The sequence below is a fragment of the Lytechinus pictus genome, chromosome 3, assembly GCF_037042905.1.
Source record: "Lytechinus pictus isolate F3 Inbred chromosome 3, Lp3.0, whole genome shotgun sequence".
NCBI lineage: Eukaryota > Metazoa > Echinodermata > Echinoidea > Temnopleuroida > Toxopneustidae > Lytechinus > Lytechinus pictus.
Window position 1 is genome coordinate 7,035,027 of NC_087247.1, and position 139,893 is coordinate 7,174,919.

General features: G+C 35.9%; 3 protein-coding genes across 15 annotated transcripts; 2 read left to right on the forward strand and 1 right to left on the reverse strand.

Moving 5' to 3' along the window:
* Positions 1-12,628: 12,628 nt before the first annotated feature.
* On the forward strand, positions 12,629-18,848 carry LOC129255969 (homeobox protein unplugged-like). Its single transcript, XM_064097925.1, has 2 exons — positions 12,629-12,785; positions 16,087-18,848. Exons 1-2 carry the CDS (start codon positions 12,629-12,631, stop codon positions 16,734-16,736), a joined length of 807 nt encoding a protein of 268 aa, XP_063953995.1. The 3' UTR covers positions 16,737-18,848.
* An 8,745-nt stretch (positions 18,849-27,593) lies between these two features.
* LOC129255967 (stAR-related lipid transfer protein 3-like) lies at positions 27,594-73,746 on the reverse strand. Of its 12 annotated transcripts, none has more exons than XM_064096239.1 (13): positions 73,470-73,746; positions 69,863-70,178; positions 66,832-66,876; positions 52,596-52,844; positions 51,875-52,039; positions 50,152-50,211; positions 49,157-49,313; positions 48,512-48,631; positions 47,812-47,939; positions 41,204-41,359; positions 39,308-39,483; positions 38,424-38,628; positions 27,594-31,891 (listed from the first exon to the last, which is right to left on the reverse strand). In XM_064096239.1, the coding sequence occupies exons 2-13, from the start codon at positions 69,875-69,877 to the stop codon at positions 31,781-31,783; spliced, it is 1,587 nt and encodes a 528-aa protein (XP_063952309.1). In that variant the 5' UTR covers positions 69,878-70,178; positions 73,470-73,746; the 3' UTR covers positions 27,594-31,780. The 12 variants fall into 12 exon arrangements, with proteins under 12 accessions (XP_063952309.1, XP_063952310.1, XP_063952316.1 ...); XM_064096240.1 differs by having other exon boundaries at positions 73,474-73,737; XM_064096246.1 differs by having other exon boundaries at positions 52,713-52,844; positions 73,474-73,720.
* A 7,435-nt stretch (positions 73,747-81,181) lies between these two features.
* Positions 81,182-95,390, forward strand: LOC129257912 (UBX domain-containing protein 4-like). 2 transcript variants are annotated; one of them, XR_010292885.1, is made up of 13 exons: positions 81,185-81,400; positions 84,184-84,289; positions 85,187-85,215; positions 85,675-85,796; positions 86,121-86,252; positions 86,737-86,853; positions 87,604-87,747; positions 88,678-88,826; positions 89,343-89,445; positions 90,057-90,188; positions 90,939-91,180; positions 91,838-92,885; positions 93,266-93,433. XR_010292885.1 is itself a non-coding variant. In XM_054896349.2 (12 exons), the coding sequence occupies exons 1-12, from the start codon at positions 81,319-81,321 to the stop codon at positions 91,983-91,985; spliced, it is 1,506 nt and encodes a 501-aa protein (XP_054752324.2). In that variant the 5' UTR covers positions 81,182-81,318; the 3' UTR covers positions 91,986-95,390. The 2 variants fall into 2 exon arrangements, 1 of the variants encoding a protein (XP_054752324.2); XM_054896349.2 differs by having other exon boundaries at positions 81,182-81,400; positions 91,838-95,390.
* Positions 95,391-139,893: the final 44,503 nt, after the last annotated feature.

The window sequence follows — 139,893 nt, forward strand, 5'->3', positions numbered from 1 at the left end:
ATAGAGCCATCACTCTGCTTCAACTGCTAGTCTTATGCTGCAGACCCTGTTTGCAGCTGCTAAATAATAATTTCGCTCCCAAAAATTAATCAGCAAAAAAAAACCAAACAATATTATCTTTCAATTTTTTTTCTTCTAATTTTGCTTCTCAAAGGTGGGGGGGGGGGGGGCCACGGGCCGGCTGTGCCCCCCCCCCCCTGGATCCGCCAGTACTTTCTACCTAAACTTATGACTTGAATTGAAAACAAAAAACTGGAGAGAAAGGGGATTTCCCCCTAATCAGCCTCGTACATGACTATTCAAATAATTCGCTGGAAAGTCAAGCTGACTTTCCAGCGAATGTGCGTTTATGAAATGCAAAGTTGCTAGCATAGCAAGTTGCTAGCATAGCAAGCAAAAGCTGCTATTCTACCAGAGTTGCTATGATAGCAACTTGCTATGATAGCAACTCTTTATGAAATGGGCCCCAGGAGTTGCAATTTACTCGCAATGAAGAGAAACTTCGACAACATGGCCAAGTTTGGCCTCACAAGACAAGACTCACAAGAAGGACAACCCGCCCCTCCCCTCTGGTAAAGTTTACTCGAAGGAGATGTTATGTATGATTAAGTTTCCTGTGAGTGACTTGCCCTTCGTGTACCGCTTCCCCGGGCGAGCTTTAAGCTTCTGGGGATTTTTTTTCACGTGGGGAATCGTATCCGGGTGATTTGTCCAGTGTCGGCCCTTGTCCTTACTGTGTGTCCTCGGAACTGTTGAAGAACTGCTTAAGAGCTGAATGAAAATAGATGTAATTACATCCCGGTCGGCAACATTGTCCTTCCTTTACATCGTCAACGTTTACCAACTGACCTGAAACTGATTTACTAGAATTCACTCATTACCAATAAGTGTGTTTTTGCATTCAATTAGGACCAACTTCTTTAACCCTCTAGCACATTTTGATCCATGTTGAATGTTTTCTCTAAATTGTGATCTTGTAAAGACAAGAAATAAATACAGATCTTGTCTTTAAACAAGCCGCCCATCACCCCTTGTTGTGAGGGTCGATCTTTCGGAAGCATTTAGCCGAATGGAGAGAAGAAGTCCCCAGACGAGCCAAATCTGTTGAAAATTAGAGACAGGTTTTGAGGACGCTTGTTTCTGAGTGTTCTTGCCGCTTGTACAGCTGAAAGGCCTGTTGGGTTGGCAGGCGGGTGAACGGATAACGATGGCTAAAACAGGAACGTGAACTTTGTCGCCTTGTTGACGAACGTTTGTGCAAGCAGTCACAAAAGATAAAGAAAAATATTCGTCGTCATAATGTTACAGTAAATTGTTGACCATCATTTTGTGTGCTTGTTCTTGGATATATTTATATTGGATGTATTGTTTTATTTCCTTCGCAAATTTGTTAAATGGCAGAAATTACGTGTTTAGTGTGAGTGAGTTAGCAACCTGTCATTGGTTGCCTTAAGCATTTGTTGATTCAACCATTCTTTTTCACCTTTCATTTGCTTAGTCATCATTCGATAATACCCAAATTCATTTTACTACGATTTTTACGATTATTTGGACCTTCATGATAGCAATTTACTTTGGAATATCATAGCAGAAAGAAAAAAACGGCAATAAAGGGGATATCTTTGCGGTCGTTGTCATTAACTCCTGTATATTAATTAGTTCATGAGTCTTCTATTACGAGGAAAATGAAGGCTGACAGGATCTGAATACTAATGACGTCCAATTAGCGATGTTATTGCAGTCTCAGTCCGGCCGCCTTTGATGTATCCCGATCCAATAAAATGATCGCAGAATTGGTCAAAGCAAGGAGCTTCAAACTCATTGGTCAAAGTCCTTCCAAACTTATTCAGTTGACTTTCGCTGCGCCCATTTCTTTCAGGATATGCCACCCGTTTTAATCATCTCCGTGAACTTTCTTCTTCACCCCATCCTTACACCTCCTCACAGTGGCGTACCTAGGATTTTTCAAAGGGGGGGGGGGCAAATTTGTCCGCCCCAAAAAAAAAGTCTTCAACCGCAAGTAAAGGACATTTCGCACTAGAAAAAAAATTACAAGAAAAAAAAAAAGGTCTTCAACCACAAAAAAAAGGACATTTCGCACCAGAATAAAATTGACAAGCAAAAAAAAAAAAAGTTCAAAGGAGGGGCCCACTTAGCTCGTCATGGATCAGTTTTGACTCGTCAAGGGGGCAGAGATACGTCCCTTGCATGTGTTGTGAATCGTCAGGGGGGCAGTCTGCCCCCGCTTAGGTACGCTAATGCCTCCTCACCTCCCCTTATCCGTTTTTTTCTCCACTTTTCTCTTCGGGGGGGGGGGGGGGTACTCAGTGGTAATAGCTATACGATAGTTACATATCTGATTGGAGCTTGTATGGTAATCTATATTTCTCTTTTTATTCCTCAATATCTTCAAGCTTAGTAATCGCCAATTTACGATACAGTGTTCCATATTGCCTCGTCTTATGAAATATATCTACTTACATTGTTTCACACAATTTACTACAAGTTCATCATTACCTTGATATTACTTTTAATAATATCATTATTATCAAATGAATTTGGTGCATCTATTTGTTTTCTTCTCATGGGTGACGTCGGGTGTAATTTACAAATAATCTTACATGCCGATCCTTATAACTTTATGCAGATTACTTTTTAAAAAGTTTTTTTTTGCACGGGCATATCCTTACAGAAATATTTTAAAAGTGCCTTGTTTTGTTCTCATAACCTGTAATTTAATCGCTTGGGGATGCGAATTTAACGATCTATATCGTCTTACCTAATGTGGATCGTGAACAGGAAAAAGAGACAATTATGTGTTCGGGACGAGGCGGGGAAGAACTTTGAACACGGGTGTAAAATTTGAACACAGAGCTTTTGTGTCGTCTGTTCACGTTTTGGCGCTTTTCAAATTTCGTTTACTCCTCTTGTTTCACAGTGGTTAAGGGGTGGAATGTTGTGATTTTTTAAACGATATATATTTACGTTTTAAATAAATCTTATGGAAATGGTATACGTAAATTGTCAATATAAAAACATGATAAAAATACGAACTATATGCTAAATAAATCTTTATTTACTATTCCCAATAATTATACCAACCGAAATTTTTAACATAAATGGTAATAAACTTGTCTGTGCTTGGTAGAAAATGCTTCTATTTTTTTTGACCTTCGCTGGCATGTTGGTGTTATTTTTATTGAATTGATTTGATCTTTATAATTCAATTCAATTCAATTCAAAATTGTTTGTTAAAAATACTTTCTTTGCGGCAAAAGCCGAATTGCAAAAGTTTACATTTCAAACAAAATCATCAATAACACGGTAAAAATAACTTATAGTACTACCAACAAATTTCAATATAGACATATATGTATCAAAGTATATTATAAATAAATTCAAATCGATACTCACTGATCAAATAGGAAAATATGCAAAATACATGATAAGCAACAAAACTGTTTAAATGTAAGACATAGCTTACAAAGCAGTCTTGGATAAGCTACATAGTATCATCAGAGACGATACCCATCCCCTCCATGACTTTGTAGTTTTTAATAGGTCTGGGCGGATCCGGTTACCAAGAATAAGGACTAGTAGGTTTAGATGTTCTTTCCTCACAAATGCAATGGTTCTGTACAATGCAGAGTTTAAACGATGAGCCCCCCCCCCCCCCCCTTAAATTTATATCATGTGCAATATTGTTTTGTTAGTGGGCAATACCCTTCAAACTGAAACCGAAATACCGCCAAGTACTTACTCCAACATGTATTTTAATCCAATTGATTTCTTGTATTGTACTTAATTGTCATGCTATATTACTTTTATACGTTGCGGGGGCGGCTGTGCTGAGGCAATGCTGCTTGGTCCTGAGGGGGGACCGCCGGGCGTGGTGGTGGTTTCCAGCACTGGATGGGTGCCGTTTCGACATCATTGTTATCGATGACTTGTAGTGTGTAGTGTGGGTTGGTATGGTGTGTTGTGTTGTGGTGTGAGATGTTTCTGTGGTGTGGTGTGTTTTTGGTGTGGAGTTTTGGGGGTGTGTTTATCGGCATGGTGTGGTGTGGATGGGTTTTTTGTGTTTTTGTAGTGTGATGTGTTGTGATTGTTTCAATGTCGAAACGGGGCCCATGGATGTGTTGGACTGGCACCGTGCTCAAGGCATTTCCCCCCTCGGCACCAGGTAAAGTTTTCAGTGCAGCTGCCCTTGCAGGGTATCATATTGTTCTGGGTTAGTATTAGGTCTTTGTGTAATTTTTGCTTTGTATATTATTTAATGCCATTATTTTTGTAATTATTTATTATATGTTATATATTGTTCTTTGTATACCAACAGCCGGAATATGATTTTTGTGCCAATGTAATTTTTATTTTGAGCATGACAATAAATTTTGAATATCTGAATATCTGAATATCTAAATTCAATAAAAAAATATTTTTATAGTTAGTATTTTGACGACGTGTGTGGGGGAAATAAGGAGAGCATGTCCTCTGCGATGTTGAACATGCTTACTGCTCTAATGATCTTCTCACCTGGTTCGGAGATGGTTCTTTCACAAAAAAAATGGGTCAAGGTAAAACCTAATCTTTTGAATAACATAACATAACTAGCTCTTAATTGCAGCGCAAAGGAATATATGCACATAGTTTCTGCGCTATATAAATCAGTAGATATTATTATTATAACATGATATCAGTTGTCAATTATATTGTGCTATTGATTAAACATTTCTGAAGAATCATATTCAATTAATAATTTTGCTGCAAACAGTAAAGTTCAAAATGTGTTTGTGATTCAGAAAACAACATGTGTTTAAAATGCATCGCAAACACAGGAGGTGTTGTTTCGAGTGCTCATTTGGGAGGCGACATAATTACATCAGAACGTAATTATATTCTCATCTCGCGCACGACAAAGTTTTTTTTCCATGCTCTGCAAATCGTTCCAAGTCAAGTGAGGCCGTAATCACCCTCCAATAAGAGAGTCGTTTAAAACTCATCAGGCGATCTGTCTTCATTAAAAATGCCAACCACGTGGGATATTTATTAAAATTTGCGCGCCACCGGGGTGCATCGAAAACAAATTCCTTGTTGAGATTCTGATCGTCGGGCTCTCCGGTTCTCGTCTGATAACATCCCATCTCAGGCAACATTTCCTTGTTAACCCTTCGCACCCACCAGCTACTGTGTCTCGTGAAATCGCGTGATTAACCTCACGTTTCTGGTGCACTTAATTGAAGATTGCTCTAATCGATATATCGAGGCGACAGATCGAATAGATTTCCGATCAAGCGGGAAGGAGACGAGATCCAAACGTCACATATCGTCTGCAGCCCGTCGTCCAAAATGGCGCCGACGAAAATGCTACGTGGCCCCATGACTGGCATAAAATCAAAGTTAGCACCAAGATCTGGTGATTGTATAAGATAATTATTTGTATGTTACGACGTTAGTTCGATGAAAGGTTGGGTTCGGTGGATGATGTATTCAATGAGAGATTTAAACGAAACAAAATAATAGTATTCACCAAACTAGACGAGAATGGAACAGAATACCACAACAAAGATAAAAATGTTCGCCACAGTAAAATGAGTTTGTTCGAGGGATAACTGTTATTTTTAAATCCTTATTATTATGAGATACCAATATATAAGTATTAAAATGATTCGCTAGTCTATAAAGCTGTGAAGTGTATGAAGTACTAAGTGAAATTATGGAATAAAATACTTGTTTACCACATTACACGTATTCTTATATCATTCTACATGTATTTCGTTGCACACGTACAAAGAAAATAACATCTCTGGAACGAATACTTCCCATGGTTGGTATTCGAGCACTTGTTTGGTTCTAAAATTGAGAACATATTTGTATGGGTCCTGATTGTCCAAATCCTTGTACAAATATTGGATTTTGTATTTGCCTTCGGAAAATTATATTGAAATCTTATTATAGCACATGGTTTTATTTTCCCTCTTTTTAGTTAGCAGATCAGATTTCAGCCTTCCCATTCACGCCCACAAAGTCGGCTCACTCCGTCTTCGGCACGTTTAAATCCAAGGGGACGATGTTTTTGGAACGTTTTGAGGAAGGAAAGTCTTAGGGATCTAGCGTCTAAATCTGGTCTAGTGTCTCCTCGTCACATTTAAGTGCCATTTTCATTTCAATGAATATAAATGCGAGTGCCTATATCACGTTGCAAAATACATGAGAGACCTGCCGCAGGAGAGACTGGTATGAAACAAAAATTATTGGAGATATTTAACAGCAAAATCTTGGCACACCCCCTGCAAATTTAGCATCTGAACTTGGACGGTCGCTTCTGAAATCAAGGCGTGTCTGACAACCTATTATGTGTCTGGTCAAATACTTACTTTTGCTCGTTCGAGTCTTCTTTGAGAATTAACTATTCTAAGTATGAAGTTTATTTGCCTAGTCTTGGAGTTCAACTTGTTATTATTGTTGTATCAAGTCGTAGATTTTGTTGTTTATACTAGAAAAGGTAGAACATCACAAAAATATAATGCATTTGAATATTGACTCGCTTATCTGCCTGCATGCATGCAAGTCATATTGTTTGCAAGAAAAATGTGTTATTTTGAAAAGTGTTAGCAACGTAAGAAATTTGCAGAGCCATTAATTGTCGTAATTAGCTAAGAAAAAAACAGATGTAATAGTACTTAATACAAGTTATAACATCGGTCTAATCGATTTCCATGTAATTTTGATCCTGCATTTTATTTTCACTGACTGTAGAAAAGACAAACTTTGGAATTAAGCAAATTATACAAACTTGATTTCAATTTCTCTGCCTATGGCATTTAGGAGTTGTTGTTCATTCGACTCGAACCTAGTCACCCTGACTTTATCCTACTTTGATCTGATACTAATCGACTTGGAAATATAATTATGTATAATCTGTAAACCTGAACTTTGATGAACTACGCATTTCTCAAAAGTAGTCCCTGAATGTCTCTTTTAATCAGATGGTTTGAAAATCGTTTATGTCAGACGCCTCCACAAATACGAGCGTCTTTTTCGCCCCCCCCCCCTCTTCGCTCGTATAGCTTACTGCCTGCCTGGCAAGTGTTAATGACAATGATATTATTATATTTACCTCTGGGCATTTAGTCAATCGCATAGCTCACAGAGACACGAAAATAACGAGTGCGAGAAATAGGCGCAAATCTATAAACTGCCCTTCCTCGGAAATCAATTATTGTGCCATAATATCGCGCGGCTAAGTGTCGTGACATGTCTGCCATCCCGTCTGCGTCTTAAAGTCTACCAAGATCAGACAGCTTTCGTGTAATATATTCCATGAATGAAATATATACAGTAAATCACTCAAGATTCAGTAAGGAGACAGGAAAAAAAAAGTTAGTTGGTGATGATTTAAGGTTGAATTATATTGACTGTTTTGCTATAGTTCTTTTGATGACGCGCAATTATTTAACTTTGTCAAGTGTCTGATTATTTGAACTAATTTATGGGATTTTCTACTGATTTCATTCCAGTACATTTTCTATATCAGTAGATTGTATGAAGAATTTATTTCAGTAGATTTTTATAGTGACCCCTTTCCTTTCACCCCTTTCTTCCCCCTACCTTTCATTCTTTACCATTAGTTTCTTTTCAAATTCATCAATTTCTTCCTCTATGAACATATTGATTTTTTGTTCTTTCTATATAATTTTTGCGTCGCCATATTTGTCATCTGAACTCATTATTTCTATTCTAAAATTACTATCTCGTGCATAGCAGATAAATGTACATCGATAATGAAGACCTCTTTTTTGTTTATAGTACTATGATATTCCGACTTATATTTTTTCTCACTTTAGTTTTTTAATCTTTATCATATTTCATTTTCACTAAACTATATATATTGCACTCTTTGTATAACAAGACTTTACAAAAAATGTTTCTCACGATCTTCTTTTTCTGATAATCACCTTTTCCCCATTTTGTCCGGCGTGTGCATGCGCATACATATGACTATGTTATTTGACATTCAGTGTATGTACTAATCGCTTTAATTTGTTTATTGATGTAAGATATTTGAATCTTACACAATTCCGATACTTTTAAATTCATTTTTCCAATTTGATTTACCAATGAATTGCTCTTGCAAGTACTGAGTTGACGATGGCCTGATTAAAGGGTATACATTTGTTAATACGAGTGTCGTTCAAGAGTATGGAACGCTAATTCGACACATTTCGTCACCACTCTTAATCAGTATGAGCGGAATGGACAGCACATAAAATATCACATTGGTTCGGTACATTGCCTACAAATCTAGGATAAGAGTAGAAAGAATTAATATAAAAGCATGAATAAAGCTCTAAATTATCTGATTAGTGTTGACAGTCACTGGTTGAAACTGACGCGTGCTTAAGATAACTGTGTGTACCTAACCCGCGTGCGAGTCCATCATGAATTTACATTAGTTTAATATATTAAAGGAGAATGAAACTCTTGAAGCAAGTTAGCTTTTGTGAAAACAGAAAAATCAAAGAATAAGATCAACAAAGTTTGAGTAAAATAGGACTAGCAATAGAAGAGTTATGAGCATTTATATGTCGAGATCACTAATGCTATGGATATCCTCCCATTGGCAATGCGACCAAGATCTATGATGTCACAGATGAACAACTCTCCCCTTTTGGACACTGAAAATGTACCCCAAACATCTCTTTTTGCTCATTCTAATCATATGACAAACGATTCATCAATGATATAATGTTGTGAGACCTCTGTACTTGTCCTCTCATAAAGAGAAAAGAGAGGGAGTTGTACGTGTGTGACATCACAGATCTTGGTCGCATTGCCAATGGGAGGATCTACATGGCATTAGTAATCTCAATATTCAAATGCTCAGAACTTTCTTATTATTCGTTCAATCTTCCTCAAACTTTCAACAATATGTTTCTTTGATTTTTCTCTTTGATATGGATTCAGCTGGTTTCAAGGGTTTCATTCTCCTTTAAATACAATATTTTATTGATATTAATAATGTCTTTTAGTGAAAGCATCGAACATTCTTCCTCTTTCTACCCCCCCCCCTCTCTCTCTCTCTCTCTATTCCAACATTTCTCTCCGAGTTTGTCAATTATCTATATAAAAAAAAAAAGCTCCATGCATGTTCCCAAATTTTCCTGTTTCACTTAAAATCATTTAAGGAAATTAACTTACTAGCATAAGCCATAACTGTCATATCTGAATTCGCATTAACCTATCTGCACTTCCTATTTTTCAAGTAGTACATCTTGACATTCTAATTAGTTGAACACCCAAGGACGCTGGATTGCCCCGCACTCAGTAATTTACGCGCGCGCGAAAACATTCAGCTTCTTGCAATTAGCGGACCCGCTAGAAACAAACCGCCCAATTAATCAATTACAAACATCATATGCAATTACATCGAAGTTGCAAACGATGATAAAGAAACATCACTATGTTCACAGCAACGAGTGCTAACGAAACTGTTTTACACCGAAAACGGCATGATTGCATTATCTTTCCGTTTTTTGCCATGAACGAATGCGTAACACAATTTTACCTTGCGCGAGATCGCTTTAACACATTACACAGATTGGATTAATTTGTTTAGCAGCGCGCCCGTGTTTTCGTGCTAATTGTTAGTCTGTTTGATATTTAGGTCATCTTATCTCGACTTAATCTCGTTTATAGGGCAGTTTGTCAATGATTTTTGCAATATAATATCCAGGTGACATGACGTTCATGTGTGGTGAATTATACATACGGATTCTTTTCTTGCATTTCTCGTGGCAATCAAAGAGGTTCTTCGAACATTGAAAAAAGATCTAATTAGGAGTATATTATGTTGAAAAAAAAAGAAAAATTAATACAAAGTCTACTCTTGATGAATGGAGATGAAACAATACTGTTTTATTTCCAAAACGTTTCGCAAATATTTCAGGTTTGCATTGTTGATTTATCTGAAAACAACCCCCGTTTTATATACTTATAAATCGAGGTCAAAGAGAAACGATTCCTACTTTAAATTCAAGGCTACAAATTCAAGTGCATAGTCAGCCCGCCACCGTGCTTTCGACCGACGATCATGTTCATAATATTATGCGGTATTAGACACATTATATCACATATTCGGCCGAGCCTATAATATAAGCAGGAAGACGAAAAAAAAATCTGCAAAAGCTATCTGTCACGTGATTAGAGGGGAACTTCATCTTGGCGCGTGCATGTATGCGTCATTAGGAAGGTCACACCGCGTGAGCTGCTAATTACTTGCACTAATGGTGATGGTCTATTACCCATCTCTCTGTTACAGCTATTTTGGTAACTCCCCGTAAATTAGAGCCCTGTTTACGATTTGCCCATCAGCGTGTATACATGTACATTGAAGTACCTATGTTCTGATGACAAACATCAGACTCGCAGTAATTAAAGGGGAATCCAACCCAAATAAAATTTTGTTTTTATAAGAAAAGGAAAAATCAGACAAGTTGATGGGTGAAAGTTTGAACAATATTGGACAAAAAACAAGAAAGTTATGAATTTTTAAAAGTTGTAAATATTCGTAATCACTATACTCATGGAGACTTCAAATTGGCCGCATATGGGATGTCATAGTTATGTAAGGCAAGGACTACTCTTCCATGTACTCCAATACATATTATGGCTAAAATGTCATTTTTCCCAAAAGTTTTACTTCAAATTATATTTTTCTTTCATGAGGACATTAAACAATATACTACCTGGGTTATATTGAGATTACTGCCCCAGGGGAATGGATACTTAGGAGAAAACCACAAATCCCTGATAATAAAGTACATGGCCTTTGGGAAAGTTGTCCTTGCCCCTTGTCATAATTTACTTACCCAGTTGCCAATTTGAAATGTACATACTATTAGTGATCTCAATTTTAAAGCAGCTATAACTTTCTTATTGCTTGTCCGATTTTTTTCAAACTTTCACCATTCTGTTTGATTTATTTTTATCCTTCCTAACACAACATTTTATGGCCAAGGCTGGATTCCCCTTTAAGGGGCTTGATTTTTTTTTAAATCTTCGAAGAATGTTTTTGGTTAGAAAACAATGAAAAGAGCTTCAATGAAAACAAGACATTACGAAATGAAAGTAGTTATAAAATATACGTTTGTTATTTTGAAACTTCATCAATGTGTTGGTAATATTATTGGTTGCAATAAGATTGGCGGTACTATAAGCATATTAGGGCGACGCCAGGGAATTTTTATTCCAAACCAAGACGACCTCAGTGTGACGTATTTTTGTCTTAATTTTATATAACAGGCGTAACACAGCGTTACACGTCCCAGACCTCACTTTATATACACATCCTTTATTCTCCTTTTTACACTTCTTCCTGCCTCCACATTTGTTAATAAGCAGATCAATAAACAAATATCGATGATTTATTTTATCAAAAGAATTAATAAGCCTTCTATTTTTCTAAAATTGTACATCCCTGAAGTGTTCAGTGAATGGTAAATAAATTGGGAGTCCTATAAAATAAATTGATGTTTGAAAAACTATCCACAGTTCATACTCCATTGCTGCGTTTCATACTCTATTTTGGAATTCTTAAAAACGCAAAAAAAATGGCTACATGCTCAACCGCATGAAGCCAGATATATTCTAACTAAGACCAGGAAGCGGCGGAGCAGTTACATTTGCTCTATCAACGATATAAACTTTCGATGAAATTATTAGAAAGATAAGATCATATTTACAGAAAGAAAGAGACATCTCTCTATAATAATTTATAATGGAATGTCGTTGAGGAGGTTTACTGAGTTCAAAGACGAAGGCGGACATGAATAGTTGCTGTGAAGATTGTTATCATTTAATTATACCAATAGCTTCGTGATTATTCAATATTATACAAGGTTTGCATTTATCATCTTCAAACAACAGATAATGCAGGAACAGTATATTGGTTAGGCAAACGACGTGCGTTGATGAATTGCCAGTAAAATGTCATGCAAACTTATTTCGAACAGGGTTAAATTATTATTCTTCCATTATCTGGGATTTACCAAATTTAGACGTTGGTGGGGGTGAAAGATACATTCCTTTTCAAGTTTGTAAGTAAAGAGGAGTGAGGGGACGAGTGAAAATAACGACATCGATTTATTAAAGGAATGAAAGGGATCTATTTTATTCATCTCTACCATCAATCATCGTGATTGTAATGAATCGGCTGGCAGATCGAGAAAAAGAAAGAGGAGTGACACCTCTATTTTACTTCAGGACAAAGTTTTGCTGATTCTAGAAGTTTAGGTTCTTTTTTTGTTGGTCTTTCTCAAGAAACAAATACAATGGAAAGGGTCGTGATGGTTGTGGAAGCAAACGGTTGATAAAATGGTGATAACATTTGTCTAGCATTAGCACGGTTAATAACACGGGTTTTGTCGATGATCTACCCCCGACCGTACACCTATCATGAAGCTGCACATGCTTCGGCATATCAAATGTTCCCCCTCCCCCGGGTCTCGGCATTAGGCCAAGTCCGCTTTGTCGTTTCTGTTTGGACGGGGTTTTGTTATCGCCAGTGATACCCCCGCCAACAAAAGGGCTTGTTTTCTTGCCCAATTCGACTGATACAGTCGCTCTACCGATGGTTGCCGGCCCCCTCCAGCAACGGCTTGTGAAAATACCATCGAGCCGTGTGGAAGGGAAAGAACAAGCCGACACGACCATAGAGGGGATGCTAAAGCAGTCTCCGAGCCATCTAGATATCCCAGGCCTACAGCCCCCAAACAAGACTAAACAGGGTATCCCTAACCCAGGGATTTCGTAATGAAATACTCCCCCTTTTTCCTTCGTTAAGAAAAACCCTTTTCATTTATTGAAGGTAGAGCGACTATTAATTGCCAAGGCTATATCTATTTCAGCATCTGTTAAGGATGAAAGAGAGATGAAGAGGATTAGGGTTTAAGGAGGTCCCCGCTGGTCTTCACCAAATCGGGGGATGCAATTGAAGAGAACTGGGCTCAAACCCATTTTGATGTTTGTTTTGGAGACTTAACCCGCCGCACACAGTATGTAAGACGATTATAACGCTCCCCGTACACTCATCGAAGAATTATCCTCACCATGATTCGAATTATAAAATGATGGACTGTAATGTTGCGTTGATGTGGGGATTATCATGACAAACACAAGAAAAAAAAAATTCAATAGTTTTATGCCATTTTGTGTCATTCTCTATCAATATTTTTAACATTTTATTATCTAGGTAACTGTGAACTATGATTGTTCGCTTGTAACATGATGTCGAGTTAATTTTAGAAATACACATAAACGAGTCATTGCAGAAACTGAAACATAATTCAGTATGCTACAAAAACTCGATTTTTTTTTTCTTCTGTAATTTAGATTTATTAATCTGCGAAACCATCAATTTTATTTGTTTAATGCACACTATCATGTCAAATGAAATGCAAACACAACTTGCGAAAATTTTTCAAATAAATGATAAGTAAGTTGTGAAAAATTATGAAAAGATATGAATATTTCTTTATTACTCTTTTGCAAATGACTGATGTAGAAACAACCCACATCTTTTTTCTGTTTCTTTAATCAGTGGTGAAGACTTTATCGAAACGAAAGGAAACAAATAACCAGCAAAATATATTCCCAGGGGAAGAAGCTGCCTTAAAGATTTCTAAGAACTGAAAAAATGATGCAAAAGGATTTAATCTCCATTGTTGCTGCGACTATGGATATGTTATTGTTTCTTCAGCATTATTCACATCAAGGTCTGGAATTGTACCACCAAAATTTGTGAGATTTTTATTTTATTTTAAAGAAACATCATCAAAAGGAATACAGTCAGAAAATGTACTATAAAAAAGGTTGCGCTTCTCTAAACTTCTTAGAAATTCTGTACAAACATTTGTCGTAATAAAGAGATTTAACAGGCTATTGAATGTTTGATAGCTTTATCAAAGAGAATAATTTCTTGTTTATCGTTCGTTCAACAAATAACGCAATCAACCTGCAAATTACATTATAAATACATTTTGTGGCTTTCAATCCAGTAAATACTGGGTTGAAATCCGCCACAACTTGTATTTACAATATAGTGAAACTCCCCAGCAAGCCTTGAACATTCAACCTGCAAATTATTTCAGATTCAAATAAAATGGAGAGACTGGTATACATGTATTTAGTTTACGCACATGTTGAAGTTATCAGTTTGACCTTTTGAAAAATTAAATCTAATCTATGAGTGTAACATAATATCCTGAATTCACATCCCCCTTTTTAATTTCACTTTTTTCAATTTGCTTTTTATTCTGTCTTGGAACTTTTTTTTCTCATGGGGGGATAGACGTGTTAGATGTGTTATAATATTTTAAAAGATACCTTTATAAATTGAACTGAAACTACACAATTTGTTCACTATTTATGAATATTCCATGTTTATATGAGCTCCTTCGTTTATTCAATTGTGAAGTAAAGAGATGAAATCCTTTAGATTTAAAAATATTAACCAATTTCTATGTGAATAATATTGAGTACTTACAAGTTTAGGGACGTTTTTTTTTATAGGATACGTTATTACTTATTAGTACGTTTGCAAATTGGACAAAGTGGCAAATTTGTAAGAAAAAAATTAAGAGTACATAAAAAAATATGGTCAGTTTATTTTAATTTATTTTGCTTAAACATTTTATGTGGTACCGCCGTAATACTGCAGAAGCTCGGCCAAATGAGGTTGTCACGGCATATCTTAGTAAGATGTTAACATGTTAAGAATTATAGGATATGTCATTTCGTGAGGGTTGGGTGTTCCGAAGTTGCATAAATATGTTAATAAAGTCAAAACTCAAATCTAGAGTATTTGGTGCTTGTAATTTGAATGTGAACGTTCCAGTACTAATGGTACGCACAAATTATTCTATACATGACAGGCATCTAAACCGCATCCAAAATTACCATCTTAATGAGTTCTGAATTACAATAGTTAGTTCGGCTCACATTAATCAGTTTCGGAGCAAATTGCTGCAATTCAAACCAAATCCCTTCTCTGAATCGATATCTAAATCCATGGAAAATGGAACGAGATTACTTTACGACAGCCAAAGAAACGAGATGAAGGCAGCCAGGTGGAATGTCGACTGCCTGCTGCAAACTTCGTTTGAGTATAGCTTACCCAAATTGGCGCCATATTCCAGCGTTTACCTTTACCCCTTCTTTACATTCAATACAATATGTATTGAGATGCAAGTCATCTCACAAGATTGCCATGAAAGGCCGTCTAGGTTTGTATGATACAGTAGCTCTTGCCGAAGGGATTCCCGCCAAGCCGCTTGCTCTGATCACTAATCCCAATAATCAAAATTTAGGTCGTATGATATTGCGGCTCAGGGAATTTCATCTTGTACCAGGCATATCGCTAATACTGGTATTATCCAAGCGCTACCCTGAGAAAATACGATCTACGAGAACACAAAGCTGAAAAATAGCAGCCCGACCAGAGCTGATTCGAACTGGACGAAAGGGAATACCGAGTAGATGATTTTGTATTTGGAGTAATAGGACTGTAGTTATTGCCGATCGAGTCATCCGGTTGTCGTGTCATTAGGGTATGGCTTAAATGAACCTACAGGTGGACGGCGGGGCGGCTTGCTTTCATCTCTTGATGAGTATAATGTACAAGCCTAGGGAGGATTAGCTTATACGCACTAATTCCCTCTCTCATTTCTATACTTCATATTTCTTACTGGTCTTTCGGCCTCGTCATTTTCCACATTGCTTCTTGTATAAATAACATCTCCCCTTTCTGTTTTCTTATTTTATTTTCATATGTCCAGCTCGCATTGACCTAATTTCCGCTGATTAAAGAGTGACCAATGGGTATTCTGTCTTGTATATCCTCACTCTTTCTCATTGGCATCGAATACTTTTCGAGTTTCGTCCAATCGGACCATGCTGAAAAACTTTCATTATGTGAAGCTTAACAAACAAAAGGACGTATTTTCATTTCCATTTTCCACCATATCCAACATCCAAAAAAGTTGTAGGCCCTGTTTACGATAACTTTGTTTTCTTTTATCTTCTCTACAGATAAGAGCCTCGGAGACCATCACGAAGGCCACGACGGTATAGACGATAACGACGACGATATCCTCCACGACAGCGAAGCATCGTCACCCGAGGACTGCGGCAGAAAGTCGGCAGGCGACCTCGGTGGGAAGGAAAATGGCGACACCAACAACCTGAGCAATGGGACAAACGGAAGCAGCAAGAGCAGGCGACGGCGAACGGCGTTCACGAGCGATCAGCTGTTGGCCCTGGAGAAGGAATTCATAGGCAAGAAATATCTCACATTGAGCGAGCGCGCACACATCGCACGCTTCCTTCAACTGAGCGAGGTGCAGGTCAAAATCTGGTTCCAGAACCGCCGTGCCAAGTGGAAACGACTGAAAACGCACTCGTCCATCCTAGGGGGTGGGAACCGAAGCGCCAATGGTGGCGGCGGTGGGGGCGGAGGAGGTGGTAGCGGGGGTGGGAACTCCAAGTTGGTTGTTCCTATTCCTGTCCATGTGAACAGGTTTGCTGTGAGATCGCAAGAGCAGTGTAGACCAAGGATGGTGGAGCCAATGGGACAAGCTTCGCAACATCCTCACGCTCTACAACAAAACCACCACTCATCGGGCCCTCTGGGACCGACACACGGTGAAGGAATAGCAGCATTACGGAATAGCATCACGTAAACTTTCAACTACAACAGAGTGTAAATTGTCTCCATTATTGTATTAGATGTGTGACTCGATTGAATATTTGAATTGAGACATTCTACAGTTCCCACCCGCCCCGAAAGATGTTGTGTAGTTTTGTAGCTGTGGGTAATTCTTGTTCCCTGTAGTTTACAACACGATCTGATCCCATCTGCAAATGCCAAAACATTTACATGGCTTAATTGGACTGAATTCGCCATATCACAAATCACCAAACCAGTTCATCAAAGACTTTGGTTTGCAGAGATGTGAATAAGGGTTTGAATAAGTGCTGCAATACATATTTAATTTAAGATAGTTTACATCAGTATAGGCCTACATTTCATTTTTGAACTCTATTGAAAAGCTAGAAGAAAATCAAATTTTATAGACCTACGCACTAGCACGTTCTTGAAAGCAATTTATTTCTAATTTCAATTTTGGCGTTATCACAGTTTTCTTATAATTGCGCTGATTTGGTTTGAAAAATTGAAGCAAATCACGGTTATTGTCCTTTTTTCTCAAAATCCCCCAAAGAATCAAGTAGATATAAGAGAATTCGATATGAATAATATAAAATATAAATTTTCCCTTTCAGCAGCAGCAGCATCTGAGAAGGAGTAGATTTAAAAAATATATATATATGATTCAGATGTCAGTAACATAAGCGCAAACGAGACAACAAATTGTGTTAACTACTTTTAAATATTAAAAGAAGAAAACTTATGACATTTTTTCATTCTTTAATTCTTTCCAATATCTTAATATGAAAAGAAAATGAGCTGCAACGCTCTATGAATATGCAAACATTACACAGTAAATAGTTGCCTTTTTGCAGTCGTTGGGTTGAAATTGTGCTGCGTTATATCTACGATGACCTCCAACAAGACTGAAATGACATATTCAGAAAATTTTAAAGTCGATCATCAGGGAGATTAGTTCACCATTACTTATCGCTTACCACCACAAGAAGAAGTGCAATATTTCCTTATGACATTATATATATAAATGAATAGTTTATTTTATGGTACCCGATTTTCATCTGACCATCAAGCTGTATTCTGAATTATTTTTCGAATTCTTACATTCTTAGCTTGAAAGTAGGTCGAAAGCTGCACAAATTGACGCCGTTATTTGTCGTATGCTTCGAAATATGACTAATTCAACAGACATACGTCACAGTGGCTATAGTATTATTTTTAAATTCAAACTAGCTATATACATGAGTCTAAGTTTTTGTTCGACACACAATTGAAACCGTTTTGTTTATTATTCTAACAAAATGGCGCGACGTATCGGAACAGAAGTAGTTAACAAAGAAAGGGGTAGATTTGAGTATTGATAACGATAAGTTTGCTAGGTAGCTTCGAATTTACAGATCTTTATCGTATTCCCAAGCAGGTGTTGTGCATTGGGTGCTTGGGTTTTGGAAAGCTTGAGGGTGATAGTAAAGGTTTAAGGTCTGATTCTGTAATACTATAACACGATAACATGCCCTAGATCCATACAGAACACCTGATCTAGAATTCGAGAGTATTTCATGAGACAAACAACGGGCGCACAAAGGGACGTTCCAGACGATCTAAACTTCAGTTCGAAAGGTTAAATGTTGATATACGATTTCACATCGAAATCTAAATTCTGGATCTGTCACCCCTGTTTTAAATGTGCCAATTAGATTTGTAGATCGAGCTATCCTTGTTAATCCATCAAACCGCTTACGTTTAAAGTGGACAGTGTTTTGTTGAGATGGCTAATAGAAGAAAGATGTAACACGAAAGGTAAATTGTCACTATAAAGAGGGACAGGACGTACCCAGACTGAGGAAAAAAAGGTGTAATTGAAGAAGCGCGCCACCTATCTAAGAAGTAGCAAAATGAAAAATAATAATACTCGATCCACTATATTGTACAGATGTACCGGCCAGTTTGAACATGTCAGTATATATATTTGTGTTGAATGAACAGAATTATCACGTGGAACGTTGTTTTTATCCTTTCAGAGTATTGTAAATATGAGTGTGTAAGTTAAACAAGGAGTGTTAAACAGTTTCATATGTGACATAATGAGAACAAAGAAATAAAAACCACAATAATGGTGCTACTTGAACATGTTATGAATGTATATGAGATTATCTTTCTTTAATCACGTGCAGAGTTTATTATTTGTGATTGTGAATTCATTTGGAAGGGGTGCATTGCCACTAGTTAGTACCCCACCCGTACAAACACTATTCATGCCCTGCTTGAATCATACAATTCATCTCTAAGGCAAGGGGGTTTTAGATTTCGAGAGCCTTGTAGATACAGTGTAATCCATGTCATACACATTAAAATGTTCGGACATTTCGTCTTCTTAAAAAATATGCTAAGGGAGAAGGGTGTTATCTACTTAGAAGAGCGAGAAAACCTTTTTAGGAGGGCGGGGTGCAAAACATGATGAAATGTATATATTTTGTTGTACGGTTATCCATTCCATTCCTACATGTCCTAGGGAAAATATGTAATTTAATCAGTATTTTTTTTAAATTTGATTTGTTGGATAGCCAACTTTGAAAATTAATTTCGTTATTTTTACCTTTACTATACAATCGCGTTGTCTTGATAGCTCTCATTTTTTTTATGTTGGACATGCATGTTTAAGGTTTGGGGAGGGTGCAAAAATGAGTCACTCTGTGACGTGGATTCCGTAACAGGTGATTCCCAGCACCTCTAGGGTGACTCATGACCCCTGTTTCACCAAAACCAATCATCAGAACTCAGAAGGCTCGTCTAGTCTTGAGACAAGAATGATGCTTTGGTCGTATTTTGGACGGTGTCTTCAACGAGACAGATCAGATGGAGCTTCATTGGCAACATCTGAACACGCCGGCTCTTGAATTAATATTTTTTTTACCAACGCTAAATTATTATAATGCATAATTGAAAGTAACGAACCCAAATTCTACGCCCCAGAGAAGAAATTCACATAATTTTTTTTCAACCTTACTGACCTACATCAAATTTTCCTTATTTATAAAATGCAAGGAAATGGCGTGATTGGAGGGGAAATAGACCTGACCATTCACAGAGCTATTGCTTATATAAAATATTTTTGCCAATCCTCTTCCGTCGGGGAAACAATGTGGTGGATACTGCCATGTCAGGCAAGCGCATAATACAGATATAGCCTATAATATAACATGCTCTGACCAACAGAAACAATCTGCGTGAAATGGTGATTGCATTTCATTCTTTAATTCATCACGCATGCCAAACCGAAATGAAGATAAATGAGAGAGGCGAGCGTTTAAGAAAATATGAAATATGAAAATTCCTGCATTCAAAAGCCAACCAATCATGCAAATAATAATAAATTTAAAGGTTTCTTTTGGCTTAAAAAAAAACATATATCACCCAAGGACCAAATAACTCTTGAAATCTGAAAATAGTGAAAGAGGGGACAATGCAATTCAGCAGGCAATGTGGCTCCTAAATCATTACGAGACAAGTCTTTATACCCATCCAGATACTTAGGCACGGATACCCAAGCCATTATCACATCCACAAGTTCACGTTTATAATCGAGTCTTCGCCGATATTTGAAGTGACATACGCAAGCACGGAAGCACTGAAATTAGTTTACCAGTTTTTGCCTCTTAATTCCTCGCCCTCCTAGGTAAGAGAAAGATACATGCGGTAGATCGATTTATCTCTGCGATGTCGCCTGGAATATTGTACCTCGATCTTTGATGGAGAAGGAAGACTGAATGTTTCACAGCAATATCACATCATTGAATGCCACAACCATTGCAAAGAGGCACTGTTTAGCGATAAAAACTGTTAATTGCATCGGCAAGATCAATTAATAGACCGAATTTGATCATTTTTTTCACCAATCATTTCTGTCAGACAAATTAAACATTGCATGAAAACCATCCTCAGCAAGATTTTAATGTTTTCCCTCATCATCGTCACCCCGAGTCGTTCCTTAACCCTTCCTTTGGGTCTATTTCATGAGATAATGAGAGAAATTCAAAAGATAATGTCTTTATCCTAGATATTCAAATAATTGAATACAAGCATCTGCAAATATGTTTGGATTTGAGAAATGTAATTGTTAATGTTATTGTTTCCTTTTAAACCTAAACTCAGCAATGAAAATATACACATTTAGATACCGCTTCGATTTAAATTCAGGTATTTTGATAATCGGAAGAACAGTGCATTTTCTAAATAGTATCCTATTTCATCACACATAAATTGCAATATATTATTTATAAATCAGAATATATCAAGTTGATTAACTATCAATCAACGATAACAATAATAAAGACACAAAAAGATTGTTAAAGAAAAAAGGAAGAATCATTTGGGAAAAGAGTGAACGTTCGACCTGTTCGGGCAAATGACTTTTTAATGATATTTTCCAAATTTTCGTCACCCCTGTAACTTTCAGTCGTCATTTAGGTTATATTGTTTCCGAAGTCAAATGCACTTTTCTTTACTATAATGCAAAGCTAAAATATGGAGAGAGAGAGAGTGAGAGAGAGTTAGCGAGAGTGTGAAAGGGGAAGGAAATAGATATCGAAGCAAATGAGCGAACATTTTGACCTTCTTAAGATGAAATTTAGTTTATATGAAAGAGATCGCTAGAGAGATGGGGGGGGGGTGAAAGGGAATACATTATCTCTTTAGATTCCCCGCATTATGATGCCAGTGTCTCTACATCATTTCTATTTTCAAAACAAATTAACCAAATTAGATAGAAAACCAGACAACTCGTGACATTCTGAACATTGAATTTTCGCTTTTCACTCCAAATCTCAACACGGATCTCTGATCACAAACATTTTCATGTGATCATTATGCAGCGGCGAGCTTGGAGCAAACAGCGAAGTTCACATATCACGTCTTCTTTTTTCCCGAGGGGGACGGTATCTTCGACATCCCGATTGTGATATCCTACTAATAGTCGTCCTTGAAACATGCCATGGTCAAGGTCTCCGCCGATTCCATGGATGACACTTCTGATTCGAGTGAGAAGTACTCATCTCCTCATTTATTCATAGTCTCAATACTCGAACACTAAAACCCTCAGTTTACAGTCTCAGCGCTCGAATACAAATTAGCGTGGATCTTTGCGATCACATAGTACCCGTTAGTACACAGACTTATAATTATTCTCAAAATTCACAATTCTCTCTGCTCGATTGAGGTGTTCATCCATACCTTGGTATATACATTATTTCAGTACACCTCTTAATGAGAACACACATAAACAAATTTGGCCTAACACGCTATACATATGGTAGACATGATAGTAGCTGATTTCTACATATATTTATATCAAGTATAGATGGCATAATTTGATGTAAAGAATTCTTAAATACTAAACTCATACCTCAGACATCAAATGCAATAATGAACATCGACAATTAATCGACACCATCGACACAAAATAAGGAACAGACAGATGTTTGTCCTCGTTCACTGGAGCAATGATACTTTCCTCCAGATATAAGACGGGATATTCTCGACAAAAACCCCAACAGAGATGAAAATAAGACATCTCTCTCCCCACGTGTAGCGGTGAAACCCAATTAGGAATTACAGGCAAATAAGCTTGTCTTGCTAATCATGGTAATGAAGAATCTGAAGGTGATATGCAGTGGCGGTGTTCCACAAAGCTTTCAAATTCTGTAGTAAGATAAAGAGAGAGAGAGAGAATATTACAGAGTCATTTTAAGAGTAGAGATTATACCGCCGATAATACACGATATTTGGGCAAGATACCCGATGATCCCTCTACGTGTAGACCGCGGCAAGAGATTCCCCCAACCGATTATAAATTATGCATTCAAGTTCGCGTATAATATGAGGATGATAACATTACAACCCTGAAAGTGAAAAGCAGTGTCGTATTCCGAAGCTGACAAACATGACGAAAGACGCATGATGGGAGAAAAAAAATCGTTGTGTTAGGGTGACGAAGGGAGAATATGCTGTCGTCTCCAACATTTGCGAATCGTCACCAAATGTGGCAAGTTTTCGTTATTTGACACGATAACATTAATGTTCGTCGAGCTATCTATGTAAGTCGGGGGACTGTCAGATCAGGAAAATGTTAATGTTCTCAGTAATGTCAAAACCATGACTATTTATCCTTGCGTCATTCGATGCTCGGGTCTGCGCTGTAGTTTGGCGTCTGCGTTGACAACCTTAAAAAGCGTCCTCATCGGCAGTGTGGACGGCACTGGTAGACGAAAAGGAAACAAAACTTCGGCTACCCTCGATCACCGGAGCTGATTAATGAGTTCTTCTCCGGGGAGTAAAGGGATATGGTGTCAAGACGTTGTTATGATATGGCCCAGGCCTTTTCTTCGGTCATCCTTCAGATAGAGAAGGGACACACTGACAATATGGCGTACTCGATGATTGAATGAATATGATAATTGGAAAATGATAGCATAGCCGCAAATGACAGAGGTGTTATAACTTTATTATCTTTATTTCGCAAAGATTGAAAGTCAACAGGACAACTTTCAGCACACCATCGTCCAGTTAAACTATGTGTATTCAGGCCAACCCTTTTATAATCACTGCTAATAATCTATGCAACATGCGTCCAGTAGTCCAATTAGGGCAAGGGACTACTGCCCCAAAGAAGAAATGAATTACCAGTAGTTGAAACAAAATATATTTCATATCTTACTGCGAGGTGGTTCGTTCAGATCATCGAGGCAACTAATGTTCAATAAATATTTGCAACATCTAGGCCTGTAAACAAAAGATCAGTCAACTTTACCAAAAATATCTAACAAACAAATTAAAAAATAACAGTCGCAACAATCATCATCATCAGCAGCAGCATAAATGCCAGATTCTGTATTACTTTACTGCAATCCCAATATATTACGACTAATAGTTATAGCAGACAATGTTGTCGTTACACAATGCGTCAACATATAAAGAGATGTACTCTTGGAATGGAAAAAAAAAAGAATATATAGCTGAACAAATAAATGAATAAGTAAATACACGAATAAATGAATTGATAAATGGATAGGTAAATGAATACTTAAAGGGATGAATTGAAAATCAACAAACTAATCAATAATACATAAATAGAAGAATGAATAAGTAAATGAAAAAAAGGTTAATGAACGAATAACAAAATCGCAAATACACGAGACTCTAAGCACAGACGGGTCTGTCGCAAGATTTGTTTAATTACAATATGCAAGGTTGAGTCATCGCTACATCATATTCTCCTTGGGAAATCACGTCGTCGATATATGACGAAGAAAAGGGGTCCTATCGCACTTCCATGTGGCACACCAGCTTATAATGTCTTGGATGTGAAGTCATCTATAAAAACTGCCTGCTGCCTATTGGCTAAGAATTGTGAAATACATTCTTATACTTTCCAGATGGTGAAAGAAGGGATGTGGGCCTGGAGTTGGATGCATCTTGTTTGTTCCCTTTCTTAGGCACAACAAGAGCAGTTTTACAAACGGCTGAGCGCATAGTTTGCCTGTTCAAGGATATCTACTACAGCATTGAAAGGACAGTAGCAAGCTCTGGTGGACAGTTCCTTGGTACCGAGGCCGACTATTCCATCTGGGCCAGTTGCCTTGGATGTGTCAAGAAGTGAACTTCTAATTTCAACAAATTGTTAAAATGCATCATTCCTTAGACGCTTCTCACAAAAATGTTTACAAGTTGCAAAATATTTTTTCCAATAACGTAAAAGATACAAAAGTGGTGTTAGTCTCATAAACTTTTCAAGGCTAAAGAACAGCTTCCAACACGTTACTTCAAAGCAGGATTTAACAACGCATCCCATCTTTATGCTTTAATTAGAAATCGAACCGTATTCTGTTTGCATAAATTCTCAAACTTCCCACTCCTAAAACAGTTCTGATAAAATGAACCACATTCCATCGAATCTCCTCATTATTAACCATTCTATAAAGTTAAAACCCTTCATAAACCACTCTTGCCCGAATCCTTAATATTCTGAGCAAATTCGCAAAAGCAAAAGTCGTATCATTTGTTCAGTTATAAAATTCGCCGACACCTGCCAGAAATAATTTGTTTGAAACACTTCTTTTTTAGCAATTACAAAGAGACCACAGGGTTGTTAAAATGTAAATGAGAGGATGAATAGACCGGTAATATCTTATTAATATGTGTATATTTTCATTTAAAAATGTGACATTTAAAGGCATATTTCCTGATATTAAAGACCCCGGCAGACGGAGGCCAAAAAATGAGGATGGCGGTGGCGATGAGTTTGTTTTTGTTTTGTAGAAGTCTTTATTGGTAATTCAGTAAAAATCATATACAATACCTGGATTTTACGGAGAAGAATTAAAAAAAAAGGTATGTATGCATAAAGATTCATATAGATACACACACACACCCTCCCTCACACACACACACACACACATATATATATATATATATATATATATATATATATATATATATATATACAAACATACATACATACATATTCATCATTTTATAAATACACGAACACATTTGTTGTTGGAGCTATAAGCCCCATTCTCACCAGCATCAACACCAACATCATTTCGGCACTTTCGGAAAGTTTTTGATGAATAATTGGCAGGTGAAAAGTCAAATACACCAAATGTAATACTCAGAACGGTAAACATTTTGTGCCATAACTACCAAAAAAGAAATACAGACTTAGACTAAAACTGAGATTTCAGGTTGAACTCTTGGATTACTACAAATTGGTTCATTTTGATGGTTTCTAGAAACAAGCCTTCTTATTCCCCCCAATACATCTAGGATAAATTTGCCATCGCCAAATAACGAGGGGCATGCAGTCACAATAGAGGTGTCTAGAAAGACGTTGTGGTGAACCCCTGGGGCTCCGTTTCATAAAATAAGCACATGTTTATAACAGTTAAAATCATTCAATTTGATTGGTAGTAAACTAATTACAGAGATCGTGCATTTTATTTATTATAGCAAGTCTTTATGAAACGGGACCCAGATCGGAGAGATTGAGAGAAATTGTTTGTCTTAAAAAAAAACACCCTCCAAAATGAGGACCTTCCTCTATTCTTTATGAACAATTGGTTTAATTAGCCAAAAATATGCGGGGGGTTATGGTGTTTGTGGAAATTTTAACCTTTTCATTAAAAAAACCCAGCTAATTTTGTGATAGATTTTGAAATAAAGTTCAGAAAGGACAATTCACCCTTTTTCTTTTTTTGTTTCTTGCTCATCAAACATTTTATGGTCCATGACCCAAGCCCCCCCCCCCTCCTCAATGGAGCTCTTAATTTGAGACCCTACTCATTCTCATTGGGTCAGTAAGTTTCACCACCCATCCCCCCTCGTCATTCTCATTGGCTGTCTCGAATAATAAAGCTGCTATTTTTGTTTTCAGGATATTTCATTTTTTTAGGTTTTAAAGGATAACTCAGATAGGCCCTAATTGAAATTTCAAGGATTTTTAAGACTTCCAAGCTGAACATAAATAAAACTTGTTTTATCATGTTAAATGTATGATTTTACCTTGGATGCAAATAAAAGGCCATATGGGCCAATCAATCAATCAAAAATATGTACAAACTTTGCATGATAATGACTGAAGTAGATCTAGATGCCTATGCTTTTATTCATTTATTTTATATTTTGTGGTCAACTCATTCCACATGCTTGCTCACAATATAATAGGAAACAGAAGGTACAGTTAATGTAACTATTAAAGGCATAATTCACCTCATAACAACACGAAGAGCAATATTGGCATATTTCAATAATATCAGAATATTGCGGGGAAATTCAAATGTTTTCATTGTTCATTTCGGGATTCGTAATTTTGAAAAGTGGAAGCACTGACCCAGAAAACCCTTAACACATGTATGCATACGTAAACACATCCTAAATAAGTGACAACGCTGAAAGGCTAAATCATTTATATTTCTGGTCTTTTTAAGTCCTTTAATTAAAAAAAGTGTGGTTGCATTTATTAATATAAAAAGCTCATAATTAATTACTGCTCTTCATACAGACCACATAACTGGGGTTAAACTACATCACCACTGTTTATATAATACCACAACACATAATGGTGTTAATAATAACACATTCTGTTTGTTTTAAAATAATTTTATTCTGGTGATAAGTTGGATTTAGTAAAATCAGGAAAAATTGAGAAATTTTTTATGAAGGTTTGATGAAAATCCGTCAAAGAATAAGTTATGAACTTTCAAACTTTTTACTTTGTGACGTCACAAATGAGCAGCTCCTCCAAACATTGTTAGATACAAATTTAAAATATATATATATTTTTTTCAAAAAATTTGAAATAGATTTTATTTGTGCGGTGGATATATCACCAAATCAGACATATCATTTCACACCCCTTCCATAAAAAGATATTTCAATTCGTTATTTTTGATTTACAATACATGAAATAGGGGGTGGGGGGGGGGGCTGCTTGCATATGACATCACAAATTAAAAACTCTCTCACTGTTTGATGGATTTTTATCAAACCTGCACCATTGTATTGTTCTTAAAATTTCCTGCTTATGTTAGAACCAACTTAACATCACGAGAGTGTTTCTTGAAAGGACTTGCCAGATGTTTATTCGACAAGTCCTGTTTTATCCAACAGTTACCATAGTAACAGTGCTTCTCAGCCAATCAAAATCAAGGAAAGTTGTCGGATCTGACAACATGTCAGACGAAAATGTTCATGAAAGGCTCCCCAGGGTGAACTTCCCACTCTTTTGTGTTATGTTCAAATTCCACGGTGAAATGTGAACACATAAATAGTAGTGTGGCCCTCTCAAAACACCAAATGACATTTGTTCTCAACACTGTACGTTTTTAAAGTGCGTGCTATTTATTAACAAACGACAAATGATTCTCATAATTGTAGCAAATATATTTTATTTACACATATTAAGCACTCGCTTGCCCTAAACATATATACTAAAAAGCAATTAGGTATTTCAAAATTCATACTTAAACTCAATAAGGCTTCTAAGGACAAAGCATTACATTTTTAGAATGTGAAAGTCACGAAAAGTCCAAAATCAGATTTTTTTTAAAGATGCTAATAGGAACACATATTTAGTGAGTTTCACTGGTAAAATGAGAGACTTGGCAGGGCTTTATTTACACACAGAAAGAAAAACTTTACATTTGGAGCATTAGTAATAAAACAAATCTCATATAAAAGAAAAGTACAATATATATAAAACATTATTATTGCAATAATTCAGCGAGCACTGCCTTATAATTTGTATAGGAATTTTTTTTTAAATACAACAAAATGGTTAACATGATAAAGAGTACCTTCAATTAGTACAATAAATTTTCAATATGAAAATGCACATCTAGTATAAAAAGTTACTTTACATTTAGAAATGTATGTGTTATGACTCGTAACAAAATGAAATGTTAAGTTGCATAAATAAATAAGGTAATTAGAGAATGGGAAGTTCCATGCTTTACCGAAGACACTTCATTTTTTCACTTTAATAGGTCACTAAGAGGTCTCTGGACTTTGAACCACAAGGTCTTTGGTTCAATTCCTGCCGTGACACTCACGTCCTTTGGCAAGGACGTGTATCTACATTTGTCACTCTCTACCAAGTTATAGTAAATGCGTACCTGATAGCAAGGAATTCCTTGAATGCTGGAGCAGGGTAGCCATGCTTAAGCAGGGGTAACCGTATGCAGTGATTAGAATCATATTAAGCACTCTATGAGTGTTGCATAATTTTATCAAAATGAACCCACTTTTTAATTTGGTACTCACATGACACAACTATGCAAATAAAAAAAAATAAAAAAATCCTTAGTTATAAAGTGTGAAGGTAGACATTACATTTCTAATGTAATGTACATAATGAAATATAACATGCCCTAAGACCACATTCTCTTCTGCAATGGACTGAAACTTTACGATTTATATTAATGGGTGTACTGGGCATTATTGTATCATATACCCATTGAAAATAAAATAAGTGGGTTATCTAAATGGCCTATTGAAGTACAATAGTGTAATGTATGAACAGCCCGAACTTTTCTTAAGTATAGTCAGCTGTACTTTTCATTCAAATTCACATCGTTCACATGTATGACTAAAGGCCTGGTCCCACTGGCCGACGGACACAAAACGTACTCATAATGGATACAGCGGACAAGCAAAGTTTCAGGGTGGCTCCATCCGTTTTCATTCGCTCCAGACAATGGACAAAATGGGCGAACAATGAAATCAGAGGGGACGGATGCTTGACGGATATGGAGCGTATGAAATGCAGAGTGTACACAATGGATACATAACGTTTTCCAATAGATGGCAAGATTCTTTTCCATTTTACATCCTCTCTGCATCCGTTAGTGCAGTGGGACCAAGCCTTAACATAATGATGACATCCATTGCAAAGACAATGCTGTTCATCCATTACTGTTACTTTAAGAGAAAACATATTTACCTCATCTTGTAGAGGCATTTATAGAAGAGTGATACTGGAAAGGAAAATTTTCTCACTGTTATGCTCAGAAATGATTTCAAGGACTTTTGTTACACTTTCTGCTATCGTACGGGTTTACATGAAGAATAATGACACCAATGACTTTCCATAGATGAGATTAACCTGAAGAAATGCAACTATTGACGGATGGGCCATCTGGGCTCTGTCTTCCAGAGAGCTGCACTTCAAATCAAATTCAATTCGATATTGATCCATATTTATTACACAAGTTGAGACCAATCTAACTTTGAATTTCATTTGAAATCTATCGCAGCTCTTTGTGAGACAAGTCCCTGTTATAAGAGCTTTTTTGTACAGAAAACCAAATAATCCTACATTAGACCATGAATATATCATGCTCTTTGATGATAAATTATGATCACGCCCTCAATAGGCAAAATAATTACACTTCTGGAAGGGTTCACACCCAAAACTGCATTAGCATCAACTGTTTGTTTTTTGGCAGAGGCATAGATAAAAAAATAGATGTTGGAAAGGAAATATTCTCATGGTTATACTCTCAGAATTGATTTTAACATTTTCTTAATTCTTTTTTTTGTTGTAATTGTACCTCCATAAATAATGGTGTGATATTTACGGGATTGAACCAAGATCTTGGTGTCTTGTACAGAAAAGCGCACTGGACGCAATGCCTTCATATCACTCTCATTTCTCAAAATTCTGTTTTAATTCAGGAATGTACATGAACTACATGGCTCATAAGTTTACCCTCTATGCTGAGACACTTTGGAGCTGCAATTTAGTATTCACATTTCTGGAGAATCTAACATCAAATTCTCATACAAACTTGACAGCTCCTACATTGTTAAGTACAGAGTTAACAGGAATTTCAATTTCACTTGGATTAGCTTGCATTCGTAAGTCATTTATTATACATGGTCAAATATCACTTGGTTGATTCTCGACTGGGCACCATCAAAATATATGCCATAATCATAGCTGAATCTGAATTTTAAAAATCTTTCTTCATATTATCAGATCATCACTCTCATACATGCAAGAAGAAAGACTTATTTTCATTCATCTATAAGTATAATGAGCTATGACCTCCATGACCTATGACCTTGTGACCCTAAATTAAAAAGAAAATGCATTGACAAAAACACTTTAAAAACAACACTTTTTGCTACTAATGAAGGTTTGCATTGTATACATATTGCAATCCATTTCATAACGTGCCATGATTTCAATTACTGGCACAAAGCCTTCACACCTCAGCTGCACCAGCATGGAAAATGACTGGAATTAAAAATAGCCTTAACCAGTATTTGAGAGCAAAGGCAAAATGGAGGTAAAGATTGTCAACAGTAAATTTCACACAATTAAATGATAATTATAAATAATAATATTCCGCATTTATATTGCGCTTAACACATCAGAACGACGTCTCTAAGTGCTTTACAGGTATATTATTACCCTGGTCATCGGATCCTTGCATGCCCGCATACAATGTATGCACCTTCACCACTTCCTAGGGAGCATTCCAACAAGAGTTCCAAGACTCAATCGCTAGGCATAAATCTGCTAATGAAGGGCCATGGTTTATATTGAAGCATTCCAACCAGTTGAAATTGCACCATGTGTTTTTGCTGAATATTGTAGCATGCTTCCCAATTTCATTATGCCTTTAGCCTTCTATGAATTAGCACCTCGTGCTCTTTATACCAAAGTCTGGACAATCGGTCAAGTTGGATACAACACTGCAGATACTGCTATGTTGGGCAAGCATTTCAATCAAAGAATGAGCCATGTGACCAACAGAAACCAAGTTGGTCATTTAGGGCTCTGGTTAAATGGATACAAGGACTTCCTCTTGCGTTTAAATCCATACATCAGGCCCCAACATTTCATGAATTGCAATATAGGGAGTGATTTCAAGTTCAGTGCTGCTGTTGCCGTACCTAGCACCACGACTGAATGTGGGTTTACAAAAATCATTCCAAGTGCATTATTGATAGCCCAACACATAGTGACGTCAGTCACAGCATCAGCTGAAAGTAAATTTGATGCTGTAGCCAAAGGAAAAGTTGGCCTAATTCCAACAACAGCAGTCAGTAATGAACTTGAAATCGTCCATTAGGAATGTACATATATAAGGAATCATATTGGTGATTGATTTGTGACCACTTATGGGCGGGACTGATTTCACATAACTGGTGATCCTTTCTTCTGCTAAATGATATATCCCTATGTATCTGACTTAGCATATAAGAACATGTTTCAGTTGTGTGTAAAGTTGTGCATAACTTTACAGACAGCTTTGTGAAGGATGCCTTGATGACAGAATCAGTATTCAAAGTATCATACACAAAAAAATCAACAACGAAACACACACTCTTCATCTTCAATGAGTATTCCTTCATCTTGTGATTCATAAACAAAACGTTCTGGTAACAATTCAGTGATGAAAGCAACTAAGGAACTTCATTGATCAAGAGTACTGACTTATGATTTGGTCATTGGTTGGTGTTATGGGTGGTAATGATGTTATGTTTTCACAGTCGTCACGACGATGCCGTAGTTCGTTCCTGGGTCAGGTGTTTGAGAAGATCGCGGTATGAACTCATGATGACCCCGCCCATTACAGGGTCCATGATATTCTGTGGTGTCCAAACCTGAAGGTTGAATAAAATGAGAAAAAAGGGGAAAAAGGGCATTTTCAATTAGGATTGTGATAGTGGTGATTTTATACCCGATTGCTAAGAAAGCATGAATGCGTGTAAGCAAGCAACCAGAGGACCGTTGGCTTCAGGTCCTCTCTGAGGGACCTGGTAATAAATGAGGATTCATGCCTTACCAAAGGGCACTAGCGCACTGGTGGGAATCGAACCCGGGTCACCGGCATCCAAAACCCCCGCACTACTGACAGGGGGGAGGGGGTAGGAGTAACATGCAAGTTAATTGGTTAGGCAAGCAATAGAATTCTGTGATATATATTCTGCAAAAAAACTGCATTGAGAGCGATTATCTTATTTATAATCAGGGGACCTATTTTATTCTAAATAGAAAGATTGAGAAAGCTACAAAAATATTTTCTCTAACCTTTCCTAAAGTTCAAGCTTCTCTGTAAAGTTTACTGTATCAAAACTCATACACCAGCAGCTCAAGAGAATATTTGGCAAGGAGCGCTCGCCCATAAACCACGACAGGAAGCACAATTGCTTTTACAATTACTTCCAAAAACCAGATTAATAAATTTCTAAGAAATAAAAAAAGCATGCCTGTTCACTTTAAAGGTAAAGTCCACCCCAGAAAATTGTTGATTTGAATCGATAGAGAAAATAAAACAAGCATAATGTTGAAAATTTCACCCAAATCGGATGTAAAATAAGAAAGTTATGACATTTTTAAGTTTCGTTATTTTTCACAAAACACTTATATGCACAACTCAGTGATATGCAAATGAGAGAGTCGATGATGTCCTTCACTAACTATTTCTTTTGTTTTTTTATTTTTTTAATTATACAACATTTCAATTCTTACAGATTTGACAATAAGAACCAACTTGACTTAACAATAAACTGTTGAAATAATGATAATTACACATGTTCAGGGAGGAATAAGATTTTGTTTCACATGACAATGAGGAAAAAATTCAAATTTTTCATATTTCATTAAAAAAAATTACAAAAGAAATAGTGATTGGATGATGTCATCAGTCTGCTCATTTGCATACTGACCAAGATGTGCATATAACTGTTTTGTGAAATTAAGCGAAACTTTAAAATGTCATAACTGTCTTATTTTACATCCGACTTGGATGAAATTCTCAGTTATGCTTGTTTCATTTTTGTCCTTTTATTCAAATTAACTCTCTGTTGGGGTGGACTTGTCCTTTAATAACAAGTCTTGAAAACTTTAATGTGCTAGTTTACAGTCTAAATCATAGCCATATGAACTATTCAATGTATTTAGATAGGAATCATATTTAAGGTACATGCAGCCTTTAAGCCCAGGGGGGGGGGGCCACTTCTATTGACGAGTGGATACCATGTGCGACCATGGGGTCTCAAAAAGCACCCTAAACAAGCATTTTCCATATTCTGAAAGTGCATCCCTCAACAAGTATTGGCATGCAAAACCCTACCCTTAACAAGTATTGGACACAAAACGTTACTCTTGGCAACTATTCCCTGAATTGAACCCCTAAACAAGTACGGCGATATATTAATTGTTATGTCACGAACGTCGGTCGTCGGTGTTACCTTTACCTACATCATTGGGTTTAGTACGGCCCCATCTCCCACACCTCGCGCAAATGTACTCTAAACACGTAGTGTTGACTGTTGGGGCAAAAAGTACATCCTTTATAAAACATGAAAAGTTAGTCTTTTTTTACCCTCGCAATTTTGACCCTAAACACGTAGCTTTCCTAATGAAAAAGATACCCTTTTGAAAATTATTTTAGTGTTTTTGACACCCTTATTACATTACATACATAACGTTCCCTATCTTCAAAAAGACATCCTTTTTATTTTATGTATTTTTGGGGTAGCGTATGGCATCCACTCGCCAATTATTATTATCATTATTTTGTTCGGCATCACCTGTGCCTGGGAGGCGAAAAGCGAACTGAATCACTATGACCCGCAGGTCTCTCCTCCCGATATAACTGATTGGGGGGAATGCAGGTGGACCACTACACCGGGGTTTCCCCCTACTCTTATACGAATGGAAGTGCCCCCCCCCCCCCCGGTCCTTTAAGGGGCTGGGGTTAAGGTTATGAATTGAAATACATGCATCAGTTGTTAATGTGTAAACATATCTGTATTGAGGTAGCAGACTTCGGACATCCGTCATTTACAAGCTTTTTAAGCTTTTCCATTTATTTGATTCTTACAATTTATTTTAATCTTATTTCTTATGCCCGTTTATTTGATTCTTTCTTTGTAGGTTTACTTGAACTAGTTGTATCCATGGAGAATTTTTTAATAAAAAAGAATGATTGACTTCAATTGGATTTAAAAAAAAAAGAATTAATACAAGCAACCTTCAGATAGGGTTGACAACAGGGTCCCGTCTTATGAAGATTTATGATTGATAAGATCAACCTTGAATGTATGGAAATCCATCAGCGTCATATTTTTTTCCTGCATGATATTTGCGCAATGTCCCTTATAAACGAAATAGAGCATCTTGAATTTTCAAGAAAACAATGAATATATGAATTAACAGCATATCTAGAAAATATTCTCAAAAAATATGCATGATAGATAATGATGTTGCTGGCTTTCCATAGTTGTGGTTGATCTGATCAATCGCAACTCTTTGTAAGATGGGGCCCAGGTCTTATAAAAATCCAAATCAGCCTATTTTATGAATGGCTGACACAAATTACATGTTTTTAATCTCAAAACATGGTCCCACGGCATTCAGACACCCTCATGATGTCATAATGATTTTCATGTTTAATGTCACGCGTCATGTTGAATGATGTTGTGAGTTTTGTGCCAACTTGTTTTAAATTGCGTTATAAACAATTTTTTTTATCTGCAGCATTTTATGGTCACCTTGTGATAAACATGTGACAAAAAGTCTCTTCTTAACAACATTTGTAACACATCATGATGAAATTTCTCGCTTAACTCTGTTGCACCATGTCTGACCATTAAACTTTACTACATTCCTCAGAAAGTAGCTAAAGCAGTCAGTCCTCTGGTCACTCAGAAAAATTCATGCTTTCTTAGCAGTTAGTGAAATATTAACTCATTTATTTCTTAGAAAAAAGGCAATACCATATACAATGGTCTCTATGCATATGGAAAGAAAACTAACCCAAATATCTACCACTAAAACCTCTGTGAAATAATAACGTGTTTATGCTCCATAAACTTTTTTAAAATAGGCTGGTAATTAAAATGCTCTCACGCTATACTTCAAGAATCTTGATTACACATCACGTATACGGAAACTGGCCTGTCATAAGCAATTAATGACATGTCATAATTCATGTGTGTTAAAAGAGATGTGTATGATCATTGATCAAGGTAAGATAAAAAAGGACAGGATTTTCTTCCCTTCAAATTTCCACTCTGCAAAACTAAATTTTGTGACTAAAAAGAGAAGTGTTTGTTTACATAACCTTGGAAACATTTGCATTCATTATGTGAATGGGATAAAGCTGGAGAAAACACATGTTCAATCATAAATTTCTAATACTTCCGGGCTACAAGCATATGATAGAATTTGATCATTAATGTCAGAGGATACTGTATTTCTGAAGAAGATAAAAGGTAATGTTGGTAGACTTTAAATCAGTATTTACATGTAAACAGCACAGGCAGTCTTTAATACATTAATTTTCAGACAACTATGCAATATGAAATGCATAGCGGTCTTTTATAAATAGCTAATTTTCCCTTCTAGATTATAAGTAAAACTCAAAACAACGACAAAATTACAAAAATTATGGAGGTTTGAAAATTATGAGATTTAAATCCCCTCCTCAGTCATTTATGAATATGAACATACATGTACAGAAGAGGGCCAAATTATTATTATCAATGACTTGCGCTTAACCACATTTACGCCTCTTTCACACTTGGAAGGTTTTGAATCGGTGTACAAGGATGAAACACATTAAAAATTCTATTGTGAAATGTCTCTGGTAAAACAGCTGTGAAAATATAAGACCTTTTTAAAATTTTACCTGCCAATTGTTGACGTTAAACAAATAAAATTAACTACATGTAGCAGTGGTTCATATGTGAACAAAAAGCATGAAAGGTTGTGGCACAGTGAAATACTTGATTAATTAGAAATCTTGCACTTTCGCAAGTAGGTGCAAATGTACTCCTGCTTTCACAGGAGTTCTCACGGGAGGGCATGTCAGAAATCATCACCAATAAATTCAAAATTGGTCCACTGTTGTACAAGGGATGAAATAATAATAATTATAATACAACAGTTCTTGTATGGCGCATATCACATGTCATAACGTCCCTATGCGCTTCCAAAGGACTTGGATATTATTACCCTGGCTTTAGCCCCGCAGCCTTTTACAGCGCGGTGGCATCTCAAGGAAAAAATTCCTGCCAGGTCATCTCACCTGGGTGGAGAACAGCACAATGTGGACGAATTTATTGCTGAAGGAAATTACGCCATGGCTAGGATTCGAACCCACAAGCCTCCGTTTCGAAGTCAGAAGACTAATCCACTGGGCCACAACGCTCCACATGAGAATAGTGTTGGGTTATTATACATCTTTGTGTTTAACGCACACACAAATTGAACTTAGGCCTGACTAGAGAGATGACCTTGTGAACCCATCCATTTCCGTGATTTCACCTGTCCCATCATCCCACATTGTTATTACACGTATGAAGAAACACTTTGGAAGTCAGCCAGATTCTCCAAACACCTGCTCTTCCTTCACAAAATCACTCTTCTAAAACTGGTTTCAAGGCCAAAACAGCATACACCTTATCACTGTTAATGTCTATATAATCATTTAGACACGCATCTTGTGGACTTAAGTTTTATTTCTTGTAAAAGTGTAAATATATTTTGGGCTTGCAGGATCATCACTGAATCTCACCAGGGACACTGATCTAGATAAACATCTTGAAGTCAGAAAGATTTTAACATATTATCAATGTGGACTGCTGCCTGGACAATGCCCATTGTAGCTTTAGTCATCATTATCATTTTGCAGAAGCAAACCCCCATCTCATCAACTGGTCTGAATTCGTACTGAAGCTTTTGCAAACCACAGCAAGTTGGAACATGGGCTAGACTTATCTCAAGACCCAACTGTTGATAAACAATTCAATTAGGGTGTGTGCCCGCAGACTGAGTAATTATTGGTCTGAATAATAATAATAATAATAATAAAAGCTGGCTTGCCCGAGGATAAAAAGCGCTGCTATTATTACCCCAGCTTTAGCTCGAGCTCGAGAAGAAGGCTTTTGTTGGTTTACAAGTGGGGAATGGACGCACTAAATGTCACTGTGTTGAGTAGACATGAATGCCTCCCATGGATTTGCATTGATGAAACAATTAGATACCTGAATGATTCATTAATGCTTTATTTAATTAATTGAACATATCAGACCTTCATTTTTGAGGAGCGCGATCACGCCGGCGCTTCTACCACACTCCTAAAAAAAAATAAGGAGAACAAAATATCGTGCTCCTTCAAAATGACAACAAAAAAAACCCTTCACCAGAAGTTGCTGAAATTTCACATTTTACATCTTTATATTCATGAAATAGGCATATATTTTCCATAATTCCTTGAAATTATTTTGATTTAGTTGGAAACTACCGAAAAATGACGTAAATGACCCAGGCCTAGTTTCACCACAGATTAATTAATACTAGCTACATGTAGGGCCTACATAGCATACATGTATTGTATTGAATTGAGCTCCTCTAGGAGAGCGATTCTGAGGAGCTCAATTGAGCTCCTCGAAAAACTAAGGAGAGCGATTTATTGAGCTCCACAAAATTATAAACGTGAAGGACTGACATGTACTGTATACATATATAATTTTCATCGTTTTTACACATGGAGGTGGAATAAATAAAATAAGATCAAATCAACTTGTGACTTTCAGTATTCTTGAATTGACTTTTGTGACTAAAGTACATTTGAATTGTCTCATATACTCACAGTACATTAAATTCAGTTGTTATACAAGAACTTCTACTGGACTCAACCATGGACGGAAATCCCAGGGGGGACAGGGGGACGCGTCCCCCCTACCCAAAATAGTAGGGGGGGGGGGCAAAATATCAAATGTCCCCCATACTATTTTTGGTCTTTTATGACGGAAAGAAATACATCATTCAAAATCAAAATTAAACATGTATTGATTGTTGGTAAACTTTTTTTTTTCCCTGGACTTAACCTTAGAAAGACTTTTGAGCTGATTCAGCATCATCCCTTGACAAGTCACGACGAGACTCATGACTATTTCTTCCACATCTTACAATTTATATCAAAGTTGTATGATAATCCAATTCTTTGATTCGTGACTCAAGCTATTTTCATTTGACTCAGATTTATGGTACTTGAGAGTCAAATTGACTTTTGACTCCAACCACTGTAAATTGCAACAACATTTATTTTCATTTTTTTAAGCATCGGGGAAGGGGTGTTATACATATGTTCATTGGTTACAATTGATTGTAATAAAGGATTACCTTTAGTTTTATATCTGAGTTAACAATCCAGATATATCTGCAGTGTCCCGGCCTGTCGTGCGCTGGTTCTATCACCCACCCGCTCACCCCAATCTCACCCCTGACATGGTCTGGTACCGGTGGCTTGTCTGGGTGCTTGACACCGATGGCGCTAGACACGTATCGATCACCTCGCTGCTCACACAACCGACAAGTTACAAAATCCCTATTTGAAAAAAAAAAACATATACACTTTATTAATTTAATTGGTCATTTAAGTCCTACATGGTAGCCCTTTCCGAAATGAAAACTACTCGACCCAGAGGCCCGGATAAAAAAGAATAAAAAAACATCAATTTACGTAAAATTATAATGAGTATAAACAATGAACACAGTAGATACCACTGAAATGAGAGGAAAAGAGAGGGGAAACAAAGATTGGTTTATAAGAAAAAAACACATATGCATATTCATTTAAGTATTGAAATCATATTCTATGTTATAATTTTAATAATGATAGAACCTTTCAATTTTCCAAACTATAAACTTCTCGCACAGACATAGATAATACACATTGCTTTACAATTGCTACCTACAAAAATAACCTCCATTTAAAGGGTAAATTACTTCTTTAAATAGTTTGAAACATGAAGAAATCAACTTCAAAAAGGAGCTTCCTTTAAAAACATCATCATCACAAAAATGGTGTTAAAGTTAAATAAACCATTATAATTTCACTACTTAAGTTGAAAATGCTTTATTGGACCTCATTTTAAACTTATCAATAGAAATGCAATTAATCTGTGGCATACTATCTCTTGTCCAATCAAATTGCAGTATTTCAGTAATGCCGAACATACAATCGATAAACATGTACTGTGAAACATGGCCTTGGATCATCCTACCTGCTACTGAATACCCCTTTGCCACCAGGAGCTGATACACTGTATAGAATATCAACATATGGGTTGATATCTTGAACCCTCTCAGCTTCTAGTAACGCTGAATTCCACGATGCCGACTCATCACATTTTTCCCATATTACTTCTCGTAATACATCTGGTAATACTGGAAGAATTGCCTGAAATGAACAAAATAGGAAAAAATAAAACAGTAAAATGAAAAGAAAAAAAAAAAAAAAAAAAAGAGAAAATCTGGAAAAAAGGAAATAAACAGAAAGAAAAAAAAAAAAAAAAAATTAAAGAAATAATTAAAGGCCAATGAACATCATGGCATATCCCTATCTATCTACTTGGGAACCCACAAAGTAGCTAAGGGCCCTGTTGCAAAAATAGTTGTATTCAAATGCTAATCAAGAAATCATGCACAAGCCCTAAATGCACTCCTCTGATTGGTTGAAAATTAAGATGTATTTAATTATTGGTGCTGTGTTTGATTGCAACTTTAATTGCAACTCTGTCTGCAAAAGGGCCCAGATCGCCTTTCGAGTATGTGGTGATGATCTAATAATGAGTCGGAAACAGAATCCAATAAAATGACTATCTAGGTATTAGTCGAAAGTATAAGCTAAAAAGCTCTGGTAGAAAATGTGTTATTGCCATCAAATAAGCGAAATAAGCATGGTATTGATTCTTGTCGGGTGCTGTGACTTCTTCCAAGCAATAATAATATATGGTCCCATATGTGCTTTTCCGTGTTGGCAATCTTTAGTGTGCTCTCACTTTCCAATATGATCATTTCATTATTAAAGTAAGGTATGTATAAACTTACTAGATCTTGATCTATAACAATATGACATCAATTACCGTAAGTAACGGTGTATTAACCGCACCCGTGTATTAACCGCACCCCCAACTTTGGACTAAAAAAAAAAAAAAAAAAAAAGAAACAAAAACTAAGTTAAAGATTTCAAAGTATTCAAAGAGATTACCGGTATGCGGAAATCTGCTGTTCTTGATCAATTCATCTACAAATGTTAGCAAGAAAAAAGGTCCCGACAATATTGGCCACTTACACACTCACTCACCTCACAGTCACAGTGTACACACACACAGCACTGCCGTTCTTGTACATGTACATTGCAAACTTTGATACGGTACCACTACCAGTACATCTTATCAAATTGTGAACTGTGTCTTTAAAATGAATAGCGCCAGCTTAAGTCGCACTAAAACCACAATACAACGCAAGTTAGCTATGGGCTCTTGCTCAGCTGTGACAAATTATTACCGAGAATGCTTGGCGTCTCTTTGAACTTAGCCAGGGAACTTCGCTGCTTTGAATCGAGAATAAAGTCAAAATTAGTGTCATGAAGGTGGGTGCATTTGTTATGGACACTATTTGATTAAAATCGTAATAATCGCTTCCCATTACCCGCGGCTCATACCCCTCTAAACGACATTGCCCTGGGCGGCTACGCCCGGCCACTCGATGTGTTGTGTACTGGCAGACTTCTTACATGTTCGGGAGGGGTTACGCGGGCGGGCTCAGACCCGTCACCGTGTATTAACCGCACCCCCGACTTTTGCTTATATCCCGCCGAGAAAAAGGTGCGGTTAATACACCGTTACTTACGGTAACCTCATTTTATTTACACGTTATTATGAGAAACAAGTATGGGACTACACAAAAATGTTTGGCCCAAACATTTCAGCTCTTTCTTGAAATGTTTCAGCTCTTTCTTGTCCTATTTTTCATAAGAGAGCATTTGAAGAAAAATTATTTTCTGTGGACCTTTATACAATAAATTCTTCCTATAACAGGGAAAAAAAGTTGAAAAAACCCCAGAATTCTTACTTATTTTCCCCTTTCCAGCAACACAAGTTTTCCTTTCAACTTACATCTAGCTTGTATAATCTCTGTGTTATCCCTGGATATGTCCCACAGTATACTGCTGCGTCGTCTTCGCTGGTCTCCTTCTTCCATATATTAGTATTGTCCAAGATACCTTGAAGTTGGACCAGCGCATCCTTGGCCTTCTGGATGTACTCCTGCTCCTGTTAATAATAATAATTATAATAATATAAGACACTTAGTTATGCAGGTGTTTCAAAGTACACAAATGGACTGACTACCTAATAATGTATCTTGTCAAAAGTAAGAGGCGAGTCTTTCACACAGGAATACCCCAAGCGGCCTTTCATTACCAATTCTCACACTTTGTCATTAACAAAACAACAGGGAATGCTGGAAAGCCGCTATGAAATGATTTACAGTGCCTTTACAGCCCTGATGATTGCTGCTAAGAGATGATCCACAGACTTTAGGACAAGGTACCTAATTTAATGGTGACACAACATTGCTCCTGCGACATTTGCTCTGGTCTTAATATCTCAGAGGGCATAGAGTTATGACTGTAGTAGAATTTTTCTATTCAGAACAATGTAAAGATAAGGATTAGGGTTTATTTAAATTCTGAGGTTAGATTTTATGTTTGGCTTAACGTGCAGTTTTTCCATCGGAGCAACCGTCGCTGGAGCAAATGTCATGGAAGCAATTTAACAGCGTATTAAGGAAAAGGAGAGAGACAGGAATCTATCAAATAGTAAAGTTAACCAAACATTAAACTTGATATTTTTTTTTAAAGTGCAACACCACTGAAAGTTGATTTAGACTATCTGAGAAGTCCGGCCAACCTGAGAAGACCAAGTGAATATAAGAGGCTGTTCTCACTACGTTCCTTAAACTAGTTTAGTGGAAACTAGTTTAACACGTAGTGAGAACGGTCAAAGCGGTCTTGGAAGCGATCTTCCAAACAAGTTTGGAAAACCACCTCGCGATGTAGTTTTCAAGATCGCTTTGCCTCGTTAAACTGGTTTTAGCGTAAGTGAGGACACAACCGTTCTTCGGGAAGCGATCTTTGCACATTTTGAGCGCGCTACTCCACACGACAGGTGTAGAATGCCTATGCTGCGGTTTCGAATTTCGCGCGAAACGTGTCACCCCACTGAGAGCGTTTCCATAGCAACAAGAGCGCTTTACGTGAAGTGATTTTGAAAACCACTTTCGTGTGATCAAGTGGGAACGCTAGCAAAGCGATTTTCCAAAGTGGTTTCCTGAATCGGTTTCCAGTAAACTAGTTTTAGGAAGCGTAATGAGAACGGCCTCTAAGCTGATCAAATTAGGCTTCAAAGAATTCATTGTCATGGATGGGCTGATTCAGTAACCATTCAAACACATGTGAGTGTATACAAAGTCATTCCAATAGTTAATTGATTGTATTGCATACATGTAAATGATATATCGTACTTTAATATAATGCACAGATGACAGAAAGGTTAGTTTATATTCATTAGCCCGTATTCTGAACTCGAGTTTAAACTAAACCCTGGGGGCCGTTTCATAAAGCTGTAAGTAAGTTAAGAGCGACTTTAAGAACGACTGGTGATCCTTTCTTTTGGTAAATGGTATACACCATTGGCGATGGTTTAGCGCATAAGAAAGGTTCACCAGTCGTTCTTAAAGTCGCTCTTAACTTACGAACAGCTTTATGAAACACCCACCCGGTTTAAAGTTGTGGTTTAACTTGTGGTCATGGATGGCCAATTGGGGCACAAATCCCTATAACAGTACACATCCTATTTATTAACTCACATGACACTCAAATTGTCTAGGAATGATAACTGTAAGTATTTTGAAGTATTCTTCTTCATTATGAAAGCAAAAGGAAATAAAATAGTAAACATTTTAAGAGATATACAATATAAACAGAATGTTAGAATTTTTGGCTGGAGCCCCATAATTTTGGCATGGAGTTAGACCCTGGTCTAAGTTAAACCTGACTTCAGAATACGGGCTATTTGATTAACAAGCAGTTGTTCTACTTCTCAGAATCTGACTCAGATAGTCTAATACCACTTGGGCTATATACTCATTTGGTCTACTATCAAGTTGGTCTAATTGCAGTTTGGTCTACCCACTCAGTCTACTTCTCATTAACTCTTATTTATGGCAGTTTGTCTTATTTCCTTGTTGTCTGGCTATTATTTTATCAAATGAAAATTTGATTCATAAACATTTCCTCTAACTGTGTAGACTAAGTTCAGTTTTTAGTAGCTTTTATTAAAGATAAATACCAGTTGTGGTAACGATCTCAAAATGAGTTCGAACAGAATCCAATGTATTACCACCAAAGTGTTTGTATATATAAATAAAAAATATGTGCCAAATGACTCTGGAAGAAAATGTGAAATTGCTGAGAAAAGAGCAAAATAAGCACGGAATTCCATGAAATGCGGGGTATTTTTCGAAGCAATATCAGTGCACTGTCCCACATATGCCTTTTTGTTTTAGTGATCATCGTGATATGCCCCATACAAGAACTGTGTATTATTATTATTATCATCAGAATTATTGAATTTGAACTAAGATTTCATGATATTACAAAAATAAGTTTACATCAATGTACCAGATCTAGATGTATGATAATATTTTTACTATTAACCTTGATTTTAAAGACTTTCTCATGAAATAATTATTGCTGCAACTACAGTCTTTTACCTCTAAAGCCAAGTGGATGTAAGACAAAATGAGAACAGTGACAGTCTAACAGGAAATTAGACAAAATTTCAATGGACTGAATGGGTAGATCTAATAGTGCTTGAAACACAAAGAACTCTATTACAAATGAAAATATCATTATTTCATTATCAAATAGACTTTTAAAGTATACCAATTTGTTAGTAGGTAAAGTAAATGTTGAAAAACTAGGATTGGATCATACGGAATGAGATTGAGAATTGAAACAGAGAGTAGACGATGTAAGTGGAGGTGAATTGGAAATTTACCAATAGGTTTTGTGTCCTATGACAACATATCTCACACAATATTTATTATAGAATCAACAAAGAGGTCATTAGAAGGACTTTCAACACATTGTTAGGAACATGGATGAGATAAGAAGAACTGATAAAAATGACATTAAGGTAAAGTGGGGAGATTTATTTGTCACTAAGCCTGTGAAAGGTAATAACAACTCTGCAAATCAGGGGTGTGAGTGGTCACAAATAAAAAGATATGAAAAAAAAAGCTGAAGAGTGTTGAAAAAGTCTGAAATAGAAAGAGCCCTCATACTTTTTGTACAGAGGAAAGCCAAAAATAAGCTGAAATTAAGCTGGAAAAAAAAAATCTGAAATCAGCTAAAAATCTGAAAACTTACACCCCTGGCATATGCAACAAGAACTATCTACTACACACTGGTTTTTATAACAATTCATTTTATTTTGATTTCAAGCTTCTAAGTTCTAATAAGTTTTGGTAAATCAATCAAAGGTTTTGATTTTTTTTTCAATATTTACAGATGTAAGGGAACTTTTTGAATAAATGTATATAATAAAAAAAAGTAGAGATGAAATATGTATATACTGTATGGATAGCTTAATAGCTATTAAAAAAACTAAACCCAACAGGAAAAAAAATTAAATGAAAAACATTGGGTAGGTAAGAGAAACACAAAATATTCTCCATGAGACAGAAATACAAGGCTGTTTTAGGGGTCAATCTTTATATCTCACTTTCAACGTTGGTTCTGGAATTCACAATTTAAATATTATTTCCATGGATATTATAATTTCCAAAATTAAGATTTTAATTAGCCTTTGTCAATCATCATCATGTCCATCATTACTATTTCAATTACAATCATTTATCACCATTATTGTGGTTACTATAATATTGTCTTTGTCCCAATTACCATTGATATTGATATATGAAGTTCAATATTTTTTGGAAAGGAATTCAAAGGATAGCCAATAATATCAAACAATAACATAATGATCTGTGATCACACAAATCATATGACTTGATATTTTTATTAGTGATGTAAACATAATCAATCTATGTTCATACATAAAATGAAACTCTGCATGGTCATAATAGAGTCAAAGTCCACATTACTTGTTTTTTGCAATGTAAAAATCTATTTAATCAATAGAGATATATTTGTAAAAAAAAATTCTCAAGGTCTGGAAAAAAATATGGAAACAGAATTGGATGAAAATTTTCTATTACTGTTCACAAAGTCTTAATTTCAAATTTTTCCAAGACAATATTATTATTATTATTTGTTTGGCGTCACCTGTGCCTGGGAGGTGAAAAGCGAACTGAATCACTATGACCCGCAGGTCTCTCCTCCCGATATAACTGATTGATAATATCATTATCAAATTTGTATAAGTTGCATTATGTAAAGTAATATAATGCTCTGATACTCGTACAAAATATAACAATGTGTGAACCTCTAATTAAATCATTTGTTTTGATGGCTCACCAGAAGAATACTGTAAACCCTAATAAATCAAGAGCACCTATTTCAGGCAATTAACCTAGTGCTCAGAATCTAAACAATGGTTGATTTCAGACCCTCTTGATCACTAAACTTTACGAAAATTTACAAGAACTTGTTCAAGCCTCAAAATATCCTATAATTATTTTCCATATTCATACCCACCAAACAGGACCCTTTTGGGGTAAGTTCTCAAAGTTACGAGCATGTGCAGTGCAAACTCGTTAGCAGATACGGAATAAGGATTCAGGAATGAGGATTCAGAAATGAGGATTCACAAATGAGGATTCAGAAATGAGGATTCAGGAATGAGGATTCAGGAATGAGGATTCAGGAATGAGGATTCAGGAATGAGGATTCAGAAATGAGGATTCAAGAATAAGGATTCAGGAATGAGGATTCAGGAATGAGGATTCAGGAATAAGGATTCAGAAATGAGGATTCAGGAATGAGGATTCAGAAATGAGGATTCAGAAATGAGGATTCAGGAATGAGGATTCAGGAATGAGGATTCAGGAATAAGGATTCAGCAATGAGGATTCAGAAATGAGGATTCAGGAATGAGGATTCAGGAATAAGGATTCAGGAATGAGGATTCAAAAATGAGGATTCAGGAATGAGGATTCAGAAATGAGGATTCAGAAATGAGGATTCAGGAATGAAGATTCAGGAATAAGGATTCAGAAATGAGGATTCAGAAATGAGGATTCAGGAATGAGGATTCAGAAATGAGGATTCAGAAATGAGGATTCAGGAATAAGGATTCAGAAATGAGGATTCAGGAATGAGGATTCAGAAATGAGGATTCAGGAAAGAGGATTCAAAAATGAGGATTCAGAAATGAGGATTCAGGAATGAGGATTCAGGAATGAGGATTCAAAAATGAGGATTTAGAAATGAGGATTCAGAAATGAGGATTCAGAAATGAGGATTCAAAAATGAGGATTTAGGAATAAGGATTCAGAAATGAGGATTCAGAAATGAGGATTCAGAAATGAGGATTCAAAAATGAGGATTCAGAATAAGGATTCAGAAATGAGGATTCAGAAATGAGGATTCAGAAATGAGGATTCAGGAATAAGGATTCAGAAATGAGGATTCAGAAATGAGGATTCAAAAATGAGGATTCAAAAATGAGGATTCAAAAATGAGGATTTAGAAATGAGGATTCAGAAATGAGGATTCAGAAATGAGGATTCAAAAATGAGGATTCAGGAATGAGGATTCAGAAATGAGGATTCAAAAATGAGGATTCAAAATAATATCGCTAGAAAGCTAATGACCCAAGCACCCTACGGTCACCATGAATCCACACTCAACATACTGGCTGGAATGGGCTAGAAGTACTTGTCCATTTGCTTTCACACTGGGAGAATGATTGCTTGGAAAGTCCAAGTAATTTTGAAAAGTACCTTCATGTACTAATTAGTGAGTACTTCCTTTTATGGATGTTACAAGTAGCTACATAGCAAAATACTTGGTATTTTCTGATCAAGGTAGATCAAGCTAGATTTGGTTAGATTTCCCAATCAGAAAGCACTGGATTTGTTTACGTTTTTGAGTGGACCTGGAAGCGCCCGCGTGCTTCAAGGATCTTGCAGGGAAATATTTAGGAAGTGTCAGAAATACAAAAAAGAATAGTCTGTCTTTAACAAAAAAAAATGACGACCATAATACTGTGCAAGCTCAGAACACTTCTTTTATTTGTTTTTATATCAAGATTGTGTGGAAGAAATGGAATAGACACTTTATCGCAGACTACTTTCAATCTCGTGACATAAAATCTATAATAGCTAATAAACACTGCCATCAAACAATTAGATATTGAACCCTAATGGGTGTAATTTGACCCTGGAACCACATAGATTGCATTTTGTCAGTGTGCTCTTAAGACATCATATCTCAAATTCCACAATTCGGAGGATAGCTCAGAAATAGCTCTTTTATAAAGTTGTGACATAAGTGGCAACTATTTTTGCCTAGAGAGTTCTCTGCAGGAATATAGGGACTGTTTTCAGACAAAATGAGGTTGATATTACTACCATAAACCTAAGATACAGTTTTTTCTGAGTTGATCTGATTATTTCTTTTTTTAAACTTTGAGATACAAAATTTCAACATCCCACAACACTTAAAACGAGCTCACAAAAAGTACTGTCTACTTACATTGACCGATCCCGCTAGATCTATGGTACTCCCTCTTTGGCTGTTTGGTAGGGACTGAAAGTCTGCCGTCCTTGACGATTTGAAGCTGGAGTTCGATTGCTCACTCGTCAGAGATTCGGTGTCTGAACCTAATGCATTTATAGCAAAAACAAATAATAGTATATTAATCTATTTTGTATGCCAGAGCAGTCAGCTTGATAACACCGTATATACATTTTACACAAAGAATACTCATTCAAGACATCATAAACAAATTTTGAGGCTTGGCTAAAAAATAAAATTTGATAAGAAGCTGTAAAAATGACATTCAAAATACATGAGAAGAAAGAGTAGAATGTAATATGAACTATGCTCATTTCTAATGTCACAGAATTTTTCATTCAGTTCTAACAATCCTTGAAAGGAAAATAATCACTACATTTTTAAAAATTGGAAATACATAAAAATAGGCTATTTTGTAGCAAAAAGACTTCAACTATTCACCTCTCCTACTGATAACTAAACTTTGAAAGGAAAATGCAGTAAAGATAGAATATAAAAATGTTCCCAATTTGAAGAATAGAACCAGATAAAAAAAGGTACATATAATTCATAAAAAGGTTAATGAAGTCAGAGAATATCAGATGATTTTAATAATTTTCATTTTCTAATTTTATACCTACTGAATCTTCTTCAACAACATGGACTAGTAAGAACTTACCTTGTGGTGAATCATATGGTGAATAAAAGGCCTGTCCTCCTGGTAGATCGTATCTTCTGTCGTCATATTGATCTAATAGAGGACGCCTTTCATCGGGCTGAGCAGGGTGAGTTATCAATGCTGTTGATCAGGAAAAGTTAGATGGAGAACAGTTAAAGAGGTTGAAGATCAGAGAGAAAAAGAAAGATTTCTTTATCATTGGCCGATCTTCAGCACTACTGTTGCTGCTTCTACTACTACTTACTACTACTTCTGCTGCTGCTGCTGCTGCTGCTGCTACTACTACTATTTCTACTGCTGCTGTTACTTCTACTACTAAAAAAAAAAAAAAAAAAAAAAAAAAATTCTTTATCATTGGCCGATCTTCAGCACTACTGTTGCTGATTCTTCTACTACTTCTGCTACTACTTCTGCTGCTGCTACTGCTGCTACTACCGCTACCACTTCCAACACCACTACTACTACTACTACTACGACGACGACGACGACTACTACTACTACTACTATTATTACTACTACTACTACTACTATTACGACTGCTACTACTACTACTACTACTTCTATTTCTCCTACTTCTACCGATACTCATAATACTTAAAATGAGTAAAAGTCATTACAATTATCACACTAAGTTGTCTGGCTTACCATCCTCTAATAATTGTTTTTCCTTTGGTATAACCTTGAAGTCAAAGACCCATAGCTCAAGCCAGGCTACGAGAAGACTACAAAGCAGCATGAAAATCGCCATGAGGGCATTAAATGTTCCGTTAGGTGCACAACCCTCTGGGAATCCATTGGTATCCTGCAGGAAAAAAAAGTTATGACAAATCAACAACTAGTACATGAAGTACACACATTTAAGATTTCTGAAAAGAATAACAGTAAAAAGAACTTATATTACAGATGAAGAGCATGTGAAGGGTAGTTCAAATACGACTTCACAAAAGTACATACTAATCTATAATAATAAACAATTTAAGTTTTTCTGATTTTTTTCAGCATTTATGAGAGCCAACTTGACATAAGACTAGACATCCAGTTGAAACACCTATGCATATTTCTTGTATTATCATGCTTTGTTCAAACATGAATTTTGTGCCTTAGCCAAACAAGTGCATTGATAACTGGACTTTTCTTAGTGTGCACAATGAAAATAAGCGCAATTATGTATATAAAATCTGCGTAGTTCATGGTTTGGTACCATGGTACAATTGAAACATCTTTGGGGGCATCATGATCTTGTAGTTATGACTTTCGTCTTTCATTTTGAGGGACGTGGGTTCAATTCCAAGCCATGGTGTGTTTTAAGCAGGGCCCGCTGGGAGAACAGTTTTCGGAACTGAAGTGACTACCCTGGACATTATTATTATTATTACTGTTATTATTATTATTATTATTAGAGTATACAGGCCTTTCTCCCCCCCCCCCCCCCCAAATAAAGAAATAGCCCCTGTATAAGAATATGTGCTTCAATGTATTTCAATCAATATGTATTTCCATGCAAAGTTCAGTATTGTGTGCTGAACAAATTTCACTTGAAGTCATTATCAATATTCACTGAAACGTTTTTCCATTTACATTACTCTCATAAAAAGCCATTTGAAAAAAAATGACAATAAATTTTTATTAGCAATTCTTACCGAAAAATCATAAAGGAAAATCTTGGCCACTATCAAACCACTGGTAGCTACTGTTGTTATCTACAAACATAGAAAAAGAATGAAACATATCAAACATAATTGCCAGTTAAGGTAAAAGCTAAGACTAAGTTTGTACAGAATCAAATGAAATTAGCATCAAAGAGTTTGAATATAAAACAAAAATATGGTATGAAATGTGTAATTGCTGAGAAATGGACAAAATAAGCACATGGCATTCTAGTCATGTGTCAGGATCTTTTCCCATGCAAAAAATAATACACTATCTCACATGCGCTTATCTATGTTGGTGATCTTTAATGTGATCATCTTTCAGCTTAGATTTCACAATTTCACAGATTTAGGTTCATGTAAAAGAACCAAATCTAGAACTATGATATGGTGACAATTAGCCTTTATTTTAAAGACTTTCGCATACCATTTTTAATTCACTTCATTCATTTCAGTTCATTTTTTATTTGTCTTCCAACTTTGAGTTTGAATACATGACAAACATATAAGTGTGTATGAAACAATGAGCAGAGTACATGATAAAACATACAGGTATATATAAAACAGAGTATGCAGAAAACATTGTTTTTAAATACATTATACAGCTTAAGACAGAAATGAAATAATTTTAAAGGAAGACGAGGAGACCTAAGTGAAGCAATGCTTGTAAATTAAGGTTCCTCATTACGAATTCAAAGAACATTGGATAAACAACAAAGAAATGGCAATATAATGTAATATGATAACTAAAGAGAGAGGCGGGGAGAGAAGAGGGACACATTTATGTACAAAAGGGACAAAAAAGGGGACATGAGGACAGAGACCAGCCAGGCCCGGGAAAGGGGGGGGGGTGTTAAGTATTGATAATTGCTGCAAATACAAGTACTTTTCTAAAAATAGGAGTGACAAAGAGGAAATGTGAATGATTTTTTCATGTGTCTACACGGAGAGTTTGTTAATGTGAGTGCCATTGGAGCACTGCCAGGCAGGAAACATATACATGTAGCACATGTCTCAAAAGAATTGTGAATTTATATCAGGTTAATGGGACCTACGAAATCAAGAGAGCATTTCACGAAGAGTTTTATCAGTGACTTCCACTGAGTAGTCTGCTCTCAGCCAATCAGATGCAAGATTCTAGTAGCTAATGACAAATCATTGGATATTTTATTGATGAAAAGCTCCCCAGGTCTTCCGAGGCCGAATTTTCAGGGATGACCGGATATTGTCAGGTGATAAAAGGTTCATGGATAGATACCAATATGTAGAATGAAAATTGACCCATTGCAGCTTGCTGGTGTTAAACAGTAAATCCAGGATCTACCGTATTCTGGCACTCATCACAGAGTCAAAGTTCACACATCAAACCTTGCGACAACTTCCTGTTTCATAGCCATCCATAGCCATTAACCTGGGAACCTTTTCACAAAACACTGGCAAAATGCTTCATGAAAAAGACCCCCTGGTTTTCCGGAGACATGACAACTGCTCCTGCGACATTTGCTCCAGTCTTAATATCTCAGAGGGCATAGGGTCAGTTAGGATTGTAATAGAAATTTTGGCTCAGAATAAGGTGAAGATAAGGATTATGGTTCACTTAATAGTGTTGGAGGTTAGATTTTATATTTGGCTTGACATGCAGGTATTCCATCGGAGCAATTGTCATGGCCCTGGTATTCCCTGTAAATATAAACATGTAAAAAGGAGCTCTTACTGCAGCGAAGATCCAGTGCTTGGCTTTGCACACGGCATAGGCAAGAAGAAGAACCACGAAACGGATGAACGCCATGATGACGATGTCAAAGAGCGAGTACTGGAAGTCGTACTTCACTATCTGACATTTGAAGCCATCTTTCACACCGCCTGCTATTCTAATAAGCTGTAACGGGGGGGGGGGAATAAATGAAATTCAGAGAAATCCATGTAAGCTATTAAACATATCCACACATAATTTGCATAAACAGTATTGCAGTAAACAGACCTGAGTACAACCCTAATATCTGTATGTTTTTAATATTGATAAGCATTACTTTGTATGCAGTTTCTTTTCAAAGGAACAAATTATGCTTCTTGACAATAATAAATGAGGTGCCTGTCATGTCTTATCTTTGTTCGAGTTCAGGAAAAATTTAGGTGAATAGCAGTTGACTCACTTTAGTTCTCTTCATTGAAAATGACAAAAATTGATGTAAAATCATTTCATTCGGAAGCAATTTTCCCCCCTTTTCAATATTGCTCTTATCACTATTAAACAGATTCCTGCAAAGTCATTTCACGAGACGGCAAAACTCATCGGAAATCTGAATTTGTAAAAGTTCAAAATTTTACGATATTGCCTGCTATGGTCTTGGTAGGTTCAAACACAAAGTCAATATTGTAAGAAAAGCAAAAAAAAAAGATGTTCATGGCTCTATCCAACATCAAAACTATTAAACCTGAATGTAAAGAAACCATAGCACGGCCGTCAACAGCAGGTCAAAGGTCGCGAGTAAGCAGAACATCCTGCGTACTGAGGAGCAGCTATTTTGCGATGATGCCCGATTCTCTGTTACCGGTGGATGAGTGCCATTGGCTTGCGTAGGTGATCGAGCGACAGGAGGGGAATCAGGGGCATTGCTGTATATCAGTTGAGCCGCAGCCCGGGCTTCCCGATCTCTCTCCTCACTCCCCCTCGGCATAATGTACTGTGGGATAATGTCAAAAGCTTGTAAGGTCGATGCATGCCCATCCCTTTAAGTTTAAAATTTGTTTAATACAAAATGGTAAGCAAGAGGAAATTACGGACAAAAAAAGTCCACGATTGATCTTTAAGATGTACATGTGTGTTTACGATGAACTATTAAGTACATGTTCGGGTTAAAGTGCACTCTTTCAACTCCATTGATATTTCAAATTGCATGTTTCAAGTTGCCAGTTCAAGGAATCATGATGGATTAGATATCACTATGATTGTTTTCGACTCATTTAGTAAATAAGTATTGAGTGCTGCACTTTCTTCTTCTATTGTATATGTGTAGCTTGTGAAATATTTGTTAAATGTGAGGGACTGGGAGACAAATTTTGTCAGACAAGCAATCTTGTTCTCAAACCAGGCAAAGAGATACTCAATTGAATACAATTAAAGTATACACAGGGACCAATCCAGGATCGATCTGGGGAAGTGGAGGGGGCCAAAAACACAATTTTTCTGTCATTGCCAAAAAAGGAAATTTGACAAGCAAAGACAGAAGTTAAATGTTACCCCCATTCACTGTAGGAGGAATTGCAAATAAAGGGATAAAGAGCCCGGACAGGGGAGGGGGGTCTAGGCCCAAGGCCAGTTGGACCTACCCTGGATTCGTCTGTGTACGTATGGGTAGTAGAATTGATCAAGTCAGAGCAAACCTCTTTTTCAACAGCAAAATAAACAATTTTTATTGAAAGGATTTTAAGGTCGTGAAGTAAAACCAGCAAACCAAGTAGCATTTCATGAAATTCATGTTAAGATACATTAGTCTTAAATTAATTCATTTTTAAGGTGAGTAATTAATGATCAATAAACATATTAGTATTAGTTATAAAAAGAGGAAAGTCTTTTTCAACTGGTAGGAGAAACATGAAACACCAATCAAAACATATGGTAGTAGATTGTATTACTGATCACTTTCCATGTATTTGAAAACACATTATTCTCATAAAATTGACTAAACTTTCACCATAAATACACAAATACCAACAAAATATGAATATGTAAAAAATAATTTGCTGAAATATATATATTTTCAAATATTAGCTTCCAATTACACCCCTCTTTGCATGTGAAATATTTTGGCCACTTGAAAATGGTATCGTATTATCGAACATGCATTTTCTGTGGGATAAGTTTTTTTTTTTAAATCACTGATCAGCTACTCTTATTTTGAGAACTTTGTGTTTTGAAATTTTTCACCAGTATTCACATTACCCTTGGAAGAATGTTGCTAAGCTTTCAGTGTATGAAATTATTTTCCGACGCGTGTGATGCACACGTTCGGTAATACAAGGTCAGTCGACAATACAATCACTCACCATATATCATAGTAAATGCAATACATGAATATGGTTAATATGAGAATGAATGAAAACAAATTACATGTACATGCTTTTGTACATGCTTTTGTAAGTATCCTTTCAACAAAACAGTTATTAGCACGATACACTTATGCAATATTGAACATAATGCAGGCCTATATGTAGTCATGCAGACACAAAACATATAACCTTAAATGTTAGTAAATACATACTTACAAACCATGAAGATATTTAGCACTTAAAACTACCATACATGGCCTACATTTTACAAGCATTTCAAGAACAGATGAATGCGCAATGATAGTCCAAGTTAGTTGTGTAAATGACAAGTGAAGCTTTGAAATGAGAACCTATCTTATGTTTAATAACTACTTGATCTGATCATCAGCTTTCCTTCTTCTCCTGAACTTTGATCATGCACGAGCAAGTCAGCACGAAATGTCTTATTTGTCTTTGTAAAAAGAATAAACTCAAAGTCCATAATTCCTCCTCAGCCAAAGTAAAATGCCTTCATTCAAAGAGTTGAATGATATTTAAAAATTGCTTTGAATTATCAAAGGGAAAGTCAACCCCAACATTAAGTTTCAGTGTTGTTCTTGTCTCATTTTGTCTTTTTATTCAATTATCATTCGATTCAAATCAACCGTCGGGGGGACTTGACCTACCAAAGATTGGAAATTCATTTTCATGCAAAATTGTTGAACTGACATGAAAAAGCTTGGGGGGGAACAGCTTCTTGCATTGATCATCTACCAACTACTATGTACATGTATACCTATGGCCCCAAACCAGTATTTAGATGAGAAAAAAGAGTTTCTGTAATAATTCTTTTTTTCTAGGGAACAAATGAAGTCAAGTTTCAGAATCAAATATTTCCTTCCAAATTGAAACTAATTACTAATTGCTAAGAATCGAATTACAGGGCTTTGAAATAGAAAACTTTGAAAAAATATCTATGCTGTCTGGACCCTTCTCAAAGCCAAATATGGTGCGACAGTGTCAACAGTAATTATGAACTTTAATAATTAATAAGCAGCATTGTCTATGTTTTACATTGAAATATCAAATATTCTATTTTTATCTACCCTGCCAATACCAACATGTAATAGGTTCTTATGTTTGAACACATTGGCCCGAATCCACAAAGGTGGTTTTGAAACCCACGGTTGAATCCATGGTTTATTCAGATTTCCTGTATAAATTATGCTTAATTTATCGCATATCGGGTGCGTGTATAAAAAATTCCAATGCTGATGCGCGCTTTTGTCACAGTGCGCCAAATTGATGCCTGTTTCCATGGTTAGATACGTTATTTTATTCATTTATTCAAAACAGTGGACTCATGAATAAAATAGCGCACTTAACCATGGCAACAGGCGTCAATTTGGCGCACTGTGACAAAAGCGCTTATATCAGCATTGGACATTTTTTAATGTACGCAGTAAATAAGCAAAGTGTATTACATTGGTGACATAAATTGAGAATATAGAATTGAAATTGATGAAGAAATGACATAGAAGCATTTTTTGTGATCTATGAATAAATTTCATATAAATCAAGCCTACATAATTTTCTAGTCAAAATTTCTAAACTCTGTGTAGAACCTTGGTGAACCTCATGTAGCTCTCAGATGGAACAAAAATATTCAAAATCAATCAACAAATGAATAATTATTTTTTGTGAGTTTTGAAAATATACACAACAAAAAAAGTAAGTCCCCCCTAAATCAAATTGCTGTAACTTTTGAACGGAATTATTTTGAGATACATGTATGATATTACATAGGTGGTTTTCTACACTCATTAAGCAACTCCTGGGGAAAAATGATATTGATCGGTTGAGTCATGCTTGAGTAAATAAATATTGAATTAAAAATGACAATTTTTGAAAGTCACAAGAGTCGTTTTTCAGATTGTGCAAATACAAAGTTGGGCAAAAGTTGTTTTTAAGTGAATTGTATGGTGTTATGCTGTTTTACTATCCATCATTTAGCCACTCCACACACAATTTTGATATCGTATGTTCATGGTTGAGTGATCACAATGTATTGCAGGGGCCGCGGAAGCCGGGGGGGGGGGGGCTTCAGTCCCCCACTTTTTTCCAAAAGCATGTACAAAAATGTAAAAATGACCATACGATTATGATTTTTGCATGGTCAGCCTCCCCCACTTTTGGCTCAGTCCCACCTCCCCCCCCCCACTTTGAAAGCCGTTCCGCGGCCCCTGTATCGTGACGTATCATCATAGGGGTTTATTGTAGTATCCTCTACAACTTGTTAGATCATGTTAACATTTGAAAATGTTGGTGGCTCCCCCGATTACAGGCCCCTCCCCCATTTTAAAATTCTGGATCCACCACTGATTTGTCCATAAATTAAACTGATCATGAGAAAATGTTAGGAAAATAATACATTTATGCAGTATAAAGAGTATTCATTCCTAAGTTTTCGAATGTGCTCGCTCAACCATGGAAGTGTTCAAAGTTCGGAAATTGTGTGGTGATAGAAATGAAGGATGATAAAAACAACAACAATTAAAGTCACATTTGAAACCGAATTTGCCCCCAATATTCACTTTATTACCCTTTGAAATGAGTCTGTGACATTGAAAATACCAATTTTCCCACTTTGATGCGTGCTCACTCATCCATAAATAAACAAATCGATTTCATTTTTGCACAGAATTCTGCCCATAGGTTGATAAACATTACTGCCAAATGACATTGCTAAAGACAGCCTTGAAAAAAAGTTTCACCATATTGAACAAGGGGTTACTTATTCTTAAAAATATGCACCCATAATGTACACAAGTCTATGAGAGAGGAAGTCAACATCTTAACAAATATGAAATGAGGGTTTGTTTCATGGACGGTTTTTGTTACTTCTGCCAACAGTTATTTCATGAAACTTCGCACATGGCTTCAGAGTAACACTATCCATTTGGTGCACACACCAAAATAACCATTCTATACGGCACAGAGTGGGGCCAAGGCCTTGAACTTTCTTCTCATTTGCATAATTTTTTAATATTGTGTGCTCACTGATGCATTAAACATCGGGATTTTCATAGAGGTTTGTGACAGATATCCATAGTTACAAATTGCATTTTTTCCAATAACATAAAAAAGAGCTAATCACATTCCACATGTTCATTCAAGCGTGAATGTTTATTTAAACGCCTTTGAATCATTGAAGCATGTTAATTGGTCATGAACATAACAAAAAATTTGAGAAAAGATCATTTTCAGTTACCAAAATGAAACAATACTTGCCTATGATATTTAAGAGTCGTATTTTTTGTTTTCAATAAATGTTCATTGAACCGTGAAACGATAAATATTGTTGAAGATACTCTTCCCAAAAATAACTGTCATCATATTCTATCATTTTTATTGATAGAAATGTGTAAAAATCAAATTATAGCAAATTTGGACTTGTGTTTATTCAACCGTAAAATTTAGCCAAAAAAGTTGTATCGTCTTTTAGAAAGTACCTTTTACAAGCCTTCTGACTATTTTTCATGATGAGAATGTGGAATTAGTTCCAATAAAATGGAATCAAAGTCATGATATTTGGCTTGTGACTTTTGAAAAGTGACATTTTTGCCTTCTGACGGTGCTCACTGAAGCATGACATAAAATACGTCCATCACATTTACTCAGAGGGTAGCTTATAAAATTACCTACACGATCATGTAAAAATATATTGAAAACTCGCATTGGTTCGGAAATTATTGATGTTTGTTTAAGGGGGGACTTACTTTTTTTGTTGTGTATATATGAATAAATTAGCAAATTTAATGAGTTTCAAAATTCCGTGTTGAAATTTTGTATCTCCACCTTGAGCTATCATATAAAGTAAACAAAATTGAAATTGATCAATAAATGAAGAAAAAACGTTTTTTGTGATTTATGAATAAACTTTGCATAAATTAGCATAAATAATTTTATAGACAAATTCTTAATTTTGTGTACAAGTTTGGTGAACCTCATTCAGCTCTACCAGATGGAAGAAAAAAAAATCAAAATCGGTCAACAAATAAAGAAGGGGCATTTTCTGTGATTTATGAATACATTTCGCATAAATAATTTTCTACTGAAAATTTCAAAATTCTGTGTCGAAGTTTAGCGAACCTCATTAGTTCTACCAGATGAAAGAAAAAAAAATCAAAATCGGTCAACAATTAAAGAAGAAGCATTTTATGTGAATTTTTAAAAATACGCATAAATTAACATATTTAATGAGTTTCAAAATTCTGTGTAGAAATTTGAATCCCCCACCTAATGCTATCATATAAAGCAAAAAGAATTAAAATCAGTCTTGACATGGCGAAGAAGAAGCATTTTGAAATTGTGGACGGACGACAGACGCCAGACGACGTACGACACGGCATAAGCTCATCTGGCCCTTCGGCCGGATGAGCTAATGATGGTACTTACAAAGTACTTCTTTTAAATCTCCATTGTAGACCCCCCTATCTTTCACACGACAAAAGTTGCACATTGGTTATTCAATAATCGACCAATTTGCCACTTTGAGATTCCCAAATAGTGATCTCAAAATTTTCTAATTTTGTTCAAGCTTTGTCAATCTTTAAATTTCTGACTTTAAGGTTTTTTCCTGGTAGTTGAAGACGAGGCTTTGCTTCCTCTTAAATGCAAATAGAATGTACTGGAGTACGACTAGCATGCTTCTTAAACCTGAACCTTTTCAATGACAAAAATGACACAAAGTCCAAACACACAGACATTGCAATAATCAGCTTACATGTATTTAATATTGGGTCCCGGTAATTGATTTATTGCCAATTTATAGCATGATCAGAAGAACTAGGAAGCTTTTGATTTGTTATCAAATCTGGTTCCATGACATTTTCTCCGGTGACAATTGCTCCTCAGCAATTTCCACACATTAATGAAGTAATCAACTTCAACCCTGGATTTAACACTACACCCTATCCTAAACCTTACATAAAACCCTATTGCAACCCTAACCCTACATTTTAGACGAAACTAAGCCTGGAACAATTGTCACCGGAGCAAGTGTCATGTCACCAACAAATATAATAAAATACAAAAGAAATAGTGAGTGGATGACGTCATCAGTCTCCTCATTTGCATACCCACCAGGATGTGCATATAACTGTTTTGTGAAATTAAGCAAAACTTTAAAATGTCATAACTTTTTTATTTTACATAGATCTGATTTTGATGAAATTTTCAGTGTTACATGTGTATGCTTGTTAGATTTTTCTCTTTTTACTCAAATCAACTATATGTTGGGGTGGACTTGTCCTTTAACGTTGACCTGAAAATGACCTTTGACCTTACCATGTGACCTCCGACTGCAGCATAACATGCAGGTCCCCCAAGTCCATCTACCATCCAAGTTTGGTTGAATAGTGACTTTACGGTTGTGGACCGGTTATGTGTCATAAGGTTTGTGACGGACGGACTACAGACAACATTTGGCCTTCACCTCTGGTGGGCGAGACAAAGAATGAAATCATACCGACTAGTATATATATATGAACTGAGATTGGCCAGGAACCCACTACAAAAGAAAAAAATATAAAAAAATTACACTCGTTGAACAGATCGTATCTTTGTATCTTAAAGAAATTGATCTTTAATGTATTATGAAATATTTGGGAAACTGTATTTTCCCCATTTCACATTGCTTACTTTATATGTTGGATTATCAAGAAGGAACTTCATACAAAGGGGAAAATCCTGGACATGGATCTCAATATATTTCCTTTTTAAAAGATAATTGCTAGTTCTGGTCATGATACTTCGCTTATGTACCGGAATCTCCACCAACTTAAAGTAATCTCCTACACTATTATGCTCTCTGCATTGAGATCCCTTCAACTTTATAATCATAAGCCCGGGGATAGCAGGCGTTACTACTGGGCACTGCACTCCTGGTTTTCTACAATGTACTCTCTTTTCGCTACGATTCGTCTAATCTTCTGATCACATGACCACGCCAATCTCTTATTCGCCATAACGAGGAATCACGTACTTGTATGCGATCTGTCACCGAACCACGTCGACTTCTTTGTTTTCAATGGAGAGTCGCGAGCTACGGACCACTGCACAACTCTACCTTCCGCAGTTTATCTACACTTTGTGTACCGGTATATGACGTCTAAACTATTGTCCACTCTCCTGATCAGCAGACCATGCACATGCACATCAATCTTTTTTGGATCGCATTGTTTTCAGTGGGAAATTGTTAGCCACGGATCTCTACATCATCACTATATTTCTATCATGTCATGGAGATAGCTTTTAATGCAACAAGCGGAATTAAACAACAAAGCACGAAAAGATCATCAACGGTTTATTCATCTGGTCTAACCTAACATTACCTACCTTACGATAACTTAGATGAGAATCAAGAAACCCTAATTACAGCTCTCACGCTCATTGTGAAAATGATACCCACTTCGAAGGCGACCGTTTTGAGTCTTGAACCTTGAATTTTGATTTTGTTTTTTTTAGTGAAACCATAAACTTTACACATCTATTAGTTTTGCCTGAACTTTTTTTTTTTCTTCATTTTTTTTTATCCTTTTTTTTTTTCCCTCTTAAATTTACAATAAATCATGCCAATTGTTAATATAAGGTTTAAATACCCTTGTGTCTCATGTAAAAATCCCGTTAAAAAGAATCAGAAAGGTCTTCGTTGCACTGTATGTACAGATTGGTTACATATTGGCTGTATTGGTGTAAGCCCCCAAGATTATGATAACCTATCAATCGCCTTTGAAAATTGGATGTGCCCAAAGTGCGTATTTAAAGAACTTCCCTTCTACAACCAAGAACAACCAGATTTTGAAACTTTTTCCACATCTGTTAATCCAGAGGCTGAGAATACTCATGTTAATACCGACCAAAGTCACATCAAATTCGACAATCTTAACTGCAGGGGGCTCAAAATATGTCAGCTAAATGTAAACAGTCTCATTCGACACCTTGACGAAGTCAAGTCAATACTACTACTTAATAAAATTGATATATTTGCTGTGAACGAGACCAAGATAGACAACTCAATAAGTAATTTTGAAGTAGAAATTGAGAACTATGTCATGTTTCGGAGAGACCGAAACCGTCAAGGTGGCGGTGTCGCCCTCTACGTCCATAAATCCTTAAAAACAGAGTGTATTGCACAACATGACTCATTTAAGGAATTAGAAATTGTAGCTACTATCGTCCATTCGAAGAATTGTAAACCGCTCTTGGTTGCAACTTGGTATAGACCACCGAATTCCAAGCTCGATGTACTTCATGCATATGAGGCATTTTTACAGCATGTTGATAGACTTAAGAAAGATATTATATTAATCGGTGACATTAACTGTGATCTGTTATCGCATGCTCTTTCTTCTCACACAAGAATGTATTGTGAAATTAATGACATATATGCTCTCAAACAGGTAAATACCACAGAACCCACAAGATTAACCACCCAGTCCGCCACTCTTGTTGATCACATGTCATGTAACTGTTCACATAGAATAAAATCGCATGGTGTCATTCATAGCGGATTAAGTGATCACTCTATGAGCTTTTTGATTTTAAAATCCGAATCTACTCCATTCCCAAGAACTGTCCAGTTTAGAGAGTATAAACATTTTGATATAGATAAATTTAGAATTGACCTTAAAAATCAACCATGGGAGAAGGTAAAAAAAATTGACAATATAGATGATGCTGTTGAGTCTTGGCAAAGCTGGTTTACTGATGTAATCGATAAGCACATGCCTGTCCGAACAAAAAGGTCTAAACAACGCAATACTCCCTGGATGAATTCGAATTTATATAAGCTTATGAGAGATCGAGACAAGACAAAACGTAAAGCTCTTAGAACCAAAGATGATGACATGATGTCACAATACAGAATGCTTCGCAATAAAGTCACACTTGAAATTCGAAAAGCCAAGCGAAAATACTTTACTGATAAATTTTCAAATATGAAAGTAGACCCTAAGCAAACTTGGAGAGTCCTAAAATCAGTAATTTCGGATAACAAATCTGATTCTTCCTTCAGTGATTCAAGGGATGATTGCGATATAGCCGATAAATTCAACTCATACTTTTCTAGTATTGGAACAGTTCTAGCTGACACAATTCCAGCAACGATACCTTCAAGTGACTACTACCAAGTCATCAAGAGCAAATTCAATTTTACCTCCATTCTTGAATCAGAAACTCTGAAACTGATAAAGGGACTGAAAAATAAAAAATCTACTGGCCTAGATGGAATATCTGTATATATTTTGAAACTAAGCGCTCTAGAAATTACCCCCATACTTACTTACTTAATCAACAAATCATTGAAAGATGGGAAATTCCCTAGTTGTTGGAAAGCTGCTAAAATTGTACCTATACATAAACATGGTGATAAGTCCTCTCCTGACAATTTTCGACCTATTTCACTGTTACCCTGTGTGTCCAAGATATTAGAACGTGTTGTGCAACGCCAACTACTAGAATATCTCCATAAGAATGACATTTTATGTGAACAACAGTCTGGATTTAGGCCGTTGCATTCCACCACATCAACGTTAATCAAAGTCACCGACGACTGGCTGAAAGCCATGGATGATTCCAAATATACGGGTGCTGTATTTATCGATTTGCGAAAGGCTTTCGATACCGTAGATCATCAAATCCTAATTAAGAAAATGAATAATATTGGTATACTAAGCTTAACCGGCCAATGGTTCTATAGCTATTTAACCGGTAGAACATGTCAAACACTCGTTAATCACTCTCTTTCATCTACCAAAGTCACCTCATGTGGGGTCCCACAAGGATCATTCTTAGGGCCGCTTTTATTTATCATATATGTTAACGACCTTAGCATCAAAATAAAGTCAAGTAAACTAAAATTGTACGCTGACGATACAGTACTATATTATTGCAATGCCTCAGTCCATGAAATTGAATCTACTTTAAACAGCGATCTACTTATTCTAAATCAATGGATGACTGAAAATAGATTAAGTGTTAATTACGAAAAAACAGTCTGCATGTTAATTGGCAGTCGTCATATGTTGTCAAAAGACAAATGCCTGAATGTAAATCTAGGCACGAACAAAATCAAACAGGTTAATGATGTCAAATACTTAGGTGTAATTTGTGACGACCAAATCAAATGGAATACTCATATTGATAAAATGATAAAAAAGATAGGTCAAATGGTTGGATTTCTTGGTAGGTTAAGAAGCTTTCTAAACGAAACTATTCTCAAACTCATTTATAAAACTATTATTCTTCCCCACTTTGATTATGGAGATATCATTTATGGATCGGCCAGTAAATACCTAACGGAAAGACTTCAAAAACTCCAAAACCGCGCTGGTCGTTTGATTTTATATATAAATCGTTCATCTCGCACATCCAATTCTGAAATCCACAATGCCCTTAATTGGAACACTCTTTATACCAGAAGAAACAAACACTTGCTAATTTATATGTTTAAATCACTAAATAAAATGACCCCGATTTACATTTCAGACTGTTTTAAAACATCCACTCACGAGTATAACTTACGCTTTGGAGACAAGTTATGTACTCTTAAACCTAATACTGAATTCTTGAAAAGAACTTTTGAATATAGAGGCGCCAGCTTATATAATAATCTTCCTGTTTGTGCCCGATCTGTAACAAATCTACATGCTTTCAAAAATTGCCTTATGACATTAGACGCAACGTCTCACCTTACATAATTTTCAACTCTGGGATTTCTAAAACCATAGGCCCATTCTGTCCCGGGGGGGGGGGGGGGGGAGGGGCGGGTGTCGGGGTTGTCCTCTAATTTTAGTCCATTTATATTATGTGTAATCATAATGTTATTAACAATCACCTTTTTATTATATTGCTAGCATAGTTATGATCATGTCTTTTATCGTAGACACTCATATCCTTTTATTTATTTAGTTTTTGTTTGCTTGTAAATATAACAGTTTTAATTTGCTTCTTTCTGGACCCCATGGAAGACCAGTAGTGTCGTGCCTGGCACAGCTGAATATGGGCTATCCAGCCGATTCCATTTTGTTGTTTCTCTTACTCTTATGTATGTATATATTTGTCTTTTTTTATGTATTCTGGATCGGAAAATAAATACTACTACTACTACTACTACTATATAAACTGTGTATTAGAAACTGCTTAACAATGAAGTTCACCCTGAAGAAAAGTTGTTGTTAAAATAGCAGATAAAAATCATATAAATATTCGGGAAAGTTTAAGGAAAATCCATTAAAGATTAAAAAAGTTATTAGAATTTGATGTTTTGGATTTGTGACGTCATAAACGAGCAGCTGCCCCATATGTTATGTAATACATAATGCATAAATTTCAAATTTTCATGGTTTGTGATGACTTATTTTTGTTTTCTTTTTAGGAACGGATGTGAAATGATTTGTCTAATGTTTACTGAAGGTACAGTAAAAACTATTCTAAATTTTTTTGAGAAAATAACATTTCATTGGGTTTTTTTACCATACGATATACATGAAATCTGCTCGCATATGATTATGATGTCACAAATGAAATAATTAAAATTCTAATAACTTTTTTATTCTTTGATGGATTTTTCTCAAACCTTTGGCAGTATTTAATATTATTTTTGATGCTATTTTTGCAATTAACTTTTTGTCAGGTTGAACTTCCCCTTTAAAATTGAGTGACACAACACTTGCTCTGGCGAGAATTGCTCCGGGCTTACATGTACTTCTGGGCCCCGTCTTACAAAGATTTACGATTGGTCCAATCAATCGTAACTCTATGGAAATCCATCAGTGTCATAATTTTTTTCTACAGGAAATTTGCAAAATGTCCTTTGTAAAAGAACACACCAGATTGTCAAGAAATCAATGAATTTATGATGTAGAGAAATTTATGAGCAAACATGCATTTCATAATATGTTGACTTTGCTGGCTTTCCATAGTTGTGATTGATCTGATCAATCACAACTCTTTGTAAGACGGGCCCAAGATCCTCTATGGAGAGATATTGTCTAATTCAAAATTGTGTGCTACAACATTTTCTATAGTAAAATGTAAACTTTGGGGGCTTCAAGGATGCCTAACAAAATATGATGCATGAACTGACATAGCAACACGCTTAGTTCATTGCATAACCCATTGAAAGAGCTTTGGTTCTTGTTATTAAAAAAGAAGGCCCCAGTGATGGCTGCCATAAGTTACAGTACTGAATTCATCTATGTTATCCATCAAGCAACTTACGGGAGATTAGACACAGTTGAGCCATTTTTTGCTAAATGCTTTGCCCACTAAATGCCTACATTTAATATAAACCTGCAACGTGAGTTGGTTTATGGTTTCTAATCTTATTTTGTTTCAAAGTAGTACTTAGTAATCAGCTGAAAAGGGATAGTCAGGTGGCTCACATTAGGTGAGGTATTAAAGTTGAGCATGATTAATAACAGTTAAACAAGCGATTGACCTGATCATATCAAAGTAGTTATTTAATACCAAATTAAATTATAACACTAATAATTATATTACAAGAATACAAGTCGCCCACTATTCAGGGACATAAATCAATATTCCTTTTGGAATGACAGATCTCTAATGCGATATGGATTTTCTAGTTTCTACTAGGCCTAAATGTAGTTTCTACCATGGTTTCTATCATCCCTTTATAATTGAGAAGAACTGTGACATTCTCCATACCAAAAGAGCAAGTTTGAAACCATTTTTTTTTATGCAAGAGGAAGTGTTAGGGGATGAATGAACTCTCTCAGCGATTCAACTCAGCCATATCTCCCCTTCATATGAAAAAAACGTAATAAAGGGGATACAATCCACCCTAGTAAAAAAAGTTGATTTGAATAGAAAGAGAAAACTCCAACAAGCCTTATGCTAAAAATTTAAAAAACAGAGACTATGCTGATATAATTATGGTGGAGTGTCGTGGCCCAGTGGATTAGTCTCCGGACTTTGAAACAGAGGGTCGTGGGTTCAAATCCCAGCCATGGCGTAATTTCCTTCAGCAAGGAATTCATCCACAGTGTGCTGCATTCGACCCAGGTGAGGTGAATGGGTACCCGCTAGGAAGAAATTCCTCAAAAAGCTTGTGTGCACCTGAATAGGTAGCCTAGCTTAGCCGGGTAGTAAGACATGTACATGTAATAGCAGGGCCCACTGGGAGAACAATTTTCAGAACTGAAGTGGCTACCCTGGGTAAATATACCATTATTATTATTACTATTATCATAATTATCTGGCATGTTAGTATTCTGAACAAATGCATCCTTCTCATTTCAAAGCTTGCAATATTAGCAAAAACCTCCCTGTATTAGTCACACAACACATCCCTGTAATTTTACATGTAATAGCACAGAAACTAGTATACAGACAACATATCCCTGATATATGAACTACCCTAGGGTATTACATATTTGCTTCAGAATTAGAAGCTGAACAGCAAGCACATTAAAAATGAAAGTTTTGACAATCAACCTTTTTAAGCTGGGCTGGTGTTTGGTGGGCTTTTTTTCTGAATGATGAAGCTGTTACAGATAGATGGTTTAGAAAGGCAAGTGAATAATTTTACTGTACAAATAACAACATATAACTTGCATTGTTTGAAGCAGCTGCAACATCAAACAAAGGACGAGCAATGCACTGTGTATGTTTGAAGGAAAAACAGAAACATAATTATACAGACATTCCACAAGTACCATGATCCAGGGATTACAACACCAGAGGAAAATTAACGTTTTTTGGAAGGATTTTTTTTTGGTTTTGTTCCATCAAGATGAGGCAGTTTTGTGAACACCAGAATTTAGAAAAATAATTGTCATTTAAAAAAAACTAGGCAAATATGATAAAAGCCATTTAGCAAAAATATGGTGTCCAACTATTAAGGAAAACATCAAGAAATATTGCAATTTCTGAACTATCTACTGTCAGTGATAAATGTAATGTAGGCCTACATGTACTTGTACATGTAACAGCTCTAGATAAAATAACGAACTTGAACTGCAACAAATCCATAATACACCTGTCATTTGTAATGTTGGCCTACTTGAAAATGTAACAGGGATAAAATAATGAACTTGAACTGCAACAAATCCATAATACTGTATTAATACACCTGTCATTTGTAATGTAGGCCCACTTGTACATGTAGCAGAGATAAAATAATGAACTTGAACTGCAACAAATCCATAATACTGTATTAATACACCTGTCATTTGTAATGTAGGCCCACTTGTACATGTAGCAGAGATAAAATAATGAACTTGAACTGCAACAAATCCATAATACACCTGTCATTTGTAATAGGCCTACTTGAAAATGTAACAGAGATAAAATAATGAACTTGAACTGCAACAAATCCATAATACTGTATTAATACACCTGTCATTTGTAATGTAGGCCCACTTGTACATGTAGCAGAGATAAAATAATGAACATGAACTGCAACAAATCCATAATACTGTATTAATACACCTGTCATTTGTAATGTAGGCCCACTTGTACATGTAGCAGAGATAAAATGATGACCTTGAACTGCAACGAATCCATAATACACCTGTCACTTGTATGACCCACTCTATAATAATCGGCTGTTATATAGCGCTTAATATATCGGAATGACGTGTCTAAGCGCTTTACAGATGACCTTTACCCAGGTCATCGGATTCCATCAGTCATACACAATGTACATGTATGCACATCCTCCACTCCCTGGGGAGTATTCACTCTATGACCCCCAGGAAAGGCGCGTCATGGGGCGGGTCAAATTAGTGAGGCACGGTACAGTCATTGTACTCATTTGGTACATCACAGCGTAGCCTGTGGTGTGCGTCAATGTCAGTCACTCAAACTTGGGTGCATCAATATCTACAGGACAATCCAAATCCAAAAATGGTTCGTCGTGAATTTGACGAGGATATCCATCATTGTCTACCATTGTCTGTCATTGTCTGCAATTGTCCGTCATTGATAAGATGCACACGTGCGTCATGGCAAGGCTCCACACTTAAACTTTTTTTCTTGGTGGCCCGGTCGGTCCACCAAAATTATGAAATTGATGATTTTGGTGGACCGATCGGGCCACCAAGAATAAAAGTTATAGTTATATTTGGAGGCCTCAAACAATAGAAAACATTACAATTTATAAAAACTTTGGTAGCCTGACCGGGCCACCAAGTGTGGGCTTTCAAAAAATGTTGGTTGCCCGACCCACAATTTAGGTTGCCCCGGGTCACTGCTAATGTCGTACCCTGGTCATGGTAGAGTAAAATCTGACGCATGTTAGACAAGTGACGCACCATTCCCGGGGGTCATAGGGTGGGTCATACAAGTGATAATTACTCTTTTTAAGAGCGATTGTTCATGGGGCTGATTTAAATGACTAATCAATAATTGTATACAATAATCAATGCATTCAATCACTGAATTCAGTCCCAAGATCAATCACTAATTGTAAGGGTCCTGCATTGATCTTCAGAGGGAAATGAAACAGTCAATACCTCTATAGGCTACATGGACATCTAATTTCTTGCCACAACCAGATGGAATGACCCAATATTTGCATTCGGAGAGAATTCCCTTCATGTATGTTTCATCAGGAACACCAAAAACTTGATTTGCTTACGATCACAAGGCATATTCTATTAATTGAAATTAATTTAAAGAACATTCCCCGAGTATTCTCTTTGAGACATTCTGAGCACATTCAAGGGAGAGCAAGAATGGCGACCTACTTCAAAATTCAGCCACTTACTGCTGCAAAGTCTGACAGTATCAGAGAGTTGGCCAAGTAAAATCCATTCGTACAATCTTGAATTACTTCTTGAATATTTGCTGAACTATGAATAAATTGTCTTTTGAGCTTTGAACTTGATTCCTGAACGTTAATTGACTTCCACAGGGTTGCCCGATTTTTCTATCTCAAAACCCCTTGAAATATAAAGACTAAGGCCCGTATTCTGAACTCTGGTTTAAATTAAACCCAGGTTTAACTATGGAGAGCCCATTGGGGCACAAATCCCTACAGTAAACATTCAATACATTAACTCACATGACACCCAAATTGTTCATAATTGTCTGGAAATGATAATTGAAGTATTTTTCTTCATTATGAAAGCAAAAGGAAACGAAATAGTCAACATAAGAAATATACAATATAAACAGAATTTTTTAATTTTTGGCTCCCCATAATTTTAGCACAGAGTTAGACCGTGGTCAAATTTAAACCTGACTTCATAATACGGGCCTAAGAGTTTTGCAAATTTCACTTTTTTAAGATTTATACATATTGTTGAAAAGCCTTTCTTTTCTAGTGCAATTACTCTGGCAAAACTTCACTTGAAAAAACTCCCAGATATTATTGATGAGAGTATCCAATCTTCAAACAGTATTAACTGCAGTCATATGGACACCAAGCATGCAAAGATTAGCAGAGGGTTGAGATCTGCAAATTTATACACATTATGCAGCTACAAATATCCCCAAAACATATACTGCAGCATGCACATGTAACTAATCTGTTTTTAGGGTGATTCTAAACACACATGATCCTGTGTCATAATGCATATTGTACAATGCAATGTTCATACAAAAACCACCCTGCAAAAGGCTGAATCAAGATTCTACTTACACTATTTATGGACATCCCCGCAGACTTGCACACCCAGAATATCACAGACTTTTGAAAGTCCTCACGTGTTCAATATTGCTCGGGAATATTACCACAGCGCTGGTAATACCTTAGGCAACAGACTGATGAATTCTTTGAAGGTTCTTTTATACGATCACATGAGGGTTCTGCCGGAATAATCAGGGCTCTGGAAATTGTTGTTGATGATATCCTTCCTGTTTCCTGTTGGTTTGTGGTCTAAACACATGGCGAGTCACATTCCATGATCCAATGTCCAGAAATATCTCGGACTCTGCTAAACCGGTGTTATGAATACCTACAAAAGAAAGGAAGGGATCATTTAACCTATAATTTGCATAAGTGCTGAAAAGTAAATGTGGTTAATTGGTTAATTTAACGATACCCTCATAATCGGCGAAATATTTTTCTTTAAAAAAAATCACATTTTATACAATGTTCACTTTATTTTCATGTTCTGCATATGGCCAAACATAAGGGCTCTGGCTTGCTTAATAACTGCTTGTACATAAAGTCAACAATGAGAAAATAATACAATACTTTAATACATACGTAATATCTGTTTGGGTCTTTGCTTTTACAGTTAAAGGCCTGGCCCCACTGGCCGACGAACACAAAATGTATTCATAACGGATACAGCCGACAAGAAAAATTTCGGGGTGCCTCCATCCTTTTTCATCTACTCCAGACATTGGACAAAATGGGCAAACAATGAAATCACTGTGGACGGATGCTTGATAAACATAGAGCGTATGAAACACGTATGCAAAGAGTACACAACAGATACATAACGTTTATAAAGATTCTTTTCCGTTTTACATCCTCTCTGCATCCGTATGTGCAGTGGGACCAAGCCTTTAATTTTAAATTCTTTGTACCAGTACTTGTCCTTTTTCTAATTTGAATCTGAATTTTATAAAGCAAAATGTTGAGGGAAAATTTCCTACTCTCCTTTCTTTTTTCTTCCCCTTTCCCTCCCCCACCACCTTTTCCCTTTTCTCTCCCTCTCTTTCTCCTTTTCTTTTTTTCTCACTCTCCCCCCTCTCTAGTTCTACTTATCACTCTAGTTCATGTATTCATAACACATACTTCCCATTCTAGTGTGCTTGCCCATAATTGCAATATACAAAACAAATATGTACATGTAGTATACTCCACTTCACAATCAACTGCAGATCTTAATCTTTAATAGTAAGTTGCGTTTCTGTATTCAGTTTAAAATCCAATTTGCTTAATACCGGTACATTAAAAAAAGAAATGATGAACAAGGCAGCAGGAAATTACACAACAGAATCTATCATGAATGTGAAACTGATCTTTTCATTATTCTTGTAACTCAATAATGAGCTCACAGCACACATACTACAGGTTTGTCTCCAATATCAAGTAATGAGAGTATACAGGGAAATGGGAATTAAAGGAAACCAAAACCCAAGAAGAGAAGCAATCTTGTTGGAAAGAGTAAAATGAGAGGAACAATTTCAAACAAGAAATAAGAAAGTTATGGACGTTTAAAAAGTCGTCTTGTACTTTCTATGGGGATCCTCAAAGTGGCCACCATGCTTCAGAATCGCAGATTTTGTGGACAACTCTCCATTTGTTTTTAATACACATAAATTTATCTTCCAAATTGTATCTTGCCTCCTTCTGAGCATAACACATGTCATGGGAAAATTTAATTCACACCACATATTTCAAGGTCAGGTGGAGATAATGTGAATTTCAATATGTAAAATAAAGGGAAAAATCTGAAAATACTTGGGTGGTAAATTTTGGGATTCTGTTCAAACTCATTTTGAGGTCGTTACCACAACTGGTATGAGATTGGACAATCAAGAGCTTGAATTCTCTGCCTACCAGTCGCACCACCATCATGTTTGTGTTTAGTGGCATGACATCTCTTCTCCGTGTTTGGTCAAGATATCAATAGATAGTCAATCTAAACAGCTACTGTACACCACGAATGACCATCTCCTTGCTGTACAAGTTGGTTTAAAGGTAGTGTCATTGACATTAAGTAATAAATCAAACAATGAATACCAAGTTGGTAATTACAATGAAATGTCAATTTTACAAAATTAAATGAGCGCTTTATACAGGTCACTTGCTAATTTATAATAAATCAAAAGAACTGCTTGGAATTTATTAAGTCGGTGTGATTTTATGATGCAAAATCATCATGCATTTGCATGCTGAGTCAATGGTAATACTGGTTCAAGAAGTTATATTCCATCTGCTACATAACAGATTCTGCATCTGCAGGCTGCAGGTTAGCGTTGGGCTGATAAAGCACTGTCACAAATCTTTTTTTCCATCTCTCTCTTGTCCTCTTATGCTCTTGCTTTCCGCTATTTTATATATATATATATATATATATATATATATATAAATATATATATATATATATATATATTATTTCTTTGTCTTCTTTCAATGTTCGCAATTAATGCGCGTTAACGCCCTCTACCTTCAACTTAACGTCTTTATGTGTATTATGACGGAATTAACCCATTCATAGACTTCACCATTTCGTAGGATGTATGCATATTATATATATATATATATATATATATATATATATATATATTACTTCTTCCTTTTTTTCTTTTACTATTTGTCCATTTTTTCCTTCTATTCTAATCCTTCTTTGCCTTTTCCTCTCTTCATCTCATCATCTTTTTTTTCCTCACATTTTAACCTCTTTCTTTTCTCTACTTCCTTTCTTTGATTTCTCTTCCTTTTTTCTTTCCTTTCTTTCTCTTCTTTTTCCCCTCTCCTTTACCTCATTTTTTTTTCAAAATTGAACATACATGTATGTGTAGTTCTAGCTATGATATATCTTGACAAATGTCAAGTCAGATTAAGGCATGACAATCTGGAAAGACCCACCATGAAAAAGCAAAAACAAAAATATGCCGTATTTTTTTAAACATATACCTAGTATTAGTATTAGTTAATCATTTGATACCAAACCATGCCATGGCATAGATGACTTATATAAAATTATTTTTGGAACATATTATGCATGAGATCTAGCAAGTACTAAAAAGTAGCAAGCATGTCTAACTTAGATTAGACTAGAGACAGTCTAACGACTAACGTTAGAGATCTAACTTACAGTTCGTAGTGGTAGTATCCTCAACTTGACGTTAACTCAAGGCCAAACTACCAGCACAAAGAATGAAATTTACATCTGATTTATTTGATCTATATTTATTTTAAAAATACATGCCATGTATAATATCTTAAGTTTACCTAACCACGCACAACAAATCATTGAATGTGCTTTTACCCTAAGATTCGCCCCCGTGCAATTCGAATTAGTGTATCACGAAACTGTGATATTCCAATCGGGTACATGTGCAGCAGAATTGCATGCGCCGATGATGGAAGCGGCCTCGTAAGTTTTCTGATCGTGTGCTACAATGAGTCCGGGCGTTATTTCTTATTCAGATGACTGACACAAAAACACTTTAAAAAAAATTAGTATCAAACATTTTCAAGATATTCAAAATAACTAAATTACGAACAATTGAGAGTATTACCAGGAAATAATCGAGAAATTTAAGGAAACGGTTGACTAACTCACCAACCTTTCTTTCACGGCCTTTCATCAACCACCACCACTGACGTTGAGTCGTTGACCACCACAGAAAATAATACCACCGGCCGGCCCCCCGACAAAGACAATTCCCCCCAACACAATCACCCCTGGACAAAAATCCCTGGTCAACTCCCCCGATATCCCCTCCTCAAACTAAAGGACAAGGCTCAAGGATTTAGGTCTAATTACACTTCCCAACAGAACGTACTGTACCTAACCACGTTATCTCTATACCCAACGTACAACAGTTACCCCCAACTATACCTATATAAGCTCATCCAGGACGAATGCCCCCCGCCCCCCCCACCCCAAAAAAAAGAAAAAGTACCTCTAAGAAAATACACCATGATAACGATTGCTCTCACCTTAGACCAGCCCACTGGGCAATTTGTTACCGATTACCAATTTTACCGGTTATTACCGGTAATATCACCCGGAAATTTGAGTAACACCAAATATTACCGTTATTACCATGTTATTATACCGAAATTATAATTCCTGTTGATACCTGTTACTGTTATCACCCTGATGAAACCTACATTTACCTAGTTACAACAGGGTGATGAGGGGTAATAAGGGTAATGTTGAATGACTTTGATTGGTTATAACATTGCAAACTTTAGTAATAAGAGCAATCTTACAGCAATCCCAGCGAAATTTTCAAAGTCCAAAAAATTACTGTTATCACCCTGATGAAACCAACATTTTACCCAGTTACAAACAGGTTGATAAGGGGTAATGGGTAATGTTGAAACGCTTCCATTCCCAGACAGCAAAGTATCTGGATCACATACGGTTCTTATCTGGGATATCTGGGTCCCATATGGGCCCACATGGAACCCAGATGAAAACATATACTTGAACCCACATGGTGCCCAGATAGGACTCAGATGGAAACGAGACCTCCAACCCATGCGGAACCCATTAATATTGGGTAAATGGAGTAATATCAGATGGTAATATCAGGAAAATGCTGGGAATATTAGTTACTCATGAATATTCATTACTACAATAAATGGCCAAAATTTTAGCTAATATAGCTGTAATAATTAATGTGTTTATGTTTATGCAATTATTCCACCCAGAAAATTTTCAGAAAAATGTGTAGTTTATATATCATATTAGTCATAATCATGACATTAATTTTAGAAAAATGTTTTAGGGTTGAATAATTGTTAACCATAATTTGTCAAGTGTTGTAAACTCGCTCAATATATAGAAGTAAATGACAGGGTTTGGTAGATAGGTGTAGGATAGGATTAGGATTAGGATGTAGGATTTTAGGATAGGATAAGATGATATGGCTTAGAGTATGGAGTTGTAAAAATGTGCTTCAATGACCCTAATGACACTAATTGTTTTTTTAATGAGCCGACATTAATTGGGTAATATTGGGTAAACAGAGTAATATGAGGTGGTGATATCATTAAAATGCTGGAAATAGTAGTTACATCATACTGAGAAATATTGGGTAAATGGAGTAATTTCAGGTCCAGGTAATAAGAGGGAAGGATTGGTCTACTATTTCCCTGTTATTACCCACTGTTGTTACCGTAGTAATATCCATGTTATTACCTGTTACAACCCGGGTAATGTCAGGTAAAATGCCCAGTGGGAGGGGCGGATCCAGGATTTTCCAAAAGGGGGGGGGACACATTTTCCTGATGACAAGCAATAAAAAAAAAGGGGGGGCACAATTGGGTAAAAGCGGCATATTTACATTACAAATTTTGATTATGGTTCTCAAAAGGGGGCACAGGCCGGCTGTGCCCCCCCCCCGAACTGCAAGCGCCTTAGAATAAGCGGGCTTAGACAATACCCGGCCCCGGGCAGTAGCGTACCGTGAACCGCAGGAGACAAAGCATTGGGGGGGGGGGGGGGCACTGCATTGTCTGTGAACAATGCTTTGCCCCCCCCCCAATGCTTTGTCTCCTCCAATTAAATGAAAGGAAAAGAAAACGACACCCAACATAGCTTAGGACGTACACAGCAGCAATAAAGGACTTTTCGGAAAGTTTTAATTCAAGATACTATTATGGTATATCATATTCATTCTGATGTTTAAAATTGACGTGTTAAATCACAATGCAAAACAGTTCAAAATTAACAAAACTGGGCACGGACCACCCACTGGGCATTTTACCTGACATTACCCGGGTTGTAACAGGTAATAACATGGATATTACTACGGTAACAACAGTGGGTAATAACAGGGAAATAGTAGACCAATCCTTCCCTCTTATTACCTGGACCTGATATTACTCCATTTATACCCAATATTTCTCAGTATGATGTAACTACTATTTCCAGCATTTTAATGATATCACCACCTCATATTACTCTGTTTACCCAATATTACCCAATTAATGTCGGCTCATTAAAAAAACAATTAGTGTCATTAGGGTAATTGAAGCACATTTTTACAACTCCATACTCTAAGCCATATCATTTTATCCTATCCTAAAATCCTACATCCTAATCCTAATCCTATCCTACACCTATCCACCAAACCCTGTCATTTACTTCTATATATTGAGCGAGTTTACAACACTTGACAAATTATGGTTAACAATTATTCAAACCTAAAACATTTTTCTAAAATTAATGTCATGATTATGACTAATATGATATATAAACTACACATTTTTCTGAAAATTTTCTGGGTGGAATAATTGCATAAACATAAACACATTAATTATTACAGCTATATTAGCTAAAATTTTGGCCATTTATTGTAGTAATGAATATTCATGAGTAACTAATATTCCCAGCATTTTCCTGATATTACCATCTGATATTACTCCATTTACCCAATATTAATGGGTTCCGCATGGGTAGGAGGTCTCGTTTCCATCTGAGTCCTATCTGGGCACCATGTGGGTTCAAGTATATGTTTTCATTTGGGTTCCATGTGGGCCCATATGGGACCCAGATATCCCAGATAAGAACCGTATGTGATCCAGATACTTTGCTGTCTGGGAATGGAAGCGTTTCAACATTACCCATTACCCCTTATCAACCTGTTTGTAACTGGGTAAAATGTTGGTTTCATCAGGGTGATAACAGTAATTTTTTGGACTTTGAAAATTTCGCTGGGATTGCTGTAAGATTGCTCTTATTACTAAAGTTTGCAATGTTATAACCAATCAAAGTCATTCAACATTACCCTTATTACCCCTCATCACCCTGTTGTAACTAGGTAAATGTAGGTTTCATCAGGGTGATAACAGTAACAGGTATCAACAGGAATTATAATTTCGGTAATAACGGTAATATTTGGTGTTACTCAAATTTCCGGGTGATATTACCGGTAATAACCGGTAAAATTGGTAATCGGTAACAAATTGCCCAGTGGGCAGTAGCGTACCGTGAACCGCAGGAGACAAAGCATTGGGGGGGGGGGGGCACTGCATTGTCTGTGAACAATGCTTTGCCCCCCCAATGCTTTGTCTCCTCCGAGTCACGGTACGCTACTGGCACGGACTGCATGGGCATGCAGCATTCGGGCATGCCACATGGTATCCCGATGGATGGGAGGACCCTGTCTATCCCCCACTGCACGATAGTAATGAAAAAAATAATATGTTTTATGTGAATATATATACATTATTATTGTTATTTTTATTATTATTAATAATATCATCATTATTGTTGTTATTATTATTATCATTATTATCATTGTTATTATTATTCAATATCATTACTATCATTATTTTTATTATCATTATTATTATTTTTAGTTATTATTATTATTACATAATATTATTACATAATTTTTGATAATACTGTTCTTTGAAAATGTTTCAGAGACAAGATTTTTGGGGGTTACTATTGATAATAAGCTATCATGGAAACCACACATCAATAATACATGCAAAACAATTTCAAGAAACATCGGAATTATCAACAAACTCAAATATTTTCTCCCATCTCACACTTTACTTACACTGTATCATACATTAATATTACCATACATTAATTATGGCATTTTGGCATGGGGTTGCGCGATCCAAACACAATTACAAAGAATACTGTTGCTGCAGAAGAAGGCTCTTAGAATAATTTTTCAAACCCAATTCAGATCACACACAGATATACTATTCTTCCAAAATAATATTCTTAAAGTGAGTGATTTATATCTTTTCCAACTCGCCCAATTTATGTATAAACTAAACAAAGATGATCTCCCAACAATTTTTTTCAAATATGTTCTGTAAAAACTCCTCTATACACGATTACCCAACGAGACAACGTAATTGTTATCACCTACCCCCTACCCGTACTATATTAGCGAAAAACTCTTTTATCTTTTTTGGACCTGTGTATTGGAATTCCCTGCCCAACGACTTTAAAGAATCTACAAACCTTAATATTTTTAAACGCAAACTTAAAAAGATGCTCATTTGTCAATACTCCACACCAACAAGTCAAGTTAACACATAACCTAAACTAAAACTACATAATAACTTAACCTTTAACTGCCAATAAATTTGTTAAACTTTACTTATAAAAAAAAAAAAAAAACACTACAACATGATACAATACATTACGACCTGTGCACCTGCCATGTTCCTCTTTTCATTTGCACTTTTTATTTGCACCTCCCTTATCTCCCTCTTTCTTTCCTTTGCCACTTTTCCCTCCCTATTATGATTTTGTAAGTACTTTTTTTTGTGTTACCACTGTAATTATTATTATTTGAATTACTTTCTATTATTTTTGTTGTCGCTTATTCGTTTTATTTTTATATTTGTGGATTACTTGTTTTAAGTTGTCTTCTGTGTCCGTCTCGATTTTTGTATAGAGTTGTATATATAGTTTGTTTATAATTAGTATTGAAACTAAGTTTAGGGGCTTGCCTTCTCTACAAGCTTTTGCTTTTCTTGGCAAGTCCCTCCGTTCATTTCTTGTTTCTTTTCATTGATAATATTACTGCAACAAATTGTAGTTTTGTTTAATTTATATTCAACATTTGTTACGAAATTTCATTGATTTGTCTGTATTATCGATTATATTGAATATGTATTGTTACTTTGATTATATTTTGAAAAAATTGTTGAACGGAAATAAAATCTAAATCTAAAATCTAAAATCTATTATCATCATCATCATCATCATTATTATTATTATTATTATCACTAAAGCAAAACTATTATTATAATTATCATTCATCATCATCATTATTGTTGTTCTTGTTTGTTCTTGCAGCTGTTGTTGTTGTTGTTGTAATCCTAATAATACCTTTGTTTGATTGTCATCTATACAATAGGTGCAATCATAATCATATTTTTCTTCTTCTTCTAGTTCTTCGATCTTCTTTTATGCATTTCTTCTTCTTCTTCTTCTTCTTCTTAATTCTTCTTCTTCTCCTTCTTCTTCTTCTTCTTCCTTTGTTATTTTGGAACACTTTAAACAGCAGGAGTATTAATAGGATGCTTAAAAAAAGTATAGCATAACAGTGCGTCTATACATTATACACTTTTGAAATGGCTGCCAAATAAAAAAATCACTGGGGGATCTATATAATAGAAAGCCAATAAAGTCAAGTTTCAAATGACACCAAAAATTTGGAAAACTATTCATGCTTGAGTGAGCACTGCATGCCCACTTAAATAAAGGGTTAAAACTGGACAGAAATTAGCCTTCCAATTTATTTCAGTCTTTGAAATTCGAGTCCTTTTCAACTTGCAAAGTTGAGGGTGTTGTGAAAAATTAACTCGTGAGCAGTTTTGCTTGTTGAGCAAATTTCATAAATATGAATTGCAAAGTTTATGTTTATGTTTATTTCAACTTTATCATGTGGATCTCAGCAGTGTGTTCATGGGAGTGGGTGAATTAGGTTTCCGTGATAAGAGTCAACAGAACATTTAGCCCCCCCTCCCCCCTCTCTCTCTCTTCCTGCTGGAGACTGATGAACGCATATGAAATTCAGAACGGGCTGTTATATTTCTGAAAATTAGGGCATCAACTCTAATCTATCAATCATTTAATCAACAATTTATCTGATCAAACATTCACTCATCGTTCAACATTTTCAATAAATTATTTTTAATAAGATCAACTTCTTAAATAAAAAAATGACCCATCAACCATCGGTCACTTGAGCAGTAAAGATTTGAACACCAGCCAGGAACTGAGACAGGGAGAGGAGAGGGGGGGTGCATGGAGGTGGAGGTGGGGGTTTAAACACGAAGATTTAGAATGTCCGTTTAACCAGTCTTACCCCCGAATATCTTGCCCCTTGCATCAGTTGCATGCAACATATGTCGACATATATCACATTCTCCTGACTCTCAGTCACGTACGCCGTTCTCACGAACACACTGCTGAGATCCTCATGATAAAGTTAAAATCCGACACTTAAATGCATTTTCATCAATTTCATGTTCAGTCCACGAGTATAGAGCAGAGGCGTCGATCATGGGGGGGGGGGGGGGGCAGGGGGGGCGATCGCCCCACCAATGAAAATATTGGGGGGCAAACATATCGTTTTGCCCCCCCCCCCAATAATTCTGCATGTGCAAAAAATAAAATAAGATTGTAATATTACACAGAAATCAGCAAGCGAGATTGAGATACACAACTCGTTCTTTATTTAAAATCGTGCTCAAAATGTCAGCTTTTCAGAGTGGAATATAAAAATTTTCAGCTCGCGCTTCGCGCTCGCATCATTTCTGTAGCAAAAACTCATACTTTTCAATGATTAAATAGGTAAATAGAATGTCCCGCTTTCAGGTCTAAACCTCAAAAGAACTAACGCTTCGATATGCAATAATCTTTTGTTGAATATATATCTTGTTCTGTATTAAAAACGTCCACTAAACTCAATTTTTTTTTCAGATCGAAATATCAAAATTTTCAGCTCGCGCTCGCATCTTTTGCTTTTTTTTTAGATACCCATCTTAATCATTGGTACCAAAAATGCTTAGAATATCAAGCTTTCAGGTCAGAATATAAAGAAATTTCAGCTCGCTCTCGGCACTCGCATTATTTGTGTATTAAGATATGTATTCTCCTCAGGAGTTACTACTACAAAGAGTCCTAAACAGGCACCTTTTTCCTGTTATCAGGTCAGTATACTAAAAAATTTCAGCTCGCGCTTCGCGCTCGCATTAATTTGTTGATGAGATATCTCATGAGTCATATATATATATATATATATATATATAGGCATATGTGTGTGTGTGTGTGTGAGTTTGTTTTGTGTGATCGAGCGCCTTTGGAAATTTGATTCATGATTTTGCCCCCCCATGCAATCTGAAAAATGGATCGACGCCCCTGGTATAGAGGCCATGGAGGCCAGTGCATGGTTCACTCATGCCATCAACCTACTTAAATGACCGAAGTCCTTATTTTACCCCCTATTGAAAGCTGATGACATGAAACAGTTAAAATGCTGCACTAAATTGCAATATATTATGTTCACTCATGCATTGAATTTCAAGTTAATAATTAATAAAATTTGCTCAAGAAACCAAAACCCGGGACCAAAACTGATCTCATCAATTTCCCGGCTAATATATCACAACATCGTCAACTTCAGCCTCCGATTCATCACACCAGTTAGATCATATACCCCGCAATCGTGACTTACAAAACAGAAATCAATGTGTGAGATATGAGAATCTGAAAGAAGGGGTATAAGGGGAGTGGTGCACTCTAGCCAGCTGTGGTCGAATCAGAAAATTAATATAAACGGCTGAAATGAGCCTAACATTTACGTGTCGACAGTCGATATTTTTTGAGAAAATTTCCGAGGTTATTTCTTATTTCAAGTACCGGTATTGAACGTTATTCTAACTTTTCTCAAGCACAAATAGGAGTGGAAACTACAATGAAGTGGTTTGAAGGACAGATTTCTAGTGCTATTGCCCAGGCCAGGCAGCAGAAAAGTGTATTTATGGTATACATTCGAGGTAAACTCGCGCAGTATTGTTTTCGCAATGTCATCCCTGCATGCGGGGGTTGCAACCCGTGAGCTACCGGAGCTACCCGGTGTCGCCAGCTCCAGGGCGCGGCGGCATTCCGCTGTGATGTGGATCGTGGATGTGCATGGCAGAGCTCCTCGTGCTGTGACTTCCTTCAATTTAGTCTTAGATCTATAGACATACAAAATCATGAAATTGTGGACATTCCAAATTGTTCCCTGTATGATTTCATTCTCATTATTTTACAAGATGTGTAGATAATATGAAAAATCGAAATGAAAATTGTGAAATTGTATCTCAAGAGTCAAGTCAATTGAGCAAAACTGCAATCTGCATTGCCCTTTTTTTGGTAAATTTGAAACTCACCAAAGTCAAACTTCAAAGACAAAAGATTGTTTGATTGTAGAAAAATAAAATAGGGGTCTAACGTTAACAAGTGGATCTAATGTCAATGGCGATAAATTGCCGGTAATGCAGTTTTGCCATGGCTGACTTTGACTTTTGAGAGAATTTCCCCACCAGTATTGTTCGCTTTTCCGAATAGATCTAGGCCTATCGCGATCAGGAATGATCAGCTTTGATTGATCGATCTCGATGTAATCTCAGACATCACGTTGCTTAGAGTTTGATTCACCATTATTTTGATATTTCGCTTAAGTTAGCGACCAAAATATGAACGTGAACAAACAGCTGCCACAGGCAGATCATTTGGTAGACCAAAAGCTTCAGTCTCTGTATTTTGGTTGTTCCGCTGAACTGCGTTGGCTCACTCACCAATACATAGTATGGGGATTATAGTAAAATGTCAGAAATTGTTGAATAAATCCCCAGAAACGACGGTTATTCCTGTCTAATCATTTGGTTGCTAATTTCATTCCATATCAAAATTAAGGGAAAACCAAGCATTGCCAAGCAAAGCAATGTCTGAATTAGAATTCAACAATGACCTTGAGATCCAACCGATCGCAATATTCTGAAAAGCGATACGTATATTGACCTTGAATTGATTGAGAGACTTGCTGTGACATTTGCGAACCATTACAAAATGTACTAGAGGGGAAATTTGGCCGGCACGAAATTTCATTAGCGCCATGTCAATGACAAAGGTGCATGCGGGTTTGTTAGTACTTAGTAGGCAAACATCAGCAACATAGCCTCATACATGATCTTCAAGACCAGAGTAAATGGGTTGTCTATTGCCCGTCAAGACAAAGAACAAAGTCAACAAATATGTTTTTGTTAAAAATTCATGAATCAAAACAGCAAATTGTAAATGATCTAGATATAGTCGTTGTATCTGGACAAACAATGTATTTGCAATTTTGTTATCAGCATCGAAAGTTACCGGTAGGACGAAACTTCTGATGTTCTGATTCACCAATTTTTGACAAAGATTTCTTAGTTGTTCTTTAAGACTCCGGGGAGGGGGGGGGGGCACTTCCATTGACGGGTGGATACCATGCGCGACCATGGGGTCTCGTAAAGTACCCTAAACAAGTATTTTCCATATTCTGAAAATGCACCCCTTAACAAGTATTGGCGTGTGACTGAAACACTACCCTTAACAAGTAATGGAAACAAAACGATACCCTTGGCAAGTATTCCCTGAATAAAACCTCTAAACAAGTACAGCGATATTTTAGTTATGTCACGGACGTCTGTCGTTGGTTTTACCTTTACCTACATTGGGTATACGGCCCAACCTCCCACACCTCGCGTAAATCAGACTCTAAACACGTAGTGTTGACGGGGCAAAAATAAAACATTTTAGTCTTTTTTATACCCTCGCGAATTTGACCCTAAACACGTAGCTTTCCAAGCAACCTTTTTTTTCATTATTTTAGCGTTTTGACACCCTTATTACGTTATGTACGTAACGACAACGTGCCCTACAGTATCTTGAAAAAGACATCCTTTTTACAAGTTTTTGGGGGTTGCACATGGTATCCACTCGTCAATGTAAGTGGGCCCCCCCCCCCCCTTAAGACTCATTTGACGGGCAGTCCACAGTAAATTTACTCTGTTCTTGAACCTTCATACGTTTTTGTTAATCGTTGGTTTTTAACATTCTAAATTTTGCTAAAGCAAACTTAATTCTTACCCTGCTCCAAATCTTTATATGGGATGAAAGAATCTATAAATCCTTCAAAATATGTGAAATATTTTCCTCCTGAAATTTCTTCATTTTAGTAAGATCTTCACGAATAACGCACTTCTGGAAGTGCTAAGTACGCTTCGCACTTCTGGAAGTGCGAAGTAATGAGTAGTAAATTGTATTTTGCTGATTTGAAATATCCAATATAATTAGTATACAACCATGTTGAGCATGGGCAGACTCGCATTGATCCAGCGCATAAGTTCATTGACTCAGCTGCAGTCTTGAAGCCTCTGTGCATTAACAGAGCTATGTTAAGATGCCAACCCTCTTCAATTTGATAACACTAATATCACCCCACTTTAAAAATGGAATGATACCAAGTACAAATATATTAGAAACTTCCTTTTAATACCAAGTATTGGTAACGTTCATCGGCAGAGTACATGTAGGACACATCATTTGCTGAGTAAGGGCAATGTTTCAATTGTCTGGTTGGTGATACTGGCCTGATGGCACAATTGTTTCTGACATGGGTGAAGTTTTCTCACCATCCTAGAAAGCAACCTTGGTGATGATAGTTTGATGCATCACTTCACCAACAGTACATGTTGTCTTTCTGTATTTAACATGGTTTTCATATTTGTACCAAACTTTTGTCATTTTAATTTACCAGGGTCAAATGAGGATTCCCAGAAGATGGATGCTACATGGGAGGAGGATGCAGTCAACAAAACTTGCCAAGAATCAGGGATCGTTGTCATGCGATTCCAAGCAGATAGGTAGGAATCAATTTACATTTTAAAAGGGGCAATTCCGTGAAATAACCAACCTTTTTGTCCATCCGATGCCCATTTTTCTTCATTCTCTTTTCACTTTGTGAATTGTCCAAGTCATTAGTCATTTGAGATCATTACAGATTTTCATGAGAATTAGAAAACTGAGGCAAATGATTCATGAAGATCTTACATGTAGTGTGTCAATGTATATATGTAAGACTTGCAGACAAAGACTTCATGGAAGGAAAGCAGGCTAGATCCAAACACATAACTGATCAGGATACCATTAAAAGTACTCTAGCAACAATTTAGTTATGTCTAAGAATGTTCTCAACCATCAAGGTAGATTAGGTGATGTACTGGGTAAAAATATGTCAACTGGACTCAATTTGTTTTTTCCAGTTTCTGCATTTCACACTACATGTATCTATAGGATGTGAAATTGATTGTTCACTTGTAACAGGGTCGAGGGATTTTGTCCCTGTCCAGTATTATGCCTGTATTGTAAACTCTGGTGTTAACTCAAATAAGGGTCTAATTCTATGGTTAAACTATAGATAGCCCTATTGACAAAAATCTTTTTAAAGGTCAGTCTCAGAAAGGGGTATCCAGACATCGCTTGCAAGCACTAACATCTGGCTGTAGTGTTGCTTCCTTGTAATATGCAACTTAGTCTGGTTAGAAGCTCCTGTCTCTCATAAATGTTACAAAACCAATGACTATGATCCTTGCAAAATTCAAACAGGTCTCCAAAATGATGCAAATGGATTTCAATACTTTTTAGTTTTAAACTTTTCTTTCTCATTTTTTTCCTCCTGTAATTGTTGTCAGGCATGGTTGTGATGAAATAATGTTTCTATTTGACGTTGAACATTCATCTCTCTCTCTTTTTCTTTGCAGTGAAGAGTGCAAGCAGTTTTCTGTATATTGTATCCTTTGATTTATCATCTATAATTTTATGTTGACCTTCTGTAAAAATTTGCAATAAATCTACACATTGTAATGATGGAAGTCAATGAATAATTTATATTATCAGTCATCAGGATGTTTGTATCACATTCATTCCAGTTTACAAATTTGGAGTTGTTTTCTTGAATATAATTTCCTGAATGCTCGAGCGCCATGTTAAAGGTGGGGTAATAATAACATTATCATGTTAAGCAGGGCCCGCTGGTAGAACAGTTTTCAGAACTGAAGTGGCTACCCTGGATAAACATGACATTATTATTATTACTGATGGAAACCCTTCAGTTTTTCTGGAGGCTAATGCTTCTGCCCCAAACCTCCCCAGTGTATAGAACTTTGAGTCACCAGATGACATTCTTGTGATCGTAAGCCCTATATATTGCCAGTTTGAAGATGACAATCCTTAACTAGCATTCATTTAGACCCTGTTATTTGCGTTCCTTGCGTGTATCTTATTTCCGGTGAGACTGGAGTCTTGATTGAGAGTATTGCAGGATTTGCTTCAGCTCCAGACTTGGTGCAGAAAATGAAGAAAGTCTACGAGGTAAGAATTATATACAATATTGATGTTGCCTGAGTGGGTAATCAATTCAATATTTACACAGAAAGGGAAAACTTATTACTTATTTCAGGAGAAAACAACATTTTGATATAATAGTTCTTGTTTTTACTATACTGAAATGATCTATCACAGACATTAATGATTTTTTTTATAACTTCATGTTTGGTCTACATATTTCCTTAGTGGCATCCCAATATTTGTTACAAATATATTGTTAGTGTAAGTCATACATAAAGCAAGATATTGCTGTAACTTCCTAAACTGTTTGAAGAGAATGTTTTCTTCATTGATGATTGTATGTTACAGACAGTCAAACAGAATCAGTCTGCATCGACACCCCCTGAGCAACCTGCAGCTGCTCCACAAGTTGCTGCGGCCACTCCACCACCGCTACCACAACCATCAGCAACTCCTGTGCAACAGAGTAGCCAACCAGAGGTATGTCACACAATTCTTTGTTTACCTTTATAATGCACTCTTGGTACCCACTCTTCAAGCAATTGATGCCATTTCATAAATGCAAGCAGGTATTACATATATTCTTTATCCTAACCTACTTATATTGGGAATCAGGAATAATCTTCTCTGTCACAGAGCAGCTCAACGCTATGTCATCCTCGTATATGATTATTTTCACCCAATCCTGGTAGGTATTTCATAAAGCTATTTTTAAGTTAAGAGCGACTATAAGAACAACTGGTGAACTTACGCTCTAAATAATCACCAATGAACATTCAATGGTAAATATCATTTACCACAAGAAAGGATCACCAGTCGTTCTTAAAGTCGCTCTTAACTCACGATCAGCTTTATGAAACGGCGCCCTGGTCAATAAGTTGTCCTGAAATGATGGGGGAAAAAAGAGAAGGAAAACATAGTCAATCTTAAGTATAACATATTCTTTTGTATTCTCCATCATCAGGTGCCATCTACATCCTCCTCATCAGGAGCTCAGAAAGAGAGTGCTCAAGAGAGAGCAGCCAGGATGAGACAGAAGATGGAGGAGGTCCATCGGAAGAAGGAACAGCAGAGAAAAGAGGTAACAAGATGACAGAGAGAAAACTCAGAGACGAGCCATGTTGTTGGAGTTTGTGCACTGGTCGACAAGCATTTGATCTACTTCTCAGATAGTCTTAAACCACATGGGCTAAACCCATTGGCCCGTATTCTGTTTTCAGGTTTAACTTAGACCACGGTCTAACTCTGTACTAAAATTATGGGGAGCCAAATATTCAAACATTCTGTTTATATAGTATATTTCTTATGTTTACGATTTTGTTTCCTTTTGCTTTCATAATGAGGAAAAAATGCATCAAAATACTTGTTATCATTTTCACACAATTATGAACAATTTGGGTGTCATATGAGTTGATAAATTGGCTATGTACTGTTAGGGATTTGTGCCCCAATTGGCTCTCCATAGTTAAACCACAACTTTAAACCAGGATTTGATTTAAACCCGAGCTCAGAATACGGGCCATTTTGTCTAAGTTCTATCAATTTGGTCGAATTGTCATTTGGTCTACACTACACTTTGTCTGATACTCAGTCTAATTCTCATTTAGGCTAATAATGCCCAGTTGGTCTAATTTTCACTTAATATTATTATTTTTTACTTAATCAAATGGAAAAATCATGTTATTGTGTTACATGTACTTTTGACCTTGCAAGTAATCTTGCAAGAGTAATGTATAGTGCTGCCACTGGATGCCATGCATATTGCCAAGTATAGGTATTATATGATAGAAAAAGATAAAGAACAAATATTCATAACCCTTCGTACATTTAGGCAGAGAGGCAAAAGGAGCTTGAGCGACGCAAAGTAGGACAAGACATTCAAAAAGCTGATCATCATCGATCCGAGATACAGGCCAAGCAAGTAGCCGACGATCTCCGCAAACAACGTCTTGATGACAAATTAGCAAGAGAGAAGGTACATTTTTATTATGAGTGTGATTATATGAATCTTACTTTATAAAGCGCTGTTATATAAAATGTTAAAGGTCAAGTCCACCCTAGAAAAATTTTGGTTTGAATAAATAGAGAAAAGTCAAACTAGCATAACACTGAAAATTTCATCAAAATTGGATGTAAAATAAAAAAGTTATGATATTTTAATGTTTCACTTTTTTTTTCACAAAACAGTGATATGCACAACTCAGTGACATGCAACTTATGAGACAGTTGATGATGTCCCTCACTATTTCTTTTGTTTTTTATTGTGTGGATTATAATATTTCATTTTTTACAGATTTGACAAAAAGGACCAACTTGACTGAACCATATAGTATTAAACAATGCTAATTCCACACGTTCAGGAAGGAATTAATTGTTTTTCACTTGACAATGAGGATAAAATTAGAATATTTCATATGATGAAATACAAAAGAAATAGTGAGTGGAAGACGTCATCAGTGTCCTCATTTGCATACCGACCAGGATGTGCATATAACTGTTATGTGATATTTTAAAGTGTCATAACTTTATTATTTTTACATATTTTATTACATATACATATTTTACATCCGATATTTTACATCCGATTTTGATGAAATTTTCAGTGTTATGCTTGTTGGATTTTTCTCTTTTTATTCGAATGAACTTTTTGTTGAGTTGGACTTGTCCTTTAACTTATTTCATAGTGACAATCATGATATTCATACTGATCATATTAATCATAACAATCATAATATTCACAATTCATGATAAAGATAGTCTTCAAAAGCGCTTATAGTACTCCCTTCAAAAGAAATCAAATCTCATTTCATATTTACTGCACAAGCATTTTTTTTTTTATTTGCCACTGTGGGCTGTTTTCACAACATAATCGACTTTTCATCATTTTCTTTTTAATATGGAATAGGTTCTCCAGCAGCTAGCCAGAGATAAAGCAGAAAAGGAGGCTCGATTCAGATCAGAGAAAGAGCAGAGGGAACAGAAGAAGATGCAAGCTCAGAAGGAAAAAGAAGAAACATTGAAAGCAACACAGGCCAGGCAGGAATCTGCCAAGCTGTAAGTTTTCGTTTCTTCACACCTGCTCTTCTGTCTCTCTTTTTACATCTTTCTTCCCTTTTCTTTCTTTGCTTCGTCCTCTTTTCTTTCCTTTTCCTTTTCTTTTGTTTTCTTCTTTCTTATATCCATAGACTCTTGATTTAGGTTCCACTTGGGTTACATGGTTCATGTCAAAAGATGTAAAAATATAGAGTCAATTCTAGTCTCTCATGTTATTTGTGTTTGTATTTAGATATTTTCTATTATTATAAATATTTTTTCTTCTGTTATCGTATTAATAAGATTTAAATTCTGTTTATTCAGTCCATCTGTTCATTCTCTTTCTCTTCCTTCTTCTTTTAATTTGTTTCCCTCTTTCTTTCCATCCCCTTTCCTTTCCTCTGTGAGTAGACTCAATATCTAGGTACCTCTTATAGTCCACAGTTCATTTCAATAGATGTGAAAGATAGAATGTTCAATCTTCTCACGATTTCTGTGTTTTAATGCTACTATTTTCTATTTTCTTCTGTTGTATAGTGATACAGCCAGGATACAGTTCCGGCTCCCAGATGGTTCCACTATGACCAATCAGTTTGATTCCAAGGCACCCCTTCAAGAAGCACAAGATTATGTAAAAGAGGTAGTTATGAAAATGATGTCATAGTCATTAATTTGTAATGCCTCTGCCCACCATAGGTGGTGCTTCAGGTATAATTAAAGCTGATATAAAAAGGAAATTAATTTCCATAAATTTGGTATTTACGCAAAGTCTGTAACATTTATAACCTGTTCGTCCATATTGAATCACAAAAAAAAAACTTCTGGCTTCTTGATATCCTCGATTGAAATGTCTCAAAATATCCTCTTCCCTGAACCTGAAAACTAGTCACTGTATCTGGTTTTATCTGAGTGACATTGTGCCATCTTGCCTGTAGAATAGTCAAGTCCCAAGGCTGTTCTGCACAAAATAATGCAAGAGCTACAGAGAAACTTGTAATGGGTTTAGGGGGAGGTTAAAGGTTAAATAACTCAACACCCTATGTACAACTATTCGTATTATCTATGTAGTTCACATTATAAATACTAATCTGCTGACTTAGATTTGTGAGGTGTTTGTTTTTATGATGGGCTATTGATGGTTTTGCTAAAATACCAAGTATCTTTTTCGTTCTTGTTTTGTGAATCTAGGCTGATGATTTTTCTCCACTGAATATCGAAATAAAATATTTTTCTAATTTCTCTGTTTTGTAGAATGTTGGGACAACCCTGCCTGAATTCACACTATCTGTCACATATCCGAGAAGGAATTTTGGACCTGATGACATGCAGACATCTTTCCTTGACCTAGGCTTAGCTCCAAGAGCAGCAATAGTTGTATTACCCGTAAGTGATTTCTTACCTTGTTGTGATGTTTGTCTTACAATGATGAGCAGTTGTTTGATGGAAGAATAAAGAATGTAGAATAAGTCTTTTGTCCAGAAGTAATTATTTTCCTTGTTCTTTTGAAAATTAGCAACCATTTGAGTTGTATAGTACTTGATATTCTTTTTAATTATATAATTTTTTTTGTTTTTTTGTTATGGTTTTATTGAAGAGCACTAATATCAGTGATGAGTCATTTTTGAAGTGAAAGAAGTATAAATAAAGGGATAAACAGATTGAAGAATAATTAATAAATAGATAAATATACATTAACATTTCTGAAGCTGGTTTATACTACATAGAATACTGAAAAATATTATACATTTTATATATGTAGTGTTTCATTTTGTTAAGTAAGATTGATCTATCAGCTTTCTCAGTGTAGAATAACACCATCCCCTAAAAAAAAAAATAGCCCCAGATTTTTCTGTCTTGGTTGTTCAAAATGGGAATAGTTCTAGTCTTCAAAACATGAATAGTGCACGCATATAAATTCATACATTTGTGTTTAGTATGGGTATGTATTTGTATGTATCCATTGGTTTGCATTGTAGTATTCCTCTAAGAGGTTAAATATGTCAATTGATTTTCTCACATCCCTTTGAAATAACCATTCAAATTGGCATTTCCTTATATGCTATACTGCCTGCTAATGTGGTAACTTTGGAAATTCATCAAGTATTTTATGACCGGTTTTGATCAATTTTGCAGGGAAAGCTAATTCCTACATCATCCAAGTCCCAGGTATCCGCATCCAACGCTGGAGGCATCATCTCCTGGCTCCTAGCTCCATTCCTCTTCATCTACAACATCATCTACAATGTCCTCTTTGGTTCCTCGGAGTCGCCCGCCGGCCCCCAGCCTACCCCACCCTCACCATCACAGACCCATTCAGGCATGGAGTCGCCCGCTGGAGACAGGAGTAGCAGGGGTGCTGGTGCCAGACCAAAAAGGTAAGTCTTGTATCTTGCTTGCGGACGTGAAGACCCACATTTGAATAATGTTGATGATGGTGATGTTGATGGTGATGATAATGATGATTGTAGTGATGATGGGTATGGTGATGATGATGAAGATAATATTGATGTTGATGATAATATTGATGTTGATGATAATATTGCTGATGATGATGACAACGATGATGATTTCATTTCATTATTTTCACAAAATTAAAATATATACAAAGCAATAAACAAATACATTTTAAAATAGTGGTGGACCAAATGAAAGCTCATCAGGCTTATTTGGATGGTGATGATGGTGATTTTGATGATAATGGTGATGGTAGAGAAGATAGGTATGATGACATTGGTGTTGCTGATATATTGATGATGGTGAGAATGACGATACTGAAAATGCTGATGATATATAGACGTGATTATGTTTTTTGTGATGGTTATGATTATTGTATTGATGATGATGATGCAGATATTGATAGAAGTATTGAAGATGATGCTGCTGCTGCTGCTGAAGATGACTGTGTTGATGATAATGATGATCTCTTTAAGAAGACTTGTATCTAATAAATTGAATGGTTATGTGTGATGTTGTACTGATGATAATGATGCTTAATACTTGTCTTACCTTACCATTTTATAATTTCTTTTCAGTTCATACGCGAGGAGAAGAACGCCTGCTTCTGGAAGCAACAGCGCTGATTTTTCTCGACGGGAGGGCAACGTCCATCGGTTAAACACCCAGCAAGATGATGATGATGAAAATAATACATGGAATGGAAACTCTACTCAACAAATGTAACCAGACAGAAGAAATATATTAAATGATATTAGGACTACACGATATGATAATGATATCGAAGTGTCCTGTCCTTGGACATCAATTAATAGATGATATGGGGTAGGCTACATATTAACTCTCACAATATGATATAAAATGATAGTTTCTCTGTATGACACATCTCAAAATAAGCTTAAATAATAATAATAACGGCATATTTACCCAGGGTAGCCACTTCAGTTCCGAAAACTGTTCTGCCAGCGGGCCCTGCTATTGAATTGCAGTTCAGCTGGCCATGCATCCATTAAATGTCTCCCTAATCAAATGCACCAGAGTCCAAGTGAAAGGGCCATGAAAATGTTGTCTCTTTACCGACAGTTTCTCTCTTTCCAATTATTTATTTTTTGAATAACAAGCTCATGGGCCAAAAAACATTGTCAGTGAACATTGATCGTTCATTATGACGAATGTAATCAAGAGTAAATATCAGCCCTATGACTATATAAGCATGACGCTCTGTGTTACAGGATGCATACAGATGAGGCTAGGAGAAGAATATATAAAACAGTTACAAGGTGTCTGCTCATAAAACTAAGTTCCACCCCATTCCACTCTATTTAATTGAGAAAAATTGTTGATCGATATACACGCTTAAGAAAACAAATTTCCCATGAAATTGGTACTGATAATTCTAATAAATCTATGAATTCTGTCAGCACCAGAATCAGTGGCCAAGCTGAGGCGGGGTCTTATTAGGGTTCCTTGAGCATTTACTGTGGTGGATATGTGTACAATGATATAGACACAATTTGTAACCAATATGGTTATAATTCATTGAATATGCTTGGAAGGGGAATGAAATAAACAACACATTTTATATGAAGTTGAAACTTTATTACAAGAAATATATATAAAGACAATGTTATTAAAGGCATACTAGTTAACGTTATAGACATGTAATTTATGAAAACAAAAACAAAGGAGAGATGAAATATGTACATGGATGCCTTTCTATCAACCTAAAAACTCTGCAACCAAAAAAAAAAAAATGCTTTTGATACCTTGTAATAGAAGATTTTGTGTAATTTCTATCGTGCTGATAATAATAGAACACGTAAGTGTATGTGATGAAAGTAAGATGGTATTTCCGGTCACTTTATATTTCACTTTTTTGAAGCACTAAATATTGATTTTCGGACGCGATTTTTTTCTGGGCTTCATTTTTGTAATATAACACAGACACAGGTGACAATTGGACCGTGCAGCTCAGATTTTTAAAAAGTCAGATCAATGTTAGCCAGTGCATTCAATGTGCAAACAAGAAAATGATATCTTTGGTAAAAGGGGACCACAAAAGAGCAATAGCTGCTAACTGTGCGGCACCCTTTACATGTTACTGTATAACTCTTCAAAATAAATGGATACATGCTAACATGTATCATCTAATGACTACATTCAATATACTGACAGCTTATTCAATTAGGGCGCGATAGGCACAAAAATTTAAATTAAATAACAAAAACAAAAACTTATTGACATATTTACATGTAAATATACACTATAGAAACATGTTATTCATTTTCATTAAAGTTTTGCATGATTTTCCTCTTCAATGATTTTTTAAAGGAATTAACTGATGTTTTACATTTGATGTTTTCTTGAAAAGCATTCCACCAGTAAACATCAAATGTAAAACATCAGCTACGTCACATCATCACATCACTTCATCATATGTTTCAATAATCCAGGAAGAGGGGGGGTGTCACAAAATTATTCACTGACACTAATGGGGTGTTGCAAGAAACTTGCGACCAATTACAAGTCTATTTTCGTTCCCGAAATCACGCATATGCTGTGCAATTAATTGTAAATTTGCGATTGATTGCTAATCTGCTCCATGAAACGAGGAGTGCTATAGTTAAAAGTGATTAATCAATTGTAAAATTGCAACAGAATATTTGCGATTGATTGCAAATATTTTCTTGCAACACCCCCTAAGTATCACACTTGAATTCCCAGTTGCATGTTGTATATAATGCACTAGCGCATTGGTCAGATCCAGCACAGGAGACGCGCACTACCGCATATCCATCAATGAGATTGCGTTAAACTACAATTGTGCATTGGCGTTTAAGCATGACTTTAAGTCATACTTCACTCTTAGTGAAACACCACACAAACAAGTTTTTATAAGTAAAACCAAACAAAAACATCAGTTTTATGTGACAATTTTACATAAACTTAGACAAATTTCTTATTTTCAAATTTGTTGGAATTTTCTGCTCTTTTCCTATTTCAATGTGCATCTAGAAACATGAATATGAAGCAATTTTAAAGCCATGTATATGACAGCCAATACAGGCTTTCAAATAAAATTATTTAGAGAATGTGTTAACTTGATATTCTGAACTCTGTTAAATACAAAAGTTAGGCTTCTATGTGGTTCAGTATATACATGTATCACAGATACTTTTGTTTGTGGACATCAGTGCGTATTTTTCTTTTATCACTTTCTCTTTGTTTTGAGCTTTCATAATTGAATGTCAAAACCGCATTTCACATTGTTATTAGATGCCATAGACAAATCTTAAATATGATTAGGAAAATTACATGGTCTGAAATTTTAACATAAAAGTTTTGACAATTAACTCAGTCGTAATTGTTGTACTCATGAACTATGCCATCTGATTTGACTTTACTCTGGTAATTACAGAAGTATGCAGCCCCATTTTAAATTTTCTATGGGGGTCACAGATTTTACCATTAAGAATTTGTGAACATGAAATGATTTTCATTAAAAATAACATATTTTTCATGTTTAATTCTTGAATAACTGTCTCCAATGTGATACTTTAAAAGTTGCTTTAAACTAATAAGTTGGCCCTCGGTCAATGAAAAATAGACAATATCCCATTTACTACACGATACCCATATCGGGCCCATGTATACATGATGTCATATTCCGGTATCGCGATAGCTAACATTATTTTCCAAAGTCATTTTCACACAGCTCCCTACAGAGCCAAGCTAGGTTTTGCGTACGCTTATAAAATACTAGTAATCTGTGACCGTGCAATGAATCTGGCATGGATTTAGCGCTGATATCTTTGAGCGGTTCTGTGGCAAACGACTGGTCCATACTTGGCCCGCAACTGGTGCTTCTCATAGCCACGCTAAATTAGGAAATCGTCCGTGATTTACTGATGGGGGGTGACTGTTACCATGGTACTTTGATAATAACAACTTGTCAATTGCTGACAATTGTCATGAAATGATTCCCTGATGGTTTCAGTTCATTTTGAATATAACAAGTTCATGATCATTATTTGTGTTAACGGAATTAAATGTTTATTCTATAAAAAGGGGTATGGTTTATCATATGTATATATATGTCTTGCAAATAAATATAAAAGTGAAATTTGAAAATTATTTTGTTATTTTCTTATTGGAAGTGTGACAACGATGTGCATCTTCTGTTAAGCATCCATTGCTGAAATATTTTTTGTGTTGATTGAATACCGCAGGATTGAATTGTTTTTAATACCTTACAATAATATTTGATAATCTTATGAACAGAATGATGAAATGATTCAGTGTTCTTCCCTTTTCAAGTTTTAAGGTTTGGGAAGTATTCTAAGTACAGGGCACACAGAAAGCATACTTTTGCAAGTTTCTCAGATTTGTTACGCCGTAATAATTTTTTTTAGAACTCTCATGCCTCTTAAAGGAAAAATGAAACCTTTGGAACAAGATAGTTTGTACGAAAACAGAAAAATCAAAGAAAAATGATCAAAGAAAGCTTGAGAAAAATTGAATAAATAAATAAGAAAGTTATGAAGTTCAAATATCATTGTAATGTAGATCCTCCAATTGGCAATGCAACAAAAATGTGTGATGTCACATGTGAACAACTTTGCCATTACTTTTGTATATATTTCACCTAAACTGCCTCTTTTATCACAACTATCAGTAGATCATGTATTCTTTCTATAGGAGGGCATGTAATACAGATTTTCAAAGAATACATTATGGATAAAGAATTGGTATCACCAAAAGAAAGAGCAAAAAGAGACATTTTGATTCTATTTTATAGTCCATCAAAGGAAAAGTTGTTCACATGTGACATCACACATCTTTGTCGCATTGCCAATGGGAAAGATCTCCAGAGGCATTAGCGATCGCGCATTATTCAAATGCTCATAACTTTCTCAATATTTGTCTGATTTTTCTAAAGCCTTTTTTGATCTTATACTTTGATTTTTCTGTTTTCACACAAGCCCATTTGTTCCAAATGTTTCATTTCCCTTTAGAACCTTTTGCTTCTTTGTGAATACTGAAAGTCTCCCTCCGTATACGATCATTTGCAAAAGTTTAGGCCCTCCTGAAATTGTTTGTGTATTGTATAGTACATGTAATAATTGTAATAAACAGTTTCATTTAGACTGGCCTAATATAATTTGTTGGTGTTGATTCTGTGTTTGATTGAATTGGTTGAAGGGAAGTTAGCTTTAAGAAATTGTCCAATAGCTTGACTAATTCTTATGTTTTCAAAAGTATTTTTTACTTCAATATGTTTTTTGTTAATTGATCAGTCAAGCTATTGGACAATATCTTTAAACTTATGTACCTTTAATCGTTCAAATCAAACATGGAATCAACACCCAAAAATAATATATAGGCCAGTTTTTAATGAAACTATTGCAGTATATTACAATTACATACATGTGCTATACACACAAATTTTCAGGTTGTCTAAAAACTTTTGCAAATGATGGTACATCTCAGAGCCCTGTTTCATAACCTGTATTATCAATATCAGATTACAAGCTAATGTTATAAGGTCTTTAATTCATGACATTTAATTGGTTAAAGGCAAATTTACCATAGAAAGTCAGTTGACATTATTAATGATGAGTGAATGAAACTTGGCAATGTGTGGAAATGTAGAATATATTTTGTGTGCTCATTAATAAGAATTTCTTGCCTCCGTTGAGACATATTCTCTAAATTATTTGTCCTATTCAGCCATTATTGCCTCTTACAAAGGATTTTCAATAAAGTAATGGGCCAAATGATTTCTTTTAGTACTAATTTGACATTTCATCAAGGAAAATCAAAATATTTCCACATAAAAAAGTCTAGGAGCCTATTTTAATTCTGCCACACAGCAAATTTAGTGCCTTACTCCAAATTATGACAGTTTGATTTCAAATACAAAGTAGAACATTGGTAATAGAACTGAACATGATCTAGATCTTTCAACCACATCTCGTAATGAAGCTTGTCATCACATTAAAATTTGCGTGCAACTATTCTTCCTTCTTTGCATCTACTTTGGCCCAGAGTTTATCTTGATTAAAGTTGGAACACACAACGAGTTGCGTACAGTTCCAAACAAGACTTTGAAAAAAAAGGGTTACTGCAGGATGTATATAGAATCTTTATACATATACCTGCAAAATTATTAGAAAATGGGATTCTTCGAGAGGGAATTGTTCCTATTGTAATATGTATGTCATATAGTTGGTGGTATGAATATTATTTTTTTAAAGCAGGATAAAATATAATTCTAGTGGGCATATAATGTAAGAGTACAATGATCAAATGTTGCATTGTGGGAAAGAAAGTGGGACAGAATGAGTAGTTCATGACTGGAGAGAATTTTTTTTCAAATTGTGAACTTTATATTTGAAAATTCATTCAAATAGTTTCTGAATGCTGAATAAAAAGTTACATCCTCACTTTCAGTGCACTTTTATTTTGCATATAGTCTGTGGGAAAATATTTGCAACCAACATCAAATGTTGATTACAATTGTATTATCAATTTTAGCAGTAGCAAATCAGTCTACATTCCTTGTCGCAAGAAGCGGAGCACCCCCCCCCCCTCCATATGGGTCCACTGAAGATTGCAAAATTTATAACGTCAAGAATAATACTCGTTCACACTCTTGATAAATCGCGTAATGCTAATATTAAGGCTGAAAACATTTAATGAATGAAATGTACAAAATAAAGTAAATTTATCTTTATTCATTTATACATTTGACTTTACACCAGAAAAGAGGGATATACCTTTATGGTATGGAGAGAAACATTCAATAGAAATATTATTCAAGTATATAAATATATATCTAGTAAATCAATGAATATTCTTGAAGATAATGCTCCACCAACCAAACATTAAAAACAGTTATTATTTTTTACATAAAGGTTGGGTTTCGCTCCAGATATTTGCAACTTTTTAAAATTATTATTATTATTAGTTTCATGTCCATGGTTGCACCGATTGTAAAATATGTCAACGGTCACTTTGAACACGCTGGACATCTGTTAAGCTTTTATTGGTCAATCTAATTAAAATGACATGCTTTGCCCTGTCAGGGTGGTTGATCTTCACTCATTTCGTCTTGGAAGATTTATTGCTGTCTCACCATCGAAGAATTAGAGATTCCCTAGCTGCCTGCGCTGCGTCTGTACTCGCTAGCTTCTACCGCAATTAGTCTACTGATGACCAGCGCAGCGGAAGCCACCACATTGGCGCAGGTGGTGAGGGTGTGTGTGTGTGTTGTGGGGGGGGGGGGGTGCATGAGAATTTGAGCAAAATGCCAATAAAAATGTAAGTTTTTACATTGTATTTAAGTACAACTTAAGCTCAAAGGCGCTGAAGATCCTTGTCCAAACCCGGCCAGAAGTGAAGAAGAAAACAAAATCACAAATTGAGATACGATGGTCGTTTTCTACCCTTTCCCCGCGCCATTGTTTTTGTTTACCAGGTTTCCGATGAGTTGAATATTAATTTTCATATTTCCCTTTCTTATCACCGTGCGAATATAAAATGATGTTCGGACACCCTCCTTTTCTTCCTCTCAGATGTAAGAAATCTTAGATGGGCATTCTGTATATATTAATGGTAATACTCGGCACACTGTAAAAAATGCGGTGTTAAAACTGACACCAGTTGGTGTTAATAGAGGACCACACCGTGAGGTGTTAAAATTACACCCTAGAGATTAAAAATAACACCTGGGTGTAAATGTAACAACCAAAGGTGTTGTAATGACACCTATAGTAGTAAAACTAGCACCACCAATTCAACACCGGTTTTAAATAACTGGTGTGGTCCTCTATATGTACACCGGTTAACACCACAGTTTTTGCTGTGCATTGCCGTATTCAATATGGGTGTTTCTGTGGCTGTTTCTGTAAATAATGTAGAAAAAAAATAATTCAATTGAAAGATCCATTCTCAGACACAATGTACCTATATGTTGACACTACTGAAACGTGTAGAAACTGGTTGCAAACAACAACTAAATTAATCTTGTCTTTGGTTTGCAAATCATCAAAATCAAACGTAACGTATTTGTTCGCTTTCCGATTGGGCCTATTAGTTTGCATGATTCTTCTTCTTGTGCTTCTTCTTTTTCTTCCTTTTTGCGTGATTTTTATGTTTCTTGTTCCCTTTCTTCTCTTTATTTTTATACGTCTTCTTTCTTCTTCTTCTTCTTCTTCTCCTCCTCCTCCTCCTTCTTATTCTTCTCCTTTTTTCATCCTCTTTTCTATCTTCATTCTTCTTATTTTTTCGTTTTCTTCTATCATAGCCATGTCTCAATGTGTGTTTCTTTTTCAGGAACGTTGGTTTATCCCCTCTCTTAAAGAAGCACGGTGATCTCAGCCTAGGCTTAAAACTACCCCCGATGATGAGATCCGAGATTCGTCTCCAAATCCCATGTTAACGTGTGTTAGGACGATACAGAGATCTGGCGGAAATCTTCTTAGGACTGCCTCCTTCATCATCTGATACCAGAGGTAAGCCCGTCGAGCCAGGGTCTATAAACCCGTAAAAAACAACCTGACAGGACTGACAGTGTAAAATATGCTGCGTCATAATTATCACGTACAGGTACAAATTGGTTCTTACATTTTTTTTTACTTGAAACTTCACGAAGAAAAGGAACTGTAATTATTAATCAAAAATATAAATCCAGGCGAGAGTCCCAACGTTGTAACGATGGAAATCTCGATAAAGAGTCGATATCATTTAGCCTTCAGGAGGGGTGACGTTACCGAACAGATCAACAGAACTTTGCTTTCAAAACAATAATAATAATCTAAAAATATGCATACTATTTTTTACTGCATGACAAGTGCACATGTAATTTTTACGAATTTTTATACTAAGTACACTGGACACTCTAAGAACAAACTAGTCAGAATGACTATCAGCTTTAGATGTGAACAACTGATCTAGTCATAATCTGACTACATGCTAATCAGAAATGACTGTGTTCTAGTCAAATGCAACTAGAAAATAGTAAAATGACTGAAGCAATTTCACCAAACTGCATGACGATTCAATTAAATTCTTACTTATTTGCCTTGATGGGCTTTTGTGTGTGTGTTTTAATATGTACTTATCATGTACCGGTATTAAATGGACGTTGGGTATCTTCCCCTTCCATCGGAATCGGCTTTACCTAATATTGGTCCTTTTTGGACTCCGGTTGTTTTGCCCATAAATTGAGTATAAATATTACAACTTAAGTTGGGTAATATGACCAATAAATTGCTCCTGAAAAAAAAATACCCACCGACTATGGTTCAGGAGTGTATAATTACATTATTTCATATCTATTCAAATAATTTACTTTAAAGAGCTACAGGTTATGTTATATTTATCCGTTATGTCTTGTTCGGTGTTTTTGCTCCATACAGTAGAAATAAAAGCTTGACACCAAAAAAAATATTACAACTTCTAGCCTTAAATATTATAATATTTACTAAAACGAATTTGCTAATTAATATTTTATTGATACAATCTTAACATGCGTTTGATCGTCCATTCTTTGCTCCCATTAATAAATGAATTTAATCCTATCTGTCATGAACTTGATTTCAAGCCATTTCTTGAAATTAGAGTACTTCTCTTTTCAAACGCCATGACTTGGCGAGAAGTTGAGATGACGTCACTGTTCTACACCAGTGTGTCAATGAACTTCAAGGTTAACGAAATTTATGACGTTTGGTTACGTCACATCGATGTTCTTATATTGAACATATGACGAATTGATTAGGTATACCGATGCAGTTTTGTTGTGGGAATAAACAAAGAAATGTAGATTCTGATGTAATCGAAATATCTCTTCCGATGGAATACACGAAGTATTTAATCACAGTAGTTTAGATTGATCAAGTTTGTTGCAAGATTACACAAGGGCTGATTTACTAGATAAATATGTCACATTGGTTTCAGTAAGTAAACCAATTAAGTATTGCCTTTTAATGAAAATGCTGTGGTGTAGTTGTTTTTATTACAAGTCGTGCATGGGTTCGAACCCAACCCCATGCAGTAGTAAATTTCCTTCATCCATTAAAATATTCATGTTACTTTCGTTTCAATAGAACAATGAGAAGTTGTAAAAGATGAATCGCTTTTTCGAAACCAAGAACCAGTGGATGTAAGTGTATTTTGTTTCATCATTTTTGAGACAATGATAAAATCGCATATAGAGAAAAGGGTAAAACCGAAAGCAAATATACACTTTTCATCGTTATTGATATCTACCCTGTTTTGGAGCATATGTCAAATTCTTGTGCCAAATGTCGACATCTTGATGTAAGAGGAAGCAACAGATAGCATAAAATGTGCGCCTTCTTAATTTATTTCTTCCGTCAAATTTACATTGCCAAATCGCATACATTATAAATCTACTACTCACTACTGTACTCTGTACATCGCTATTAGTACACTTATTAGAATATTCTCATTTTAGCAAGCGACGACAAAATGAATACATATCAAATCCATTCTTTGTAATCATAATCTAATCGCGTATCGAATCCTAAACCGCAATGATCTCTCGTCTCTCTGTATAAATACATCTTATAAAATATTTTTCATTGACTGTGTTAGATCCCTTCACCAGACAAGTTAGAACAATGTCAAGAGGAAACATTGGATTAACAATGATGACAGAGAAAGTTGATACTCCGGTTAAGAATTATGCGTTAAGGCATCCGCGATACAATCGTTTTCCATCTCTGATTAGATCACGGAGAGGGTGTTAATTTGCCACGCTAAACCAAGAGAAAGGTGAAGACGAGGGCGAGCGCAGGGTAACGCGTGACGCATTTATTTATTAACACCAAAGGTTTCAAAAGTTCTCGCGTCGAGTAAAGTGTAAATTGTATATAAATAACTGTCCACATTTGACACAGTGCATCAATATAGAGTAATGTGATCCAGTGGCGTACCTAGGATTTTCCACAGGGGGGGCAAAACCGTCCGCCAAAAAATTTGACAAGCAAAAAAAAAAAAAAAAAAAAAAAGGTCTTCGATCACAAATAAAGGATTTCGTACCAGAAAAAAATTGACAAGCAAAAAAAAAAAAAAAAAAAAAAAAAAAAAGAAGGTCTTCAAGCTCGTCAGGGGGGCATTGAAGGTTTTAAAGCTCGTCAGGGGGGGCAAAAAAGGTTTTTCAAGCCCGTCAGGGGGGGCAAAGATACGTTTTTGCATGGGTTTTGACTCGTCAGGGGGGGCAGAGTGCCCCCCCTGCCCCCCCCCGTAGGTACGCTAATGATGTGATCTCCATATATAGATTCCGGGCTGGTGTTAAATCAACACCAGCCCGGAATCTATATATGCCCACACCAGAGAAGTGTTAAACAACACCAATTAGTATTAAAACAGCATCGGTTTGATTCCAAACTGGTATTGTTTCAATACTTCTCTGGTGTGGACATAGATTCCGGGCTGGTGTTAAATCAACACCGGGGTTTTTGCAGTGTACATACTTTCTTCAGATCATGCTTTAAAAATTTCACGATATGTGTTAAAAGTGCATTAATTCTATTAAAAGAAGGATCTGAAAAGTTAGAACTAATTAGTGACATACCAAAGATATTCGACTTGCAACCATCAGAGTAAATACGTTAGAAGAGATGGAAAAAATGGCGCGCATAAATCAGTACGACAAGCACCTTTCTAATTCAACGAGTGAAGACAAATCTAATCGCGATTTTCAGAATTGTATTTAAAAAATCAACTATAGTTTTCGTCGATATCGCTTCATCTTAAGTTGGTGCACAGTACATGACTGTGGCCACGTTACAAAAGGTCTGTATTTTTTCTATAGAATTGTAATACTCAATATCATAGTAATCATGGTTATTGTATTCTAACACAAAACAGTTCCTGTCAGAAAAAGTCGACTCTATCTGTTTTTAACGAATGAAATATTTATACATGTATGATAACCCTTAATAATCGTTATTTAGGAAACATTCCATGGTTTAAATCACTTTTAAGATCTTATTTTACTCTACTGCGGGTAAACTAGTGTTTTGCCAAATGGCTACCTCCTCGGTGGTTTTCAAAAATAGTATTGGATAATTATATAGCTTCACATAATTGTATTAGGAACCGGTGTATTTCCCCCCTAGGTCGGCAGAAATTGAAAAGTGTGCCCCTCCCGAGGTAAAAAATGATTCCCTTCCTGAGCTTATAAATCCCACGCTCGTTCACTCCATTGTTAATTCTTTTCAATCAAAATAGATTGTTTTGTGGCACGCCCACGTTCCCACAACATTTGAAATGACAAGTTGTCCCTAATAATGCCAAAGGACGACTGGCCTCAGTTACAGGCATCTTAGTTCGTGGTACGATTTTTGTATGGTTCGGAGATATTTAGTACCATCGATGATGCGTTGGAGAGTAGCTGTGCGCGATCATGATGAAAAAATAAGCTACGAGTTGATGCAGGTTTCAATGATGAGAAGAAAACAAAATTCATATCAAACTTTCAGCAAATGTTTAGGTTTCCAATCGCAATCTTTCCTCAAGGAATTTAAAGCATTAGGAATATTCGATAACCAGAAAATGGAGTGTAGGACATATCGAGATATAGGACGGGTGGCATGGAGAAGAGGAACAAGAAGAAGAAAAGTAAAAGAAGGTGAAAGAACAGAAAGAAAAGAAAAGAAAGAGAAAAGCAGACAAGTTGCAAGAGAAATAAAGAAAAAGAAAGAAAGAACAGAACAGAAAGAAAAAGAAGGAAACATGTCAAAGAGAGACACAAGGAAACGAGAGAGGGAATTTGACAATCCGTTTTTCTAACTCGTCTGTGATTTTGTATCCCGAGAGTGGGTGCAAAATGAAAAGAGCGTATGACGCGCTCCTCTACTGCAGACGGAAGCTGATGTGGGGATGACTCAGGATCACCCTGACAGCATGCCATGTGTTCCATTGCGGCCGAGATGACTAGCTAGATGATACAGAACGACTGCACAACTCGGTTCACTTCTTACAAGTTTACGGAATACACATCAACTCGGATCAGAGTGAGCGAGAGCGCGAGGTAAAGTTCAGGCTCTGAGAAGTAGTACTTAATCTAATTGGTTACCCTAGCTGGTGCTGACTACCTACGAACAATCCGGTGGACGATCGAAGCACAGGAGTCGTTTCAGATTGTTCATCGAGTCCAAACGGAATAACCCAAGTTATTACATCGTATAGAAACCCTGATATAAAAAATTCAGCTCGATCAATTTTCCCCTGCTAGGCTGCTGCAGCTGTAGAGTTCGCCTACGCATTTGGAATTATAGCATTAAGATCTCGAGGAAATATTGGCAACAAATTTATTCACAATTTGGCGCCACAATGAGGTAAATCTTCTGCTTCAAGCATTGTATACTTTATATTTCGCATGTAAGAGGCCTCATGGATATTTGGATGCATATTCAGTCGGTCTGACATCTGTTCATGTTCGGGATTATGGAGGATTAAGAACGTTACTATCTTTTCAAAGAAAACATTTTCGATAGATCTGTTTTTTCGATTATACCGAGATAACCATGCAATCCAGAACTTTTTAATCAAAGATGTCAATCAACATGTACATTTGAAGAAAATTATCCCACTTTATGGTTCGATTACCGGATATACCTACAATAACCATTGAAATGGCATCCGATCTAGCTGGCATGTCTATCATTCAAGCAAGGTGGACAGTTCTTCTGTGGATATCCATTTGCCATCAGATGACACTTACGTCGTCATCACCGTCGTCGTCGTCCAGTTCTCGGCCTGGAGCAATCATCTACGACAGGCAACTCACCGTCGGAAGTTCGACGAGGGATTGTTCAAGGCCGCAGATTATACCAAGTCGAGCTCCAAGGTAAGTGTTAGTATTCTGTCAAGATCAGTCAGGTATAATCCCTCGCGGCGACGCCTAAGTTTAGCCAAGGTAAATCTGTACTTAATTTGACATTTTGTAAGTAATAAGTTAAAAATAACTACTCGGTATCCAACTTATCTAGAGGTCCTTTGCAATTGCAAAATGCAGTTTTACAATATTCGCAGGAATATAGAGACCATGCTGGTGAAGGTTGAATGGTCTTGGCATTTATGCTATTTTTATAAGTAAATATGGCTGTCATGACGATACAAGATGTGATGGACACACCCTATTATTATCTATTTAATCTATTGAGGTAAACGTATTCCATGATTCGCTCATAAACACTTTGAAATCTTGGCCAATCGAGATTTATGGTGTGAAAATTTGCCTTTGTTTCTTGCTTGCATTCGCTGTTCTATATATATAAGTGGAAAGGTTACTCGCCATAGGCCCTAACTGGTCTTAACCAAGAAGGACAACCGACAATGCAGACAGGAAGGTGATGCCAGAGTCTATTAATCTCATCTATGATATCACTTTCTCTCTAGTTGTCACAGATGTTTGGCTGGGCATCTATATAGCTAACCGTTCAATGTCTCAGACCTGCTCTAGACCTACCGGTCCTACAAAATCTCCGTGTCTTAAGTAGAATGCCCTTGACTATCATTTATTGTAATATCTATGTATCCGGTCGGCTGTAGGCATGCCTCTCCCAGACTCCATGAGGTCCAGGCTGAACTCGGACGAACAGGTTAATTGTAACGACTCGGACGATTACTCATCCAATTTGTACAATGTCATGCACCCCATGTAAACATTGAGGAGTGAGATTAGAGGGAGAGGAGTCTTACATTTCTCCTTCATGATCAGACTATAAAACAACCTTGAAGACTACATAAGCAGTTGTTGCTCGGAGCTGCAGTAAGCACCAACTATACGTACCCTGTAGCAATCAGGGGAGCGTTTTCATCCGACAAGTTGTCAGATCTGACATCTTTCCATGATTTTGATTGGCAGAGAGGCACTGTTCCTCTGGTAACTGTCGGATAAAATGGGACTTGTCGGATAAAACGTCCGACAAGTCCTTTCATGAAGACCCCCCAGTAGACCTTAGTTGCAATCGTTTTTAAGGTTTGACTGTATCTCTGTATCAGGCACAGATGTGAGACTGTGTCGATTATTTGATGTCGCATTAAGATGATCATATTAAATTCAAGCTTTGCAATGCTAACAAGCTTCCGTTCTCTCATTGTGGACAGTTTCAAGCCAAACGATTAGTCATACTTTTCCTTTGCTTTATACGCTTTTTAATTCTTGATTTGTGTAAGTGAAATATACGATATCTAATAAACGATAGCGCTGATTTTAATTTTCCTCTTTATACGATCAATGATCTTCACTCATTGAAATTACAATGACAACAGCAGACTGAAAGAACTGCTGGGGGCCCATTTCATGAAACTTGTTATCATAACAAATGTACAACAACAGTCTGAAGCTACTGAAATGTATCAATTTCATTGGCTGATAGTAAACTTGTCATAGAAATTGTCCATTTGTTATTATAACAAATCTTTATAAAACGGGACCCTGATCTTACTAACACCTTATCCCCTCGAAACAACTCCGAAAATATTACATTTCACTAGAAATCGACATCCTTGTTGAATCGTAGTACACTTCAAGATTTCCTTCATTCCATGTACTTTTTGCCATCGCGCACATTAATGCATATCTGTGTTATTAAGCACTTACCGCTATTTCTGTTACCATGGTAACATGTACACAAACGACGCCATGACTTTGAAGTTGCTTCATTCCCTCGTACTTACTCCGCCAAAAACTGTGTGAATTTGGCAAATTTCCACAGCCATGATGTTTGAAGTTTCTTTTCGCTCGTGGGTACCTTGTTTGGATTTCATCGGTCCCTCGAATTAGATTTTGAAGAAACATTACCTGCAGATTGGAGTATGTAAGAGGAATGAATGTTCAACATCATAATATTTAGGATGTTACCCGGCACCCAGTTAAGGAGACATTTAATAAAAGACAATATATACAAAAAATATTCATTTTAACTTTCATTCGTCAGTCACCAGGCGGAAAAATGTAGAAATAACTGATTAAAAATAAAAAGACTATTTAAAGCGTTGATTCATGTTATACATGAAAATTTTTACCTCTGGATGTTTATGACATCGTCATGATGTACGGTATACTCTGAAAATTTTTCAGTAAAACAATTCCAATATTGGTTAAAGGATAACATAATCTGTTAGAATATTGGATAAAAAGCATAAGTAAAACTTCACACGATACACCGCAGAACATCTACAAAGTATTTGACGATACTTTACCATACCAGTCATACGTTCCCTCTTTACTCTTTACAAATTTACTGTTGACAATTATCTACCTTTAATTCTATATACGAATTGTTACATACTATTCTGACATTCAACATTGATAACAGTTTCTTGAACATATAGACCGATTTCCCATGTTGATCAAATAATATTTTATGGTAGTAATAATTTATTCACCAAATTTACTTAGTAGTTAACCTGTTTGAAAATAAATGATAAAGAAGACCATGCAGTAATGGTTGTTTTCCAAAAAAATGTTTTCTGTAAATTAGGCAATGTATTCCTAGAAAATTATGGAATCATATACCAGCAATAGCCACTAAACCACCACATCTCCTTTTAAATTCCAACCTTGCCAATTTGCTGTCACTATCGAACAGAATCCGTGCACGATTAGTGAGGAATATTATTATTGTTAGATGAGGGCCGTCATAATCCCATGTTAAGGCGTGAATAACCTTCAAAACCCGATGGGATCCTAAACCTTCAGGGTTCTTTCCGTCCTACCCAATCAGCAGGTTGCTAAATTCAGTCGAGGAGAATGGTAATGATCCCTTCTAACAATTAAAGGCGCATCATACGATTTGATTTGATTGATAGCGAAAATCATATTCCGCTTTTATATTGCGTTTAATACATCAGAAAGACCACTCTCCAATTACGCGTTTTACAGATATAGTATTACTCCAGTCATCGGATTATGGCGTACCAGCACGCAATGTATGCAATTTCAAAACCAGAGATATACCTCCGTTTGCAGAAGGTTTTACCAATAATTGATCATTCAATAAGTGCTCATTATTAAGACCCCAAGAATGTCGAAAACTTTTATGTTTATACATATTTTGATGGATTTACCTGTTACTCTTATTGGAGTTTAACAAAAGATATTGATGTAACAGGTAACAAGGGACTAATCAACTGTTGATTTTGGATATTCAAGTCAATTTTATTATGATTTTTAAATTATAACTCTCTTGATTTTAACTTCGATAGGAGCGAAATGTTGTGCATAATTCAAAATTCTAAACAAAAAGTAAATGAGAATTACAACATTTGCTCTCTTCCCTCTCTTGGTAATATGAGGCTCTTTATATTGTCAAGATGAATTCCAGCGTGTATCGCATTGTACTTTTCAGGAGAATTATGGGTAATAAACTTTCACCTACCAGGAATAAAGAATGAAGGTCTACCGCGAAACAGCATACCCAACGAGAGGGTGAAAGAAGGTTCGGAATGTTTCTTTGATGGTGCTATGAGATAAAAATCATTTTGACAATGGATGGTGGGAAGGTATCTGGGAATCTCTTGGTCTTTTTATCTATAACCATCATCCTCTCCCTTTCCTATAAAAAAAATCATATAATCCTTTAACAAACTTCCTTACTCTGTTGCAATTGATACCCGTGAAGGCATACTGCTACGCTTCCTTGCTGTCTAAGTTTGGAACTCTCACGGAGAGTTGAATGTAGGGGCACCGAGTTCACCCGAGATAGATAGATAAAGAGAGATATAATTAGAGAGAGGGAGAGATAGAGAGAGAAGAAAGAGAGAGGGGGTGATGAGAGGGAGAGAGAAGGGTGAGGAGGGGAGAGAGAACGGGATAAGGGAGATAAAGGAAGGGGGCAAGTAAAGTACCCCGAACTCTCTACCTATGGTGACCTTTCCAGTCCGACCTACCTTTTCACTCTGAACATTAGTGTAATTAACTTTCCACTGAAGTCACTGATTTCAACCTACGCGGCACTTGACTCATTTTTTTCTTTTTTCAAATCTAAGTAAATGAGTATAACCTTGAAAAGAAATAAAGATAAATGAATAATCAATGTCATAGGAAACAAATAGCGATTTACACACCCATCTTTGGAAAGGAATAATCAAAACTAACGCTACCGCTTAATGGTGAATGAACAACTCCTCTAGCTATTTTACCAAACTTGAACTCTAGAAAATGTAGAATATTCCCAGGTTTTTTTGTCAATGTATTGTGTTTGTGCGTGTGTCAGTTAAGTAAAGCACCTGCCTAGTGTCACACTCAGTTAACGTTATCCTTGCTCTATTACCACCTGTTGAATATGAAAAGAAACCCGGTCAAGTAATTATTGTAAGTTTAGGAAAGTGCTGTCAAAATTTTCACATTTCTGTTTTAAAATGAAATGCATACCTGCCAATCAATAAGTTTTTTTTCAGTCAGAACACAAAGAATTGTATGATTATTCAACACGTTCAAAGAGGTTCCGCGGATCCATCTTATACTTTGTAGGGGATGAACCCGGGGATGAACCTCGCTCCAACAATATACATGTTGGTGTATACATAATAGGTGAACAGAAGAAGACAAAGTGTACAGTTTCCCTTGTTTTAAAGAAAAATAAAAAACGTGTCAAAATTATGCGAGTAGTCATTGTGTTCAAATATCTGAATAATGATGTTATCCAAAATCAGTTGTATCTCAATCTCAACAATTCAAGAAATTTGTATTCTACTGTAGTCTATGGTACACTTATCTTCTATAACGTTCTTTTCATGTTTCATTTACGTTATGTAATGACGGTTTTTGTTTACTTTGATGGCTAACTTCGGTTATACAATATTGCTAGAAATAGAAAATTAAGTTGTTTTTAAGATTTCACGTTCATTTCCCCATTCAAAGTCGGTGTTTCAAATCGCCATGAAGTCATCTCTAACTGTGATAACCGCAAACTCACGCACATTTACCCGCCCACACACACACACACAAACTGAGAATTACAGCAACGTCATATAGGGGTACCTATGTGAATACAGGTGAATGTGTAACATACCATTTCACACCTTGGCACAGACCGGTAAGAAAGCCTTCCGCTTCCTGTTAAAGACTTTTGTCACCTTAAAGATGGAAACCGTGCTTGAAGATTATCACGAAGCAAAAACTTTGACAAGTAGTTGGTGTTTTCAATTGTATTTTAGTTGATTTTACTCATTATCTCCGGGCGACATGATTCCTGTGAACATTATGTAGAAATCGTCAAGATGAATGGAGCAGAAGCAGAAGGACGACGAAGAGGGGATGGTGTGGGGAAAAAGTAGTGAAGAGAAAAGAAGTAATGAAAAGAAGGAAAAAGATATGATTATAAGATAAACCGATGATAATTAATTAGAAGAAGCAGATGTTGGAGATGATGGAGACAAGGAAGAAGAAAAAAATAGAAAAGAAGAAAGAAAAGAAGAAGAAAAGGAGAAGAAGATGATTAAATTTAATGAAATATTAATCCCAAATTTCCTGAAATTGCCGCTTTGTCGGGACAAACACCCCGTCTGGACATATTATATACAACTGGGTATACTACAGAAAACCCGGTATATACTTCTAACACTATATAGGACACCTTAAGTAGAACCAGGTGAAAGGTTCATATCGTATGAAGACAGGTGCAGTTTTGAGACAGAGTACTAAGCTTCTTGGTGGGGCATCCTTCCGTTGATGTCTCATTAGGTGATGTCTAAACTAGATGAAACGAAAAACGTCGGTCAAGTGGGATTGCCTCTGGAATTCTTGAAAGTAACATAATGTATAACTAGTCCTATATTCTTAAGCATGCGCCACTTTAGTAATCGGTAAATTTATGTCATACACTTAAAGTTCTCTTAAGTTGGATTGAATTAGGTCAAATCCAAATTTCCATGGTACTTACATAGAACTTACACCATCGAGCCCTATCCACGTTTATTAAAAGGTTTTAATGACAACGTACTCAACGGTGTTCAGTTATTTGAATATGATATTGCGAATATCAAACGGGAAATGCAGAACGTGATTATGTTTCATTTCCAATTAACTGAAATGTTCTGGTAGTCGTTTCATAAAGCTGTTAGTAAGTTAAGAGCGACTTTAAGAACGACTAGTGAACCTTTCTTATGCGCTGAATAATCACCAATGAACATTATTGGTGAATATCATTACCACAAGAAAGGATCACCAGTCGTTCTTAAAGTCGCTCTTAACTTACGAACAGCTTTATGAAACGGCCCCAGGACTACTCTGACGTTTAACTCTACAGCTACAAATTAAGTGCATCTATCATTCATGATCGTCATCACCATGTAACGCTGTATTAACCCCTCTCACGTAACGGTAATCAACCACATTTTTTTGCCAAGATATATTATTTTAATACCATGATTATCATAATCTTACGCCAAAATAATGTTCTCACACTTTCGCGATGATAAATATTTGAATGACTTGACTGCAAAAGATATCCAGAAGCACATTCTACAAAATAAGTCATTTTTCTTTAATCACCAGTTTGCAGTGACTAGATGACTGACTTGCCATCATCAATCGCTCTTATTTCAGATCAAATGTGGCATTCCTGCCCTTACAGGTAGCCGTTTCATGAAACTTTTCGTAAGTTAAGAGCGACTTTAAGAATAACTGATGAGCCTTTCTTATGCGCTGAATAATCACCAATGAACATTAATGGTGAATATCATTATCAAAATAAAGGATCACCAGTCGTCCTTAAAGTCACTCTTAACTTACTAACAGCTTTATGAAACGGCCCCCTGGTCAAAATAGTAGACGCAATATGTAGTGGTAAGCGTTGTCATATTACAGGTATGTGAGTGGAGTGTGCGTGTTTGTGTGGGTGTGGGTTTGCTTCCTGACTTTTGAGTGAGTGTGGTAGGAAGGGGAAAATATTTTCTCCTTATCTTTGTCAGGCTTGTATAATGATGTTCAGGGGCCCGTTTCATAAAAGACTCGCAACTGTTGTAACTTTGCCATTATGGCAACTACCATGGCAACAGGGCTCAGCAGCCAATCAAATTCAATGTTACCATGGTAGTTGCCATAATGGCAAAGTTACAACAGTTGTAACTCTTTATGAAACGGGCCCCTGATCTGTATTCTGTTATCAATTTACTGTACTAGTAAAAGAAAACTTCTTCATTTAAATTTGTTCTTTTGATAAATCATTCATTCATTTTTAATATTTTTGCTATTACAAGTATCATTACTTTTTCGCTGAGCAAAGTTTGTTTTGGAAATATAGTATTATATTTTCCTTTGTGATTTTGGAAACACTTAATTCAAGAGTTTGATTTTCCAAATTTAGATTAGCGAAACCGTAATAGGAATTGTTATTCAAATTAAGTTCTCTTTTGAGTACCAGGTTTTAGCGGTGACGTGTCGTACATTCTATTTCAAGGTTATGAATTTAGATGCATTCTGTCACTGTTTCGTGTCATGTTTTTGAGTAATCGACTCAAAATATTGAATCATTATGCCTCGCTAGAAAAGAGTAAGTATTCGAGATTATTGTATAGCCCTTTTGTATCGCTTTAGTTAACGTTATAGTTGGTTAAACTGGAATTTATTATATGATTTTCCCCGTTCTAGCAGCAAAATTATTTCGGTTTCCGAGTTTCGGATAGTTTATCCGACGTGAAATATGGTGTTGATAAATTGAAAATTGTGGTTTACTAAAAAGTGTAGGTAAAACCTGATTTATTTTATATTACATATAGAATATTAAAAGGAAATGATGAAATTATATTACAATAGCGTTCGTCTGATTGAAATTGGCAGACTGTTTTTTTTTTCATGAAAAGGAATTTTGGAGGATTAATCAAGCAGTTTCGGAATAACACCAGTTGATCTTCATTGATCAAAACGATTGATCTTGAAAAGTTGTCAATAAATATTGGTTAATATGTTTTACCTTATCATTGGTCGTTATGGTGAAGATATATATGGTCATATATGGCAAAATGTGTTACTGTTAATGACATCAAGACTGTTATACTTGAAGAAAGCAAAAATTAAATAGTAAACAAGGAGAAGTTTATAGTAATTACAACAAAGAATTGTGAAATATATTAACTTAAGTGCGTCATGAACGTTAAAAAAACTGCTATCGGAGATGTCTTTGCCCAATTTTTAATGGAAGAAAAAATGTTATGATTTTAGCATTAACAAATCAGAGAACTTTATGTCTAAGCTGAATTACAATGAAATATGTATACGAGAAGTGACAAAAAAATGACAAGAAAGACAATATGTAATTAAAAGGGTCATAATTGTACTAAATCATTCACACATGCATCACCATTATTACTGAGACAATGACCTGCTTTTTCTGTTTTTAAACATATCGACTAAACATACGTCTTTTGACGACTTATATACGATGGAATGTAACTGTTTTGTCATTCCTTCTTATATCATATTACTATACGTGTTATAATGGGGTTAAGGAGTGTTATATCGGTGTGTGTGGGGGGGGGTGTGCGTGCGTGCGTGCGATAGGAGGAAAGTGTCATTTAATTTATTTGATTACTATTGATATATTTGTTTCATTGACAGTAACATGTAGGATTGTTATTATTATCATTATTGCTGAGATCATTTGGCTATCTATTGTCATTGCCAGTCCGATCATCGTTAGGAATTTATTATTTATATTAATATCATAAGGCTTATTGGTAGTAGTAGTAGTAATAGTTGCAACAGTGTTATTGTTATTGATATTATTTATTGTGATTATCATTATTATTATTATCATCATTATCATCATCATCATTTAAATCATTTTTTTATTCATTACCATCTTCAAAAGAAATCGGCCTAAGTCTCCTAAGCCTTGGAAAACTTAACCAATTCAACGAGACAGGTGGCTGTTGAATAGACCTAAAAATACAACACCTGTACCTACCTATATGCAGACCATCAGAATGATTACTCTGTGGCGCCCAGGTAATCTGTCTTGTTTCCGGTGAAGATCCTTTCAACTACATTGGTCATCATTGCTTGTGTAATACATATTAATGGATTTGAGATAGATCATGCCAGCAAGCCTGACTTGTTTGACCTAATGAATTAACCTTTCACAATGTCCTACCCCCATCTTGGCAAAATAAGCAAGTAGTGACTGCATCGTTTCCTCTAAAAGAGCAAATGGTGTTTGTCATTTACACATCATTACACGCAATAATGGTTGCCCAATCGTATTCCTGAATATGTTTAAGATTGTAATTAATGAAATTCAACCGGGAAGAAACAAGAGTATGAAAAACATTTATCAAACTGATGACCTTTGATCAAAACAGGGGTGGATGCTGAGACACGACGATACAAGGTGCTTAAAAATAGAAATCCGTCCCAATGTAGAATTTTGCATTGAAATTGTTTTCAATACAATGATAGCAGATCTCAAACCAATCGAAATTAAAATATTCCAACAATTAACACTTCGATTGCTGTTAGGCCCATGCAGCGCTAGGTTTAATGATTAAAAGAACCAGTCCAAACATAAGAGGGGATGTAAGATGAAAGAATTTAATTTTGCAATTGCACATCCCAACATGGAAAGTTGAAACTTGTGTTTTAAGGAATATTTACGGCGTAAATTCTTTGAAAATGAAAACATTATTTGGAAAGATAACCACTCATTTTCCATTCACATCCTTGGCCTCATGGGATTACTGCGGAGTACTACATTACAAGAACACTCCGATAATTATTTTCAGAGGCCGAGCAGGATTCACATCGTCCCTGCAAATGGGGCCTCAAGTCATTTTATCTCTGCACTGCAAACATCCTTAACTCATGTAACCATTCCTTCACCAAGATCCACACAGAATCTCAATGTTCAAATGAACCATTATTTGATGTTTATTCAAGAATCATTGATGCAATGATGGTCCATGTTTCTTGAAGGTCAAGTCGTTGGTATAGCCTAGATCATGAAAGATTGTGATCATCACTTATGAACTTTATGGCCTACCTTGGCGGCGTTCTGGCCACGATCAGGGGGGGGGGGGCATTTCATTAAAAAAAGTGATTTTTACTGACGATTGTTATAGTCTACTGAAATTCTTGCTTCTGATTGGCTGAGAGCAAATTTGACAGGTAAAATCACCGTCTATTTGCTTCATGACATACTCCCTAGGTTATTAGGTAAAATGGAGGTTACCTATCTTGTGTCTCGGAGGGCCTACAAACAGTACGTCTAATCTTCTGGTGATCTTCAATCTATTGTGGAAGTACTGGTCTGGCAAGATTGGTTTCAGATAATCCAGACCCTTCAGTGTGGAAATCGTCTGAATACTGTTGTCAAAGGCCATATACATGATACGTTTAAATCGGTTCGGAAGTGACGTGTAGGGTCAACCGGAAGCTTTCTTTATCTTGAGGCATCAGCATCCAGCGTTCCACAGTGGGTGAAGTGAACTGACTCAGTGAGTGGAAACGCTTTTTTTCTTCGTATATTGTTGAAAATTTGTCCTGATGCATATCTCGGGCATGCCCTTGGCTCGCTGTATTAAAAACTGCAGCCATCACGCATGCAGGAAGCGTTTCATGTAGCTATCGCCAAAATCAAATACTTTTGTTGAAAGAGAAGGGCATCCAAGGCACAATTCAAATCTTCAGGGTGCAGCATTTACGAATGCCTGCTTTGAACATTCTGACCTGGCTAAAGCCCCGTCATTACATGCACATTCATGTCCAGATATGGCATCTTAAGTTCAATAAATCAAGGAAATATACACACCAAGTTGGGAAGCAAATTTGTGAAATGCTTGGTATTACTTTGGCCTTGAACTTGTGATGACGGTTCAAAATGTTCATTTTCACACTGCATAGTAACAGTGTGATGAGGATCCTAAATGTTAAAGGCCTCACTGTATATTACATTTCATAAAACGTTATTATATCAATTCATCTGTATATAAATTCTTTACAACCTGGCTCTATGAGAAGGTCCCCTTGCTGTCATTTAAAACAATCAAGACTTACAACAACTTTTGGCGTTATATCTTTACGCTGAAACCCATAATAGAATGGATAGTTTAACAAGTGTTAGATGGAGAACCATTCTCAATGATAGCATCTTAGAGGCAGGTGTTCCTTTGGGGTGTCCACAATTCTTTTGTTATTTATTGGATTGATCAGGCCAATGATATTAATTCAAAAGTAACTTCTTTTAAATTGAAAATACCTTGGATTCAATGTCTTTTGCATTTCAAGCATCTTGAAAATGGAGAATTCGTTGGCAGAATGGTTGGAGAGTGTCTTGAATCCATCGTTTGTGGAAGCCTCTGAACTTCTGCCAGATCGTCCTCCCGAGGGAGGGTCAGATTGTTTTCCCTTTCAGATCTTCACAGCAAAAACTGAGACAATATAATTACACGGGACTGGGAGAAACAAAGGGCGTGGGTGTGTAGAAACTGGGTATCTTTCATTGGGTTTGGAAAGACTTATGGGAGTAACAGTGGAGGTGGAATCTTCAATGGGGCCTTCTCGTTCTAATTGCGGTTAGCATGACGCCAATACAAATAATAAACTTTCAAGTAAAAAAAAATAACAAGTGTCTTTCTATTTTTGCTAACTTAAAATTGAAGCTAGTGATTTTGGTATCATCTGAACGCATCCTAAAGTAAAAATTCAAATGAGAGGTTCTCAACAATATCATGAAGATATATTTGAAAAATGAACATCGGCATGCCGTTTTACGTAGTTCCACCGTACTGCAAAAAGAAAAATATAATAATTAACGATAAATTCATTATTAAATATAGATGTTATTATTTATGAAGATGAAAAATAAGGCTTTCTATTAGAATTCTATGTGAATTTATCAGTGAGAAGTGACACATAATGTTAGCTGTTGTATGAGAGGGAAGAAAGAGAAGGGGAAAATAGAGAAATGTTTACTGACTTCAACGACGAACGAAGTCTTTATTTGGGTCTTGAGAGAATGCAGTAATCAGCATGACATAAATGGATATACATCGTCCAAAATTAGATACTGGTCTATACGTGCAACCGTGTTAAAAGACTTTGATGACTAACAATTAATGTTCGATCGATATGTATAAACAACAACGAATTTAGAACAAAAGAAGACGTTTATAAAGATCTGGTTCTTCTACTAGTTTCCTTGGTGTCGTTATATCTCTGGACAATCAGCATTTTGTTTCTTCTCGGGGAATGAGTGGTGACAGCGGACAGGAAGAGGGAAAATCTGTCTGCTTTAGTGCCGAATTAGTCACCGAGGTAAAAAAAAAAAATCAAATGAACGATCAAATTAGACAGTGCACAAAATAGAGGGGGGTGAAATGGTTAACCAGCATATTTAGGTAGCAAGATATCTTTGGATATCACTTCAATATTCAACTCTATCTACATTATTCACTTTGTTGAAATACGACATGACTTACTGATAATATTTATGTGTCGTCATGACAAAAATCATGTAATAATGTAACTAGGTTTAAGAATGCAAACCGCAGGTTTTTATGATGAAACTTAAAGATTGGGGGTAATATAGGAAGAGGGGGCAGCGACAGAAGGGACACAGGTTAAGCTTGCAACCTATAACAACTTGATAGATCATGACATAATAAAATATATTATGCCAGCTCGTGTGTAATCCTCGTAAAGAATTTCCGAAAGGAGATGAGTAATAACATTACCTTTACTGCTTCAAATATGACGTAGTTTTTTCAGACGTTTTATTGTTAACCATGAAGATACTAACACAAAATATCTCTGTGGTTTAACAGTACAGGGAGGTATATCATCATTGTTATTAATACATAAAATTAGGGGAAATCGTCCCTTGTTTTAAAAACCGTGCATATAACAGTCAGGTGTGTCTAAGTCTCTATATTATGAATCGTGGTATAAACACCTCAACCTTGCTATTGCATGCATGGTATATGAAATTAATATTGTAATTTCAAAACATTCATTCCAGCTGTTCACTAATTGGAAGGCGATTTTCAAAGAGTGCAGAGTCCAAGTCTTCTACATTCTACACGAAGGAACATTTTGAACACATATCGAATCAAAATTAAATCCATACTGCCCGGAAGTCAATATGCCAGCATGCATCCCTTGACTATCTACCTTTGATCTGAAATCACCTTTCAAACTTTTCTTTTACGCATCCACAGGCTGTGAGGTATCGCTGAAAACGAGGGTCTTTCTCTATTGCATGTAGAGCTCCCAAGAGATAAAGGGACGTATCAATTGAGATTTAATTCGATCTTCTTCCCAAACAGACAGGTAGGGTATCAAATAACAGGAGTGGTAGGCCCGGAGGGATGTTTGAAAAAAAAAGTGATGGGAAAAGGTGCAATCTCGAGGATCTTTAATGACACGCCTTACATGCATTGACCTGGGTCCGGTAACACGAAACTTAGTGATTGATCGTAGAGCTTATCTTATGGATTGATTACATAGATCATGTTGATAATCAGATGAGATCAATCGTACAGTCAACTGTCCGGTCAGTTGATGAGCTTGGAGCTTTTCATGATAATATGGTATTCTGATGCAGTTTTGTGTGACACTGCAATTCCTTATGAAGGTCACTCAAATACACGTAACATAATAAGATCGGATTGAAATTACAGTCCACTTATACAACTTTGAACATTTTCATGTACTCTTCACTCTTAGAAAGGACGATAAAAGATATTTAAAAAATATGTTGATGAATATGTACAGTACATGTTCAACTGAAAATTGAAATGATTAAAATCTTCCACATTGTTAGTTAGAACATGGTTAGAATCTACCATATTTTGTGTTCATTTTTTTACATCTCTATAAAGGTGTACTTGTACGTAAGAACAGAAGGGCTACGGCCCAGATACCCCAATGTAAGGGCATTTTTATGGGTAAATCTCTATATTTTGGATATTTCATTTACGGTTTAAATGTATCATCTGAGTATCCTTACCAAACAAATAATTTGTATTGTTTGGTAATATTTTGGAAATTTTTTGGTTTAAGATCTTCAAGAATTTTCAAAACGAATTACCTGAAATTCAATGAAAATTTCACTGGAACTAATGGAAAATTCTTCTCACAAGGACGTAGGGTGTATCCATAAAGAAAAAAAGTAGGGAAATAGTTCATGTTATAGACTCTAACCCAGTTTGAAGCGCTACAACATGAACTTTCGAAAGTCAAAGATTGTGGATGTATTCCTGGGGTGATAGTCATCTAGAACATACTTAGCACGGTTGCGTAGGAAGGCACATGGCTGTTTACTTCATAACAGTCTTCCAGCCATGTGGCCTGGGAAATAGGTTTTAAATGTTACATCGTTTTCAAACATTTAAAGATGAATCTCGGTGCTTCAAGTCTGAACATCGAAATGTTTGAACTAGGTCATAGGACGCATTCCGTGTTCAAACATAAAGATTCAATCTCTGTGTTTTTAACTTTCATGAACCACGATGAACTACGATAATGAATATGTGCTATCGATTTTTATGTAAGTCATGAAAATGATTTTGAATTTATGCAATCATACTTGCACTCCAATCGTGTTTAAATTAATTTGGTAAGAGACAGTCTATAATCATATTCCTTTAATACTATTTTCCTTTATCAAACAACTCTTTTCATGAATTCTTAATTCTTTCTTTTCATGCACTAAATTAAGTTTTGAAGTTTTGTGTATATTTGTGTATATTTGCTTTATATGCATGTATTTATGTTTTAAAGGACCCCATGGAAGAACAGCGGTATTTTATTAATACCGCTGAAATGGGCCATCCTCCATATGATCTGTATGTTATGTTAAATTGAGCTTGTATATATTTTATCTTTTTATGGAAATAAATACAAACAAACAAACAAACAATAGAATTGTTTGAAAGATATATGATTACATTTTTAATGTGGGCAACTGGATCTACCTACTTGCATGGGTAACATGATAATTGTGCTTTATTCTGGCAGACATGACAAGTGCCATTATGCTGCACAGCATTTAAATACAAATGATGGCATTTTTTTACACTTGTGAGTCAGTTACACAAAAGAAACCACAGGATAGCGATTAACGCTTTCCTGTCTGCAGATGTACTATTATTCGCAAATTCTTAATTTCATTGGCAATTATTTGCATTCTGTAGAGTAAATCACATGTTTAGTGCCAAGTGCAAGCGCATTTCAGAATGCACTATGAATCAGTAAATCATGTATAACACTGTACTTTTGACAGAAGGAAAGTGCAACGACCGAGTTGCAAAGTGACTTTCTGTAGAGTGCGAAAAAGTTCGCGAACAGGTTGGGAAGGCCCATGTAGAAAGCAAAACCCCCTTGCTCAGATAGCAATCTTGCTTTTTTAGAAACTCACCTTAAGGTATGAATTAAGGGGTGGTGGGTTCCTCCCATGTCCAACGTCTGAATCTAGGTAGATATTTTGTCCATGACTTAGCACATCTATGCTGACAGCCCGATCAAGAGTACAGCCATCGTCTACTCATCAATCCACTTATGAGTATGTACATTTCTTGAAAATAATATGATAATAATAATAATAATAGCCAATTTTTATAGAGCGCTTTTCCTAGAATGGCTCAAAGCATATTATTACCCCGGTCATTGGATTCATTTCAATCCCGCACGAAAAGTGCCCAATTTCCACTCCCTAGGGAGCATTCCTTGCATTCATCTTTTATGTCCATTTATTGTTGTCATGTATTCTATGATTATCTTATATCCGTTATGGATATTTTGTATTCTTAAAACGCAGATACATGATTTTATTTTCTTAAAATACTCGTTATTCCATTCGATGTTTACGTTGCAATGGTCAATACTGGTATACCACTACCAATGAGCAATATGGACTCGTGAATAAGGAAAAGTTGAACGTAATGTGTTTATTGTGTTGAGAACACAAGTTCAACTTTCTCCCTTATTTTCAACCAACACAGATGAACTTTCGTGATCGTATGGACTCGGTAAATTAATGCATTCCTTTACCAGAGCAAACATGATGAAGACATTAAAACGTTTAAATGTCCTGATTACAACCGATACAATTCGGAAGGACACAATTAACTAATTCATAACAATGACTGCACGTAATGTTTATCAGGTTATCATGCCCCCTCAGTCGATGGCTCCGAAACAATTACATTAAAGATCCCAAGCTTGCACTTTCCATTCAATAACAGTAAATCTCCTTTAAGTCCATATATAGCCAGGCATCCTTGGATGGGGGGTTGATGAGGAGTTGCTAATTTAGCATTTGTATTCAATGATTCATTCGATTGGGATATATTTAGGTCTCGCCTCTGTCATCCTCTATACGAAAATGCCTTAATGCTGCTTTTGTCATGTCTGTATCGGAATAAGTTCAAAACCCCTAGACATTCGTTGTCTTCCCTTGACTTTGAAGTTAGTTCTACTTTATGTTGTAAAAAATCAATTTCGACATCAATGATTATGTCGAATGTTAAGGGTGGCACATCTAGAGTAAGAGTTATAAATTACGGGAAAAGAGAGAATGCATGACAAGTTTTTGTGGATGTGGATGAAGATCATGATTGTCGAAAAAAATAAATATAATGTACTTGTAGCAATACAACGGCACTTGTAGAAACGTAAAACACACTATTAAGTCAGAAACAGTTTCCTATCACGATATCAGGAGACTGAAAGAAAGACAAGGTACAATGCCATGAAAAGAGTATTATGCTGTAAAAACTCTAGCCCCCCCTCCTTTTCCCCTCACTATGGCATGGATCCAAAATCCAGGGGAAAGGGTTTCCCGCTTGACCCTTGTAACCCCTGTGAAGATATTTTCCCTCTTGTATCTTGAAAGCGGCAGGTGTATTAACTACTTGGCATGGATATATAATTGTCAAGATATTGATTCTAAGAGAATCATCTCAACTATTAAAAGAAAATGGATTGTTTCCGGGGTGGAGTTAATTTCTTAAAGCTTAGATATATTATGATTGACGGGGAAATTTCTAATTGCAGGCCTATATATACATTTTTTTTTGAGGTCGTTTATTGTAACTTTTGTTTGAAGATTCCATGTAAACTCACCACTAATAATTGAATTGAATTCATATTACATCGAAGATTACTCGAGTAAGATCTGAATAAGGAAGTTGATGAAATTTAATCAGACGAATATCCGAACTTAAATCATAGTTAGTAGGTTCTTGTATCGAGTTACATTGAATTTGTAGGGAAGGTCACAATAACGTGATTTTTAAGTATTTTGGGTTATTCGTTTACAACTTATAGAAAATCATAAAGAAATTAAAAGGAGATGAAATGGTACACACATCCTTAGTACATAATCAACTTCATATCAAGTATGACCTCTCCAAAGTCCCCAAATGACACCCGTTTCCTAATATTTTAATCCAAACTTGCCGATAAGAGTATTCGGGATCATAATTCGAAGATATAGTTTACACGCAATAGGACAAATAAAATGTTAGTGTCACATTAGCAATTAATAGATTTTATGAACAGGATACATAATAATGAATGAGTATCTAACAAACAAAAATATGTAGTAAAGTGATCGATGATCTTATAATCAGTCTTGCGACATAATGAAATAACGGCGGCTTCTTAAAAAGATGGCAGTTATCAGAGACGGTAAATTAATTTGACGAGGATGTTATTAATTTCGTATCTTCCACGATATCTCCGGGGCAAATTGCTTAATAATCGTCACTTCCCTCAGCAGAAACGAAAAGAATATCGTCTTTATCTGTTCGTACAGTAATTCTTTGTAAGAGTTCAAAACATCTCCTCCTCGCTTTACGTAAAATCGCATTTTCAAACGGGATATTGAAATAAGTAGTATGTAGGTAAAAGTAAACATAAATATAAGAATGTTGAAAGAAAAACAAAACCTAGATACAATATGAAAATTTAGGACTACATTCATATCTCCTGATGATAGTCATTAGATTAAGCATATCATTAATGTAAAAAACGATATATATCATAGTTTTATTGTACAACAGAACAAAAATGTTGTCTTTAACATTAATGTATATACATGATAATGATATGAAAAAGAGTAGCAAGAGATGTATATCCAGCAAAGAGGGGGGGGGGGGGTCAGAGAGAGAGAGAGATTAAAAAAATAAATTATCGAAGGCAAATGAAACTTCACATTATGATTCATTTTGTAAATAGTTTTATTGCAATCATATGCCTAAAACCAAATACCCTGGCTACAGAAGATTTGTTTTCCTTGCAGCAGCCCAGTGAAATAAACAGTTTCAAGTTGACGATTGTAGACGGGGGAGTGACTAAAGTGAATAAAGAGAGGTAGACATGAAGGGGGAACACTCTTGTTTTTACTTGTCAATAATAAGAGAAGCCAATGAATGTAAAGTCTATTCTATTCAAGGGACTTACTGAATAGGCATCTATGCTATGGTTGTTGGTATTATTGTTGATAGATACAATGCTCTCTATCTGTACAATATGGGGTTGTTATTAGCGAGTTTTCTAATCGCGACCGGCACGGATTCTAGAACATAGAAAATCTATTGAAGATGCCCGTCTAATCACAATGAACAGTGGAGGGGTCTTTGTCGAAAATGAAGTGAGTCGGGGCAGCTGATCATCGTAAGATTATGAGCTGACGAAAAATGGCAAATATGTCGTTTTTCCAGACTCCAGGACGAAACTGCTGTTTTGATCCACCGATTTTCGACAAAGACTGCTCTTTCATAAAGGGCTTTCTACAATAGATTTCCTATGTTTGGAATCCGTCGCCATTGCGAAAGCACCCTATTGTGTAGGCAAGCTTAAGAGAAACGTCATATTTGAGTCTGTAATATATGTAATCCTGTAATCTTAATTCTAAACAATTTATTCCGTAAAATGTGTACGTCCTGCCCCCTTCATGTAGGCCCTTGTGTGTCTGTGGTTATTATGTTACATAACATTTATAATACTCGAATTATCAAGACCTGAGGAATTCATTAACATGATGAAAAATGTGATTATTTTATGGAATTGCTTGTCTATTCGTTTAAACTGTTTTATGTATGTCTCCTTATTTCAGTCGAGCACCATTCTACACCTGTTGTGAGGGATGGAAGCTACAGAAAAACAAATGCATTCCAGGTGAGAAAGCTTTATTAGTTTCAAAGTGTCTCTATTTCATATATTTTATTTTTCTTCTGCATTTATACGAAATGACATTTCATAAAATGATCAAGAATAGGTTGATTGTATAATTTTACATGAATAATACATTCAGTTTGTAAAGACGTCACTCCAAAAAGTATTAGCACACATTCACAATGTGGATAATGATTCTCATTATGAATTACTTCAAATAAACATTATTGTGATTGTGGTAAGGAAGGTAATGATCGTAATAATATATCTGTAAACCGCTTAGACATGTCGTTCCTATGTATTAAGCGCTATATTATATTATTTTTATCGAATCAAAATCAGAATTGGAGTCTAGTTCTATGTATATTTAAAATCAAATTCGTCCCTTATTTTAAACCATTGTGATTTATTTAAAATCATTGATATTTAGACTCTATTGTTGAAAACAATCCTTAAGAACATTCTCGTGTTAATAATCATCAACATGGTGTTTGATTGGGAGTAATTTCATGAATCATAATAATTATTTTGTAAACGGATGGTAAACATCAACTAACGCATCCTTTACACTAAATTATGTACATTACATTTTCTGTTATACTTGTGCATGTGTATTTAATCTATTGTTAATTGTTTGAGTGATATAAACTTTGATAATAACAATAAAACACAGATTTTCTGTGTATATGAAAATGTCGTTTTTAGTTATTAGCTGATAATACTCATTGAAACTCAACATGTAGATATTTACTATCACGCAAAATGCTGCCCATGTATCAAACCTCCGTACGTTCGACAAAAACATGAATATTGCTATCTCTCTTATTATACACTATTACATATGAACGTCATGCGAACGATTTCTTAAATTGGTCTTTAAAACAGGCGAAGGGAGTGCAATTTTCATAAATCATGGTGGGATCTAGTAAGGACTGTTACCCGAGATGTCTCAGTCCTTGCATATTGTTTTATTTGGCAGTAATACTTGGCACTAAAAGTAAAGTATCATAAAAAGGTTTTCTTTTAATCCACCTGTTGTAGAAGGGGCATGGTCGTACGCAGCCGGGAAGGGGGCAGGGGGCAGTACCACCCCCAAAAAATAAATAATAATAAATAAATAAATAAAATAAAATAAAATAAATAAATAAAATAAATTAGAATAAAAAATGAAAACTTAGATTTTTTAATGAAACTTTTCATGAATTCCCCACAATTGTGCACAGAGTGCTTTAATTTCACTTTGAGAATGCAAAAGCATCCCAATGACAATTTTTACGCGTCTTGTCCCCCCTCCCAGGAAAAGAATCTGCGTATATGGCCATGAGAGAGGGTACATCGCATGACCCTGTTCTTACCCCCTCTCCGGAGTTCAAACTCCTCTATCGTGTGGTATCATTCAGCAAAGTGGCCGTGTAATCAAATAACGAGGTTGATAGCTCTCAATCAGCTGAAATGAATTGAATTTAATGCTCTATATAAAACGGACCCGACTCCAGATTTAGGTACAGACAGCAACCACTACACGACAGGGGTGGAGAGAAGGGGCATTAATGCACCCCTTCTTCAAGTTCATGAGACTTATTTTTAGATAACTTATAATATATTGTTTATAACCCCGTTTTTATTGTATTCAAACTGACCATAGTATATCGAATAAATATTACAGTGTAAATTGTTCATATTTGTTTTTCCTTCAGAATATTGGAAAATACATTCTGTTACTGACGTTTTACAAAACCCTTTGGTAATATTTTTTATATAAAAAACTTTCCTTTTCCTTAACATTTGCTTAACCTTATACATCGTAACTTCGCTCTCATTGTGTTCTATACCAACGGAACATCAAAAACTTAAGAACAGAATCATTTAGCGAATGAACCCAGACTATGCTACTCGTTCATTCGTGATTCAGCTCCTGCAAAATTAACGAGAGTGACTTAGAATTAAAATCTTGTATACCTTAACGAAACGTGTAACTCTGTCTGTTTTTGTTGAAATGTCTTGGACAAGGGCACAACCCAGGAGAAATTAAGGGTGTCAAATTGAATTGACTTAAGCCCCAGAAAGATAGCAATCTTCGTTTTAATGCATTCCGAAATGTAGGATGATAAAAGAAAATAACCGTTGGGTTAATATCGAGTGCGTCATCACTCGTTGAGTGATGCTCGTTCCCTATGTGTTTTGGAGGAAAGTTCGAGGCTAAATCTTTAGCCTTGGTTGATGTGTACAGTAACAATGTTTCATCAGTAAAAAAAAAGGAGAATCTCTCTTTGCAGTTCAAATGCAATATGCGTCGATGCTCAGACTGATTAGACAAAAGATTGAATACCGAACACTGGGATTTTATGGACAGACTGTTTTGGAAAGAAAAAAAAAGAATCTGCATTTTGTGTAAATCACTATACAAACTGTAGAGGAAATTTACCCTTGATATATGGTTGAATTTTTATGACAGTCTTGAACATGCCTTTTCTTAGTTAACTACATTGATATGCCTATATTTACATATTCTTTGGTTTGAAAAAAAAAGGGTGTATTTTTCGTATCATTTGAAGGAGCATTTGTATATGGAGTATTCTCCAAGTCTCTGATATCCTCTTTCGGTATGTTCTGTCATCATATTGTCATTTGTTGGCCTTATAGCAAACCTAAAAGTAGAAGAAGGACTCTTCCGAGTATTTATTTCACGTTTCATTTGACTTTCAAGTTGGTCAATAGTATGAATTCAAAATTTGCGAATGTGATCTGCCAGAAATGGGGAAACAATGCTACATGGGAACCCAAAGAATGTGGATGTGCTGACACACATAGCTTACCTGGATAAAGTATGAGCAACTGACAACAAAGTCGCCATATCCATGACTCACATTGGGCTCACATTCCAGCTCCCGGAGAAACTTGACGTCGTGTTGAGTGCATGAAATGTGAATGTACCTGTTCAGTAGCGCCCTGATCCCCTTACTTAATCCAAGGATTAACAGTGGTTTTAAAGATCATCATGTGTTTCAACACTCGTTAGAGCTAGTAATCCTCAGTTTATTTTTCGCCCCTAAAAGAACCCACGGTTTAGGATTTTAAGTGCATTCTCGCGCCATACACATCATTAAGTTGTTGGTAAACCAATTTCAAGCAGCTGGTTGTCGAACAAAATTCAAATTTCCAAACATTTTTCGAAAACTCCGGACATAATCTATGTAAACGATTATCAACAAAGAAAGATTTTCACGATAAACATTTAAACGCCCAAATAAAATGATTCAATTTCTCCACAGCCTTTTTCGAAAATCCTTTAAATTTGACACCGAGTTCTTTTCTAAGGTATTTTCATAAAGCTCTCAAGGTTTGATGTAAATTCAAGTACAAAGACCAAGTTTGAAAAAAATCCCCACACCTTTACCCATATACACATCTGCACCCACTCCCACATTTCCAACGCACACAACTTTCACCAATTCAAACCTACATTTTCAGCTCGCCAAGAGATGAATGGCAAAGTCGGTGTATAAATATTATACATGAATACTGTTTAAAAACTCTCACATCTTCAGAACCATATACTAATAGGTGTGGACATTTCAAATACGCACCCACACCCACATCTTTAACACACACATCATCAACACGATTTTTAGAGAAATATCTCGAGAGCAGGTGTTATGGAAATTGTGGAAAACTAGTTTACATATAATTACATAACTTTAAATAAAAACAGTTATGTCGTTGCCTATATAAACCCAAACCCCACACGCACACACCCACACACTAACGCACATATAAAGAAGTATATCGGACTCGCTAGTGGTGAAGAAGAGTGGTCAAAGAAACCGTATTATGGCAGTTTCTATAAGATTTGAAGAAACAATTTTCAACTACTCCTCATCAATTTTTTTTTACATAAACTAACACACACACACACCCACACTTGCACAAAGATGTATTGATTTGCATCAAATGACCACTTTTCAACATCCGAGGACCACTAGTGCGTTAAAAAAAATCCGTTTTGACCACCTCTGTCTCTTTGATGTTTAAAAATACAGACCCACGTACAAACACCCTAACCCACACATATACACCATCCCCACACTTACCAACCAACACACACCGAATACACTCACTCGATATGACTCACTGACAAGTATACATGTTCATTTGCATGCTACGTGATTGTTAGGAGGGGCGAAGGAAAGGAGGGGTGGTGTTTTTATAAACTGTTGAACTTTTCATACGCCTACACGACATGTGCCTCATCACTTTTTAAAAATTTACAAAGTGCATATCACCAGAACATGATGAGGTAACCGATTTAAACATTTAACTGATTCTCGATAAGATCACAAGCGCCGAGCGAGCCTAAACTTTGTTACAAAAGACGTGTTTAATGAGATAATTTAAAAAAAAAGTTCCTAGATGAAACAAGCTTCATTTCCGTCTTAAAGAATTAATGAAACTTCTTTTCCTGTTCTTTATTACTATGGTCTATAATTTGGTGTTTTTTATATGATTGAGGGAAATGCTTACGTCTTGATGCACTTTTTAGGTAGAGTTTATTTTGCACAGAAATTGAAAACACGATATCAGTCAGTGAAAGATTGCTGGTAGTCTGACGAGGTTAATCCATAATTTTACTTTGACAACGGGACATTTAAAGAAAAATTTAAGCACTTAAAACGAAACAAATATATGAATAATTTTCAATGATAAAGGAGTAATAACCAGAAGCCTGGCTTATGTTTACACAAGCAAAACTGATCTGATACAAGAGGCACGTCTTTAACCCTTTCTATTCCGACAAGGAAAAAGGGAATGTTTCCCAGAGGATGGTCGTAAGCATTTTATAATCACCAATATCTATAAGTCAAGATAATGCGGTGGTGACAGTGACAATAATCAAAGGATCAGAGATCACCCAATTCGATTACCTTTCTTTGTAATATATCTTAAAGCTATAGAAAGAAGAGAGTTGAGGTTACGCACAGCCATAAGAGAATAAATATGAGTGTAAAATTCACTTTATCATAAGTAGTACATGAACAATAAAAGAAAAGCAGTGCATACATTATGAAGCTTTTCAGGTCACAAACGTAAACCAGTCCTCTAGCTGGCCTCTGATATGCTGTGTTTGGTAGTTAAAAATCATTATTCATTATCATGATGAAAGGGAAAGTTTACAATAGCTTGCAATAATTTCACAGACGGCGTACGTAAGAAGCTGCAATTAAATATTTCAAAATAGGGTTTATGATTTATGTTCAAGGCTTATTTGAGGCATAATGGCCACGTTCGTGGCTGCAAAAGGAGAGTTCTTTAGTTCGACTCCCGAGATCGTCCTGTATAGAAAACTTAGTTTCATGATTAAACATGACCTGATTCATAATTTTTATTCTTTTCTGAACGGCTGAGGAGAAATAATCACATTTTGCTGTAAAAAAACACAATTTATTTCGTGACGTCACCGTTTCGACTGATGGAAACCATCTTTAGGGAATTCGCTGTAATTGGTTTATTGCCTGTTCATGTACTTTCAAGCAAAGATGTGTGGAGCAACTTCGAAATCCAATATCCTGTATAGACACCCTGTAGTATATAGAGTGAGGTTTGACACGGATTAAGCATGGTTGAATTCTGCAGGTACATATTACAGATAGATCAACGTTAGATCAGACATGTATTTTAACGTAATTATACAGCCTTTTTAGGGTTGTTCTTGCACGAGTTGTACATGACAAACATATAGACGTGATTTATGGATTATGTAGACTACATTTCTTTTTTAATAGTGTTGCTCCTCATTCCTTTACATATATTTTATGCATGTTATTCTTCGTCATAACAGTGTAAACCTAATGGTAAGGATCATCCAACGTACGTTTCAATAATATTAAACCCAACCGATTCTTTCAAATCTTCGACCATACTTTAGCCAACTTTAGCCAACAGAAGTGATATTTGATCTTTTCAAATAATCGTCTTTGTGTTTTGTGGGGTCGTGGCATCGTTCTCTCCCCCCCCCCCGATTTGAATTACATTTTCCTTCTAAACGTCATTGATATTCAAGATTCGTTATTATACGAACTACTGCATACTTAACATGAAATAAATCAATATCAATAAAAAGAAACACCTATAATCCGTCATTGTTATCTACTTTTGATGTTGAACAATTATTTGACATCCATTTTGTTTCCTTATTTTTTACGTCACCTTGTAGACGAGGAGTGCTTCTCAATGCCACTGGGGCAGGACTACCACGGTTTCGTCAACAAAACCATCCGAGGACGAAGCTGTATACCGTGGTCCAGCCACCGTATCAGGCCATATCTCAACGCTTCGATGGTCATCACGCCCCTGGTCAACCACGTCCTCGCACTCGGTGGCAGGAAATGCCGCAATCCGTGGTCGGACCGCCCGATACCCTGGTGCTTCGTCGAGGCACGGCCACATAGTGACGTCATCATGTGGGAGTATTGTGACGTCGGCAAGCCCAGAAAATCGTGTAATGTGGGTGAGTGGAAGAGTCTTGTTTTCGTTGCGCAATATTATAAATGACGCTTTGTTGGTGCAGTGATGACATACAATGAATGCATGAAGGAACATAGAGGAAGCTAAGGATATCGAATAAGCGAGAGAGAGAGAGAGAGAGAGGGGGGGGGGTGACATATGCATTATGGCTATCACAGCCTTCGAAAATGTCGTATTATAAGAGATCTAATAACCGTACATCTTGACACTTTCTTTGTAACAATGTTAGTTAACCTTTATTCTACGGATAATTCTTCCTACATTATTTCCTATATTTTGTTTTACTTGTTGAATTAGTTAAAATGCTAAAAGATCATTAGATGAGTAAATAAAAGAACCTATACTTGTGCATAAGACTTCATTTATTTTTTTCAATTTGGAGTAGTTTATTTCTTGTACTTAGAGTGAGTTGAAGAAAACTTTCAGCATTGACTGTTGGTTTAATGCAAGTCATAATATTTCCCTTTAAACCATTTCTCAGTTAAAACGTTTCATTTCAATGTTTCGGTTTTTCATTGACTCATAAATAAATGAAATTACTGAAATTAATACAAATATAAGTGTCTGCCACGAATTTTCAATGAAACACGATGGTGTACCTTCGGTTTATAATGGTCAACAGACAAAGAAGCCTATACTCATTCCATCCTCAAGGTTACCGAAAGTACACTGGTAGACGTCATAAGTTGTATGGTGACGTCATATTCATCCTTTGGTAAATATTCGGTTTTGCGGCTTGAATATCAAGTTCCATCTCCATAATTCAACAGGTGGTAAGGTGTTAAATTAGGTTAAGCTTGATCATTACTGAGGAAGAATATGTTACCTGTCTGAACTTATACTGATCGAGGGAGATTAGGCTTGCACAGGAATGATTACATTGATTTTGTATAACGACGAGCCTTTTGAAAGTTCTGGATGATTTTGATGTAAAATGTGGAAAATCGAAAGGAAAATAGTTTTCGTTTGCTTTGTTGGTGATAAACATACTTGCTGACCAGTATTTTTGTCCTTCATATTATTTTGACTATACAATATAATGAAAATTAGAACAAAAAAATAATAATTGTGTTAACATTTTAACTTTTTTATCATGTTATGGATCTTTTTTATTGAAAGAGTTTCTTAAACTGGCCTTTTTTTTTACCAAATCATGAATAAGAAAAACAAACGCATGGAAACAGTCTGAAATTCGAGCCGGTAAAATAGATAACGAGTAACTGACAAGTACAGAATATGAAATCAATCATCATCATTTCAATTGTATTACATAACCTGTCAGCCGGTTTTGAAGAAAAAGGAAAGGGATAACACAGAGTTATTGCTTGTGATTTGTCACTTATGTGTCATCATGTGATTAGGTAATGTCAGGATTATATCATCTTCCGTCTTACATAATCATTAAAGTGTCAGAATATATGAATAAAATGTAAATGTAGCATCAGGCTATATCTTTTGGGTGGACAAATGCTACAACCACACCGTTGAAACAGACTCCGTACAAACCGATGGTATGTCATAGGAAATAATATATTGTATTTTATTTGGTCGGTCTGGGGCCCGTTGCAGAAAGAGTTGCAATCAATCGCAACTCTAAAAATCACGCGAAACTTGATTTTCAACCAATCAACAGCGCGCATTTGGGACTTGCAATTGATTTTTTGGCTTGCGTTTAAACGCAACTCTTTCTGCAACGGGCTCTTTCTGACTGGGGAGTCAGTTCGCCGTTGTGACTGCATTATATTTGGTCGGTCTGGAGTCGGTTTCGCCGTTGTAACTGTGTTATATTTGGTCTGTCTGGAGTCGGTTTCGCCGTTGTAACTGTGTTATATTTGGTCGGTCTGGAGTCGGTTTCGCGGTTGTAACTGTATTATATTTGGTCGGTCTGGAGTCGGTTTCGCCGTAGTAACTGTGTTATATTTGGTTGGAGTGGAGTCGGTTTCGCCGTTGTAACTGTGTTATATTTGGTCGGTCTGGGTTCAGTTTCGCAGTTGTAACTGTGTTATATTTGGTCTGTCTGGAGTCGGTTTTGCCGCTGTAACTGTGTTATATTTGGTCGGGCTGGAGTCGGTTTCGCCGTTGTAACTGTGTTATATTTGGTCGATCTGGAGTCGGTTTGCCGTAGTAACTGTGTTATAATTATATGGTCGGTCTGGAGTCGGTTTCGCCGTTGTAACTGTGTTATATATGGTCGGTCTGGAGTCGGTTTCGCCGTTGTAACTGTGTTATATGGTCGGTCTGGAGTCGGTTCGCCGTTGTGACTGCATTATATTTGGTCGGTCTGAAGTCATTTACGCCGTTGTAACTATGTTTTATTTGGTCGGTCTGGAGTCAGTTTTGCTGTTGTAGCTATGAGAGAGAAGATGGGACGTAGGTAATCATTCCTTGGCATCCATAACTTCAAAATGGACCTTCTTTCTGAAACAGCCCTCAGAAAGACAAGCATGTTGTATGGAAAGTCGGACGATTGATGAACCCTACACAGATATGAAACATCCATGAGAAGTGTGATTAAAGGGATAGAACCCGAAACTTACATTTTTCTGGTGATAATTTCTTATTACTTCATTACTTTCATGTTCGATTTTTTTTTTTAATCCCGAAACTGCTTTGGAAATGTTGACGTCTTAAGAGATCTAATTATATGTACATTGAATGTCTTAAGACTACCCTTCAATTGATTTATATAAAAAATGATATATAAATCTTGAATATTAATGATTTTTTTTCGATGATCACAATGATTATCTTCCAGAAAAAGAAATATCGCGATGCATATATTATACAGTGATTGCACCCTGTTGATTAGCATGGTAAAAAGCACCACCAAAAAATATCGTGTTAAAACATTGCTTTCCAATTACCGCATGATGGCTTAATGGTCCTCTTCTGTCCACTAAATAGTTAATAGTCGATGAGTCAGGTTGTATAACTCCTTAAGTTTTCCATTATATCCCGCTTAGATTATAGAACGATAAGACGCTTTATTCACTCAAAACTTCAGGACCATTTTAAAACTCTTTAATTCATTTTGCGGAAAAATGAACGGGGGACCCCTGGGAGATGCGGTGCTTAATTTGAGTCATGTTGGGGCTGCTCGTCTCTCTCTCTCTCTCTCACTCTCTGTAAAATTATCCCAGTCTATTTTTGTCACCATTTATGATTAATACCCCACATTATGAGAACAATTTCCTGAGGAGCTATTTGACGGGTGGATTCATAGTCATCTATAGGACAAGAGCTCTAAAGGAGGAAGGGGGTTTTCCGTTAAGACTGGAGAAAGAAAGGGAGGGGTAACAGTCAGAGGTTCAATTCGTTCCCTATAGATAATTTAAAGTCTTACCTAACTTTCAGATTTTCATTCTGAGTATAACAAACCTTCTTAATCTGATTATTTAACGATGTATTTTCTTGTATGACATTACAGCCTTATTCACATACAAATCATCTATCAATTTTTTTCCTCCTTTGATAATGTTAAGTTTCCAACTATTTTTTTAACTTTCGTCATTTTATAAGATAATTTTATGCTGCGTGTGGAGTAATTGATCAATTATCTAACCTTTTTTCACGATCGTTGTTGTTTTATATATATATATAAATGTGTAAGGTTATACATGTACATACATGTTATACATACATACATATATATATATATATATATATATATATATATATATATATATATATACATATATATTCTTCATATTTATCACATTGTAAGATAGTTTGATGCTGCGATAGTGCTAATATTTGATGTATATTAATTTTAATACACTAAGACAAGTAGTAAAGTCATATATTATGGAGAGCAGTCTATACATCGAAGTAAGCTACATTCATGAAGCGCATTCTTTCGAGAAAGGCCACCCAAGATTTGGCTAAAATCTAGTTTAGAACAGTTACCTATGGGTACTGAAACAAAGTCGTTATTCATCGATATTTATTTATGTTGATTCGTACCCATCCTTCCATTTATCGAAAGGAAATTTTCCACACTTTACGACCCGCATGTGGGTTTCTCTGATAAATATGCTTCTTTTGTTATAGTCTTAATGTGATAACATACGAACATGGCCACATGTATCGCGTTTGACTTTGTGACTGCTGCACAACATGGCTTCCGCCAGATGTATCACGTAGGAGATTAGACGATATACACCTTACACCTTATATCTCTACACCGTAGGTTCATGAATGTGTTAGTAGTGGTGATTGTGGTGATGATGCTCCTGCTGCTTCTACTGATAATGATATATAGTTTCCATTCATCTTTACACACTTACCTGTATGATCGATCGAAAGCACTTTTCACATTATTTAGCAATGAAATAAATTAAATTACATGACATTACACCGGTGTGTTGGCTCAGTTGGTAGAGCATCCGTCTCACAACCGGGGGTCGGGAGTTCAAACCCCGGCTGCATCAGACCAAAAGACGTTTAAAGATGGGAGTTGCTGCTATCCTGTTTGGCGTTCCAAATTTTCGGAGTATTTCATTTCATGTCTAACAATAAATTTTTCTATTTCCATGATATCAAATTCCTTTACAGCACACAAACACTCTTATACATTGCACTATGAAAAATTGCATGACTTTATTTGTTATGATATATTTCATATATTCATATATTCATATATTTCACACAACTGTATTTTTCCAGTAGATGCGGTATAAAGGTATAAAGGTATTATATTACCTTACATCTCATGGTATAATTTTACATTACATTCCAATACAGTGTACTCTTTTATATTTCATAACATTATAATATACTATACATAACGTTACATTATATTAAAAAAATCACTTTATACTACATTACATTGCATTGCACTATCACTGCATTACACAAAATGCTTTTCATTTTGACCAATGAACACTCAATTTCTTTATCTTCAAATACAATTTCTCCTTAATTAGCTAGACAAGAATTCCTTGTCACATTGATCAGACATTTTCTGACCTTTACCATATCATTCCTTCTTATTTCACTTTTCTGTAATTCATTTTCTACTAAATCTTCTACTAATCCTTTTCAGGATTTATCACACAATCGATGCTAGGGACACTTGGTCTTTTCACCTGCTCACCCTAATCATTCTATTTTGGAAAATACCCCTGCAAACGAGAGTTCCTGTTATTCCTTCATTATCGTTCATTCGACACGTTTAATAACACTTCAGCTCTTAACTCCTTACAAGGCCTCAACTTTATCGCGTAAAGCCATCGCAAAATGCTCGAATAGTCTTCCGAGAAATTAGAAATTGTTTGAAACAGCTGTTTCACCGTCGAGATTATAGTAATGGAGATGATTTATTGAGAAAGAAAAGAGAGGGTGCAAAAGATGAAATATAAAAAGAAAAGAGATTACAGAAGCAGGGTAGGCTTTTGAATTCCTACTGAAATAATATATCGGAGTTATAGTTTAAGGATTAAAAAGTAAAGATAGAAATCAAATCATGACATATGAACGATCAATGGACTAAATAGGAATTAGACAAACCTTCCTAATAACATATTAATATTTTAAAAGAAAGCAACAGCATTAATGGATTTGAGATATAGTATCTCAGACCTTACAAACCAATAAAATTAACTTTCGTAGTCGTCATAATCTGTATTTTCAAAGATAGATAACATCTCTAGTGTCAAATTCTATGATGTAAGCTTTATTTCAAAGTGAGTTTTCTATAACGATGAGGTCACGAATATTATGACGACGTTCAATGAGTACAGATATACACTGCAAAAACTCCGGTGTTGATTTTACACCAGCCCGGAATCTATATATGTCCGCACCAGAGAAGTATTGAAACAACACCAGTTTGGAATCAAACCGATGCTGTTTTAATACTAAACACCTATCTGGTGTTAGACCAAAAAAAACTGGTGTTGTTTAACACTTCTATGGTGTGGACATATGTAGATTCCGGGCTGGTGTTAAATCAACACCAGAGTTTTTGCAGTGTACTGGAGGAGTGACTTTTAATGTCATCATCTTTCATATAAATATCATATTTGAATCATTTGGAGAACGTTTCACAAAGCTGATCGTAAAGTTATGCGTTGTTTTACGAACGAATGGACAACGACAGGCCAAATGTGCTCCTCAGTTACTTCGATAACACTATTATGATATAGAGATATATCGATATTGTTTAACCAACGTCCAGGGGCGTCGATCCATTTTTCAGATTGGGGGGGCAAAATCATAAATCAACGTTCCAAAGGCGTTCGATCACACAAAATGAACCCCCACACACACATAGGCCTATATATATATATATATATATATATAGGCCTACATATATATGTATATATACATATATATATGTACATGATTCATGAGAAAGAGACACATATCTCACCGACAAATTAATATGCGAGCGCGAAGCGCGAGCTGAAATTTTTTAGTATACTGACCTGGAAACGGGAAAAAGGTACCTGTTTAGGACTTTTTGTAGTAACTCATGAGGACGACATGTATCTCACTAACAGATAATGAGAGTGCTGAGAGCGAGCTGAAATTTATTTATATTCTGACCTGAAATCTTGATATTCTAAGCGTTTTGAGTACCAATAATTAAGATGGGTATTTAAATGAACAATAGATGCGAGCGCGAAGCGCGAGCTGAAAATTTTGACATTTCTAACTGAAAAAAATGACAGGTTAATGGACGTTTTTAATCAAGAACAAGATATATATCCAACAAAAGATTGTTACAAATCGAAGCAGGAGTTCTTTTGAGGTTAAAAACTGAAAAGGGGACAATTTCACCTATTTAATAACGAAAAGTATGGGTTTTTGCTACAAAAATGATGCGAGCGCGAAGCGCGAGCTGAAAATTTTTATATTCCAATTTGAAAAGCAGACATTTTGAGCACGATTTTAGATAAAGAACGAGTTGTGTATTTCAATCTCGCTTGCTGATTTCTGTGTAACATTATAATCTCATTATTTTATTTTTGCACATGCAGAATTATTGGGGGGGCAAAACGATATGTTTGCCCCCCAATATTTTAATTGGTGGGGCGATCGCCCCCCCCTGCCCCCCCAGGATCGACGCCTCTGCCAACGTCTGTAATATCAACACACATTCATTTCATCTTTTTAACAGTATCAGGATAAACATTGGACTCATATTTAACACTTTATTTTTTATAAATAGCAGGTGTGCGCAAAGTCATAACGTAACTTTTCGAAAGCGTTGCGGACGGGCCCAAGAGCTCCATGCGAAGTCATTGAGGGACTTGAATGAGACTACCCAGCTCATGTATCGGATTTAGATAATAAATAATAAGAAATAAACGACCTTTAATAAATAATTAACTTTTCAATGAATGAATAAATTTAAGTATGACAGTCAGGAAATAACTGAGGAATGAATAAGAATTCGAAACGCTGTCAATCATTGAGAAGTAATTTTTCGAGAATGAATTGATAAATGATTCAACAGATCATACTTTGAGCAGAAAAGGTAGAAGAATGTAACGGTAGTATATTTATGAATTGATGAATATGGAGAGTTGTTGGAATAAATTTATGCTCATGATTTAATTCTCATTAAAAGGGGTCAGTCGGTGACAGTGCAAATTTAGGTAATTGCCTATGTCTGAAATGTTATCTATATGTACGTTGCCATTCAGCTTTAATCACTTTCAAACTTAAAATTGATATCCAAGAGTGAATAATAATATATTCACGTCTTCATACGATATAAACCCCTCGAATGAGTAGTCATGTTTTATCTTTAAACACAAGCCAATGGCTTTGGGAATGACACGGTATATTAATTCAGAATTTAGGGGGCCTCGTGGCATGTTGGGAATATATCGAGATCAGTATAAATGGCGGGTCTGGGGACATTGTAAGAAGGGGGAGGAGGGGGGGGGGGGCTTGAGCATTGCGAGACAAGAAATTGTGAGGTATCATTTAATTTGTCAAAATAATTTTCTTTAATTTTACAGCAATAAATTCTAGATAGAGGGGAAATATGAGCTTTATATTACGGTTACTGGAGAGCTATCTTTTGACACGTTCATACAGTAAAATAAATGTGGTCAAAATAACCCCTCAAAATAATGGAGTGGCACTGAAATAATTTTTTAAAAGGGCTACATAAACACGATAACTGATTATTTGAACAAATCGACAGATAAACTTGTGAATAACTGAATTAATATATTATATGAATAATTAATGTAGAATACAGGCCTATTGATGAATCAAAATACTTGGAAAAACGGGTAAAAACTAAATGAACTGATTGTACATAAACTAGAAGCAAATCTGTGAACTAGAAATGATGAAAAGAGAAATTAGATGTCAAATAAACTCGTAAATAGATCTCATTTTGAAAGAGCGTGTGGGACGGGGAGGTGGGGTTGGGTAATTGTCCCTTTTTAATCCCATCTTCTTACATGTAACCGCCATGGTCGTGTCTCTCTTCATAACATGCAGTGAAACACGAATGGCTGCAATACTGCTATGTCAGACTCTGGGGAGATCAACAACATAGCAACTAAATGTTTCCATAACAACGTGAGAAGCCAGCAGGTAGACTCGACTAAAGGCATAATAAATAACGTACTTCCACATGGAGTACATTGGATAGACGAGCAAGAAAATTGCAATGCATAAAATAATAGACTCTTACAAGTTCGTCAAAATTTATCTTCATAAAACTAGAATAATCCTCAATTCATTCATACTTAAATACTTAATAAAGAATCTGAAATCTCAGCTTATATTACTCATCCGATTAAGAAACTATTTTCATATCTTATCGGATGATTGAAAACAATATGCAGAGCCTTTATCCATACGCAGATGGGGAACGGGGGACGATTTCCGTATCCCAGAAATCTTTGAAACTCCTATTTTATTTATTTTTTTTACACAATCCCTGCCAAAGTGTGCACCACATTTTTCTGTCTCAATTTAAAAATG

Excerpts from the sequence above, each read along its gene's own strand:
- LOC129255967 (XM_064096239.1), bottom strand. Across the intron at positions 48,632-49,156 it reads AAAACAATTATTAGAGGATG|CATTGATAACTCACCCTGCT; the intron begins GTAAGCCAGACA and ends CCTGATCAACAG. Across the intron at positions 31,892-38,423 it reads ACTCAGATATAAAACTAAAG|GTTTGGACACCACAGAATAT; the intron begins GTAATCCTTTAT and ends TTCAACCTTCAG.
- LOC129257912 (XM_054896349.2), top strand. The coding sequence starts at position 81,319 with ATGAAGTGGTTTGAAGGACAGATTTCTAGTGCTATTGCCCAGGCCAGG. Across the intron at positions 84,290-85,186 it reads ATGCGATTCCAAGCAGATAG|TGAAGAGTGCAAGCAGTTTT; the intron begins GTAGGAATCAAT and ends TTTTCTTTGCAG. Across the intron at positions 87,748-88,677 it reads ACAAATTAGCAAGAGAGAAG|GTTCTCCAGCAGCTAGCCAG; the intron begins GTACATTTTTAT and ends AATATGGAATAG.
- LOC129255969 (XM_064097925.1), top strand. The coding sequence starts at position 12,629 with ATGGTTGCCGGCCCCCTCCAGCAACGGCTTGTGAAAATACCATCGAGC. Across the intron at positions 12,786-16,086 it reads CCCAAACAAGACTAAACAGG|ATAAGAGCCTCGGAGACCAT; the intron begins GTATCCCTAACC and ends TCTTCTCTACAG.